This window comes from Perna viridis, chromosome 6, assembly GCF_037379345.1.
Source record: "Perna viridis isolate PV_CMFRI_1.1 ecotype Kerala chromosome 6, ASM3737934v1, whole genome shotgun sequence".
NCBI classification, from domain to species: domain Eukaryota; kingdom Metazoa; phylum Mollusca; class Bivalvia; order Mytilida; family Mytilidae; genus Perna; species Perna viridis.
In genome coordinates this window covers 8,890,789-9,034,967 of record NC_142450.1, presented here as the reverse complement: position 1 = coordinate 9,034,967, position 144,179 = coordinate 8,890,789, and the positions used below count along the sequence as shown (strand labels likewise).

The window sequence follows — 144,179 nt, the reverse complement described above, 5'->3', positions numbered from 1 at the left end:
CCCAGTTTCAAGTTATTTAAGTGAAATCGTGCGTTGTAGGTATCTAAAAACACATAACATATAAAAATCACATTAATAGAATTTTAAAAAATATTATAACGAACTTTTTCTTACAATAGTTCACTAATCACAGAACAAAATTGTCCCTAAAACGGCAGTATTTTAGTTTATTTTCATAAAAAATTTAATCACAGGTCTATGGATATAGTACAACACCGTAAATATTACAATGTGTATCTAAATATTAAGTACTAAATAGCAAAAAAAAAAAAAAAAATAATAATAAAATAAAAAATAAACGCAACGTTCTCTATTTGATCTCAAACTTGAACTTTGCAAAATAAGTTTGAAAATGCAAATTTTATCTTTTAACAAAACAACAACAAGTTTAGATTTAATTATATATTTATTTGATTTTATCATTAATTCAAGACCATCATATTCTATTTATAAATTCTACAACACTACAATAATCTTTATAGAATAATAAATATATATTTTAAACTTTTTTACTTCTGCTTACAGATAGACAATAACCCACCAAATTTACTCATATTCGGTTGCTTTGAGTAGTCATCTGGGATGTAACGAGATCGTAAATACATAACCGTTGGATTATTTCACTGGAAGAATACGTGAACTTCATCTCCCACCCCTTTTTTACAAAGATTACATATTCTTTGGCTCCGTGGGACTCCAGACCACTTTCCAGTATCTATTGGTAGTTTTAAGTTAGTACATCTTAATTTTGTCAAATGAATACGTTCTGCTGGGGACAATTTGAGAAGATATGGTCCAATTCTGAATTCATGTTTAAAATTGGAATAGAATTCACCACGAGATATTTTTTCAATTTGTAAAAACCAAAATTAATAGAATTGATCACAAAATGTCTGTTTAACTGCGACCTTAAGCCAGTTAATATTTAATTTAATGTGTTCGTTCCATAAATATAAGTAACTAAGACCCGTATCATCCTAGATAGATTTAACATGATAGTTATTCCACCTAAATTTGATTGGATTATTGTCATGCAATCTTAACATAAGCCGAAGCATTTTATTTGACAGTTTTTCTCCTTCTTCCACAGTTCTTGCCCAAAAGCTAATAATTCTTACTTTAACAAGTGGAATTCTACCGAACTCGCCATAAACCATAAAATTTGTAGTGCTGCTTCTCTGCTTAAGGATATTTTTTACAAAATTTAAGATGCACCTTTTCAGTGCTTTGCTTATTTTCAAAACCCCAGACCTCAGACGAGTATAAAAGTATCGGTGATATCAAAAGTATCAAATAATTTCAACTGTAAATCTATTGGCAGTTGAAAGTTTCTTAGTTTCCTATAGAGAGCAAAAAGAGCTTTTTGGGCTTGATCTATTAGACGCTTTCTTGCAATAGCGAAACTGCCGTTATAATTGAAAACCGTGCCTAGATATGTATACGTCTCTACTATTTCTATATTTTTGTTATATATTTGGAATTGTAAATGTTTTTTACGCTTTACTTCACTGAAGACAATAACTTTCGTCTTTTCAGTATTAACTTGTAACTTCCATTCTATACAGTAATTAGCAAACACATCCACTGCTCTTTGCATAGCTTCCTTTGTTTCTGACATTATAATTGTATCATCTGCATAAAGCATCACAAATATTTTGACATATACATCAAACATTTCTGGGCATGAACTTTCTATCAAATCTAGATTTTGTACTTCATTGTCTTGCAAAAAGATTTCTAGATCATTCAATAAAATTGAGAACAAAAAAGGTGACAACTTTTGTCCATATCTTACACCAACTCCACAGTTAAAAAATGCAGAGAAATTACCTTGATGCCTAATACAAGACTTAATATTCTGATCCATATTGAAATTAACTGAAAATATTTTCCCTGTTACATTGGATTCTTGAGGTTTTAGCCACAGACCATCTCTCCGAACTATTTCAAATGCTTTTTTAAAGTCAACAAATGTGCAAAATAGTTATACTTTTTGAAAAATATATAGCTTAAAGGGAGTATAACACAAAAATGTTGTCAACAGTAGAATAACCCTTTCGAAATCCAGTCTGTGATTCATATAAGAGCTCAATCTCATCAGAAGACTTAGTAAGTCTCATTCAAAATGGATGAGAAGGTTTTCCCTAAGCATGAATTTAGTGTAATTCCTCTATTGTTATTTGGATCCGATACCAAACCTTTATTCTTATATTGTTCTTAAGAATAGGTACAAAAATTTCTTGTGGCCAAAGTTCTGGTACAATACCTGTATCGAGTACTAAATTAAAAATTTTTAAGTATACTGGTATTAGCTCCAAAAACAGTGTTTTTAAGATATTCATTAAGAATATCATTTACTCTAAATGCTGTCATTTCATTTTTTAGATTTCTAATATTTTTAATTTTAACTATTTCGTCCTCAGTGATTGGACCACTCAGTAATTCGTTGAATTCAATTGGGAAGTTGTTAACAAAATTTTCAAAATTTCTTGAACTCTACTTCGGCGTCCATTTTGTTATCAGTTTTATATTACATATTCCTGAGCGGGTGTACGCAAATGATTATTATTTTTCATCAAAAGTACAGGGTAAATATCAAGCTATGACACAAAAAAACTTGTTTTTGAGGAAAAACTGTATTTTCATGAAAAATAATGCATCAGAAAAAGTGTTTATTTTATGAACTCAAAATAAAAGTGAAAGTAGAAAAGGTCTATTTTTAGTTTGACCAGTCCTGGTGTACCAAAGTTTGTGCCTTTTTTTTCTAAATGGACCTAAAAATTATTTTTGACATTTCCTTAATTGAAAAACATGGTCAAAAGTTGAAACTCCTTGTATATATTTTTTTTAAAAATCATGAAAATTTAAGATATACTATAGAAGCCTGTGAGGCAAAGAATACAAGACTGAGACCTGATAACCACAGTTTCAGTGGAAAGTGAGATTTTTAGTAAGTGGGTTTCAATTATCCTAGAAGCTTTCAAACAATAATATATCATATTTTATACTAAATGGAGCAACCTTAAATGGAATAGTGATTCAAGGCCTCATTGTTTACTTTTATGGCATATTTTTTACTAGATTTGGAAATTAGCACTGTTTTTTATGGATTAAAAGATGACCAATGGATTGCAATTACTATTATCAAAAGTTTTCTAAATACAACTGTATAAGAAATAAATAGGGTGACTTAAGTTACTGAAATATAAACAGTTTTGATTTTTTTTTACATTTTTAATACTTGGAGTAGAGACTTGACTTGAAAATGGTTGAATTGCACTTGTTACACATGACATATAAAAACTGAAATATTTTTTTGCATTTTCACTTTTATTCTACTTTAACTGCGCAAGAAGTGTTGTACTACTGCCATTTGATTGATTAAAGTGAAAACTGATCGATAAAACATTTTTTATCTCATAAATGACCATTTCTAATTGTACTTCCACTAAAATTTTAATGTGATTTATAAAAAATTGGTGGTAATGACATATAAAAAATGAATTTTCTTCAATAGTGTGTGAAGTAAGTAGAAACTTTGATGTTTTCTGTGTATATTATGTACTGTTCTTGCAAAGTGTCAATTTGTGTCAGTGAGATACATGTCATTTTGTAAATACTTAGTACATGCCCAGGGTACCAAATGTGACTGAAAATCAGCATTTTGGGAACTAAGATGTCTTTTTCATTAAAATAATGATAATTATTCAACATTTTGACTCTATTATACCTTTATGTAAACAAGAAATTCAACTTTGTGCGATTGGTTTTTCAGTAAGCAGATATTAAATTATCAAGAGGCACCCTGGTGTTAAGGCTAACAAAGGGGGTCCGAACTTGACTTCTGTGAATATGGGCCCAAAAAATTGAGATTTTGAAACAATTTGGTATTCATAGAATAGTTAAGGCATTTGTCTTATTAATACAGACCACCTTTAATGTTTAAAAAGGTAACTAATTTTTTTTTCATCAAAACTTGTCTTTTTTTTTGGCAAGATTTGAGATATTTGACTAAATACTGTTAAAGGGTACCTATATGAAAATTGTAACAAAAATTTACAGGAAAGCAGGAGGACAGGGATAGTTTGTCTTTAAGTAGGAAATTGAACACAGTTATAGAAAAGCAACAACATTTAAAGATATCAAAAAGTTTTAGTAATAGGTATCAGTCTTGTATTACATATTCCTGAGCGGGTGTACGTCAAAACACGAGATCGTCCCATTCCGGTATTGGACGGCCTGAAACGGAATAACGTGGAATCTCGCGTTATTCCAATTCAGGACGTGTCCCATTCCGGAATGGGAAAATTCCTGATTTCGACCGTAACAGAGTTATGAATTGAGTTTAATAAAATTCGTACATATGATACGGAAATCTGGGTTTCCTTTATAGTTTTTTTTGCTATTTATCTTTCAAAGCACATTATATGTATATACTAAACTGAACGGCCAACATTGAATACTTTTTATTTCTAAGTTCCGAGATCGGAAAACACATGTTTTCTTTTTTTTTTTTCAATTGTTAATGGTGTAAGGGACATAGGTTTCTTTTCATTAGCATTAGCAGTAGTGCACGGCAAGGTTATCTTTGCAAACCAATCCAATGTCAACCGAAAAAGCGATTCCCAGCTCTTGTGAACTATTTCATTTTTTGTAATCAATCGATTAGCTACAATTCGGAATATCAGCCAGTCATTTGATGAAAGGTAATTTTGGTAATATATATACAGTCTTATTGCAGTTCAAAGTATGACGCTTCCAATGTTCCTGAGGCATTTTGAAAATTATTCTTAAAAATAACATTAAATACTATTTTTAGAGGTGCTAGAAGACCAAAACGTGACCCCTAATTAAGATGTTGAGGACAATTCCTGAAATTAGGATACCCCGCTCCACCCCCCTCCCCCATATTTGGGGTACTATACCTCATATGGTGGTTTGTTTACCCATTGTTATAAATTTAATGTTTTCTTAATATTTGAAATATTGTTTCAGACCCAACTGAAATGAAAGATAAATATTTGACAGGTAAAACCTGAATCTCCCTTGAAGAAACAAAGTCCATTTTAACAGCCTTGTTACAAATGTACATTACAGCATTATTCTTAATATGAGGATGGTGAAACCTTAAACGCACCTGAAGATACATGAATTCAACCACCTTTAATAATTTTTGTAAGCCTGATACATGTGTAATACATTATTATTGTTGACTGTTTTACCCATCGTACACATGTCTTGGAAAAGTTACATGTATACTGTGAAAGAATCATTGTTCATGGGGTTCCAGTTTTTGTGGTTTTCATTTTTTTGACAATTAATGAACTTTGGTTCCCAATGAAAAGGATAATTCACAGTAATTCAATTTATGCATTTGTTTTTAATCATTGAAGCTAACTAATGTTTTCAAAGACTGGAAGAGAGGAGAAATTAAAATTTTGGTTGGCAGTAATGTATATTATGTTCACAAGACAATTCTGAGTGACAAATTAGTTGCATATACATGTACAATTTATTTCTTCTTTTTTGTAGAAAATGGCAGTGTTAGGAGTTCAACTTGTTTTGAGTCTTATAATGTTTAGTTTTCTTCAAAAACTTGGACCTTACTACTCATTCGGAAGATGGTTGTTAAGTAGAAGACTTGTTCGTTATCTTCACCCAACTGATGATGATCTGAAAAAAGCAGCTGGAATACCTAGCAGTGTAAATGGAAAAGGCAAAAATAAAAAGTATGACAAATATGACAAAAAGGGAGGTAATAAGAACAATAATGATGCTGGTACTTTTACAATACCAAGGTCAACAGATGTTCCCTTAGATACAGCCCGTGTGGAAGCCATTGATTTGGTTCAATTACATTTCTATTCAGATTTTCAGTGGTTGATGGAGTTTGGAATCTGTTCAGTTTTAGTTTATATTTTCACTGAACTTTATTATGCATTTTGGCCAAAGAATGAATTAAATATAAGCATTCTTTGGTGTCTATTAGTTGTTATATTCTGCTTTAGAATATTAATATCCCAGGCAGCTGTTTACTTCCGTTCAGAAGAAGGTGGAGAAAGAATACTCTGTGTAACTTTTGGATTTTTCTTCCTGGTTTTAGCAATGGGAATTCTAGTTGTGGATGAAAGCATTCTAGAGTTTGGACTGGACACAGGTTACAAAAATTTTTCAGATGGAGCAGAAACATTTTTAAAACAGCAAGGGATAGAATCTCAAGGTCCAATTTCTATAATGACATTTAAGATTATCCTTGCTTTGATTTGTTCAATCACTGGTGCTCTTTTGACCTTTCCTGGGTTAAGATATGCCAAAGTTCATCTTGATACCTTAAAATATGTAAAAGAGAGTCCATTTAAGCAAGCATTATTGCATCTGAATTTTATATTACCATTAGTCATTATCTTGTTATGGGTGAGACCCATAGGCAGGAATATTATTTGTGCAAAAGAATGGAATGTACATTTTAAACTTTTACATGAAGATGCATTTGAAACCATCAGACTTTCATTGATTATTGTTTTGTTTGTTTTAAGACTTGTTTTAATGCCACCACACATGCAAGCTCATTTAAATTTAGCATATGAACATGTTCAAAGGATGAAGAAGGAATCGGGGAGAATAAGCAATATAGACTTCAAGCGTATGATCACCCGTGTGTTCTTTTACTTGTGTGTGGTAGCTCTACAGTACATTTTACCATGCTTACTAATCCTATTCATGATGTTTCTACAAAAGACACTAGGTGATTACAGCTGGTCCTATTTACTTGGAGAAAAAATTAGTAATTATTTCCATGAAAAGAAATCTCCTTATTCAGTGCTTGGAGGACAAACGATAAGCACAGGTGATGCTATCTCTGATACATCCGCTCAGTTTACATGGGCAGTGACCAACCTTCGCCACATATTCTCACCAACATGGTATCGAGGATTATTTGGATTTTTGACCTGGTGGATGATAACATCTTGGTTCACTAGTACAGCTTTTGGTCTTTATTACTATTCAAGAGTAGCTGACCAATAAAACTGTTAAAACAGTAATAGATACATTTGTACATTAAAGATATCAAAACCACAAATGTCATTTTATAAACTACAGAATTGTGCGTATTGAATTTTTCAATACTTTGATTGGCTCAGTTGCAGTCGTGCAAATCGGCATATAGAGTGGTGAATTTTTAAGCAGGGAAAATATTTTCATAACATTTTTCTCAGCAGCTACATGTTACATGTATGAATCACAGCTACTAGATATTTGGTATGCAACTTCATAGTGGGGTCCCGTATAAAAAATGTAGTGAGGTGTGATTTATGGTCTCTCGCACTACCAACTTTGTGTATTTTAATCATTTTCAGTTGATGCAAAATTTTTCCATAACATTTTCTCTGTAATTATAAATCATAGCCACTAGATCATTAGATGCCATTTTAGGTCTGTCACCAAAATAAATATAAAAACTTATACATGTATTACAAACCTTTAGTTGACTTGGTCATTTCTGTGTCTGACCCATTTTTCAGGTATTGTTCAAAAAGTGAAAAAAAGGAAGAGTGTCAGAGGTTTAGCTTGTTTGATGTCACAATTTACATGATTTGATTTATTTTTTTTATTTGTGCTACCCGGTACATTTGTAAATGTTCAAAATTGCCTTTAGTATAAAAAGTATTGATAGCTGAATTGAAAACACATGTACATTTATAGAAAGTGAGTGTACCTTTTTTGCCTAAGAATTTATATTTCTTTTTACAACTAAAAATTTAAATATGACCGTGAACCACATTACAATAATGCAGAATTGATTAAAATACTCAAGTTTTTTTTTCTGACTGTTTTTTATGGTTGATATTGGGGTCAAACAGACATTAAAAAAATTGATATTTTGGTACATTTGGTAGTTTGTCCAGTATGAGAGAGTAACATTCATAAAAAGTAGAAAAAAAACCTAAAATCTTAATGAGGCCCCTTTTGCCTATTAACAGTATTATAGTTGGTTTGGATAGAACCTTAAAATGTTACATGATACCTGTACCTGTTGATTTAAATTTTGATACATGACCTGGAGCAATCTTTATATACATGTACATGTATACATGTATGTACATATAATAAGCCCTCATTTTTTATGGTTATTTTGCTATTGTATTGTAAAATATTTTTAATTAATGATGATTTATCATTTTTGTGTAGACAAGAAGGATATAAATCTTGTTTTATTTTTCTAATGAATTGCATATGATAGCAAAAACTCTCTTTCAAATAATGTCATTGCTACATGTACATGTATGTACATTTTTTTTGTCATTTATCTTGAACAGAACAGGTACATACATGTATTTGCAGTTATGGTTTGACACATTTTAATTATTTATGTGTGCATGGTTTCAAATGACTTTTTCATGAAGTTTAATTTTGTAGAATTTCTACCTGTCATAGTAAATTCTTGTGGTTATCTGTTCACATTTGAACAGGTTAGCTGTAAAAGTCTCTTTCTGATGTTTGAGAAGGGAGTTCAAAACTTGTTCAGTTTTATGGCTTTTACATGTACAAAAATGTATGTCTCACAAACTTTTTCTGTGTTCTGTTTTTTTTTTTTATAAGTAAAACACACACATAAAACTTTAATTTTGATTCACAGTAAACAATTCTGAATCAGGTGAACTATTACAAAGCAGAAAGATGTTTTTGTTACTGTTTTCTCCATTGTACATGTAGTTATTTTCCCCACAACATCAGAAAAATGATATGCCTGTAATTTTTGTACTGTAAAAACTTAATTGTCATATATGTGTAATAAATGGAGGAAAAACAAACTCATTATAAAATACATTTGTAGTAACGAATAAATGTAAACGCTGTTCCAGAAAGTCTTTTGTTTCTTACATGGAAGGCACTTTTATTTTATTGCACAGATTGTGGGTAATAATGCTAAAAAATTCTATACAGGCAATGTAAAATTTTAAATTTAGTATACTAGTACCCAACTAAGTTTGGAGGTGGGTACATGTATATTGGAATCACCCTTTCTAAGTGTTCGTCCACAAACCTTGAAAGCTTAACTCTTAAACTGCTTGATGTACATGTAATATTTTTAAAAATTGATACAAAGGTTTTTGCATCAAATGTTGAAGTGCACAAAAGAAGATTGTTCATTGATTCTCTGCACACATCTTGTAATCCAAAGTTATACTTCTAAACCAATAGACATTTGGTCAGACTTTAAAGGAATGTTAGGCATTATACATGTACATGTATGTAGGTGTGCAAGGAGGAATAAGACTATTGCTGTTTCTCTGTGACACACCTGCAATAGAATATACAAGTAATCCAACTTAAAAGATTTTACATTGTAAAGCTGTTTATTTTTTGTGCATATTTCTGGTTTGTGTATGTGGTGGGGATGAAAAAGATGACTGTGAGGGAGAAAATGGTATTTTATGGAACATCCTTATTTACATTCTCTTTTGTTTTGTTTGTTAATTTTGGTTTCCATTTATCATGTGTATTAACCTATAGTGGCTGTGTTGAAATGGTGATTGCAATCTTTATGAAATATCTTTATGCGGTAAAACTTGATTTCAATCAAATGTTTATTCAGGGACAGGGATGGGATTGTATTCCAGATATATTCTTCCAGAAATCGTCCTTTGCCAGTTGAGACTATCAAAGACAAGATCATGTGCTTGTCTTAACTTGTTCTCTTAACCAATGATATGTCTTAAAAGTGATAGCATCATAGACACATTCGAAACAAAGGCAAGAGAAAATTGACCCCACAATATACTATGTTTCCTTAAATGACTGTACTGTCTAGGAGAAGCAAACAAAATATGTTTTCACATAAGAAATGGGTACTAATACTCATTGATCAAAGATTTGGTTTCTTTCACTCATTAGAGAAATTTTTGGTCTTTTCACTTGTTCCGCTACACTCCCATTGTAAAAAGGGACTTGAATTTCTTAAAACTCGTGAAAGACAACCTAATCTTTAATCTTCACTTGTGTAAAGACCTAATATTCTCAACTTGTCATTTTACAAAGATCTAATGAAAAGCTATGTTTAAGATTTAATTTCGTAATTAGTGTTTTGTACATAGTAAGCAAAGTTGAATTGTACATCATCTAAATATGAGAGTCTTAATGACATGATTTTTTTTGGTGCTATTGTGCTGGAATGTTCAATAAATGTTTTAATCTTAATAAATTTTTTAAGAAATGTGAATCTTTCTTGATTTTGTTGAATATTACGACATAAAAAATAGTCTGTTATAGAAAAATATTTCATTGAGCACTGATGGAACTAAGAAGATAATCCCTCGATAGAATATGACACTACGAACTTTGTAGTATGGAAGTTCAGTAAGTTGAACAAGGGTGATAACTCAGAAACAATAAACACTTTTTTTTTTTATAATTTCGTTTTATATTAGAAACAAAATATCTGAGTTAGTAAAGTCCTCTGTGTAACAAATAGAAGACTGATGAACAAAATATTTACTTAATGTCATACTTGAAAATTTTCTGGATACCTAACTCTACATACTATTTCTAAGTAGACAAATTCTACACAGTAACAGCATACTGATAATTCAAGAGCCAAGTTAAAGCAGATTATAGATTCTGAACCGCTCACATGAAAACATAAGATTTCCCTCAGTTGTACACGTGTACATGTAGTTTAAAGGATATAATTCTATAATGGAAATCTTGACAATTCAAGGGGAATAATTTACATAAGGAATGATCATACAACTACAGCTTATGACATTGTAGATCTTGTCATAAGAACCATTTAATTCATAGAAAATTTTTCTTATCAATGACAGTGTTCCAACAAAAAATGGCCTATGAAGGTGAACTACTCCTATAATGACTTGTCTTATAAACTGACCACCACAGGAATTTAAAAGCCTTTTCACATGGATCATTTCATTAATCAAAAACAGTAAAACCCTGAAATTGGATAATCTACCAATGCAGGGACCCGTTGCACATCCACATTGCTTTTTATGATGTGTCTATCTCATCAAAATTTATCAAGCAGTTTAGGCAGAGTTACTATTCCACAACATAAAGTGGCATAAAGGTGGCAAAGTTCATCATGCTTATAAAATAGGGCTAAGAATTTGACCAGAATCTTGGTACCTAATTCCTAAATGGTTCCAGTCACAACCTCCATTGTTAATCCCTACCTTCAATTTAGGGTATGACAATTGGTGGTACAATTTCAAAAAGACCAAAACCATTTAGGAATAATGACCAAAAAGTGACCACTTCATTTCTGGTCAAATTTTTATCCTGTATGAAATATATATCATAATAAAGCCCCAAAAGTTCAGGATTTTAGCCAATGTGGTTTTATCACACTGTCCTCTGTGAAGCTCTTTATTATTCAAGTTATCAACAAGAAATAAAAAAAAACATTTGATTGTGGTCCCTTATTCTAAATCCACTCAAGTCACAACCCCCAAAATAAATCACAGACATCCTTTTGTGGTCTGACACTTTGTAGTACAATTCAAACGATGGATATTTACTCACATTCAAGTTTTGTCCAGACATCAAGAAAAAATTGTTTCTGGCTCTTTGTATGTACCTCATTCCTAAACAGGTAAATTCTTAATTAAATTAAATTTAGAATATTGGCCAGGATAACAATTATGTAATAAATGAAGAAGAATAGTTCACTTACTTAACTTACAATAACTAAATATTATCAAAAATGAATTAAGTGATATTCTCTGTTCAAAATGTCATTTGAAATGCAGAAAAGGCATTGATTCTTTTTTTTTTAAGTGTCAGTAATTCAAGGTACATGTATGAATTAAATGTAACACATTGCAATTTCATCATCAAAGGGAGATAACTCACTTTCCCTTCATCATTCTGTTGTAATCCTGCATCCTCTGACACTTCTATCACAACCAAACCATCAATTCAATAATGGACCATAAACAATGTGCCCACATTGACAAATTTGCATGTTTTTACTGAGCATGATTACTTTCAATTTTGCCTGATGCTCACAGATTTGAGCACTTAAGTAAAATTGTTCTAATCACTGATTAAACTACTTAGTACAATTATTGAACATAGTCAAAACATATAATTATATAATAAATTAAAATAAAGTAAAAATGGTTTACATCTCTGATTAACTTGGAGATATCTGTTTGCACTAGTTTTGCGTCCTTTCATGGCACAACTTATTTTCACCAGTGTTTCATTTGAGCCGCCCACTTTTACAAAAACTTGAACTCATTTGCACTAACAATGACATGTATGTATAGTGAGGTATGGACAAATTCTGAACAGAATGAATGAAAATTAGTCTGACTCCCCTCATATTTAATTGACACTGGGGATAGGCAGTATATTAACTGGTTGAGTGAGCCATTTTAATAATTAATGGGCTGGGAACAGGCAGTATATTAACTAGTTGAGTGAGCCATTAAGAAATAGATCACGGAAACTCCGTTTAATCTTATACCTTGGGCTGGCCATTTATGTCATTATTTAATGCACTGAAGAAAACAATGTGACATAAATGGTCAGCCCATGGAAAAGCGATAAAATGGAGTTTCAATGACTTATTTCGATTCTAAGAGGACCTGTTTCTTCATATTTTTGATAAGACGCAATGTATGTGTTGCATGAAATGTTGGTAATGTGTTTATTACATTTTTACCATGGCTGTGGTCTAAAGAGCTTTGAAGCACCTCATATTAGAATTTAATAATTAATGTGATTTCTATCTTTTATAAAAAGAGCTACATGTAAATAAACAAATCATTTTCATATCTTTTTTATTTCAAGGTCAGTACAAATAAAAAGTAAAATTATATATAGTGACAAACCAAAAAATACAGTCAAATGCAGGGATTGTTCATATAAAAAATAGAACATAACATATCACAGACATATTTTCATGGCTACTTCTTTCACATTCCCATACTTTTAAATTTTACAATGTTTGGGCTTCTGTTTCATGCATTCATGGTAAATAATATTATGCACAATACCTTTACAGGTAGTCTGGTGCAAATGATTCCCAAATTCTGGGTCAATTCTAACAAATAGAAAAAAAGCTTTGTGGTTCATATGGTACTTCTAAGAATATGTACTGTGAATGTATTTATTTTCATGGTTGCTATTTTGACAAGATTGTATCAAGTGCACATATTCATGGAAATCAATTTTTGTGGTTTCAAAAAAATATTTACTGTTATATAGTGTTAAAATCAACTTCACATGTATTATTTTCAAAGTTTTCTGTCAACAGAAAAAATAGTGAAAATTAGAGAAAATTAGAATGAATCGTAAGTTAGTACATTTACAGTAATTGGTGCAAAAAGATGCTTCCTGATAATCTTAGAAATACATCAATCAATTATTGAACATAATAACAAAATAATAAACTACATGTATCACAAATAAAAGTTTCATTTCAAGAAACTTGTAGAAAGAACAGTAGTTTTAACTTCCATGGTTCAGGTTATAAGATATAAGTAAAATAAATACATTATAAGCATATTAGAACAAAAAAGAACTTCTAAAATTAATTAGAAATAACATAAACTTTAATTTGATTTTGAAAACAACAGTCAGTCTATATTGCCATTTTAGAGAGACCAATTAATTACATGTCAGGAGGATCAACCACTTCTGAATAACATCAAATTTGGTGCTACTCTCTTTCCTACCAACTCTGAATATTTCTTCACAGTTTTGGAATCTTTAGCTTTAGGGTTCAACTTTTTGTATATTGAATAGTCCATTAGCTGTCTCATAAAAAGTATAGTGATGTTATCATCTGATACTTCTAAGTTTGTGTCTTCTGAAATAACAATGGATACAGTCAAAAAAATCTTATGAGTCTGAAAAGTCTATCAATAACCAGTAAAACTAAATGTATACTTGATAACAAACCAATCAGAATATAATTACATACCAAACATCAGCTCAATATCTTAAAGAATGAATAATCAAGGGAACCAGGATTCTTACAGAAATCAAAAGAATGTAATCCAGGGACAAAGACCAGACATGGAAAACAGACACACACAACAAAGAACATAAAGTACCTGTAACTAAAATAGTATGTACAAAGCAAAAGAAGTAAATGAGCAACTCTGACACCATTAAAAACTGGGAGCATAGACCAGGTGCATGGGTAGGGCAAATGTCTTCTGCTTTTCAAGACTTACTTGCTGGGCTGCTCTTAAAGCCGTCCCAGCTAGACAAAAGAGGAAAAGGAAAACTATGACACATTATACAAATCAGTATTCATGGTGAAGATGAATACACTGTAATGATCCACAAGTTTATGATGACAACCATGAAACCTCTGTAGTGATTACTTCAATCCTGTAGCAACATAACACTGTTCTAAAAGCCTTACTGTAAGAATTACAAAGTTAGTTTTTAAAAGGTGCTTTATTTATGGAAGTCCAAGTCCAGTGATGGTTTAAAAATTAGTACAGGAAGAGAAAGTAAACTACAAACTAGAAACAACCCTGGAAAACTTTTTGATGGGCAAAAATGGAAAAGCATATGAAAGGCAAAACTTAAGCTGAATGCACCAAATAATGGAGGAAAGGACAAGGGTAAAGTTTAACATAGATTCCTCAAGCAATTTTTGGTAGTGACAAAAAGGCAAATAAGCAAAAATAAGGGCAAAACTATATGCCCTAAACAATTTGTATCAGTAGCATAACAAAACCTCCCAAAACTATTAAATCAACAATAAGGCTCCAACTTACCGATACCTTCAGGAGCTAGCCTGGAATATTTATTCTGATCTAGTTTGGGTGTACATTTCTCCATAGGTTGGAAAGTGTAAGTCTCTGGACACAATAGGAAGGATGGATAGTACTGACCCTGTAATTAAAATTTCAAAGAATTTAAATACATAAATATAACTGCTTGAAAGATGGCAAAATTCTTCTAAAACCAGACTGAGAGTGGCCAGGTGGAGGTAATCTAATAAACTGAAATTCTAATAAGCCGTTTTTTTTACATACATAGTGAAACAAAGTACCTTATTTTTTAAAATTGAAATGTATAGAAATACATATTGACACCTACAGCTGTTACAATGTATAAGACTGGCAATTGATGTGATTTCGTTTTCAATGAAAAGATATGGGTCAGATTTTTTAAGAACCAGTCCACATAAAACTCAGAAACAGCCTTTTGTAGAGTTGATTCATAGTGCAGAAAAACCCATGCTTTTTCAGTCTACAATTTTACACATGATCTATATAATTTTTATCTAGAAAGTGCAACAGCTGAGTCACTAACTAAGACCTGTTATGTAGTTTGTATTTGTTTTTTTTTTTAATTAGAAATAAAAGTGAATTTGGTTCATTTTTAAATTCCATCTAATCTGATTTAGTTCAACTTCTACTACAGTATCCAGTAATGTTAATGATGTAAGAGGTGTGTATAGTATTTCTAGAGTATCCAGCTTTATAAATGATGTAAGAGGTGTGTATAGTATTTCTAGAGTATCCAGCTTTATAAATGATATGTGTGTGGTATATCTAAATAATCTAGTTTTTTAAATGATGTCAAATGTGTGTGATATTGCTAGAGTATCCAGTTTTTTTAATGATGTCAGTTGAGGTGTGTGGTATATCTAAAGTATACAACGTTTCAATGAAGTCAGATGTGTGTGGTATTTCTAGAGTACCCAATGTTTCAATGATGCCAGAGGTATATGGTATATCTAGGGTATCTAATTCTTTAAATGATGTCAGAAATGTGTGGTATTTCTATGAGTATCCAGTATTTTAAATGATGTCAGAAGTGTGTGGTATTTCTATAGTATCCAGTATTTTAAATGATGTCAGAAGTGTGTGGTATTTCTATAGTATCCAGTATTTTAAATGATGTCAGAAGTGTGTGGTATTTCTATGAGTATCCAGTATTTTAAATGATGTTAGAAGTGTGTGGTATTTCTAGAGTATCCAGTATTTTAAATGATGTTAGATGTGTGTGGTATTTCTAGAGTATCCAGTATTTTAAATGATGTTAGATGTGAGTGGTATTTCTAGAGTATCCAGTATTTTAAATGATGTTAGATGTGAGTGGTATTTCTAGAGTATCCAGTATTTTAAATGATGTTAGATGTGTGTGGTATTTCTATAGTATCCAGTATTTTAAATGATGTCAGAAGTGTGTGGTATTTCTATGAGTATCCAGTATTTTAAATGATGTTAGAAGTGTGTGGTATTTCTAGAGTATCCAGTATTTTAAATGATGTTAGATGTGTGTGGTATTTCTAGAGTATCCAGTATTTTAAATGATGTTAGATGTGAGTGGTATTTCTAGAGTATCCAGTATTTTAAATGATGTTAGATGTGTGTGGTATTTCTATGAGTATCCAGTATTTTAAATGATGTTAGATATGTGTGGTATTTCTAGAGTATCCAGTATTTTAAATGATGTCAGAAGTGTGTGGTATTTCTAGAGTATCCAGTATTTTAAATGATGTCAGAAGTGTGTGGTATTTCTAGAGTATCCAGTATTTTAAATGATGTTAGATGTGTGTGGTATTTCTATGAGTATCCAGTATTTTAAATGATGTCAGAAGTGTGTGGTATTTCTATGAGTATCCAGTATTTTAAATGATGTTAGATGTGTGTGGTATTTCTATGAGTATCCAATATTTTAAACGATGTCAGAAGTGTGTGGTATTTCTAGAGTATCCAGTATTTTAAATGATGTTAGATGTGTGTGGTATTTCTATGAGTATCCAGTATTTTAAATGATGTTAGATGTGAGTGGTATTTCTAGAGTATCCAGTATTTTAAATGATGTTAGATGTGTGTGGTATTTCTATGAGTATCCAGTATTTTAAATGATGTTAGATGTGTGTGGTATTTCTATGAGTATCCAGTATTTTAAATGATGTTAGATGTGTGTGGTATTTCTAGAGTATCCAGTATTTTAAATGATGTCAGAAGTGTGTGGTATTTCTAGAGTATCCAGTATTTTAAATGATGTTAGATGTGTGTGGTATTTCTAGAGTATCCAGTAATGTTTATGATGTCTAAGGTTATGTGGGATTTCTATGAGCATCAAACAATGCCAATGATTTGTGTCAGTAATATGGGAGCAAATAAAAAATCAGTGATGAAGCATTCCAATTACTGGAAATAAATGTTTAAATCAGGGAATATATCTTAAAGTAAATGTATTATCCATACTTGGAGAATTAAAATAACCAACTTAACTGACCTTGTATCTCATCTTAAGACAGGAATGTACATAATATCCTAAGTAGTAATATTGTAATTCTTTATCCATCTTATTCAGGGATCTTGTAAAGGCTATTTCTCTAAAAAGGAAATAGTTAGCTCATATAAAAAATAATGATGACACAAAATTGTAAAATAATAAGTAATGCATATAAAAAATAAGATCATGGGTGCAGAAGAATGCTGAGATTAAACAAGTGTGCGAAATTGTTATGTGCATGCCCTGAATCTCTCTTACAGATTTTCTCAATATTTTTTTTTATTATATAGATTTTCTCAAGAATTCATCGTTATTTTCAAATAAATTTCAAATCTTTTGATGGAAGATAATGAAATCCCAAATAATTAGTGCCATAAAAAATGTTAATCACACGAGGAAAGTGCTGAGGAGCAAGGAGAAATCTTGTGAGATAAATTACCAAATCTATTCCACAAGAAACATTAGATTATCACTGCTTTCTATATAATTACACGTTTTAAAAACTTTTATTTCTCTGTAAGTTTTTTTCAATTTTTCTTCTACCAGGAGATATGAAAATGAAAATATGAAATAGATATTGTCTACATATTTATCCACCATAAATCTGGAATTCGAAACATTTAATAAAAAGAAATGAAACAGAATAAACTTATTAAAATAATATATAAAATGGTAAGCATTTTGAACATTTTTGAGATCAAATCTCCATCTATTCCTTCCTGGCTCACAAACTCTTGCTTACACATTAGTACTTGTTACCCTCAACTGCAATGTCTAATGTCAATCTCTAATAAGTAGCAGTCTTAGTAAGAATCATGCAAACTCGGTAATATGTGATAAACCCCTAAAAAGGCTACAAATTTTTATTTTTGTTGTTTAGTTGGTTTATAGGTCTATATAATGAAATGTATAATTATTCATTCCAAACTGTCTGCTCTTAGGAGATAATCCACATGGGAAATCCAACAGTTTCCATTCTATTTTAGTGTCATTTACAGAGTTATCCCCCTTAATTTTGATTTCTTCACTTCATTCTATAGAATTTTTACTGTGAAAGTACTTTAAATCATGGATACCAATTTTTGTTGATTATGGATTCTTGACTTTGTGGTTTTGAGGTTTTCCGTATACACATCAATACAAATCTTCTTTTTGGTTGGGAACCAAAGTCCGTGGTTTGGCCTACCCAGAAAAACCAGGAAAATTGATACCCAATGGACAATAATATTATCACAGTATTTCATAAGATCATGAGTTATATGACAAACCACAAGTTAATTTCTATTTACACTAGCATTTTATACAAAATATCAAAAATAAAAATGTAGGCTTTCCCACCATGAATCACATTTTGCATGATTCTTATCTAGACTGCTACTTAAACTCTGACTACTTAATCACTGTGCCTGATTAAAGTCCATAATAACGTGATGTTTCCATATTTTCATAATTTTAAGTTTAATTGTTGTTAGCGTTTTCCTCTTATATTTTCAGAAATTTGTTTCAATCATGTGTGTTTATGATTATTGAATGGTAGGTCAATCTAACAACTTACTGTAGAGCTGAGTATGTACCCAGACCTAGGAAAGAGTATTCAGGATTGTAATATAGATATACTGAGGAAACACAGTAAGGAAGAATATCTATAACTCCAACAGCGATGATCTTCCCATCAAGGATATAGTGCTGGTGAAATGATCCATAACCCATAGATACGTTACTGCCATCTTTCTTTTCACCTTTAGTTTCCTAAAAATAATGAAAAAATACTTATTTTTATTTATAGTATTGCAAATAAAAAGCTTCACAGAGTGCAGCATGATATGACCACAGTTAGGTGAACTCTTGTTTGTTTAGGGCAAATAAATTTCAAATTTTGTGATCAGGGATAATGGCATACCAATAAATTAGTGACATAAAAATGTAAATATCACAATATTAGTTTTTGACACTTAAACACAGCAACTTACAATTCATTATGGACACAACCATTGGTTTTTATACAAAATTACACAATATTTTGAAATTCAATTTCAGTAAAATGTTCAGCTGTCAGGGTTCTTTCCTTGGATGCGTTGTACCCCATTATCTCAATAACACTAAATGACAGAGAAAATTTGCAAGCATACTTCATAAACCCCATGTAAAGAGGAACAATTTACAAAAAAAATTAAATTTAAAAAACAGTACAACCCTCTCTCCAAAAAAAAAAGTTTTTGACCCCACTGAAACATTGTTCACAAGTGGTACCCCAGCTATGTAAACTTGTCAAAAAGTCTAAATTCTTAATACATGATCTGATTCAGCAAATCAAAGTATCCCAATAATTCAATAATAAAATTAAACCCTATTGAAGATAGTCATGACACTCATTAACCTGTGAGTGAGATTCACTGAATAGATACCCCCTACTTCCCTATTTGATGATATTCATCTTCTGACCTCTTAATTGATTTGAATCAAAATCCTTTAAAAAATTTACAGTGTGAATATGTTATAAAAAGCAGTGAATGTTTCAATAAATTCCACTCAGTTGTATGAATACATGTATGATACTGCAAATTTAGAAATTTTCGCATGCATTAATTTTCATGATTGCAGTCACCAAGGAAAAAATGCACGGTTTTATTTTTGTGACTCACTTCATGAATGATAAAAAAATCAAAAAATTCCTGCATTTGCTTTCAATATTCATCAAGTTAACTTCAAGTTAACAGGATTCCTTTATTAGTGTTATCAATTAGTGTAAATTCCCAGTGTTTGTATGCAGACACATCTTGACTCAATGATAAACTTTACCTTAAATGAATACCTAATGAAGAAACAGAAAATATGAACTGCAACTCAATTAATGCTGTTGATTGGGATCTTGGAACTAAAGACCACTGTCATGTAACATAGATCCTTTGCATAAATGAATGTGAAGGAGGCTCAGCTTGGGTAAAAGGGCTTAACAAGAAAATAAACATTCAAAATTCTTAGGATTTTAAGTTACATTTCTTTTAAGTATATTTTCAATCAAAGTATGAGACAGTGATATCATTGTATTCTGCAAAACTATGCATGTCTACTAACAAAATATAATATACATGTACTACCTAAACACAAAAATCTAAACAATTATGAAAAAATTCCATTGTTATAACTAGGACCCTAAGAGCTATGTAATTTAGATCAATAAATTGAGAAACAATAAAATAGAATATATATCATTCTAAATATCCTAGTGCTGTTGTAAAAGTGTTGCTTCACTACTAGCTGACAATTAAACAACTGCATATTACTGTAAAAACAAACCTTCTGGTGCCCAAATTGGTTTGTAATACCTGTTGTCAAAGGAGGGTAATCATAAAACACACCAGGAAAGGGTTTGAATGCAAGTTTTTATCACAGACTGTTTGCATTTTTCATATTAATAAAGACATAGGAAAAATTTCTGAATTTACAATAATCAGTACTCGACACGTGTTTCCAGAAAAGCAGAGGACACTTACCCCAATAATGCACCTGGTTCATGCCCCCAGTTTTTAGTGGAGTCTAAGTTGCTCATTCACTTTTATTACTTTGTTTGTATTATTTTGGTTATTTTATGTTCTTTGTTGTGTGTGTCTGTTTTTAATGTCTGGTCTTTGTCCCTGGATTACATTCTTTTGATTTCCAACTGAATCTTGGTTCCCTTAATTATTCTTTTATTCGATTAAAGAAATATTTGTTTTTGATCCCTTTCTACCTAATAATGGGAATAAAATTAACAACTACAAAATTGATTAAGTTTACAGTAAGTAGTTTGGATGCATACTACTTACATTTCATTTTTGTCAGAGGCATTGTAGTGAAAACCTTCAATTTAAGTAAGAGAATAAAATACAATGTGTCATACCTGTAATGGAGAATCTACAAGAAAGTTGTTAAACTGGGATTCATCACAATCAAAGATTCCTTCTTTATGAATACCCATTTGGTAAGCTTGAAACACTTTGTGTGACTCCTTGCAAGTATTGTTAAAATCATGTCGATCTTTAGGACAACTTCTTATCAGTTTTATCTATAAATAGAAAGGTTATAAATACCTCAAGTGGGGAATCACACAAGAATCGTGTATACTGAGCTTGGCTGGGTTTGCTTGGAGGATCACCATGGATTTGCATTTGGTAGGAATGATAAACTGTATGTGATTCTTGGAAAGTATCTTCAAATTCTTTTGATCTAGGAGTAGACCTAACAAGCTTAACCTGAAAGTTAGACCAATCATTGTCTTAACAACCAGTTTCCAGCCGAAGCATAATATCTAAAGTAGCATACAATAACACTAAGTTTAAGCTTGACACGTTGATAAACAGAATATTGTGTGGACAAGATAAAAGTTCTTCACCCAGTAAACATATTATGCTGCAGCTTCATAGAAAATTTCAAATTTAAGTTAAGCTCCAAGGTAACGTATATGATTATTTCCACAGTCAGTAGATTTTGTTGAATTGTGAAGCTAATGTTTGTTACAGGAGCTTATAAAATTTTTGTACGATTTTGCTCTCTATCTATTAAGGGAAAATAAAATAATCTTTGTATCAAACTATATTTCTTAGAAGTTATTTTTGAAATCAATCTGGGGTTACTTGGTAAAATCAATTTTTGTCTTGGCATCCAGGTCAAATTATTTAAAAGTGCACACCTAGTGTGTGTCATTTCATAAATAGAGATAAAATAGTCTCAAGGTCATTCTGCAACTTATAGTTATCAATGGTCAATGGATTTTCCTTTTATGGTCATTTACATATTTCATTCTTCATTTGAATATTGCTACTTCAGTTATTTGGACGAATGGTTTTATCCAATCACAGGTGGTCAACACAATGCAAAATCATACAATACATATTCTTCATAGCTTTCTTATGACCAGTTCTTGGCTTTAGCCACTAGCCTGAAGCCCGAGACCTGGGGCTAGTAAATATTTTATTAATGTGTACGGATACTTTTCTTGTTTTGGGCTAGTTGAATCCTATACAGTCTTCCATTATTAAGGGATAGTCGTTGAGAATTTGGAAGGAAAGATCTACTATGACTGATGGAATACATGTAATATCAGGAACATTTTAGGTGGTAATTCAAATTTAAAATATGAGCTTACCTCTAATTTATGTGCACAATTCTCAGCTTTGGATGGTTCATTTAAAAAATCTTCTAATGTCTTTGAACCTTCTGATGGGTCTGCCTTCTACATAAGATTAAAAAAACATGCACATATAAAATTTAAGGAATGGTCACAGCCAGAAGCCTAAGAAAAGTTTCATGAAACACGATGAAGCAAGCAAAGGCTAACCCAAGTGGGATTGTGGAAGCTTCTAGTGGATCATAAAAAAAATCACTAGATGCCAGTCAGTTGGCCCCTTTCTAAAAATTTCTAGATCTGCCACTGGTTAGATACGAAAAAAAAATTTTAATTTATAAATAAGCATATTACCGGTAGTCCAACCAGAGTTAATCTTTTTTTCAATGACAATGCCTCAAAATCAAATTTAAATTCAAATAAAGACCAAAAGATACTTCATTTCTAAAGTCCAACAGCCATATAAAATTTCAAAATATTGGCATCTTTAGTTTCAGAGAAGTTAATTTTTGAAATTGGGCCAATTAGAAGCCTCTCACAGTCACCATGTCTAATCTACACACATGTAGTGGGAAAATCAAGCTGATCAATTGCAAATGCTTTTCCATATGTCATTCCTGCCAAGTTAGCAGTTAAGTGTTTTTTTTTTTTTTTTATGTGGGTAAAATTGCTAAACAATTAAGTGATGGCATGAGCTCACTTGAACATTTGGTCTGGGTAAGGTCAATGTGAGCTCATATTTGGGTCTCCTAGACTGAAGAACAGAACTGGTAGTCATGTAATCGTTACCTTAAACATTTCCTCTACTTCCTTTGGATCTTTGCCGGCAGCCAACAGTTTCTGTTTCTTTTTCTCAATCCTTATTTCTTTGGCCTTCCTACATGGAGGTTTGCTTGGATCTGCCCCCTCACCTTTAAGCATAAACATACAAAATAATAATGATAACAATGATAAAAAAAAGTTCCTTAACTTGTACGGATAGCATATATTAATTGACAAGAGAGTGTGATTAAAAAAAAGATATTACTTTTTAATCAATGAATATCATTATTTTGGTATGAGGAACTCACCATAAGTTGGCATAACGATGTGTCTAGTTGTTGCACTGATGTCCCTGTTTTTCATATAAATAACAACTAAGACTGAGTTAAGTCTTTACCGAGTCCTTGGCCTGTATTTTCATTTGATGAAAAATGTAAAGCAATTTTTTTTAAACATTGTGTGCCAAAATTAGGAAGTTGTATTCTCAAGATTAGGACAGACAGCACCATTTTTTCTTTAAAGATCCAAAGTGTATCAAATCAATCTGAATCACAGTCTTTATTTAGGGATTCAACAGAAGTCAACATGTTCAACACAAATTATCTGTCTAACTGTACTAAAGACATCCTTCTAGCCTTAAGACATTTACTAACCAACATACATGTATTTCAGTAAAGAATCCAACCCAATTTTGATAACTGTTTACTACAGAACTAAACACATGTATCCCCCACATACTGAGCCATCAAATTTAATTACCATTAAATATTTTCACTTTCACTTTAAACCACTATGAGAGTATCAAATACATTTAATTTACTTTCATCAGAAAAAAAATCTTTGCAAGGCACAGCTTGAAATGATCACTGAGGACAAACCCTGAACAGTTCTGAATTATAATTTTTATTACCGGTTATAGTTGACAATGTATCAGAATGGGAGTCATCAACTAGCATTGAACTTTCAAATAGAAAAAAGAAATCAAATATATTTATAAAGTTGACGCAAACACTTAATTTATGACCCCTTTTTGGCCCCTGTTATTGATAGGTTAGAGCCATAACCATTAAACACATAAAAACCTTCATCTGGAACCTTGTAGTACATCTTCAAAGAGATCCATACACTTTTACTATGTTTTTTTTTTTTTTTTTTTGTTTTTTTTTTCAAGAAAAAGAAAAATATTTGTTTTTAGCCCCCAATTCCATAAAGGAAACAGTCATGAATTCTAAAATCATTCCAAGCTCAAACTTGGTATGATATACTTTCAAAGAGATCCATACACTTTAACTTTTAAGTTATCTACTTGTACACAATGTAGTACATTGTATAAGTTTTATATTTAAATACTTCCATATAGTCTTTTGTGGTCCCTTAAATCCTTAACAGTTTGGATCATATCCCATATAGTCAATAAAAAACTGTCCTTTTGTGGAAAAATTAGCCTTGTAGTACACTGTCATATACATGTTGGACTATGTCCTAGTAACTGTTGGCATAGAAGGAAAATAATTAATGTTTTGTCCATTTTTAGCCCTTAAATTCTTAAATGGTTTAGCCACACAACCAAAACAATAACAAACAAAAAACTATCTGAGTTTTTCTTTTATGATTTGGCATTCTGTTACAAGTATCAATACTCTCCTGTGCATTCAAGGCATTGTCCCTACATCAGGAAAGCCCTTGTTAATGTCCCTTTCCTGCCTTTACTGCTTTCAGTCCCCAATTCCTCAACAGTTTAAAATCCATCCAAGCCTTTTTTCACTTTGCAGTATGGAATCTCATGGAACAAAGAGATCCATATACTTACTTTCAAGTTATTGTCTAGATTTCAGGTGACCATGAATGACAATAGCAATTCTAGGTCATTAACGACAGCACCCTGCCATTATAGATAACTGTAATTGTTTTTTGCAATGATATATACCTACCTTTTTTGTATTCATTTTTTGGTTTTGTTGAAGATGCCACTTCATTTGTAACACACATGGCTTCATCAGTGGGTTTTTGTGGAACTCCATCCTTAGTTGTCTCCCTTGTTGAATCAACACAAGGAGTTTCTCCCGATGGAACATGTCCTGCCTCTGAATAGGATGCATCCCGTGGGACATCGTGTACAGAATCTTTTGAGCCTCCTGGTTTTACTCCATGAATCAAATAGCTATTTACATGTTTGATGACTTTCTTGTGTGACTTTTTCATTCTGAAGTTAAGTGCATCCATTCTAATGGTATAATGTGGACAACAGGTCTTGTTCATTAGGGGCTTGTAGCAGTATTTTCCACTCCTGTTGAAAAAAAAACCAATTATGACACTAATACAATACAATTCTACTATGTCATACAATAATTAAGACTTATCTAAAGCATGTAGACACATACAATAATTTCTTTGCTATAATAACACTGTTTGGACCATTTTGTAGTTGTATTCTACCGGTTTACTGATTTATGCACTATTTGTAAATATCAAATCTGTTTTAAAATTGAGAAAAACCAGCACAAACCTTACATTTACTCATCAGGACTTAAAAATTTATAGCTTTGTGCTTAAAATCAAGTATATTTTATAGCTTTGTGCTTAAAATCAGGTATATTTTATGAAGGACAAAATCATAGTGGAAAAGAAAATTATATTCTCAATCAGGTTGTTCCTTTGTCTGGTAAGTTTGTTACACATACATGTAGTAAAGGATGTTGCTAATGTTGTGTTCATGAATACCTGTATATATTTAGATTAACCAAAAATAAAAAAAAAGATTCCTCACAGTTGAAAATCAATGAAAAAAATGTTACCCTAATAGTTCCACACAAATTACTTGTTTACAATTTCACTTTACAGTGTGTAAAAATGTCAAATTTGATAGAGAAGGTCAGTAAGACCTTGGACCAGCAATAATTTAAGCTATGACTTTAGAACAACGGATGGTCTAAATTCAATCTGACAGGAAGTAATCTGCTGTGAACATCAATTCCCAAGTCTACTATGATGTCAAATAAATAATGTAAATGATACAGTACAGATAGAGACATACTGTGACTGATCACCGACATAGTGGTATACCACTCTTAAAGTGGTTGACAATAACATTATCATTATTTCTTAAGATTTCTCATGCATTCTTTTTGGAAGTTGTTGGGCATAATCTACCATTCAAAATGAACCATCATGTTAGTGATCAGTCTTGGTATGTCTCTTTCTGCACTATTATATGTACTTTTGTTATCTGCCAATAAGGCCTTTCTATCTTTAAATATAATTTTCATCCTCATTCAGTTTTACATCTGCCTCATATTAACTAGAACAACACAAGATTATGACCTGAGTTAGATTATGAAAGTTAATACTGTTGTGATACATGATAATTAGATATTAAATATGAAACCTTCTCCATCCTCTGTCTATCAGATCTTGGTAATTCTGTATGGTCAACTGATGTGCCCACATTCCTATAAAACAAATAATTGATGATTAATATTATGATTAATGACCAGCAATAATCAATTAATTGATTACTGGGATAACTGATGCATTATTTCTACATTTCCAGGACATAACCTGGACTTACATTAAATATCTGTAGATATGACTACATTGCACATACATTTAGAATACATTTGTAATTAAAGTTTCTGATGGTATTAAACAAAAAAGCCAAAACACCAACAATGAAATGATATTTCCCTGTATCAGTTAAGGAGGAACTACATTGTATTTTATCCAGAATGAATGACTTTATCAGGTTAACATCAAGTTAATTCTAGAAATTCAAACACTATCAAATATGCATCTCCACTAGTACATAACCTATAGTGGGGCTGCATATTTGATAGTGGGAGCACGCCCCTGTCACTCAAAGGAGTACAAATGTACAAAATCAGCTCCAAAAAGTGTTTCAAATAAATTTGAAAAATTCAAACATGCAATTCATTAGTTGTATTTGTGCCTTCGTAAAAATCATAATTTCATGGCTGTTAATGCATGTGTTGCATTAAAGTTGTAGATGAAAACAAATCAAAATTGGAAAAATTAAAAAAAATTGTGTTTAAATAGTTTACATATATTTAATGAGACCTATTTATGTAGAAAATATAGAAAGCATTTGTCAAAATCTTTGTTATTTATACAAAGATAACCTTCTGTACCATTACAACTCCTGACAAAAGATTTTATTGTTTGTAACTTGTGCTCTATATTTTTGGATTGAAATATTACCCCTTATCCTCTCATTTTAATTCTCTGAAAACTATTTAGAAGCAGAGTTTTATACTCTCCTTGAGACTAAGTTATGACACAACAGCTTGTATTTTCTGTATATTACTATTCAGAAAGTATTTGAGCCTTAAAATAGGCAAATAGAAAATTACACCCCTGAAATCCAGGATCTTTAGCTCCTACCATGTTATAGTTTCTCACTATGTGTACCGTCATTTAAATTGACATCATTGTATGTTGAAAACATTCGCATTTAGTAACACAAACAAAATATAAACAATTAAGGGACAGCCATTTGATTTTGAGGCAGGGCTGGCAGTTTTGGTCGGTACAGAATATACATGTATGTAATCACAAACTAAACAATATTTTAATTATGAATAAATTATTAATATTAACACTTATAGCCATTAGATATTTAAAAATTATAAGGAATGTTTTTAATTTCTGAACTGGTTATATACATGTATACTAAATAACCAGGTTTGGGCTAGTTCACACTTTTTATAACCACTTCGAGGTTTATAAGTGTTAAATGTTGCAAACCAGGTTATTTTGTGCATTGTTATTTCGTGTAATCAGATGAGAAAATTTTCTTAAATGTTGCTTGGCTAATTTTTTTTCTCATTATACTGTACAGTAACAGAATGTAGATTTTAAGTAACCAAGTTTTTTTAGCCAATCTAGGTAGTGGTCTGGAGGTAGTACAGGCCAGAATATATATTTCCAAAGTTTTTGAAGCCAAGATATTCATTTATAAAACCTTCCATCCACCCTAAGAACAAGGAGTGTATAATATTAGTAATATAAAGTCCTGCTCAGAAACCAATGGTTGACCCCTTACTCTTCAAATTTTACCCACAGTTTTGATTTTTAAAAATATTTATTACTGTAATCAATACAAAAAGAAGTGGGGAAAAGATTATGATAACAAATAATTTAAACCATTATATTGGTTGTATGGGATTTTGATCATCTAACAGCAATTATCATATTATTTCATAAATTTGTAAATAACATATTTTTTTCTGTTTGAGGCAGGCTGCTTAAAGTCTTTTTTAGTCTTTTCTGCATAAGTTCATGAATATTTGTGCATACATGTACATGTATGATTGCCTTTTAAAGTCATACACATGTACTACATGGACCACTAACAAATGTGTGTCGAATACTGCTTACTGATTCCTTTTGAAAAAGGAATATGTTTTGTATATGACATCTTGAATGAAAATAGAAATTTCCATTCAGTCTTAAAAATTCAAGATAAGTTTATTCTACTATGACGTCTTCATAACGTCAAAAACGATGATTTAACGGCTAAGAGGTTATCTAATTGAAACCAATAAATACACACATTTAACACCTACGATGATATAAATACACACATTTAACACCTACGATGATATAAATATACACATTTAACACCTACGATGACATAAATACACACATTTAACACATACGATGACATAAATACACACATTTAACACATACGATGACATAAATACACACATTTAACACATACGATGACATAAATACACACATTTAACACATACGATGACATAAATACACACATTTAACACCTACAATGACATAAATATACAAATTTAATCCTTGGCTACGCCTAGGGAAATTTATGTCTCAAAAATTACCATATTTGTCATACTAGAAAAGAAAAAATATCTTCTGAGGGTAGATTTGTTCTCATTTTAACATGGGTTTGGCATTTATAATCTCACTTAACACCTTGCTGTCGCTAGGTGCTAAATAATCGAATGTAAGTAACGTACCCATGTTAAAATGAGTACAAATTTACCCTTCCACGTATTATTTCTTAAATATACACATTGACATTATGGAATATAATAGCATTGTGTCTGCCTTAAATAAGGCAAGAAGAAAATGTAAATCTAATGATACTGTTGAATCATATCCTTTTGTTCCATCTTTTGTACACTAATTTTTAACAGGACATAGGGAACTCAAGAGATGTATTAGGTTCTTATTAAAAATGATTTGACTCCAAATGGCCAAAAGCAATGGGTTTGTTTGTTGGGGTTTAACGTCCGAGCAGCAATATTTCAGCTATATTCAGACGATGGGAGACCATTTTAAATTTTAAAGAATTAGAATGGAAAGATTATTTTAAGTTGCCATTTTTGATAACACAAAATACTAAACTACATTGGTTACAATATCATATTAACCATTATATCTTAACTACCAATAAATTCTTAAATAAAATTGGAGGTGTAGATAATCTAAATTGTACCTTCTTTGAAGAATAACCAGAAACAATAGAACATTTATTATGGAATTGTAATGTAGTAACAAGACATAGATGCATGGTTACTATTCAATAATATAAGCATACATGTATCTCTCAACAAAAAGATATTTTTATTTGGTAACATTACATGCAGAGTTAATAATAGTGTATATAATCTGGTACTACTGAAGATTAAACAATACATATACATGTATAATGATTGGTGTTTTAAGAAACATCTTTCATTGCAAGTAGTAAAAACTATTATAAAAGACTTGTGTAATACAGAGAAGTCAATTGCCATAAGATATAAAAACAAGATCAATTTTAAAAGAAATGGCAAGCTTTCACTGTTATCATGTGAATATGTATTAGTAGAACACAAATTTTATCATGTAATGAAACTAGATAGAACTCAGTAATGTTGATGTACATGTAGGACAACACCCCTCCACTTTTTAACTTTTCAGTTCCATTCATGTTTTTTTTTTCAAACCTTATTTTCTTTCAGTTATATATGTAGGTCTGCACAGTTGGTTACAGTACACAAAAAATTAATTTAAAGTGCACACATGTATGTTTATTGTTACCGAGTTCTACCATGATGGTTGTTATATATTGCAATATTGTAAGCCGTTTCTTCTTTTTTTTTGGTATTATGAAATAGTGCAAACCAAATCACCTAGAATATATTTGTTTGTATATCATAATAGAAATATTTTACATTTCTGTTACTATGTCTGCATAACATGTAACCATGTGCTGATTATCTTATAAAATAAAAATTATAAAAAAATTACTGCTTACATATGAATTTGATCACCCTAGACATGTTCCTATAAATGCTCAATAAGGATTTATACCGACATTCCTGTACAAGAAAAATTGTTTAAATGAAAAACATTGTAACATATGAATTTGATGTTGCATCAATTTAGTTTAAATTGCAATGAATTTGCAGTCAAATTGCTTGTTATATGTACAAAATGTATGTAAAATTAATATAAATATAGATACAGTGTACAATTTTGTCTTTTAATTTGTTAATACTTCATGAAGATTTTTCTCTGAATTTTCTCTATTTCTAAATTACCGGTAAGATTTTTTAGGTATTGAGACGGGGATAAAGGAAATTTAAATACAGTAAAGTACATGTAACTTCACTAAAAATCAATGAAAGTTGAAAAAAAGAACTCTGATTATATAACAAGAACAAATTAAATATATACATCTCAATCCTTCTCCTTTAGATCCTCATTGAAAAAAGAAAAGTTCACTTATCAGAATGGTCCTACAATTTTATGACACCATTGACAGATGTAATAGATTAATTAACAATACATTGTAGGTGAATATACTGGTACAAATCAAATGCAATTTACATTTGATTGATTTATTAATTGGTGTTTAATGCCCAAGCAGCATTATTTCAAGTATATCCTGGCAATCAACATGAAATGGATGTTAAAGAACACAAATTGATGATAAAATGAAAAATAGGATGGAACACAAGGATAATAGGGTCAACTAGTTCCAATCGCCATTGGAAATAGGGAAAGATGGGTATGGTCAGGCAATTTAGCCCCAGATAGAGGCTCCTTCTCCTGTCATATACCACAGCAGGGTTCTTTAATCATAATGTGCAAGGATGTGGCATTTTCAAAACCCGGTGCACCATTACGGTTTGCTGTAAGGTTTTCTGTATTAATGGCCTGACAACCCTAGCATGTACATGTAGCATGCCAGGGGTACCCCATTCCACCACCTGGGGCACACAACCCAGATGCTCTATGAGTAGAGCCCCTAGCCACTGACCAGAGTTCTGAGTGCTATTTAGTAGCCTTTTAGGACATGCATAGGGCTGCCACAGGCTTATTCTTTTGGCGCTCAGACCCACACAGGGCAATTTACATTTGAATTTGTGATGTGGTAACATTTCGAACTTAAAACAACAGGAATGTCATCACACCTAAGCATAGTTTCCTGAAAAGAATGCTCCATTTTCAATTGAAGATGTTTTTTTTGGAAGAAAATAGTGAATTAATTATGTCAATTGGACTATTCTTGTATACATGTACATGTAACTTATTTTCAGTCAATACCCATCTCCCTTTCATGTAAATTATTTGATGCCTTGATTAAACCAGTACTATTATATAACAGTGAAGTATGGTTCATGGAAGAATATTTTTCTATTATAAAGTCTATGTGAAAAGAGCAGCACAACATGGTTCAGTTTGAGACTCTCTCTCATTGGAAGACAAGTTTCCCTTTGAAATAGTACATAACAGATATTGGCAATCAGTTTTGGGGTTGAAAAAAACAGCTTGTAGTTTTTCTGCTAAATTAGAACTAGGCAGATTTTCTACTGTATCATTTATTAAGACACAAGTATATTTCTGTAGATTAAACATGGGAAATATTAATCCCCTATTGAAGGAAGCATAGGGTATAGTTTTGTAAATAATATTTTTGAAGATGTGGGATTAGATATTAAAGATTTTGAATCTGCTGATAAACCTTATAGTAAAACAAAATTGAATTTAAAGATTAAGTTTAAAAAACAAATAAGCAATATATACTAAGAAAAAATTGTAAATAAACTTTCATCTATCAATGATAGCTCAAAATTATTTCTATACAGTAAACTTAAATCAGAAATAGAAATTGCAGAATATCTGATAAAAGAGCCGAATTTTAAAAACAGACAAATGATTACTAAATTTCGTGTAAGCAACCTTACACTAGAAGTTGAAACAGGCAGGTATAAAAATATTTCAAGGGAAAACAGATTTTGTAAAATATGTAAGGATTAAGTTGATGATGAGTACTATTTTTTTCTTAACTGTAAATAGAATTTGAATGTAAGAAATAAGCTATTTGCATAAATTGTTAAACTAAACCCTAATTTTAGCCAATATCAACCACTAGATAACCTAAAAAATATACTATCTCCAAAAACTGAACTTTTGCCAGCAGTATGTGTTTTTTTTAAAGCAATCATTAGAATTGCGAAATTGAAGTCCATGCCGGTCAAAAGTTGCACAATTACATAAACCTGTATATATATATACATACATGTACTGATTTTTGATGTCCAATTTGTATTTTATGTTTGTTCTTTGTATTGTATTTGCTTGACCCATATGGGTGTAATTTGCAAATAAAGTATTATTATAGCAATAGACAAATAGAGATACATGTACATACATGTATGTATATGTAAATTACTCATTCTCCCTCAGATCTGTTTAGGCTCACAAAAATGAAACATCATGCAATAAAGATCATTTATTCATATTAAAGTGGTAAGAATTGCTTCTGTCTTAAAAATTGCGAGATCTACTCTCTGACAAATACATGTTCGTATAGATCTACATGTAATATTTTCTTATTTATTATATACACGTATACACAACCTATTTTTCATTCACTCCTGTGAAACAATGTCTTCCTTAAATTTTAGTAAAAGGTCTCACAGATTGTGATATTTCAATCTCAAAAATAAGCTATCATACAAAAATTTTCAATGAGGAATAAAATTTTGGTGATCTAACCCATGAGAAGATTGGCGAGAATTACTTCTGTCTTGAAAATGGTGAGATCAATTCTCAGAGCAGCAAATGTTCGCATAGATCTACATGTAATATTTTCCTTATTTATTATATACATATGCATGGATATACAATGTTTTCAAGCTCATGCGAATCCGGGTTGTTTCGCCCTAATTCAGGTTTGCACCTGAGTGGTTTCGCCCTACTACCAGTTCGCCCTGGGTGGTTTCGCCCTGATTTTTGTATATCAAAATTAGATAGTGAAATAAACTAAGTCAAAGGTAAAACAGCACAACCAATTAATATCTACCAAATAATGTTTTGTTTTTGTTTTTGTTTTGGTTTATCATTTACCTGTTAATTGATAAGGGCGAAACCACTCACCAATCAGGGAGAAACAACTCGGGGCGAAACAACTCAGGGCGAACATGTAACTGAGCGAAACCACCCGATACCAGCTCATGCTATGGCAACATTCCAACAAGTAACAAAATGATTTTTGATCGGTTTTTCATCTTTTCGCTATATTCTTTTGTGAATTAAATGCCGCTATATAAATATTACCGTCAGAAATATTGCCGTCGGAACTTTTACAGTAACCACAACGGTGTCCACTGCCATTTCCATACCACTCAACAATACCATACGAGTTATTCGAGGCCATCATTTACAATTGATTACCTCCCCTATGTAAACTTCCTGTTGATCTTAAAAGTGGGTAAGATCAGAAGATCTGGCGATGTCTCTTAAATTTGTTCGGCTTTTAAGTAAACGAGGACTTTTTAGAAGAAGTCATAAATCAGCCACAGACCACAGACGTCACGCATCACTACAATATGTGCCTGACACTATATCCGCAGCTCATGGTATATTTTTATCCTTATATCATTTACTATTTTCATGCAAGAAAATCATGCCTTTCATGACACAAGTCAGATTGCGAAAAGATATGGGATTCCACTGTTACTCTAAGGTAGATCATACCTAATATACATGTATTTATACAGAGATATATAATTAAAGTGATAAGGAACTTGTTAATTAGCCAGTTTATCGATAAAATTATCAAGCGGCGGAGGACGAGATTTCTTGACATTTCCCACTTCATACTTGTTATTTTGCTCAGAATGACCCCAGATTTGTCTCTGAATAACCTATTGACGGCAATGAAACAATGTAATTTGAAATTGTAAAGTCATTGATCTTTAAGTTGAAGAATTCAGTAAGGAAACAATGGGAAAAAATATTATTTTTGTCAATGGCCTCCACAAGTGTAAATACGTTGATTTATTTAACTACTTTTTCCCTTTTTGATGAAATGATCTGAAATAAGTTGTAGCAGACACACAGAAGAAGTAAAAATGGGAAACTAAAGGTTTTGTTTAATCATCTGTACAACAAAACTTCCATAAAAATTGGGGTGTACATGTAGGTAACTTGTTTTCAATATTTCTGTTTTGTTTGTTTTGGAAGGAAGAAAAATGTTGTATGAATATGAAACTAAGATATTGTAGGTGTAGAAAACTGAATGTTTTATTTTAATATTCTTAATATTTTTTTTTAGTTACACTCTTTGAGATGTTTGGGTTTCCCACAAGGACGATACTTAAACGCATGCAAAATGCTTACCAAACGCTTCATAAACAAACATGTCTATCATGCGTTTAAACGCTCGATAAACAAACACTCCCATCCTGCATTTAAACATACAATAGTCGAACGATGAAAATAATAATATTAACAAGTAATGATGAAAGAAAAAAAAATAGAAAATGGATTTAATTAAAATTGTAAACTCATAAAAAAAGCTGGTAGATAAAATTTCTTATAAATAAAAAAAAAGAACACTTGATTGACATTCTTTCATATTTTAAAACAATGGGTGTCACTGAACATGCTGAACTCTTATTCTTGCAATATGAAAGCAAATTAAATTCCCTGTTCATTTCAATTATTTTCCTGTCAAATATCTCCCCCTTAGAAAGAATTTTCCTGCCAATTACCTCCCCCTAAGAGAGGCTTATTAAAATAATGTTTTTATTTATTCTGACCATTCTAATTTTTATGTTAAAAATCATTTGAAATAATCTAAATATATTATTTTTTACATCATTTCAAACACTATTAGTTTATAGAATATATATATGCAGTCCTTTCCTCCAAAATTCCAGAAATAACAAATGTACACATCATTTCACCAGACCAGGGCTTTGGGCTGGTGGCTAAAAGTGAGCACTGTATACATGTATGTCTGTATGATTTTGCAAGATGGTGAAAAAGAATGCTCCATTTTATAGGTACATATATGATCTACCTTAATGTAGCGTAACCATGTGTGATTTTGTACTAAAACTCTAACACTGGATTTTGATTTTGTATTTTAGATGGGAAAATGTAAGCATGGCATGACCCATGTACATATAGATAACTAAACTTTACATTCATTTTCTGTTGTAAAAGTATTATAGTCTTAACTTGATTTTGCTGTGTTATGTATTTTTTTTTAAATTCCACTGAAAATGTCAAATTAGACTAAGTAAGTTAGGCAAAATTGTGAGATGTTCCCCACAATTTAAAGGAAAGCTGTTTTCACATAAAATTCCCTTGATTACTCTTTCATGCATATACATAGAAGGAAAAAGTATCCTGAACAGGTGATTTAACAAAAATGTAAAAGTGTAAATAAGTGGGACTCATGAATTTATTTTGCCGTCTTCTGCTTAGCAACATCAAGACAGGACAGTTTTTATTTAACATTACAGTACATGTACAGTTAAATTCACATACATCTGTTTCATACCAGTATCTTTGTGTATGCTTCAACTTTTCTTGATGTACTCCTGGTAAACTTAGGGGCACAAAATTAAAGGGATTGTGTTTTCATTTTATACATATGAACTTCCAATGCTTTTTCAAAGGAATTTGTTTTATGGGTCCTGTCTTCTACAGTAAAGTCAAGAAATTTCTGGTCCATGTTAAACTTACTCCATAATAATATAGCAGTAAGGACTTAGATCTCTTTGTTCTTACGTACACCTGTTAAGTTACATGCACGTGTACAATGTGTATGAAAAAAGTGAGATTTTTACTAAAAAAAGTACTTTATTTTGCCTGTGTATTTCACTGTACTGTAACTGCATCAGTGTGAGCTACACTACCATCAACCTTAATATTAATGTCTCTGCTTTTCATAGTTGAGTCACTAGTTTCCCCCACTGTGGCTCCACCAAATTAAAAATTGAGAAAAAATTGCTCCATTCGAATACTTTTCACTTGTTTGTTCTATATACAACTTAACTGCTATTGATCTTTAAAAAATTATTAAATATATTTTGTCAAGTAAGCAGAGAAATTAAACTAAAAGTACATGTTTTGAAATATGTGAAGAGTAGGGAATTTAAAATTTGTGTTGACAGAAGTGTACAAAATGCATCTCTGTATACAATGTAGGTTATTTTTAGCAATTCTAGAGCTTGGCTGGCAAGCTATATGTACATGTATTTTCTTACTTAATAGTGCCATCACTTAGAACTGGAATTCCAACCTGTTCTTTTGTTTTAGTAGTGTGAGGTTTCACAAAAATTAATTTTCATTTGCATTTGATGACTTTGCAATTAAATTGTTTTAATTTTACATCAAGATTTTGAAAACAAACATGTATGTTTTCATGTGTTTATCTCTTGTTAAAACATGTTTAACATTGATTTACTTATAGAGTCCTAGGGTCCTTACATAGAAACTAATTCATATTATTATAAAGCAGTTTTCAGCATGACACAGGTTGTGTCCTTTTTGTATCAGTTATAATGTACCGTAGTTGGAAGAATTGGGATTGATACTGCATACAGTTTAAATTGGTCTAGAGCTGGCATGTCAGTTATAATTGCATTGTGTAACTGCTAGCAGTTCTTTGTTTGTGCATTTGTGTAATTTATAAAAGTTTCTTTATTTCTGTTTTAACAAGGGACTCAGATTTTTACTGTTAAGGTGTGTTAAATTTTCGATAGTGGCCATATTTAAGGGGGAGCCGGGAGGATTGTGATTGGCTCAAAGTCTGTTAACACTGTCACATTTGTTGTACCTGTCCAGGTTAGGAATTTATGGATAAGAACTACAATGTAATGAAGAAACTGAATATTAATTACACAAATGTACAAACTAAGGGCTACTAGCTGTAGCAGTTAGCTGACAGGCCATCTCCAGACCACTTTAAACCTACAAAAAGTGATGTCCCCATGTAAAATCGATCCCAAATCTTTCCATCTGAGGTTGAGAACCATGGTACATCATAAGCCATACAATGAGGACAACCCATGTCATGCCAAAAATGCTTTTAAATATAATTTTTTAATTCCATGAGTAAGTCAATGTTAATACCAAGAAATGATATCCTTAAAGGTTTGACAACAAATAGCATAACTACATGTATATCCCGTACAAATGAGCCTATTCAAGAGTTTAATTTATTGGGTGAGTATTGAGCTTACCATGCTTTGTGTAGAATATTACTGTAAAAAAAGGATGAGAGATATCGGCATATGTATATTACATGTAATTCTTTACAAGTACATCTGTATTTGAGAATGAGTTCCTTGTATTGGTTAAAAAAATTTTGTAAATGTTTTTACGAGCTTGTGATATTGAAAACCTTGATTCCTCGGTTATATAAAGATTCCTTTCATTAAAATCCAAAACATTTTTACAAATATGAGCAAATTGGCCAGTTGTGATATGTAAACACCATAGAATTGTGCTAAGGGGACATCACCATTTAAAAATGGATGGTTGACAACAGGGAAGAAAAAATTATCCCTTTTATCGTGAATTTTAGTATTTAGTTTACCATAATAGATATGAATATTAAGATCAAGCATAAATTGTCATTTGTAACAGTATAGAAGAGGTCTGCAATAAGTGATGCACAATTTAACCCCATTTGAATTCCAATAACTTTCGCCAAAGCCTACAAAAATGCTGTCTAACAGGAATTCATGTGCTGTAAGCATATCAAAAGATGTCCTATTAACCTAATTTATACGTTTTTTGTCACTAAAAAATGATCTAAAAGAATTCAAACAAATATATTCACATCCCAATCTATTAAAAGACCATTTGTTAAGATATGCGTGTCTTGTTTCATTTTCACATTCTTTTTTTTTTTTATTTGCTGGATTCTATTAGGGCAACTATTTCGCAGTACCAGTGCATAATTTTTCTTTGGGGTGAACTGCAGCCTGCCCTGAGGTGTGAGGGTTTTCTTCATTCCTGAAGACCAGTGTGTGTCCTTGAGCTGACTCTTTCATTATAGTTGGTTTGTTTTTTTCTGGCATAGTCACCAAAAACATTTCTTACAAACAAAACCTTCCATACAAGAAGTCACAATGACTTAAGTTGCAAATCAACAAACTTAATATTGGAATGCAACTTATATGGTTTAGTATATGTTGGAGAAACACAAGAACGATTAAACAAAAGAATGTGCAGTCATCGTTCGGGAATTAATCCACCAAATTCCCAGCAGTTTATCAACTCTTTACTCAAAAAGATCATCCAATCCTCTCTATGGAAGTTTGTGTTTTAGAAAAAATTTACCATCCTACGAACAGTCCTGTTCTAAGTAAAAACTATGGTAGGGAAAGAGAGGAGTACTGGATACACAGACTAGATACTGCAATACCTTACGGATGCAATGACAACATCAAAAGTATAGGAAACCTTTCAAGCCAATATAACAATAGCATAAATGTGATGAATTTATTTGACAAAAATCCAAGACGGGAAAGGAGTCATGGCCATCGCCACTATACGTCACCTAAGTTACATGATGTCTCCATAGATGGTCTCCTTCCTTTCATACAAAAACCTCTTAGATTCATCACATTAGAACCAAACTTTATACCTCTCACTCTACTACACCCCCTTTACAAAACAAGTCTTGACACTCCAGTTTCTGACCCCACCTCATCATTATACAGACTTGTTGCCATCTTTTTGGATATTGGTTTCCCCAGACTCTTTAAACCAGTTTGTGTGAAAAGTCGAGATGGAGAAAAACGATAAATTCTTCCACTACCTTTTGTCAACAAAGATATAGATTTAATTAATTTAGCTAACATCCTCCATCACAAAAACATCACCAACAAAATTCCCCCATATTTCAAAGACAAATCCATACCAATTATTTCATATTCCTATACTTCACCCATTGCATCCAAAATTTACAATTATAAAAGGCTATTGCAGAACCTCGAGATTGAGGACTTCAAGACTAAACCACCTGACTGTTCTTGCAAAAACTCTCCATTCAAGTATGGTCCTTCTAGTCACATCGTTATGGGAGATTTAGCCATAATCAAAAATGAATCTCTGCATAATATCCTTTCTGAAGGTCTCAAGTACCGTGAACCACCCTCCATAAATTGGAATTATAACTTTAAAGTTTTTATGGATGCCGTCGAGGACTATGCATGAAAATGGATAAAACGAGAACAAGAAGACATTGATTCTCTGTCAGAGTGGTTAAAGGCCTTGAAGTCTTTAATTTTGAAACGAATGAAAGTTTTAAGTAGGTCATTGAGTGCCAAGGCAACATCAGTTTTCAAAGACCCCGATGTAGCGAAAACATTGTCTACTATACATGACAAATATGTTGTTGTACCAGCAAACAAAGCCCAAAACAACATTGTTTTTGTCTGCAAAACATTTTACATCAAATGTTTATTATCAGAGCTAGACGTAGAAAATAATAGCAGTGATAAGACCTATACTACTACCACACTCTCCAAAGAAGAGATTGTGGAAAACCATAAATCTGTGGTATCCTCTTTTGGTCTCTCTACTAAGGACGATAATTGTGATTTACCGTCTATGTACTGGATTCCTACACTTCACAAGAATCTATACAAGCAACGTTTCATAGCTGGATCTGCAAAATGTACCACTAAACCTCTTTCAAAACTTTTAACTTCTATAATCACAGCTGTCAAAGAGGGTCTGCAGTCCTACCACAACACTTGTTACTCCTGTAGTGGTATTAATTCAATGTGGATCCTGAAAAATTCGAAAGATCTTTGGAGACAATCAGTTCAAGACTATTATCTGAATATAATAGCATTAAAACCTATGATTTTTCAACGCTGTATATTTCTATTCCCCATACTCAGTTAAAATCCCGACTTAAAAACATTACACATCATTGTTTTTGCAAGAAAGATGGTACACCTAGATACAAATATATAGTTCTTGGTAGAGATTCCTCATACTTTGTAAGAAATAATTTCAAATCGTCTTCCAAATACACAGAGGAAAATGTTTACAAAATGGTGGAATTTTTAATCGACAACGTATTTGTCCAGTGTGGTGGACGTGTTTTTTAACAAACGGTCAGCATTCCAAAGGGAACAAATTGTGCTCCTTTAGTTGCTGACCTTTTCCTTCATTCTCATGAGGCTGACTTTATATCTGATCTGATCCAAAAGAAAGAATATCGTTTGGCTAGATCCTTTAATCTCAATTTCCGCTATATAGATGACATATTATCTTTAAACAATCCTAATTTCCTGGATTTGATACATCACATCTACCCCAAAGAACTTGAGATAAAGGATACTACATACACTGTAAGGTCAGCCTCATATCTTGACCTACACTTAGAAATCGATTGTAAAGGAAAACTATTGACCAAACTTTACGACAAATGTGATGACTTTTCATTCAGAATTGTCAACTTTACTTTCTGTGGCAACATCCCTTCAGCACCTGCGTATGGAGTGTTCATATCACAACTCATACGTTATGCCAAAGCTTGCCGAAACTATGCAGACTTTTTGTATCATGCTAGAACTCAAACAAATAGCTTCTGTAAAAGGGTTATGTTGCTACAAGATTGAAGTCATCACTACAGAAGTTGTATGGGTTATCATCATGAACTTGTGGATTGTTACTGTGTATTCATCTGCACCATGAAAACTGATATGTTCAACATGTCATAGTTCTTCTTTCTTCTTTCATCTACCCTGTACTTGACTTTTTATGAGCAACTTGGCAGGTATTTCTAGAAAAGCAAAGGACCCTAACCCTACTGGTGCACCTGGTCCATGCTCCCAGTTTTTAGTGGAGTCAGAGTTGCTCATTTGCTTTTGTTACATTGTATGTATTATTTTAGTTACTTTATTTTCTTTGGTTCCTTTGATTACTCATTCAAATAAAACTTTCACAGAATCATTATTACATATTCTTGTTTTGCCCCTCATATAATTTTAAATTTTGGAGAAAATTGATAAATTTGGAGGGTAAGAGGTGCATGTTAGCAAATTGGAGAGTGGGGGTATTGAGTTCTAGTTTAACAAAGTGAACTCCATCAATTACCTTGAAGCCTAATCATTGGATTTTTGAATATTATGTTTTATAGGAGAGACAACACGAATGAACCTGGTACAAGCTATTAATAATGGAATAGATATTGCCTTGTCAACTGATCCAACAGCAGGTAAGTACTATAATTGTTGTATAATGATCAGAAATTAATCTCTATTGATCAATAGAAATTTGTTCTCTGTTGATGTACATGCTAACTCCAAATGAAAATTAATTTTCCCACAATTAGTCTGCTTTCTCAATATGACAATCTTAAAGAAATTCCAGATTTCTGCTTGCCAAAAAGGACATGTTAAACAACTTTCCATAGAGATTGCAATTGTCTTGGGTGACAGAAAGGTTGAATCTTAGGTCTTTTACATAACATAAATAGTCATTTTCAAATGTCACCTTTAAATAATTTGAATTTTTTTCTTTTCTTTGAATGTGTATCAGTTTTCCAGCTTATGGAAGATACAATATATTTATATGAATTTTTCAGTTTTATTTGGTGAAGATGTAGCCTTTGGTGGTGTTTTTAGATGTAGTGTTGAATTGAAAGACAGATACGGTATATGTATATACTTACACAAGTGAAATGTAAAATTTCCACTCATATAAATATTGCAATTTTTTGTATGCTGTACATATGTACAAGGAGTAATCTGTCATCAGCAGCATTAGATTCAAATACAATAAGATCTGAATCCAAAAATAAATTGTATACATTAAGAAGTCCTCTGTGCCAAAATATTGAAATAGAAAGATAAATCCTGCACCAACGAATTCTACCAAGGGCAGTACATTGAATGAATCCTCAGTGTTTAAGTGTAAGTGTTAGTAAGAATCAGGCAGAATGAGAAAAATCAGACACATGTATGCACAAGGATGCTTTTTCTATTTGAAAAGACCATTACTGTGAAAGTACTTTAATTCGTGGATACCAATTTTTGTGGATAAGGGAAGAAACACACGAAAACCATGAAAATTGGTATCCCACGAACAATAGTACTTTTACAGTATTTGATCTCTGCATCATTGGTTTTGCTTAGGAATTTTTAGATAAAATCTTAGAAAAATGAGGTTTTTTGGTAGAGTTATCTGCCCTTGGAATGTTCATTTTCAGTGCATTTTAAAGAAATTGTAACTCAGTGGTCCAGCATGATATGAAAAATCTTGTCTGTTTCCTTTGCTTCTGATTGTGCAAATAGTCAAAATACACTATCGAAGTGTGATTTTTCATAACATGTTTCACCTACTGCCTGATTCTTACAGAGAATGACACTTAAGCACTTCTGAATTTTTGTAATATTGCTCATTGCTGTAAATGAACTGGGATATACTGACTACTTTAGTCCACTAGCAATGACTACTAGACTGGTGAATGTCCTTGGTCCCAAGACCTTTGGTATACTAGCAGTGGTTACTAGACTGGTGAATACCCTTGGTCCTAGGACTTTTGATCCACTAGCTGTGGTTACTAGACTGGTGAATAGCATTGGTCCTAAGACCTTTGGTATACTAGCAGTGGTTACTAGACTGGTGAATAGCTTTGGTCCTCAAGCAATGGCTACTTGACTGGTCTTAAGACCTTTGTTAATTTGAAACAGGGTTAGTGTGATGCAAGGTTAATGTGAAACAGTTCATGTGATGCAGTGTTAATGTGAAACATGGTAAGTGTGATGCAGTGTTAATGTGAAACAGGGTAAGTGTGATGCAGGGTTAATGTGATGTAGGGTAAATGTGGTGCAGTGTTAGTGTGATGCAAGGTTAATGTGTGATACAGTTTTAATGTGAAACAGGGTTAATGTGATGCAAGGTTAATGTGAAACAGTTCGTGTGATGCAGTGTTAATATGAAACAGGGTAAGTGTGATGCAGTGTTAATGTGATACAGGGTAAGTGTGATGCAAAGTTTATGTGAAACAGTTAGTGTGATGCAGGGTTAATGTGATGTAGGGTAAATGTGGTGCAGTGTTAGTGTGTTGCAAGTTTAATGTGATACAGTATTAATGTGAAACAGGGTTAATGTGATGTTGGGTTAATGTGATACTGGGTTTAGTGTGATGCAGTGTCAATGTGAAATAGATAGGGTTTGTGTGATGCAGTGTTAATGTGAAACAGGGTTAGTATAACACAAGGGGAGTTAGTGTGATGAAGTGTTAATATGATGCTGGGTTATTGTGATGTAGCATTAATGTTCATGTTATGCACATTGTGCAGTTAAATTGGGATGTGTTACACAATTCCTTGGGTATCAGAAACAAAGGAGAATAAAGTAAATACTTTGATTTTTGAAAAGGTTACAAAAAAATATCACCAATAAAGTAAACAACAAGGCAAAAAAATTTGATTATTTCAAAGCTACAAAAACTGTCACTTATAAATAAAAAACAAAGGGAAAAAATTTTGATTATGCAAGTAGCTGCAAAAAAATTATCATTTATTTAGTATACATGGATTTGATATGATTTGATATTTTTTATATGAATAGATATTATAAAAATAAAATATAATAAAAATAAAGAAAAAAGTACTATACAAAAATTAAGAAGTAAAAAGGCTATAAAAATTCAATACTTGAAAAGGTGCCCATAATGTAAAACTCAAGTTTTCAAGTTTTCAACTGGTATGACTCATTATTTAAATTCTATAAACAGCAGTTAAGGGAGAATATTGGGTCAAGGAAGAAATGGTTCATTTCATCAACAGTCTTTTTCATTTGAAATGAATGTTGATCAAAATACCATGGGTGACTCATGTCAAAATTCAGCCATGTCTTCTTCCATTGACAGTTTTCCCTCCAGTTTCATCGTTCTGTTTGAAATGATCAAAGGTAAAAACAATTGACCAATGAGGTCAAAGATTATATCTCATGTCCAATAAAATCCAAGGAGAGATATCTCAGGTTACTCAGACTCTTTCTTATTTCACTCATTAGAACCTATACTATTTGTCTCTTTAAGAGCAATGGGGTATTTACTCCAAAATTGTAATCAGTTTACTGATTCCAACTTCTGTACCTGTGCTCCTTATAGACACAAAGAAAACCTATGATGTAAATTGGACACACCCCCTATTTTACATGTTCACTTACAAGTACTGTGTGTGATATGAAAACTGTTCATGATCAGTGGTCTGAGAAAACCATTACAGAAAAGAATTAATCTGACCAACTGATTTTATAATTCACAAAAAACCTGTCAATTGTTCAATACACTGTAAGTTAATTGTGTACACTGTGGACTACAGTGAGTTGTCTTCCCTTTTATACAATGAAATACCTTATATTTAGTGTCTAATATATCTTACTAAATAAACATTTTTGTCTGCAATTTATTTTGAATGGTCATATATTCCATTTAGATTTGTTACAATCTTGAATTTAGAATTGATGTTCATGTATGCCTTGTGTGATCATTGGTGGATCCAGGGGAGGATAGGAGGTCCTGACCCCTGGAAGGCCCCAACCCCTCCCCCTCCTGTTTTTGTTGCAAAATTTAGGCAAAAATCTGGAACATCACTTCACTTTGTCTGTTGTCGTTAAAAATTTTCAAAACTCTTCTCCTCTGAAACTACTGGATCAATCATTGAAACCAATCTTGGTTTGGATGCTCCTTAGGGTATTGTGCAAAGCACTGATGTGGTTAATATGCTGTACCATGTTGGAGTTATTGCCCTTTTTATAGGTTTCTTTTCACTATTTTTATTGTTATTTCTTTAAACATCTTCTCTAAAATTACTGGATAAATTAGAGCCAAGCTTGGTCTGAATGTTTCGTACAATATTGTGCATAAAACTGGTGGGGATTTTTGGTGCATTGAAAAATATGGCAGCTGTTACTGAAATAGAACATAGGGGTCAGTCAGAAGTTTTTAACATATGTTTCAAAAGCTGTTAGGTTTAGCCAAATTTTGACTGGTTAAAAGTGTTCAGCATGATTAGATCTATCTGTGGTCAAATTTTCATGTTAATCTGTTGCTGAAGCCATAAGTTAATAAAAACTTGACAACTTGAAAGGCGGAAAATAACCTTTTTTTTATTTTTAGCTATTGTAATTCATGTGGGTATCCTTCTTTTGCACCAATTGGATAAAAAATGTAGTTAATTGTGCCATGCCAAAATTTTTTTCACCATAGCTGAATTGTGCTATAAAGAAAGACTACCTTTTGAGCCAGTTTACACGTAAAATATCTTTAAAGGTAGTAACATCAAATATTTAAAAAATATACAGATGTTGTCCGCTGTGAGATTCAAACTCTTTGACTGATTGCTGATACAGTCTTTGATTTAGCTTTTCTTTAATCTGAAGATAAATCAGTCATTGTCAGTGATAGTTTTACAGAGCGCAGTTGAGCAGTTTTTAGATTACATATTAATAACATACATTCCACAATCAATTAAGGGCAATAGTTCCTACAACAGGCCCAAGGCCTTTCATGATCATTACAATGAGCAATTTGTCATACATTAATTTTTTCATCATAATAATACATGTATTAAGATAATTTCAAATTTACCTGTATATTGCACACAAGGATTCTTATTTTTTGGGGCAATTCAACTATGAAATTTGAAAAATAATCTAGTGCAAAAAGATTTCTGGCACAAATGAGTTGTGATGGAAATGAATCCCATTTTGGTGAAAAAGGAGATCATCCATTCATTTAAAACCTGAAAATGTAATCCTTATAACTTAGGATGAAGCATGTCAAGCGTTTATTCCCCCTGTCCCCTTTGTAAAAAAGTTTGTTATGTTTATAGGAACCACACTGCCTCTCTCTCTGACCAATAAGGTTATTTGTTCACATATTTCATGCAGGCAGGAATGTTGTTCACATTTTTCTTTTTTGCAGGAAGGAGTGTAGCTATTCCTAGGTGTTTACAATTGGTGATATTCTTACTATAAGGTTTCAATGACATGTGCTATAACCTTGTAAAGGCAAATTTTTTTCTTGTAAGCAACTCAAAAACTTTATATGTAGATATGCATAATGGATTTAGTGGGAGATAATCCTGCTACAAGATTTAACCTGTGTAACTTCTCATAAACCACTTAAGGGATTGTGATAAAATTTCATAGAATTATGAAAAGCAATGATGTTATTCTCCTCAGTTACTTCCATTAGTGAAAATTTTCTAAGGTATCTAAAAAATGGATAAAAGATAATTCCAAATAAACCTTATAATTTCCTAGTTGGTATAGTCTGAGTGATGTATATGGTGCTTCTTTTCAAAACTATTCAGATTGAAACTATTTCTGTCTTGTATTTTTTTTTTTGGTTATATTTGATAATATCAATGACTTTTAACGACAGGCTAAAGGTTTTTTTATGAGCAACTCGGCAGGTATTTCTAGAAAAGCAGAGGACGCTTACCCTACCGATGTACCTGGTCCATGCTCCCAGTTTTTAGTGGAGTCCGAGTTGCTCATTTGCTTTTGTTACTTTGTATGTATGATTTTGGTTACTTTATATTCTTTGTTGTGTATGTCTGTTTTCCATGTCTGGTCTTTGTCCCTGGATTACATTCTTTTGATTATCACTATAACCTTGGTTCTTTTGATTACTCTTTGTACTGTAGAAATATTAATTTTCGCAGTGTACTAAGTTTCGCTGTGAACATGAAAGCATGAAAAATAGTACCCGCGGAGTTGATTTTTAACACTCAATGAGACTTATCAATTTTTGAATGAGAGAAAATTGATGCCAGCAAATATGTTCACTTGGCAGAATATGCAAAAATTTGCAACCACGAAAAATTAATGTTTACAGTACTTCATTGTTTGAAATTTCCCAATTTAAAAAAAAAAACACACTTTTAAAAAGAGAATCATTTCTTATATAGATATATATAGGACTTTCTTTAACAGGATATAATAAATAATGGTGTGTTTTGTACGTTGCAGGTCGTGACAGAGTGTTTAATACACCACTTAGTGAGCAAGGTATAGTAGCCTTTGGTATAGGAATAGCCACTGCTGGATCTACTGCTATTGCTGAAATACAGTTTGCAGATTACATTTTCCCTGCTTTTGATCAGGTAAACTCAAAAGTTATAATAATTAGAGTTATGCCCCTTAGACTGAACAACATGGCTGTCTAACCTACCATTTTTTGTCCTTTTTTTAAAGACTTTTCATTTCAATAGTTTGCCACTTTAGTAAAATATTAATTATGTTTTATTGTTATTAAAAATTGCTGTTTCAAAAAGATGTCAAGTGTAATTACAGAATTTTTTTGCAATGCAATTTGGGACTAATAAATATCTGTCACACCTTTAATTACTCTTATTCCTTAATTTGATTGATTTTTTTAAATAAGAATTTACATCAGTTTTTCAGGTTGCAATCTTAAAATTCAGGGACAAGTTTGAAAACTATTGACGGGTGGCATATATGTGAGAGCTAACACCCTTGGAAATTGAAATTTTCTCAAAATTTCTTTCGCAAGCCCTCTCACAACTACAGTTTTCAATGGATTTGGTTGAAATTATACCAAAACTTGCTACATTTATCATGAATCTCTTAGACAAGTTAGAAAGCTATAAAAGACTTGCTAATATTTTGAAAGTTATCTCCCTTGAAGAGTTAAATTCAGAAAGTTTTCTGTTTCCCCTTGCACACTCTCATTTCCAAAAATTTATTTGAATATAGTTAGTGTATACCAAATGTTGTACTAATAAATAACATAACATTCAGCAAATATGTTTTTGATGAAATCTATCATTCTATGCCCATTTTACTTTCAAAATTTGGCAGGAGACATGGTCTATTTATATTACTTTTTTTTTTTTTATGCAGTTACAATTTTTAGATGAATCTTTTGTTGAAACCTTTTATAAAGCATGCTTTGTTATTATTTCAATAAAAAATGAATAAAATAACTCAACATAAACCACTATTTTACAGATAACTAATGAAGCAGCCAAATTCCGTTATAGGACAGGGAACATCTATGACTGTGGGAAGTTGACAATTCGAGCACCAATAGGAGCTGTAGGACATGGAGCATTATACCATTCCCAAAGTCCTGAAGCTTTTTTCGCTCACATTCCTGGAATTAAGGTGGATATTTGTTTTTGAATTTTAACACAAAAGAATGGATTTACTCTTTCATGCAGTCTTTAAGATAATCTTATGGACCTACATCCAATATGATTTGGTATATGCTTTTTAAAATTTGCTGGTTTTAAACAGAACAGAAAATATGGGTAAAAGAAAAGACTGTGGAGTTATTAAAAGCTAGTGTAAAAGTTTGCTCAAATTTGAACTAAAATTTTTATTAACACTTTCTTTTATGTAAAGGAAAGAATATTTTACAAAATGTTAACATCAATTTACCACTTACATAAAGAAAATGTTTATAAATTTATTCAAACAGATGTTGCACACTTCCTGTAACTCAGCATAGCTTATTCTGATACTCAGAGGAATCTGTTTCTCTTTATACTACTAGTGGCTGGGTCAATTGGTCTGGCCATCTGTACATCATTGTCTTGGTCAGTTGGTCTGTGGGTCTGTACGTCATTTCTTTTTATACCAATAGTGGCTGAGTCAATTGGTCTGTCCATCTGTATGTCATTCCTCTTTATACTACTAGTGGCTGGGTCAATCGGTCTGTCGATCTAAACGTCACTCCTTTTGTACTAGTAGTGTCTTGGTCAATCAGTCTGTCTGTCTATACATCACTGCTCTTTAAACTATTGATGTCTTGGTCAGTTGGTCTGTCCATATGTGTGTCATTCCTCTATATACTAGTATTGTCTTGGTCAATTGGTCTTTCCATCTGTACATCATTCCTCTTTATACTTGTAGTGGCTGGGTCTATTGGCCAGTCCATTTATATGTCACTCCTCTTTATACTAGTAGTGTCGGTCAATTCGTCTGTTGGTCTGTACATCATTCCTCTTTATACTAATTTTGGTTTGATCTTTCCTCTATCCTAGTAGTGTGTTGGTCAATTGGTCTGTCCATCTGTACATCATTCCTCTTTGTACTAGTAGTGTTGTGGTCAATTGGTCTGTCCATCTGTTTGTCATTCCTCTTTGTACTAGTAGTGTCTTGGTCAGTTGGTCTGTCGGTCTGTACGTCATTCCTCTTTATACTTGTAGTGTCTTGGTCAATTGGTTTGTCCATCTGTTTGTCATTCCTCTTTATACTGATTGTGGCCTGGTCAGTTGGTCTGTTCATTTGAACGTTTGTCTATCTTGTGTAGATGGTACCTACTTTGAGTACTCTGTAACTAAAAAAGAATAGAACCAATAGGATTCAAATTTTTGGATGTGTTTAAAAACATATTGAGGATTTGCACCTTTTATGGAGAAATTTGTCAAATATTAAATATGAATTTTATCTATTTTTTTTCAATAGTATCCATTTTATGTCAGTAGTATAATCAAAAGTACATTTATTAGGTAATTTGTAACCTACATTGTAGTGTATTGACTTGCTAACTGTTAATGCATATATTGAAGACATTTATATGCTGAAAAGTGCTGTAAACAGTGAAATTTTCACAAACAGACTATTTAAATTTATTTCATCATATTTGAACTTTTTCTGTGCAGTCAATGTGTTGAAAATATTGCTACACATATCTTCATTTGCACAACTTCATTTTTCCTTATGATCCCTTCTTTCAATCAGAAACCAATCTTATGTAAATAATTTTGAGTCAGTTCACAGATTTTGTTGAAATATTCAAAAAGTGTAGATAGTGTAGTGTGAAGGTTTAAAGATGATTCAGACAGTTAAAGTTGATATATTTTAGTCTATGTGTCAATATTTCCATTAGTATAGTTTCTACACCTAAGGTTTAGAGGTGCTGAAGCATTTTTCTAAAAAGACAGGGTTACACTATAATAATAAAAACTTCGAAAGTATGTATCACATTTGGCTCATCATAACCCTTGCAAAAAAAAGGTTTTGGTAAATATTCGTATTATTCTTTCTGTCTGTTGTTCTACTCACATGTCTATTATCCTGCATGATTGAAGATATTAACTTTCCAATGCCAAAAAAAGGGGGATGTTCAACTTGACAGATTAAGTCTTGAAGTAGTAACATTCTCTCTTTAGCTCACCTGGCTGTAGGCCGTGTGATATTTGCAAGTAACATTCTCTCTTTAGCTCACCTGGCTGTAGGCCGTGTGATATTTGCATATATCTCGAAAACCGTTGGGTTTAACCGAATTCAGACAGAGGTAATGGTATTGAGTATGATGAGATCTATCTGTGGTGAAACTTTGGTGAAAATCTCTTGTCCCATGTTGAAATTGTTGCCCTTTTTGGGCGTTTTTTTGCTGTTTTTGATGTTAATACTTTTAAAAATCTTCTCAGAAACTACTATACAGAATTCAATGAAAGTTGGCATTTTTGTTTTTTAAGTTTATCCCAAACAAAATGACTGTATGGATTTTTGATCAATTAAAAAACATGGCCATCATTACTAAAAATAGAACATAGGGGTCAGACAGTAGTTGTTTGCATATACCTCCAAAATCATTAGGTTTAGTCAATATCTTTCGATTGCTGAAATGATCCTTATCTAAGGCCTACTAAAGTCTCCAAGGGATCAAAGTTGTCAGACAACTCCATGTAAGAGTGATTGCCCTTGAGAGGTGAAAAATGACTTTAGACTATTGGCATCCGTCGTCATTGTTAACAATTATACAAAACTCTTCTCCTAAAACTCTTCTCCTCTGAAACTACTTGACTAATTAAAACCAAACTTGGTATGAATGGGGTATACTGCATAGAACTGATGTGGGGATTTTTGATTCGTAGAAAAACATGCCCGCCATAATAAAAATAGAATATAGGGGTCAGACAATAGTTTTTCACATAAATCTCTTAAACCGTTAGGTTTATCCAATTTCTTCCAATAGCTGAAATGATCCATATTATTAGGACTACAAAAGTCTTCAGACTCCTTGTAAGAGTTATTGCTCTTGAAAGGGGAAAAATGACTTTTTTTTAATAGTTTTCAGTCAATATCTTGAAAACTATGATAGATTAAAAGAAACTTTCAATTGTTGAAAAGATCTTGTGATAGTCCTACCAAAGACGTCTTTAGTCAAAATTGTTGGACAACTTCTTGTTTAATTTATTGCCTTTGAAAGGCAAAATTCAAGAAGATGAGCGATTCAGGCTCCTGGGAGCCTCTTGTTTTTTACAGTATTTTGAGAACAATAATAGAAACAATGAATCTTTCAATTGCTGAAATGATTCTTATGTAAAGGCCTACAAAAGTTTCCAGGGATAAAGTTGTCAGATGACTCCATGTAAGAGTTATTGCCCTTGAAAGGCAAAAAATTACATTTTTAGCAGTTTTCAGTCAATAGATAGAATAAAACTTTCAATTGATGAAATTATCCTTATGATATGTCCTTCCAAAGTCTTTGTGAAGTCAAAATTGTCAGACAACTCCTTGTTAGAGTTATTGCCTTTGAAAGGCAAAAATTTAACCATGTGAGTGATTCCGGCTCCTGGGAGCCTCTTGTTTATTTATTGTTTTTTACATTTTTTTATTATCATTTTTATCAAATGTGTTGCTTTTTACAGGTAGTGATTCCAAGGGGTCCATATCAAGCTAAAGGATTATTATTATCTTGCATCAGGGACAATAATCCTTGTATATTCTTTGAACCAAAAATATTATACAGATCTGCAATAGAGGAAGTTCCTTCTGGAGATTATACATTACCACTGGGAAAAGCAGAAATAATTTTGGATGGTAGGTTAATATTAACCAAAAGTTGGATTTTTTTATTTTGTTTCTTCTGTTACCTGTGGTTTCCACTTTGTAAGGCATAATAACACTTTGACGAACCCTTTGTCAGTTTGCAGATAGTGGATGAATTTATTTCTATCAAGTCTGTAAAAGGCACTTAGATTTAGGTCCTCATATTTAAAAGCTTAGTTACCTTATCCGTTCCTTTTTCTATCCTCTCAGTGAATCCTCTGAGAACCGTTATTAGATTTTAGGGTTTCCATTAGTGTTACATAGACTTTGCTGTTACCTCAGATCAGTGTTTTCCCCAAGTTTTCACCTAAAAGGTTAAATAAGAATTTGAACAGGACAAATTTATTAATTCTGAATTAAATGATATGTGATTCTTTCCACTTGAACTGGCCAGACAGGTGTTTGAAGCATGCAAATAGGTCTCCTACCTGTTCCAAATGAGAACACTGCCTCAGATATATGAAATAGGCTAGGTACTGGTATGTACATCTCCATCTAAACAAAATAGTTCTACTGAACATTATTTTTTAAGTGGACTGTTTGTATTTTTATGTATTTTGAGTCCAATATTTTACAAAATCTAAGATTTCCAGAACATTATAAATGAATATTTGATGACATTTGAGCTAACCATTATCATTGTACACCATAGGATGATTAGCTGTCAGATGTACCTACATTTTGTCTACTTTTTTATTTGCTTTAATGACTGCAAGTAAATAACAAACGTGATACAGGATTCAGTGCTGTGGGTTAAAAACTGTACATGTTTTTAAATCAGACTTTTTTGGTACTTTCAAAATATCTTTTTATTCTGGTTCAAATAGTAGATGCACCATGATTTTTATTCAATAAGATGCATTATATTGAAATGGTTTATAACAGGGACAGTGTACAATGAGTCATAAAATACTGTTAATTATATAGAAACAGTAATCTTAGTGTCAAAAATAAAATCATTATGCATTAACATAATAGACTGGTCTAGTTTTTTTCAGTATTATGGTTGAAAAACCAAGTACACTCAATTTAAAAAAAATACAATTTAAATTTCAGAAGTACAAATTACAAATCATGTCATGTGTAGAAATAACAGTGTGAGAAAGTATAACACAGTAGTAACTTGATCTTCTTTGATTCTTGGATGCAATGTTGATAATAGGTATAAATTTCTTCTGGGAGGTAGAAAAAATAAATGAAAGCAAAAATAATCGTTAGGCGTGTCCAAAAATAGATACTTGTTTATTATATTTTGTAAGGTTATAAAAAGCATCTGATTTTGTTAAGAGAAAAATCAGCCAAGGAAGTCAGTTCTGTTTAAATGAATCAGAGTTTGAGAATTTATTGTTAACCTGTTCAAAATTTCAGTTAAACGTTGTTCAATGTACTTTGTCTTACGGGGGTACCTAACATCTTCTTTAAATTTATTTGGCTCATTTTCATTCCTTGAAATTTTATTCAGTGTTTGAATTTGATAAAAAAAAAAAGCAAAATACATTGTATATAAATTTCAAGGAATTTTAACCACATGTTTCATAGGTATAATTTCAATGAACTTTATCAACAAAACTTTTGATCACTAAGATACTTTGAGTTTTATATCAGAATTCACAAAATAAAATATTTTGCTGATTTTTACTGAGCAGTTTTCCTATGTTTTGTGTATCCCACTAAAAAAGTAATTTAATCATTAAATTTATAATTGATAGTATTTAATCACAGACAAATATCTTGATTTGTAGAAAGAAGAATTTTTTTATAGAAATCAATGTCAATGCACTTGATCATGTATTATTGATAATAAAACTTCCTAGTTTGTATACAAAATTCTTTGTAAGTTTGCTTCCTATGTTAACAAATTTTTTTGGTTCTTTTTTATACAAATAAAAAAAAAATGGTCATAAAATGATATGATCATACTGTCTATTGGCTTCTGTAGACATTTGCTGTCAACACAATTTTTCTTATAAATGTACAGATCTCTTTGACATTGTACAGTAAGGTGCCATACCACAAAAGAAAAACTGGAATCTACATTAGGGGTTATGACTGTAGGAATTTTGCCTTACTAAATTGTTTATCGTGTAGATTTCTAGTCTTACTGTCTGTACTTCTGTCTTTTCAGTCCATTCATCACATCTGATTGTTCTGTAATCTCATTTATACACACACACTTTATTTCCCCTCATATTAAACCTTAAATGACTTTGTTTTGTCTTTCCTCTAAGTTAATGTCAGAAACATAATTGTAATAGAAATTGACTAAACAGAGTATTTATAGAACATCATTCTATTGTGCCACATTTTTGGTTGTTGGCTTATATCTATTGAATTTTCAATCCATGGATGTTCTTACTAATAGTTAATTTTAGGGTCAGAGGCTTAGTCACATTGTTGTATATGGACTTTGACCTATGAATCTTCTTAGCTATTAAAATGACTTTTTTTCTACTGGTAGAAAAAAGTCATTTTGATAGCTAGATAGAAGATGACAATACTAAATATTACAGTAGTTTTTTTTTCTTTTTCTTTTTTTTTTTTATAAAACAGAGATGTTAAATGATATTTTTGCAAACAAGAAATGATTAGAAAAATTTCAATTGATATGTCCCGTCTATTTTTCTTTTGATTATATATAAGCATGTGAAAAGTTGTTTAAATGCCTATATAACGTATGTTAAAGTTGTTTTTAAATCTTGTGTAGTGCCTGTGAACATATACATGCTTTCTCATAAAATATTTTTAGTCTTAAAAAACATTTATTTTTAATAAAAATATATTAAGAAACTCAAGAACATGTTTTTGTCCTATGACGCAAATATAAAATTTTTCTTTCCACGTCATTTATTCCTTGATGTCAGAGTTGATACAATAATTGTTGTTTTTATTGAAGATTTAATTTGATACTCTGATAGAAGATAATGCCTTCCATCACGAAACTACTTCTAAAGATATCCCCTACTTTGTTGTAGGTGGATTTGGTTGACTTATCATCCCAAAGATAGATCTAATAAAGAAAACAGTTTGAGAAAATGCCAATTTGTCCATTTTAAAAGTATAAGGAGAGTTGTATGTTTTTGATGTTTTGTCCTTTTTATGGGTCAGAAAGATTTATATAGAGATAAATAAATAGACAAATGGTGTACTCTTGCATCAAATATAAAGGGGGCATTTTGAGTTCAATCTGTTGACTTGAATAAATCTTATCTGATTAAAATACAAATTTATGTCTTTTTTAAAAAACAAAGTTGGAAGCATTACATTAGTGAGTGTATGAGTGTTTTAATGGGTTTCATATTTTTTTCTTTGTGTATGTATTATAATGGTTATCTTATATTTTTTGTTGTGTGTGATTGTTATCCATGTCTGGTCTTTGTCAATGGATTACATTCTTTTGATTTCTGCTAGAATTACTCTATCAAAGACCAGCTCAAGTGTTTCTTTTTTGTATTTTTGTTTGTTTTTTTTTTTTTGTAAATGTTTGTCCTCTTTTCAAAATAGTACCAGTTAGCATAAAGTTCACTGAAGATTGTATGACCCTTGCATGGAAGCACAGCGATTTTTTTATATTTGAATTAGATCCAAAATAAGGATGCCAAGAGTATGAATATTTTCACACATTTCCACCATAACTTCCCAAATCCTGCTGTTGATTTTTTTTTTAATGTGACATGTCAGGTCAGGGCTTAATTACCAAATAAGGCGGGAAAAATTCTTCTTTAACTCCAAAATTTACTTCTCAATTTTTGTTAAGAAATATGTCAATTTGGGACTCATGTAACCAGCTGTATGATGAAAAATAATTGTCTTACAAATTTTCCAGTTTGTTTTATACATGTCTTTCAATGCTTTTTCCACAATTTGAAAGACACCTGTGTAGGCATCTTTTAAAGACAGTTAATAAAAGAAAAGAGATTTCTAAATTGGAATTATTGAGTGTAAGCTTAAAAATAAAGTACATATGGATAGGGTGTAAGCTTGTAAATAATGGATGCAAACTTATACAATTATAGGACCTGAACATGATTACATAAAGAAGTAACACATGGAAATACAAATGGCTAGAGCATAGAAATATAATGGGCCTAGCATGGAAACATGAAGGGCTAGAAAATAGAAATATAATGGGCCTTAAGCATGGAAACATGAAGGGCTAGAGAATAGAAATATAATGGGCCTTAGCATGGAAACATGAAGGGGTAGAGAATAGTAATATAATGGGCCTTAGCATGGAAACATGAAGGGCTAGAGAATAGCAATATAATGGGCCTAGCCTGGAACATGAAGGGCTAGAGAATAGAAATATAATGGGCCTAGCCTGGAACATGAAGGGCTAGAGAATAGAAATATAATAGGCCTAGCCTGGAACATGAAGAGCTAGAAAATAGAAATATAATGGTGTCTCCATGGAAACATGTGGATCTGAGCTTGGAATGATAAGGGTTCAAGGTTGGAGTCATATTTTGTCAGGAGTTCATCGGTAGAAACAGGAATCCTGTATTACCTCACTCTAACAATTTTATGATAGTTGATGTTTTTTCATAGTTTACATTTTTCTGTTTTCTTTCATTTACAGACATGATTTGTTCTTTTGATTACCCTGATGATCCTTAATTTTTATTTGTATGTTCATGAATATACATTGATTTTTTTTCAATTTGATCCAAAAAGAAAAACATTTTATTGTTTTGATTTATCTTCTGAATATGGTAATTTGCATGTCCATATCTACACTTGGAAAATATTAAATGGTGAAAATATTAGTGGGGATATCCATGAGCATTGAGTATCCATGAGTTCGTAATGTTTATTCTAGGTGATGATGTAACGTTGGTGGGATATGGAACACAGATCCATGTACTCAGAGAAGTGGCCAACATGGCCCAGGAGAAGTTGAATGTCTCATGTGAAGTTATAGATCTAAGAACAATACTACCGTGGGATGAGGAAACTGTGATCAGTGTAAGAAGTTTTTTTTTTCATAAAAGTGATTTTTCTCTTTTCTTTATCTCTCAAGCAGAAATGTGAGTCATGATGAGAAATGAGGAAATCATTTGAAAAGACATTCATCGCTTCACCTTTTTTATTTAACTTTTAACAATAAGTTACTACAATAATAAGTTAAATACATTGTGTATTTTTTTCATAATATTTAATTTTGTAAGACAAGTAAGAGACTTTCCTGTCAGGGACTGTTTTTGCACAGCATGATCTTATAAACACTTCCCACTAATTATAATTTCCTTCCCCACACAATTATGCTAGGACAGAAAATTATCTGTCAGAAAGGTTAAAATGTCTCTGTTAAGATAGAGTCCCATCATTATTGAACTACATGCACATCTTGATATTGTCTTTCCAGAAGTACATGCTATTGTGATCAGTTAATCATCAGTGCTGCATCACATGTTTTAACCTTATATTTATGGCTTGAGAAAAGCAGAAAAATAAATCTGAGTGAAGTGGATCAATGGTCAATAGTGATTATTGTATTGCTATTAGTTGTAGGGCTTCAAAATAGAGGAGCACATGACTAATAAGCAATCCTACATCCTTAAAAATAACAAGTGTAGCAAAAGATGTTCTTAGGGTATCCTGCATAAAATGTGTGTTTGGATTTTTATCCATTAGAAAGAGTAATCAAGGGAACCGAGATTCTAGCGGAAATCAAAAGAATGTAATCCAGGGACAAAGACCAGACATGGAAAAGACACACACAACAGACAACATGAATTAACTAAAATAATACATATGAAGTAACAAAAGTAAATGAGCAACTCAGACTCCACTTAAAACTGGGAGCATGGACCAGGTGCACTGGTAGGGTAAGCCCAAACATTGGGGTAAAACATTAGGGTAAAGCATCTTACTTGAAGGTATATCTTATAAACTATGAGGGAGAGCTCTAACAAATGTCTCCATTGAGTCAATGTTGAAGAATAACATCTTGTAAGAGTTATTGCCCTTGAAAGGCAAAGTATGGCATTTTTTTTGCATTTTTAGCCAATATTTTGAAAATAGATGAAAAAAAAATGGCAATTAATGAAATTTTCCTTATAAAAAGGCTTACAAAAGTCTCCATTGGGTCAAAGTTGTATGACGACTCCTTGTTAGAGTATTTGACCCAATACCTCGAAAATCATAATAGATCAAAAAAACTTTCAATTGATGAGGTGATCACTATAAGGCCTACAAATGTCTCCATGGGTTGAAATTGTAAAAAGAAGAAAAGAGAGAACTTCTAATTTGATATGAAACCACATGTGCATTAATGTTTTTCAGTCAGTAAAGAAAACTGGGCGTTGTTTAGTATCACATGAAGCACCAATCACAATGGGTTTTGCTGCAGAAATAGCAGCTACAATTCAGGTAGGTATTTTCACTGAGGCTATTACTTAAGTATAAGTTTTTGTAAGAATCAGGCAAAATAGAAAAAATCAGAAACATGCATGTCAAACACCCATTGACCTGACAATATTATTTCACCCAAGGATGCTTTCTATATTTGAAAAGACCATTATTTGATCTTAGCATTTCTGGATTTGCTTAGAAATTCTTCAAAATGTTAGAAAATTAGGTTTTGGACAGAGTTGGCTGCCCTTGAAATGTTCATTTTCATTGCATTTCAATGAAATTATACCTCATACCAACATGATATGGACAATCTTGTCTTTTTTTCCTTGATTCTGATAGTGCAGATAGGCAAACTAAACTTTGTTTTTTTTTTGTTTTTTTGTTTTATACCATGTTACCATGTTTCATCCACTGCCTGATTCTTACAGAGACTGACACTAAGTACCACATAAACATGTATTCCATTCAAGTTAAAATGTACAAAATATTATTTAAATTAAGAATCTGTAGAGGGCTGATTTAGAAATAGTTCTATGTGTTAACACATGGTATCACATGTTGAGGTGAACTATGGTCTATGAAAAAAACATCTAAGACAAGCTATTTGCATTTTGCTTTGAAAAAAAATTAGATGATTGTTCTGATTTATTACTGTTTATCTCCCAGTAGCCAAAGATTATTGAAGTGAATTTTGTCCATCACTTTTCATCATTCAGTTGTTCAGCAATAAATTTTGAAGTTGTTTTGATATATATTTATTAAAACTAAGTAAAGAAATTGATTTAGTTTAAATTTTTTGGCGGAGTTGTGGCCCTTGGACTTTTATCCATTTTCAGCAGACTTGTGGCCCTTGGACTTTTATCCATTTTCAGCAGTTCTGAATTTTTGTGTCAGTGATTTGGAATTTTGACTGGATGTATTGTTTGAAGTTATATTTTTATTATTACTTTGAATTAATACTGTTTTGGACAGACCTATAATCCTTTTATTTTTGTGGCTCTTATTTGATAAAATAGCATTGTTTATATTTTTGATAAATTTGTTATTTTTACCTGTAAGGTTTTTTTTAAATTTAATTTAAAATACAAATATGTACAAATGTATCATATTTCTTATTATTAGCTCACCTGGCCCGAAGGGCAGTATCAGCCATTACCATCACTCAATTAACTTTTCATCTTTATCTGAAACCACTTGTTTGATTTTAATGAAAGTTGATATATTCCTTATGGTACCCTGCACAACAACTAAATTGGGTCAGAGTTGTAGGATAACTCCTTTTTAGAATTATTTCAATTGAAATATGAAAAAAAATTGTGTTTTTATAGTTTTTTACCAATTTTCTAAAAACTAAAGTAGACACGTAAGGTAAGAAACTTTCAATTGATAAAATGATCCTTATGATAAGACCTTGAAAAGTCTCCATAGGGTTGAAATTGTAGAACCATACTTTGTAAACAGTTATTTTCCTTGAAAGGTAAAACATCCTCCAGATGGGTGATTCAGGCTCCTAAGAGTCTCTTGTGTCAAATCCATTTTCCAACATAATCTGAAAGTATACTTCAGAAAATATTAAAGTTAAAACACAATACAGTACATACAGTCTAGATGAATGTTAGTTATGTTGATCTTAATGGGTTCTTATTTTCTTGCAATAAATAAATGGTTATAAACTTCTAATACACCTTTTCTTAACAACTAAAGGGTAGTCAATGAGCAGATATACTAACCAGAAAGTAGGTTTTGGGTTAGAACAAAAGAATTATCCTTCAGGAGTTGTCCACTACCCAACAGTTATCACTAAAAGGTCCATTACTATTAACACTACAGTTTATTAAAGACTTACTTTTTATTTCAGGAGGAGTGTTTTTTACATCTGGAAGCTCCTGTACAGAGAATATGTGGTTATGACACACCTTTTCCTCATGTGTTTGAAGCGTTTTATATACCTGACAAACTTAGGTGTTTAGAAGCTATAAAAAAATTGGTCAATTACGGATAACTATTTATTAAGACTAAATGGATATGTTGATAGAATCTCAAAAGTTATAGATGTGTATTTGATTCATCGAGTGTAATCAATTCTGGGAAATTGTATGCTGGTATATTTATATTTAGTTGTGGATTTGCATGCTGAAAAGAGACATATTTATATATATATACGTCTCAGAATGTGACTCTACACTGCTCCATCGGATCATATTGATACAGGGAAGATAACGTAAACTTGACATCGTTGGGAATTTTTCAGACCCTTATATATATATATATATATATATATATATATGCTTATTGGTTTACATGCATTAAGGTGAGAAGTTTTGAAGTAACTTTTTTGGACTTAAATTCCTTATTTATATTTTTGTAGTTGTACTCTCAAACTGGTTGTCTCAGTATAAACACTTTAGCAAAGCTACCTCACCTTATAGTTTATACTAAGGTTCTTCATGTCTATTGCTTCAAAATGGTGGTTTTTAGCTGTTCAATATAAAAAAATGTGTATTACAAAATTATCAGGAGCTCATGTTTTCAGTTCTGTTATTTTAAATTGCGTATGGATAATAATTGAGTGAAATGAAAATATTTTGTACTGTTTTTTTTTATGTCAAATGGCTGATGTATAAGAACTATAATTGTGATATTGAAAAACAGATTTCAATCAGAACACCTCAGCCTTCCTAGTTACACAAAAGAAAAACCTCGGAGGCACTAGGCAGATGGATCTGTTCGGAATTTGACCAATCCAATTCTAAAGTTATAGTCAAACTGGTTGAATTTTTTACCATTACTTTTTCTTAGCTTCTTGCTTTGTGCCAAAATTCTTGGTAGAGTGGTTGTTCTTTATTTTTAGTGATATCCAACTAGAATTTTTAGCGCCACCTGGTGGATAGAACTACTTTGATTCGTGTATGACTAAAATTCAGGCAAATTTTTCAAGAAAAAAATTTCCTTTCTGCATCACAGGTTATTTTTTAATGCAGTGGAAATGGTTTAGTAGTTCCGATTGAAACAGATTTGTGCATGAAATATTAAAACGTTTTCCTTTAGTGTGCTGATAATGTTAATGTTCTTGTCTAACTTGTATGGAGAACATTTACATTACAGTTTTAATACTTTAATTTAATTCTGTGGTTTTCTTGACAAATTTACTTAATGTATTTTCCTTCACAAGGAACAAATCAATACAGAGTAAAATATAACATAACTATTCTTTTGTTTTTGATCAATTTCCAGTGAAGACTTCCAAGCAATGACAGCAGCATGTGGCCCTGTCTTCACAGAAAAAGCCAACCAATTAAAAGCGAGGTTAAAAAAAAGTCAATATTCCGCCAAAAAATAATGCATTATAGTACCATATTTCAGAAAAAAAATCCTCCAAAACATTCTTTGATTGAACCACACCATTGTGTCTCTTTTTTATTATTCTTAGCAATTATACAATAATTGATTTTACTGAGGATTTTATTTTAAGATATTTATTTTGACTGACATGACACAGGTGCATTGATTTGCTCCATTTTTCAATGTCATTAATTCATGTAGTTTTAGTAATTTTAAACAAAAGAAATAGGTTCTTGTACTCGTGAATAGTGAAGATTGGGATATCTTCCATTCGTGCGAGAAATTCTAAATCTATGCCTTTCCCTCATTCTCTACACTCCACTTGGGAAAAGGCGGAATTTCTCACACTCAATGAAGATATCTCAGATCTTCACTACGCACTCGTTTAAGAACCTAATAATCTTACATCTTGTTATAAATTATTCCACTATCATAACCTTGTAAACATGTCCTCACACATGCACATGTTGACTGGTGTCCTTTTCATCAGATAACAAAGAGTTATTCCTCTTTGAACATTACAGCAGCTTTCTAACACACAGGCTGAAGGGCAGTTTTTAAAACTAGTATATGAACAGCTGTGAATTTGACTGAAAGCAGGGGAGGATGTTAGGTAGCATTCTAACCATGCTCGGAGTTGCACTTTTTCATGCACCAAATTTAGTGAAACTTTGAAATAAAAGGTGAAACTCTGAGGAAATATTGGTTTTATATACATATATACATATATATATATATATTATATACATGTACCTTAAAAGCAAGATCATTGCAATGTTAGTGCAAGTAAAGAATTGTAAAAAGTATGTTTTAAGCTATCTGGAATGATTCAAGGGATTGTTTTTTCCCCTCAGTACTAACTGGCTTTTCCTCAAAAATGCATATTTGGCTCAAATTTTAAGAATCAAGATGCAGAAAGAGCAAATATTTTAACTTTCGGAACAGTTCATGTGGGAGAGAACAAACTATCAATTTCTGATTTTTGTTGGTTCTTTTACTGTATCATGGATTTTGAAATAATATTTTTGAGGGTTTAGTTTGTATACCCTCCATATGAAGTGGCGCAGTAATGTGTAATACTCAACAAAAATTTGCGTGTCCGTCCGTCCTTCAACGGTTTCTAGATGATACCTTGAGAACGGATCAATGATTTTTTTTAAAAACTTTGCACATTTGTCTAGCACCATAAAATCAAGGTTAACTTTGATTTTCAGCAAAATCTAAAATCCAATTTTTAAATTAGGTCACCCCCGCGTGCACCATTACGTAGCGGGACATCATTTAATGTATTTTAGTGGATGATTCAGAAATTTTGATAGATGGGGCTCGCGTTTTTGTTTGAGTTCTCTATGTCACAGATTCATCGACATCAGTAGAAACTTCCCTACTATTTCTGGGCACTACACGAAGTATATTCCATGTGTAATTCATTTTATATTATTTAATATCACTTTCAAAATCAAATAAATGTTTCAGGCAATTATTCAGCTTAATAATGTTCTATCATTGGTGCGAATATAATGATTATTCAGCATAATAATATTCTATCATTGGTGCGAATAAAATAAAAATATAAAAAATAATAAAAATAAAAAAAAATAATAAAAATAAAAAAATAAAAAAGGATTTTTATTGTAGATCTTCACCATCTAATCTTCATACATATTTATCAATTGAAGATTTGAAGGACTTCCTTGTTAAGTAATGAATTTGCATTTAGGGTATTAAGCTTTTGCAGAATGTGTAAAGAAACATTAAACAATTTAACACAATTTCTTGTCAAATTCTTCGCCATTTCATTATTTTTTATGATTTATAAATAGGAAGTGTAGAGCATTAATTTTACTACGTAAAATTGAGGAAAAAAGTGTCTATTTTGGGAAAAACTGAAGTACATCTTGGAAATTATTTTCTTAAGTTGAAATTTGTTTTATTATTGTATTATTATAGCGTATGAACTAATACACTGTTAAAATCAGTTTTGAATGTAATTGCGATTTTTGGGCAGTTTAAAAAATAGTAGTAAAGTGAAATTCATTCAAATTTGAAATTGTATGTATAGTTGATACTGGTTAACTATACTGATCTACAGATTACACCAGTAACCAAAAAAATGGTGTTTATACTTTAAGCGTATAAAAACAATTTCAAATTATATGGAAATGCTAATTTATGATTGCAGTTTTATTTTCTACATCATATAATCTTTGACATTCTTTTTATGCTACTATTTTCCCAAAGGGATCAAAAACATCTGTTTCTTACAACACTCTGATCTTTGTAATAAACTAAACTTTGTAGGCAAAAGGGGGTGCGCCTTCCAATGCGCCTATGTATTTCAGTTTTGCAGTAGAGTTTTTGCCGCAAGCTCGCAATAAGGTAGTCCCAGACAAATATCAGAAAATTTACTTATTTAGGTCGAAGTGAAATAACTGCAATATTCTGTTATATTTTGAAGGAGACGATAAATATAGGTATATATAACCAATAGAGGCTAGCATGTAGGTAGATGCATGTACAATCACAATTATTAAGGATTTGAACCCATAAGAAGTTGTTTGCATATACATGAGTTAAGGATTTGTATTGCTATAAATTCAGTAACCAAAGGCAGATTCATAAGGGTGGAACCTGCGTAGGCCCCCTAATTTGGAAAAATAATTTTTGCGCATTAAATTTTAATTTTTTACGAACGTTCTTGCCTCGATTTGGTCGGCCATTTAATTCCATTTTCGCCCCTTCGAAGCCTTAAATAATGCTGGATCCAACCCCGTTTCCCGTAAAGTAACCGAAAAAAAAAATTATTCCATATGAATAGTTTTTCTTTCTTCGATGTATAACCTAGAAACTTACTAGGCAGAATATTTTGATGTTGCGTTACTTTTAGACACGATTCGTTGGCTTTACTTTATTTCATCGTTTATGTATCCTGATTTATGGGTCCTTATTGTGTATCCATCTGCAAAACCGATTCGTTCTCATTGTCATCGTTTTTTTTTCTTTCTTTTTTGTCTACCTCGGGTGTGACGTTTTATAAGCAAATCTGCGAGTGTTTCTAGAAAAGCAGAGGACTGTGCACCATGTCCATGCTGCAAGTTTTTAGAGGAGTCCAGGCTGCTAATTTAGTTTTGTTTCATTGAACATGTTACTTTAATTATTTCGTATTCTTAGTTGTGTCTATTTTCTTTGTTTAGTCGTTAACCCTGGATTTTGTTCGTTTCGATTTACCGTTCAAATCATGGTCCTTTGTTTTCCCTTAGTTACAGTAGATATTGAACAAGTTAAGATGATGGTTCGTTAACAGCTCATGTTTGACCACAGATTCACCAATTTATATTGAAAACAGATGACAATATTATAAGCATTTCAAGGTTGTTTTTAATGATATATGGACAGTGCTCCTTTAAAAGTTATTTGTAGATTTTATACGCATACTTGAATATATTAAATTAGTTTTTAACACTAGTAATGACAGTATGTCTACTAGTACTGAAACGTTTGGTCAGTCTAGTCACGTAAATATTACAAAATCAATCTAGGAGCCTTGTTCATCTCCCGAGGCTCATCTTAAATAAAGTAATGCAGTTGAAATAAAACCAAGATATTGGAGGTTAAGTAAATTTACACAGAACTACAATGTTTTTCCAGATTGTTCTCGGTGGCAGAATTGTCATGCTTCAACTCATTGTCATAAACTTTATAGGGCTATTTTTCTTCTTTATTGTGATTTATTTTAAACGATCTTATACCTGACTAAAATTTTAAATTGTAAAGAATCTGTATCTTGGACACAGCTGCAGTAAATCATTTTTAAAACTTTTTTTTTCGTGAGTGTGTCTCCGTTGTGAGCATGTTCCGCCTCATGAGGTGTCACTGAACTACTACGACTTGAATGATGCCATAGTTAAAGTTGGTGTCCTCTTCGTTAAACTCATGCCGGAATATATCAAGTAATGACGTACACTGTCAAGTTATACAGTATTTCAGCTGCACTGGTATGATTGGTGACTATGAGCAAAAAACGGAAAATAAATATGTTGATGAGTCATTGATGACCTACTCTGCACATTCCAGTCAGAACATTTTAATGTTTCTAAGAACATTGGTAAACATGAACCAACAACTTCCTGTTGTACGACGAGGTCAATTCCGGGGTCAGTTAACAAACAACAACTGAAGCACACACAAAATACACACTGCTTGAAACTGTCCGGCTTCACCCACGGGGGGTTGCACTTACTATATACCAATATATACAGACGTGACGCTGGAATGGGTCTGTTTTTTTTTCTAGAGTTGAAATATGATTTGAGTCGTAAATTTTCTACTAGGGTTGCCATTTCTGAGCTGTAAAATGGGTCATATTTCTACAATTTAAATGTATAACTAAATGCTAATATAAACTTTTCCTATTATAACCAATTGATCATCAATTAGTGACTTCTCTTAATTCAAGTTAATGTGCGGGTAGAATTTATGAATAGGTATGTATTTTGCACTGGAAAATATATGAATGGACGGATGTTCTTGCTACAAAAATATGTTTTTTTTTTCATTTATAGGGGGGTCCACCTCCAGCTGCACCCCGTACCCAATTTTAACAAAAGTAACCTCTCGGTGGCTACACCACAGGGTAACTTCTGCTTTATCAAACAATATCAATATACACAGAATAAGATACGAGTAGGAAACTGAGGTTTTTGTTACATTACCTGAACTACCACTATTAAAAAGAGAGTATGCAGAAAGGATGCGATCGAACTAGTTACGAATAGACCATCAGATTTGGTTAACCAGAAGTAAGAATTTAAAGTTCATGTTGATACTTGTCAAAATCCACGAGCTACTATTACACATTTGGTTCAATAAATTTGTATCTCTGTCACTTTGGTCTTCTTTTCACCGGAGTAAATAGGCGAATAACGGATTTCAACTCCAATAAAGTGTAAAATATAGAACTAATATACTTATTTATTAACCCCCATCTTATCCCTGTGCTGAACGACGGCAATCAGACGAATTCCAAATACGTGTAACGGAGGTGACAAAACATCACAATTGTTTTCAAATAATTCTATTCTTAAGTCCATGTGGGCTATATAACTATATAAAAACTGGAAAAAAACATCAAGAAAGATCACTTGTTGATACCCTAGAAACCATCCAGGAAACCCCAAAAATGTTTCAGATGTCATCATGATAAAATTGTGTGGAATATTCATCAATTCATCAAATTTTAGTGGAGATGCCGAGTAAAATATAACCCTTTTGTTCAACCAATGACGCCCTGTGCAGGTCCGCGTGTCAAAAGAATAGGCATGCAGTAGCTCTAAGCTTGTCGTAAAAGGCGACTAAATAGTGCTCAGAAACCTAGCCGGCGGCTAGGCACTCTGCCCAGAGCTACTGGGATGTGTGCCCCAGGTGGTGGAATGGGATACCCCTGGCGTGTTACATGCTGGGGTTGTCAGGCTATAATACAGAAAACCTGACCGCAAACCATAGTGGTGCACCGTGTTTGGAAAGATGTCACTTTTCTCGCATGTTAAAGAACCCTGCTGTGGTATTCGATAGGAGTAGGAACCTTTGCGCTCCGCCACAGGAGGCTAAATTGCCCAACCCTCTCCTTTATCTTGTGGCAATCAAATTTTGTCGACCTTACTATCCTTGTGTCCCATCCCTTTTTTCATTTCATCACCACTTCATGTTCATTTTATCATCCCTTTCATGTCCATCGCCTGAATATAGCTGAAATATTGCTGCTCGGGCGCTAAACCCCAACAATCAATCAATCAATCAACCAATGACCAAGTCCATACTTTACAACAGGAAACCAAAACAGTATTTAGGTGGTAAAATCAAAAAGGAGGTATACGTTTGCATCATCTGATTAAGAATGTGTGAAGTTTCTTCAAATTGAGAGGAATGTACGTCCGCTTTGTATACCTCTCGCTTTTTAGACCGGGAGTGATAATGAATCTTTCTGTTGAAAATGATCGGCCAAAAGATGTGCAATTCTTTGTTTCAAAATAGAAATAACACCAGTATTCCCTTTTATACCCAGAACAGATATCAAACAGATACGTGTTGGTATTCATTTTTGTAAAATTTGTTATTTCAAACTGACTCAAATTTCTTTATATTTGGTACCTTGTAAAAAATCCACATGACTATAAAAACTAAATGAAACCTGGATAAAATCATGTGACATTCGTAAAGTTCATTTTAAACATAACACGGAAGATCCATTTTTTTTCTACATTAAAATCTCTCCGTGTTTGCTTTCATAATAATGTGTTACTTTTGAAGATGTTTCGAAGCAACAACATTGCAGTGCGTCACACTAAATATCAAATCATTTTGTCGTCTTTACAAATGTTGTTTCTTGTCTTGGAAAATTTCATACCATTACAATTGGTGAGTCATTACATTTTGTAAATAGGAAGAAAAAAAGAAGGAATTATTTACTCCAGGTAATGTTTTTAATTGTGATCGAAAAGAAATTACAAAAAAAGAAAGAAAAAAAAAAGAAATGTCCATTATGTGTCGTTTGTTCTACATCAAGCTTTTTAGGTTTATAGCTATTTTTGTTAGCGTTCAAGAATAATGCTGGTATTCGAGGAAGACACCTTCTCAGTTCTCTGGCACATGAATTTTACAGAAGCTGTAATATTCAATCTCTAATTTCTCCCGTAGTAAAGTCATGAACCATGCTTTATTACATCAGTTATTTTTTTCTTATACATATGTATGCTGTGGTAGGAAATAAAAGTATGATGGTAATTATGATGGATGAGGAGTATGTTTTTGTTCTATACCCTTAAAAAATCCCATTAAGTAATCTCTTAACTGTGGTTGTCTGCTCAGTATGCACTTGGGTTTTGTCTGAAGATGGAGGGGAAGCAAAACAGCTAATCTGTATGTAATGGAGACAAACATCAAAGTTTGCTTCCGGTCCTTGTCGCCATTTTCTTCTTCACTCTCACCCCTTACTTTAACCTAATTAAAGTCATCCCAATTGATTTGTAAAGAACAATTCTTAAAAGTGTATGTACAACTTCAGTTCTATGTTGGAACTTTTGTAGATACAAGATGGTACGAAGGGAGTGTAATGAAATAGGGCCAATACGGTTAAATGGTGTCCAAAAAAAAAAAAAAAAAAAAACCTGCGAAGAAAATAAATGAACAAAAAAGTTGGAATAATAAACAGCTTAGTCAAAAGGTGGGGGTGGGTGTTACATATATATAAATGTTCTGGCATCTCTGGGTTTTACACAACTAGACTAGACTAAGTATTCTATAGATTACGGGGACGGTATATACATATATTACCTCCATCTGTCTTGGTCTTGTTTTCTTTCAGTTGTTAAGTAATTATTATCAAAAAGTGACAAAATGCCCTAAGGAGAAACATGACCAGTCTATATTATCATTTGATGACCCAAGCCTTCTTTTCAACGTAACTGGGTCATTATGTGTAACCCAAATTAGATGCAATAATTAATAATGAAAAATGACCCAAGGCCAATCAAACACACCTCGACCAAGAACACTGTAACACTGACATATATTGCATCTAAAATGACATAAATACAAATTTGACAGTTCGTACACAATCGGCTATCCGTTGTAGCGTAAACACCGGACTATTCTTTGTAAGTTATTTGATGAATGTATAAGCCTTGTAGCTAGGACACAATAATCGAAATCGATATCTTTAAAAACATACAAACAGTTGCACTAATAGATCTAGAGGAGTTGACCTTTGTAGTTTCTAAGTTGCACAATCATGTACTACAGGACCATCTGGACACTGTCAAAACCATAAACATTAATTTAAATGTAGGTTTTTCAGAAGAGTATGTTGTCAATGGTCTATAGTACAACATAGCGTACGAAATATTCAAGATTACGTGACTGTTGAACGCATTCTCGTGGTCTAAGAAGCGAGTCTAGGATTCAGCATGAAACAATCTCTATTACCAATCTAAATTTATTTAGTGACCTCATTTTTTCGTTATTTGATAAGTATATGGTATCTCATACTAATATTTGTTAACTGTTTAATTTTATATAGTCCCTGGCTGAGAACGCTGGTGATCATGAGAATAATAATATTTTATTCCATTCTTTAAAATTAAAGATTACAATTTCATATGTCACATTTGGTACCTCTGCATAGGAAGAAACTACTCCTGGAAACTTGCATTGTGGAACTTGAAATATTACAGAGCATCAGAAAAAAATTAGTTAACTGATTTAAAATACATTTGTTGTACGGATTTGACTATTTACAATGGTTCCTAGTCAGAAACTAACTGATCTTGATTACCATGAAACAAATTTAGGGTCCCAAAAAGATCTGCCTTGCTTCCATATATAAACCAAACTGAACAATCATTTGGGAATTATAGGTTTCATCCGTGATCTCCTGTGGACTCCTACTGAATTCGCTTTTCACCGTGATGATCTCCTTAGGACTCCCACTGTTCACTGTGATAATCAGCTATAAGGTCTCACACTGTTCACTGTGATGAACTCCTGGGAACTCCCACTGTCCACTGTTCTCTATTACTTTGAGTCACCAGTTACTCTTTTGTGAATACTGTTACAGTTAAACCTGATTAGAGCAAGTTATTTTTAAAAATGGACAGGTATATACTCAACACAATGGTTATGCTACCCCAAAAAGAATGGGATTATTTGGGGTAATGAAGTTCTTATGAACCTTATTTGATAAAACAAAACCAAATACATCACTAATTGGAAGCATTTTATAGTATTAATTATGGATTCTGCATTGTTAATTTGATGCGGTTTTTTCTCATTGTTTGTTTTTATTTGTATTTTTATTCCATTTATGTTAAAGTCGAAGAACTTTTTATGCAAGAAAAAGCACCCAATAGGTAATTTATAAACCGAAAAAGGGCTGGATATTAACAATTTTTTTGAAACTTGTTACAACACAGTGTCATTATTACCAAACTTCATATTTTACTCCTACAGAAATAGATATATTGCACAAAATTAATTTAAAAGCCGAATCTCGACATTAGATAACCATATCAACACAGTACACTACAGGCTGTCAGTACTGGATTTGATCACTAACATAGGAGTGTTGTAGACAGATTTTCCTGTTAATCGTACTGTCATCAAGAATAAAATTCTCTACAAGCTGTCTGGCCATTCTTGGAAAGCTGCAGCTGTAAAAAGAATAAACTGGTATTGATTAACAACAATCTCCACTAATCTGTATAGATTCCCAAAGAATAAATAGAAACATTAATAGTAGGAAGGAGTCTAGACCGAGGACATTAGATTATTTTATAACCGTGCAAAGTTCACCAAGGTATAATACACACACACACACACGCATAATCATAAACCCCATTCTGACTCATTTTTATATGCCAACAAACAAGACAAGTTGTGAAGCCACAAAAATCTGTTTCTATTTTAATGTTCTATACATGTCAACTATAACATCACATAACTAACGGAAGACCAAATGGTTTGGACCAATGTATCACGCCAGCCCATTAGATTTTTATTTTGAAATACTAATGAGACTAATACTTTTTTGGACAAAAGTGACATATTTAAAATTAATCTGGAAAAGAAGGAAATATAAGATATTAATGTTTTTGTTTTTTTTTTCATTAAAAAGGAAAATGTACCCTTTTCTACAGAGTATTATTCCACATTTTGCTGTGAAAAAAACTTTTACTACAGACAAACAGATTTAAGGCCCAGGTCCCAATGTAGGTTGAGGGGTTAAGGCAAAGGAGTATAATAGCAATTTATATTATTCCAATTGTAAGTTAGGAAGTTAATACATATCTGTTTCTGAGTCATATAAACTGAAATAGTTCAAACCAAAACTGTTCTCAATTTTGTAAAAAGTTTTGATATTGACGAAGTTTAAATCAGATCTGTGCTCATTTTTGTACTTAAAGTCTGGATACTGACATATATTAAACTTTGTTTAATATTATAAAGTTTGGATACAGACATTTTTACTATTCATATATATGACATCAATATTCAAATTATTCACACTTGACGAGGGTTACGGCAGCAAGAGGTTTTGTAAAATGGATTGTTTGTTGAGTAGGTTGAATTGCCACACTACGTAATACATTATTTGAAAGAAAACATGAAACCAAAAGAAACATGCATATGATTACATTATACATGAACTGTAACTACAGCTTTCAATTTGGAAATTTTCTAAGCATAGCCTAATTTTACCTTATATGGTATAATTAGGGAGACGGACCATATACACCCACTAGTGAAGATATCTTAAAACATGATTAATTAGAAGGAAATGATCCAATACACATTAACAAGACTTGTATATTCCTAAAATTACATCAATTCTTACCAAATAACATGATAGCAGGAGTGGGAAGACAAATCACTCTGACATTTCACTCTGGCCAGACAGTCATGTAATGTTATGACACATACGACAAGTTAACACAACACAGAAATATATGATAGCAAGCCAAGAAACATGGGTTATGCATGTAACATTAGGACTGTATCATGTCCAGAAAAACTGAACATAATAATATAACATTCCTTCTTGTGAGTTATAATATGTAGACTCTTTTACATTGGAATTTGACTTAGAAAAAAAGAACTACAAATATTGATAACTTTTATGACATCAGAGGTATCAGAGAAAATAAAATTGTTTTTGATACAAAACATAATGTCTATCTAATTTATTACATCCTCTTAAATATTACGTCGGTGTTTTGCTTTTGGTTATAAAAAAATCAAATTCATAAAGATTCAAATAAGTCTAGTATAACATTACAGTATAGTTTTGGCAAGGCATAACCTGATTTTTGCCTAGGCATAAATACTTTAGGCTAGGCAGAACTTTTTAATTTTGACGCTAATACCGCGCCATACACATGGCTTCAGGCATGTAAAACAGGGAGTCTCCCTCTGAAATACAGGCATTCAACACAGTGAAACCTCCTTCTGAACTTCAGACATGTCACACATGGAAGCACCGGCGCTTGTTTCTGTCTATGTGGGGGAAATACTATCAAACAGGGGTCGTGCAGGGAAGCCTCCCTCTAAACTCCAGGCATGTAATACAGGGAGCCTCCCTCTGAACTCCAGGCATGTAACACAGGGAAGCCTCCTCTGAATTACAGGCATTTAACACAGAGAAGCCTCCCTCTGAACTTCAGTCATATCACACAGGGGAGCATCCCTCTGAACTTCAGCCAATACAGTAGTGCCACCCTAGGACTTCTCTTAGGCCTGAAACCAATGTCCACGTAAAACTCAAACGTGAACTTCCAGCCTGTTACTGAACAATTATCTAGAGTGTTATCCTAAAAGCTCCCTGATATTCATGCCAGTCACCAGCCTTGAAGCCTAAAGTAAATGAGGTCTACCCAATTAAAAAAAAAGGTCATGATGTCCCCTTCAACTATAACAATGCAACTCACGTCACAATACCTTCCTTCAATATCGCAATTCAATCCAAGTCAAGTAAAGAAAATCAGACAACTGTTGCAAACAAAATATCCAGAAACTACGCTTGAAACAAGAATAAACAATGCAATGGGAAGGGGGGTTTAGACAGGGTGCAGGGGGTTGGCACCCCACTTTTATAGGAAAATATGTCATTTTCATGTGTAAAATTGACAAAAAATGACAAATAATGCCCTAGCACCCCCTTTTTCTGAGGTATTCCTATTTTTTAAAGTGTATGCAGGATCTGTCCATGTGCCGCTTATATAAGTTACAGAGTTTTACCTTACAAGTACCCAGGCAAAATTCTGACGAACTTCTTCGATTAACAGCAAGCATAGAGATAATGTTCAGTTAGACACACCATTGGATAGATTGAAACATACAGGTGAGAAACAATACACAAAAAGCAACTTAGTTGTATATGGGTATAAATACGAGTCTTCAGGACCATAGGCAGGAATTTGTTGAGGGGGGTTCTTTTCACTTGGGGAACGGTGTCTGCACTTTGCAATGTAAGGTGATATCCACTTTAATAGTCACAAATTAAACAAAACTTCAACTTTAATAGTGCTTATTCCTTTTCAAAGGGAGGGGGGTTCTTAAGAGCCCTAAGAACCCCTGGCTATGGGTATTGTCTTAAGAGGAAATTCTTGACTTCATATTTGAAAAGTAAATTCAGCATTCAAAAAAAACATTCTTTACCTTTAGGTACCATATTGCATCTAGTTTTGGACAGATATTACAGACTTTCACCATCCGTTTGCAACTAAATATAAAAAGGTCACCCTGACAATGTTTCCTTGTTATAAAGATCAAAGATCAATTCCTCTTCATTAAAGGCACAAGTAAAAAGATTGTTAAAAGTACTACAAGTGAATCAACGCATTAAACGGTAATTGCATAATCAATTCCCCCAAAACCCACAAAGTCTGAACAGACTACAAAATAAGGAACATCCATAAATCATACAGCTTTGTAAGCACAAATTTTCATAGAGATATAAATATTTTATTTCCTTTTGATGTAAAACAAAAAAACTAACTATACAAATAACAAGTGAGTGACCTTTATTTAGGATGATTTAGCTGTTTACTATGTCATGTTAATGATGATGGATGACAAAACATTTTCATTGAAAATCAATCAAAATTTACGGCCTTGGTGCCCAATCAAATCTTACAGAAATTTGTGCTTTAGTTTATGACAGCCATAATAGCCTTTTTGTCATGTTCAGGAGAATCTTCTAAGCATATGGAATTTATTTTTATAAGAAGTATGGATTTGACTTAAAAAACAGTATCAAACCTAAAAAAAATGTAAGCATATGATTTCAGATCTTAAAAGCTTTATATAAATTTTCATAAAAATCAATTAAATGATTTAAGTTTTGTCAGTGTTTTAAAATATTTATATTTAATCATATGGGCAAGTGAAGAGTCTCTCCATGCAAGCATTCATCAATGGTTATATCTTCTTCCTTTTGCAAGAACTTTTCCTGCTAATTTTCTCAGCAGGCTCAGTAGATCTGCAAAGTACATACAACACTTTCAATGAAAAATTGATTGAAAACTGAGATTTTTATAGGAAGATGTAGCATTTACCTCATGAAGTACTAACTAAGCCTGCACAGTTGGATCTAAGACACGACAACTATCTTTCCATTAAATTTCATTTAAATCCATTAAATAAATGTTGTTAACATGGATAGAGGGACAAATGGAGACAGATAGATACAATCAATTTAATGCATGAAATTCCCCCAAATTTAACTTCTGGAATCTATCAATTAGCTTTAAGTGGCTTCAGTCCTAGATACCAACCAAGGTAGTTGTCTTCACACCTAAAGTACAAACAAACTGGACAGTCATGACAATTAAATACATGGTTCATATAGTAAATGGTCACATAATTCACACCTCTGACAGTCTATACACCTCTACACATGCCTTAATGAGCACCATTAGTTATTTTACATGTCTTACAAGGTTCACTTGACATACATACTGATGTCCTACTGATGACAGGATTTATTTCAAAGATCAGAAGGAATAACACTGGCCTTTGATTCTTGTACTATTTGTTAAAATGTAATATATAAGGGACCACTGGAACAATTTACAGCATACAAGCTACATCTATACATCTAATGAATGTTAACACTCAATGACCATATAAGATATTTCGTACACTATGTATGCTTGTTCAAATAAAATATTTAAAGCATTAATCAGGTAATGAATTATCTTAACTGACTGCTGTTTTTTATCCTTTGCATTGAACATAAAACTTTAGACAGACATTGATTTGCACTCCACATTGTTTGAGAATCTTTATAATGTTATATAGTAACATACTAGTATGGCTTTCTTATATTTCATTTCAGCATTCAGCATATCAAATGATACTCTATAAGAAAAAATATACAGCTTTTTTTGGGTGTAAATTTAATGAATGTTCATTTCGTTACCATAGAGGAAAGAGACATGTACAATATACCATAATGGTAATGTTCACAGACTTAAATACAATGTCAGGAAAGAACAAATGAACCAAACAAACACCCAAAATTTAAAATAAACTGAACAAGATTTCAAAGTAAAAACTCTGCATATACCCTTAATTTTCAATTTAATTAAGCATTTCATTGATCTGAACTTGTAAAATCAAAGAAGGATACACGGAAAGAGGAAAATACCATCAAATACTTTTACTTTAATCAAATCAGATTTGTGACATGTAAACAGAAAAATAAACAAAAAAGTAATGAAAAGTTATTGTTACTACAATTTACACATCTCTTACAAGCTGCTAATATCTATGATGTTGAATGCAAATGACAATATAAAGAAAACAGCCACAGGAACATCAATACAGCCAAGGACAACAGCCATGGGAACATCAATACAGTCAGACAACAGCCATGGGAATATTAATACAGTCAAAGACAACAGACAGCCATGAGAACATCAATACAGCCAAAGACAACAGTCATAAGAACATCAATACAGTCAAAGACGACATCCATGGGAACATCAAAACAGTCAGAGACAGCAGCCGTGGGAACATCAATACAGCTGAGACAACAGCCAGTTATATTAATACAGTCACAGACAACAGCCATGGGAACATCAATATAGTCAAAGACAACAGCCATGGGAATATAGATACAGTCAAAGACAACAACCATGGGAAAATTAATACAGTCCATGACAACAGCCATGGGAACATAAATAAAAACAAAGACAACAGCCATGGGAACATCAATACAGTCAAAGACAACATCCATGGAAGCATCAATACAGTCAAAGATAACAGTCATGGGAACATCAATACATTCAAAGACAACAGCCATGGGAATATAAATAAAGTCAAAGACAACAGCCATGGGAACATCAATACAGTCAAAGACAACATCCATGGAAGCATCAATACAGTCAAAGATAACAGTCATGGGAACATCAATACATTCAAAGACAACAGCCATGGGAATATAAATAAAGTCAAAGACAACAACCATGGGAACATCAATACAGACAAAGACAACAGCCATTGGAACATTGATACAGTCAAAGATAACAGCCATGGGAACATCAATACAGTCAAAGATAACAACCATGGGAATATAGATACAATCAAAGACAACAACCATGGGAACATTGATACAGTCAAAGATAACAGTCATGGGAACATCAATACATTCAAAGACAACAGCCATGGGAATATAAATAAAGTCAAAGACAACAACCATGGGAACATCAATACAGACAAAGACAACAGCCATTGGAACATTGATACAGTCAAAGAGAACAGCCATGGGAACATCAATACAGTCAAAGATAACAGCCATGGGAACATCAATACAGTCAAAGATAACAACCATGGGAATATAGATACAATCAAAGACAACAACCATGGGAACATTGATACAGTCAAAGAGAACAGCCATGGGAACATCAAAACAGTCAAAAGACAACAGGCATGGGAACATCAATACAGTCAAAGATAACAGTCATGAGAACATCAATACAGTCAAAGAGAACAGTCATGGGAACATCAATACAGTCAAAGAGAACAGTCATGGGAACATCAATACATTCAAAGACAACAGCCATGAGAATATAAATAAAGTCAAAGACAACAACCATGGGAACATTAATACAGTCAACGACAACAGCCATGGGAACATCAATAAATACAAAGACAACAGCCAATGGAACATTAAAGACAACAGCCATAGGAATATCAATACAGTCAAATACAACAAACAGGCATGGGAATATCAATACAGCCAAAGACAACAGCCATATAAACATCAATACAGTCAAAGACAACATCCATGGGAACATCAAAACAGTCAGAGACAGCAGCCGTGGGAACATCAATATAGCTGATACAACAGCCAGTTATATTAATACAGTCACAGACAACAGCGACGGGAACATTGATACAGTCAAAGACAACAGCATTGGGAACATCAATACAGTCAAAGACAACATCCATGGAAACATCTATACAGTCAAAGATAACAGTTATGGGAACATCAATACAGTCAAAGACAACATCCATGGAAACATCTATACAGTCAAAGATAACAGTTATGGGAACATCAATACAGTCAAAGACAACAGGCATGGGAACATCAATACAGTCAAAGATAGCAGTCATGGGAACATCAATACATTCAAAGACAACAAGCATGGGAACATCAATACAGTCAAAGACAAACATGGGAACATCAATACAGTCAAAGGCAACAGCCATGGGAACATCAACAGCCAAGGACACACAGAGACATTATACAATATCAAAAGTAACATCAGTGAAAATAAGAATATAAAACTGGCAATCAGTATAATACAACATTAATATATTGGAAGTAATTGTTAATCATGTGTAATTGAACTTCACCCTTTTACTGTTTAGCTAAGGTTCAATCCAAAATGTATGCCAGTAATGTGTTATCCCATAGGGTAAAAATGGTTATCTTGAGTGCCACACCTCATCCTGTTGAGCAGAGTAGTGTTAACTAAAATAAGAATACTTCCGAAAGCTATACAGACAAATATAACTAATTTCAATTGCATACACCATTCACATAAAAAAATAAATGTATAAGGACATGTTGCAGAACATGAGTAAGCCAAACGATAATTTGAGGTAGGCAAAACCATTAGATGGTGGGATTCAAGAGTAATCGAGGGAACCAAGATTCTAAAGGAAATCAAAGAATGTAATCCAGGGACAAAGACAAGACATGGAAAACAGACAAACACAACAAAGAACATAAAGTAACTAAAATAATAAACACCAATTAAAAAAAAGTAAATGAGCAACTCAGATTAAAAATTAAAAATATCAGCCCCTGTTGTTTCAGAATCGATCTTTAAAAATTGACCAATCAGAACATTCAATAGCCTCTGATGACAATCTTGTTTATTGAAGTGAGACCAAAGTTAATCATGCGTAAAAGTACCCCTTTTATTGCTTCAGGCAAGTGGTTATTTGCAGATATATCAACCAACATACTTATATAAATACTAATACAATACGAAGCAACATACCAACCAGACTTGGGTCCAAGAATAGGTGTGTTGGGCATATGCCCCCCAAAATTGCGAAACCAATTTATTTTTGCATGGAATCTTGATTTTTCACAAAATCTACCTCCAAAATTATCTTCCTCACTTTGCTTGGCATTTAATTTATTTACTTCACCCCTAACCTTAAGCCCTGGATCTGCCCTTGCTAACTAACTATTAATGCAATAAAAGGCAATATACTATAAAACACTGATGAAACTATAGGCAGCATACATATAAAAAAATGATACAGCCAGAGGCAGCCATTGACTGCTGAAAATCACTGATTTAATGAATGGTAACTTATATCAAATCTGTTAGCCTACTGACTTAAATCCTTTGTAAAAAGGAACAACTTTCAAAATAAAATCAATAAAACCATATGAAAAATAAAAAAAAAACAATATTCCCTAAAAAAAATAATGTTTTTGGCCCCTATGGCACCTTATGATTGAGAGATTTTCCAAAACTCGATTAAAAACAAAAAAAAAGTTTATTTTTATTACCGGTCCCCACTTTGACCTCTATAACCTGAAAAATGATAAATGCAATTTAAAATCTGTTAAATATTCTGAAAATGGAATTTTGAAAAAAAAAAAAAAAAGTTTAAAAAAAGAATTGTCAAAATAGAATGAAAAATAAGTCTTTTAAATTTTAAATAAACACATATTTTATCCCTTTTGGCTCCATTTTTAATATCACATGCTATTAACAGCAAGTAACTACATATCAAAATTCCATGATATTTGATTGACTATAACTAAAGTTATCGCACAGAAATGAACAAAATGAATGACAAACAACCTTGGTGTCATAACATAATATAACTGCAAAAGTGTAATTAAATCCAAATTAGAATCCTGTCTTTATCAAATGAGGAAGTTGATATTTTTTTAATTTTAACAGAGGAATATTTGTTTGGATATTAACAAGGTTAACATTTGTATTCTGGTATTCCTACCCTAAACTCCTACGTGACAAATTTGTTTTTAATGACTGTCATTAGCAAGAGCTCTTAGAAAATAATAGCAGTCAATTTATCATTCTGAGAAACCTTCAGATGACAATAAAAGTATCATCCCTAAAGGAGATAAAAATATACTCAATCTCCTTGTGTGTGGAACTATAATTATTGTTGGCTGTAAATTTGTAACTTACAAATTTTCATACAATTGAATATAATATGATTGAAACAGTAGTCAAAAGGTAATATCTGTACCAGTGGATTGAAACAGTATTCAAATGGTAATATCTGTACCAGTGGATTGAAAGAGTAGTCAAAAAGTAAAAATGTATCTGTGGATTGTCACAGTTGTCAAAAGGTAATATCTGTACCAGTGGGCTGAAGCAGTAGTCAAAAGGTAACATCTGTAGCAGTGGAGTGAAGCAATAGTCAAAAGGTAATATCTGTAGCCGTGGATTGAAATAGTAGTCAGAAGGTAATATCTGTACCTGTGGATTGAAACAGTAGTCAAAAGGTAACATCTGTAGCAGTGGATTTAAACAGAAGTCAAAAGGTAATATCTGTAGCAGTGGACTGAAGCAGTAATCAAAAGGTTATATCTGTAGCAGTGGAGTGAAGCAGTAGTCAAAAGGTAATATCTGTAGCAGTGGACTGAAGCAGTAGTCAAAAGGTAAAAAATGTATCAGTGGATTGTCACAGTTGTGGAAAGGTAATATCTGTACCAGTGGGCTGAAGCAGTAGTCAAAAGGTAACATCTGTAGCAGTGGAGTGAAGCAGTAGTCAAAAGGTAACATCTGTAGCAGTGGAGTGAAGCAGTAGTCAAAAGGTAATATCTGTAGCAGTGGACTCAAGCAGTAGTCAAAAGGTAACATCTGTAACAATGATTTGAAACAGTAGTCAAAAGGTAATATCTGTACCAGTAGTGGATTGAAGCAGTAGTTAAAAGATAATATCTGTAGCAGTGGATTGTCACAGACGTCAAAAGGTAATATCTGTAACAGTGGACTGAAGCAGTAGTCAAAAGGTAACATCTGTAGCAGTGGAGTAAAGCAGAAGTCAAAAGGTAATATCTGTAGCAGTGGATTGTTACAGACGTCAAAAGGTAATATCTGTAGAAGTGGACTGAAGCAGTAGTCAAAAAGTAACATCTGTAGCAGTAAAGTAAAGCATTAGTCAAAAGGTAATATCTGTACCAGTAGTGGATTGAAGCAGTAGTTAAAAGATAATATCTGTAGCAGTGGATTGTCACAGACGTCAAAAGGTAATATCTGTAACAGTGGACTGAAGCAGTAGTCAAAAGGTAACATCTGTAGCAGTGGAGTAAAGCAGAAGTCAAAAGGTAATATCTGTAGCAGTGGATTGTTACAGACGTCAAAAGGTAATATCTGTAGAAGTGGACTGAAGCAGTAGTCAAAAAGTAACATCTGTAGCAGTAAAGTAAAGCAGTAGTCAAAAGGTAATATTTGTGACAGTGGGTAAAAGTAGTAGTTAAAAGGTAATATCTGTAACAGTGGATTTAAGCAGTAGCTAAAAGGTAATAAGTATGGCAGCACGAATAAGTTCTACAAAAGTATGCCAAAGGAGCTACAATATTGTAGCTAACATGTATAATCCAAGAAATGAAGTCTCTGTGTTTTAAGTGTTTCAGCTTCTGAAATGTGGTAAATAATCTATTTTATAAAGCTCAGGTCAGACAAGGCTACATATTTAGCCATGATACAACCAAAAAAATAATATTGTTATTTCAAAGACAGAATGAGAATAGAGTATTGAAAGTGAAAGTGGACAATCATCTTTGCTATTCCTGAGAAAGATGCAAAGTTCTATGAGTTAGAAAATCCACACAGTAAAAAATAAACAAAAAAAAAACAACAACCGTAAGACTAAGACTAAGACTAAGCAGGACTTGATTTGATATAAAGAGAGATTTACTGAGTAAATCATTATTTATAAAATAACAGAGCATAATGCTATGAAATCTTAATATGTGGTTCTTAAAACTTCAATTTTACTGAAAAAATGAAGAAAGGACATAATGAAAGAAGGTTGAAGCATTCAATCATCAACAACAGAGAACATTAGAAGTCAATATTCATTTGATTCACTTTTGACAGAAATATCTTAAATTCTCAACTATTTTTATTGATGCAATCACTCAGCATAAAATCTTCATTCATCTTATACAATTGTCAATAATACATGAACAATAAATGAGATAGGATTGTTTTTATTGAACACACCATCAGTCATTGACTGAATACTTATGACCTTAAGTGGGAACAATGTTACTATCAATAATATCCTACTGTTCTTAATCTAAACAATATTTCTACATCCCACAAAGCCACTGTAGGGGGGTGTCCACTTAACTTCCTATATACCAGTGTATACAGATGTGCAGCTGTAATAGGTCTGTTTTTCTAGAGTTGTAATATATGATTGGGTCATAAATTCTTCTACTTTCCTACGTGAATTGGTTGTCATTTCTGAGGTGTACTATATCAATGGGTCATATTTAACAATTCAAATATATAATGCATTGCTAAGAAAAACTTCCCTATTATCACCAATTAATCTTCAATTAGTGTCTTCTCTTATCTTAAATATATGAATGGGTATGTATTTTGCATTGAAAAATATATGAATGGGACAGATTTTCTTGCTAGATAAATATATGAATTGGGGGGGGGGTGTGTTTTTCCAGCTCCACCCCATAACCAATTTTTCCTCCCGTGTAGCAGTGATCGAATTTAAGGAGAAATACTTGCTAAATGCATGTTGAAATTCAATTTCGCAAGAAGAAATTATTTCCACTTGCTAAAATTTGCTAGTGGAATTCTACAAGTCATATAGATTAAGTCCAGAAATAACCCTAAACACTTAAATTTAGCAAGTGTAAATTTTCAGTACTTGCTAAATTTAGCTAGTGGAAAAAAATTCTGAAATTCAATCCCTGGTGTAAAAAGTTTGTCAATCTACATAGTCACAAACAACAGAGAGGTTTATTACATATATAGGCCACAATATTATGTATACTTCACAAAACTGTACCTCTCTTTACTAGTCACGAACTATACATTTCTAGGAGACTCTACAAATATCTCATTCCCACACACAGGAAATGTAATTAGGACTGTAGAAATCAGAGTTATGGTTAAATTGGAGTTTCTATTGATGTCAAGAATCTCTTCTTTCAGAACAAAATATAAGACTAGGATGTTGCATAATTTAATGAAAGCTTATGAATGTTTCAACAAATTCACATCAAAGAGAAAATTTATTGTAACCATAACAGGAACACTTGATACTCTTTTCTTATGTTTACAATAAATCTACAATGTCCTTGTTAAATGCAAACTTAAATTCAGATATATTACTAAGACTGAATCACAACCAAAAAACTATTGAACACTGCAGTGTTACCAAAAATTTTAAGAACCAAAAATAACCAAAAAAAAAAATAAAATAAATAAAAAGGGATGAAAGCATTATATTTTGCATAACTTTTGTCAGGAGTTAGTGGTTATACCCTTTTTGGATCCAAAATCAATGTCTCTTTTTTTAATTACTTGATAGTGGTGAATCCAAAAAGAATACAAAAAGCTCATAAATCCAAGAAAAAAGGCCAAACAAAGAAAACAACACAGATCATAGATAAATTCATGCTATGAAAATCATTACTTTTAATGACTGTCTTTTTAAAACACTTTTGAAGTTGAAAATTTAATAAATAGTTTTGTCAAAGAAAACCACTTGAAAATTATTAAAAAAACCGTGTTGATAGATATTTAAACAGAAAGTTATAACACCTTTACAATACTACACATCCAAGTGTCTATCATGAGAATTGTCAGAATTCCATGCTAATATATTTGTACAAAGGACACTTCAATTTTGTATTAATAACTACGTCACCTTAATGCCAAATGTTTAGATAAAAACTTGAATTAAGGGCTCATTCTATTCTGAATAATCTACAAAAAATTCCATTACTAATCTGAACGAAAGTTGGACGATTTTTTTTAAACCTTTCCAATTGTAATATTGATTGATTGATTGTTTTATTGTTGTGTAACATCTTATGACAGGCTTCATTTGCCACTTCATGGCAACATTTTATCAATTGAACTAACCCTTCTTGACACAATTAAATGGATTTTAATGTGCTACAAAACTACATCAACAGCCTACAGGAAGGCAGGTATGTCAACCCACTCAAAAACATTAATCTGAATCTGAGCATAGCAGTTATCATTGGATCTTCTATATGCCACATGCTTAGCAGAGAAGTCTTAACCCTAGCCATGTTGAATTGTTTGAAAAAAAGTGGATCTGTCACCTGAAAATAGTCTTTTTTGGCAATATTTTGTCATTTTTTGCGAGATGTGGGCTCAATAGGGACAAGATAGGAACCAATGTGCATTAATTCCAAAGCTTTTACCCTGTTAAGGCCGTAGAAGCCAAATATGTTTCATTACAGTCGCACATGGAAGGTCAGGGGTTCTACGAAGGGTCACTCGTGTGAAAAAATGAGGATTTAGTTAATACAGGGAGTTGACATAGTAATAGTGGTGAGATATCATTCTTATATAGATTCCAAACAAAATTAAGCACTATAGGTCAATTCTGCTGTGGTGAAGGGCCAAGAAATGAGCCATATCCCTAAAAAATGTCACTTTTTTGGCTACTGTAAACTCATGACCAAGTTTTTATTTTATAAGTTAGTCTCATTTCAACCCATGTTCAATCTTCTTGCAGATGGAAACAAATTGTGCTTTTCTAAACTTAAAATAACAGAGCAAGAAACAAGGTCCAGGGTGGATATATCTAGGCTCAGCATAGCAAGGGTTTGGTTTGACTTGGCAGGGGATCTTACTCAAAACCTGATGGACTCACGGGAATCACTTCACTACAAGACCAATGAGGCTATTATTAACAGCCATGTATACTGTAATAAACTACTCTTTTTTCAAGTTTAAGTTTACTACAATGTATGTAAAAAAATAAGATTCTGCAAGTCAATGCCCTCCAAACCAACTTTAGTGTAATTGTATTAGCAAACAGTAAGCTGTTGTCGCACAAGTCAAAATTCAAATTTCATACCATGACAGATATACATACAGCATGTGACAAAGTAGTGGCAGAAATAAAAAAGAGGAGAGAGATGAATGAATGGACAGACCCCCATCGTTAAGAGCAGGGGTGAAGTGAAGATTAGTATGTACATCTTTAAAAGTATAAAATTTCAGTTGGCACTATATGCAGCTCATGTGCTGAACATCACCGTTGCTTTATTTGATATAATAATCATACAGCCGCATTTCATGAAGTTCCCTTCACATTCCCATTAGTCAACAAGTCAACACTGCTTGATTCAGAAAAAATGTCATTATCTTCTAGTAGGGAATTATTTCTAAACATGAATAAGCCATCTTAAAATCTACTTAATTAGAAAAATAATGGATTTATTTTGCATCTTGTCAATCACTATTTTAATGACATAAATAGCATGATGTAAGCTGATTCAACTAGATAAACATGAAGATATCCCAGTCGTCACATTTTTTTCATCCATTCATAATATTGGAAAAATTGATTAGTCTTTTATAGTTATAAAGTGCATATCATTTCTATATGAGACAGAAATAGGAGTTTTGATAGAGACTCAAGAGACTTAACATTCATTGTAGTTGCCCACTTAACAGTCTGAAAAAAAATAATAAAATGTCATGTAGTCTGTGTGTTTAATATAGCACTATAACTAATTCAAGACGTGGAGAACATTTCTCACTAATACAAGGCGTGGAGAACATTCCTAACTAATACAAGGCATGGAACACATTTCTAACTAATACAAGGCATGGAGAACATTCTTGACTAATACAAGGCATGGAACACATTCCTAACTAATACATGGCATGGAAGAGTAATCAAGGGAACCAAGGTTATAGCGGTAATCAAAAGAATGTAATCCAGGGACAAAGACCAGACATGGAAAACAGACATTCACAACAAAGAACATAAAGTAACTAAAATCATACATACAAAGTAACAAAAGTAAATGAGCAACTCCGACTCCACTAAAAACTGGGAGCATGGACCAGGTGCACCGGTATGGAAGACATGGAACACATTCCTAACTAATACAAGACATGGAGAACATTCCTAACTAATACAAGGCATGGAACACATTCCTGACTAATACAAGGCATGGAATACATTCCTAACTAATACAAGGCATGGAGAACATTCCTAACTAATACAAGGCATGGAGAACATTCCTAACTAATACAAGGCATGGAACACATTCCTAACTAATACAAGGTATGGAGAACATTCCTAACTAATACAAGGCATGGAACACATTCTTAACTAATACAAGGCATGGAATACATCCCTAACTAATACAAGGCATGAAGAACATTCCTAACTAATACAAGGCATGGAACACATTCCTAATTAATACAAGACGTGGAGAACATTCCTAATACAAGGTATGGAACACATTCCTAATTAATACAAGACGTGGAGAACATTCTTAACTAATACAAGGCATGGAACACATTTCTAACTAATACAAGGTGTGGAGAACATTCTTGACTAATACAAGGCATGGAACACATTCCTAACTAATACAAGGCATGGAAGAGTAATCAAGGGAACCAAGTTATAGCGGTAATCAAAAGAATGTAATCCAGGGACAAAGACCAGACATGGAAAACAGACATTCACAACAAAGAACATAAAGTAACTAAAATCATACATACAAAGTAACAAAAGTAAATGAGCAACTCGGACTTCAATAAAAACTGGGAGCAAGGACCAGGTGCACCGGTATGGAAGGCATGGAACACATTCCTAACTAATACAAGACATGGAGAACATTCCTAACTAATACAAGGCATGGAACACATTCCTGACTAATACAAGGCATGGAGAACATTCCTAACTGATACAAGGCATGGAGAACATTCCTAACTAATACAAGGCATGGAGAACATTCCTGACTAATACAAGGCGTGGAACACATTCCTAACTAATACAAGGCATGGAACACATTCTTAACTAATACAAGGCATGGAATACATCCCTAACTAATACAAGGCATGGAGAACATTCCTAACTAATACAAGGCATGGAACACATTCCTAACTAATACAAGACGTGGAGAACATTCTTAACTAATACAAGGCATGGAATACATCCCTAACTAATACAAGGCATGGAGAACATTCCTAACTAATACAAGGCATGGAGAACATTCCTAACTGATACAAGGCATGGAAGACATTCCTAACTAATACAAGGCATGGAACACATTCCTGACTAATACAAGGCATGGAGAACATTCCTAACTGATACAAGGCATGGAACACATTCCTAACTAATACAAGGCATGGAGAACATTCCTGACTAATACAAGGCATGGAACACATTCCTAACTAATACAAGGCATGGAACACATTCTTAACTAATACAAGGCATGGAATACATCCCTAACTAATACAAGGCATGGAGAACATTCCTAACTAATACAAGGCATGGAACACATTCCTAACTAATACAAGACGTGGAGAACATTCCTAACTAATACAAGGCATGGAACACATTCCTAACTAATACAAGACGTGGAGAACATTCCTAACTAATACAAGGCATGGAGAACATTCCTAACTGATACAAGGCATGGAAGACATTCCTAACTAATACAAGGCATGGAAGACATTCCTAACAAATACAAGGCATGGAGAACATTTCTGACTAATACAAGGCATGGAACACATTCCTAACTAATACAAGGCATGGAATACATCCCTAACTAATACAAGGCATGGAGAACATTCCTAACTAATACAAGGCATGGAACACATTCCTAACTAATACAAGACGTGGAGAACATTCTTAACTAATACAAGGCATGGAACACATTCCTAACTAATACAAGGCGTGGAGAACATTCCTAAACATTAAAAATCAGACCAAAAATAAAAGTCATTTTTTTGGACATGGCTATCATTGGATATTATTTTTTTCATTTTACAAAAGAGATAATGATTATATTACACATTACAGAGATACATGTATGGTTTTTTTTTCAGACAATTTTTCACCCACTGCCAGATTCTTACAGAGACTTAAACTTCACCAGTACTTCTGACATAGTAAAGAGACTCAAAGACACAAACTACAATAAGTTACATAATTCTGTCTAAAATTTTTCATCATCTAGATCTGAAATCTACTTTGATATTTTACCTGAAAGTAGACTGGAGCAATGACTATATTATATTAGTAATATAAAGTCCCTGACTGGAGGAAGTAAACTAAATTTCAAAAATTACTTTAAATTCAACACAATATTACAGCATGAAACAAATTTGTCCAATAAGCCAGGCAAAGATCACACAGTTCATATTAATTGACCATCCCAAACCAGAGCTCTCTGTCAATAGAAAATTTAATTTTCCTTGTGGCTAAAATGCCCCTTATATCATTGTAAATGTCAATAATTATACAATTTACAGACAGCAGCTAATTTTTTCCGCCATAAAGTGTCATCTTCAAACAAATTGCCATCCTACGTATCAAGCCATTAAAACAAGTAAATACAGAAACCAAGAAGCCTTACAGTGCTTACAGAGCAGACATCAGTTCTACATATATAGCTTTCTCCTGTAAATACTACTTAATCATATAAATATAAGAATTTATAACACCTACTTCGTATCATGCCTCCATCAGCACTCCTAACAATTAACTGAATTTTAAACATCTTACCTCTGAAAGTCTGAATACATTTGATTACCTATTCTCTTATGTAACATAAGATAGTGAAATATTTCATTTAGGCATTTTATAATAGCTGAAAAAAAATGGATGAAAAGGACTTAATTCCTTTAACATTTATATTGATTCACAACAATATCCTGGGAGAATATCAAAATTATGTCATCTTCCAAAGGTTTCAATGCACTTCTTCAGAAAAGTCCATCAGATTTCTCACATTTTTATACTGGTAAACAAGAAAAAAAGATGCCTCATGCAATATGGTGCTAAGAATACCCCCACTGAACCATTTCTGTCAAACCTTGAAACAGTACAAGTCATCATGCAAAAACAATTTACACTGAAGCCTGTATTAACTGAATCTCAGTTTTTAGAACCTGAAGGAATTGTTTGGTTCAGCCTTTAAGGAGTTGTTATACAAGTTCAAAATGCATTAAAACTGATGTGAAGAAACTTAGGAAGAATTCTGGTTAGGTCAGAATTCCCTAAAAAAAGCTGAAAATCTTATTAAAATTTCCATCATGCATCACTTAAGTAATTATTTAGTTGACAGTAACATGAAGTAGATAGATAAAAAGGAACATCAAAACAAAAGACATGGTAGAAGCTGAGAAATCAGTTACAGAAAAGAGTAACAGAAGGACTAGGTGAATGCAACTGTAGTTTATAATTTGCTTACTCTCATACAAATTGAAGGAGAACTAGATATCATTGAGATGTAATCCATCTCTGTTGGTCCTGCTAAGGGAAAAATTCTGTACATTAGCCATGCACAACACTTTCAATCACAGAAAATCTTTACAGCCTAGAAACAATGCCGTTGTGCAAAAATCATTAATTTGATCTGGAAGTCAAAGTTTATTGTCAAAAGTCACAAAACATGGAATGAAATACATTGTCCTAAGCTGATCTTCCTTCATACCAAATATTAAAAATTTCAAAGAAGTAACAGTCCAAACATGAATATGCCAAACAAATTCTTTTGACGTTGAGGTCGAAGTTTAAGGTCAAAGGTCAACAATCATGGTATAAGACATACTGACGAGCTGATATTTACTCGTGTCAAATATTAAATGCATATACCAAAAGACAAAAAAGTTACAGTCAAGGCATAAAATTGTATGCAAAAATCATAAATTTGACCTTGAGTTCAAAGTTAAAGGTCTAAATTCATCAACCATGCATCTTGAAATGGTTAACAACATTGTGTAAATTCATAGGAATTCTTATATGTATACCTTAAGTCATATAGTTAAGTTTTAAAATGCTTGTTTTTGATCACATTTTTACCCCTTTTTAAAAATTAAGGGTTGTAACCACATAGATCAATCAAATCCTTTCTTTTGTGCTATGGAACTTACAGAAACCTATACAGTTATATTAATGCTATTGATTGGAAACAGCTAAGAATAAATGTCTCAATTTTGGCCTTTTTAAATCCTTAATTCTTTAATGGTATTTGGCATAAGCCCCAAAATCAATTCCAGTCAGACCTTTGTGGTATAGAACAAATGTTCTATCCTGCATTTTTATTTTGAGAAAATATAGGTCCTAACTTTTTTTAAATGTATACACAAAATATTTTAACAATATGAGATCCTGCCTTTTTCATTAATTTCTTGTGGGCTTTCTTGTTTGTCATGGGCAATGACAACAGAGCCATACCCTTATATGACTGTACAAGAAAAAAAATCCTTTTTCAGCTTAGATAAAGGTTTTTAGAAAAAACAGTGACAGATACAGGGGAGAGTGAATGGAATTGACATCCCTCCCTTTTATTGAAAAATTTGTCATGTGCAAAAATGTCCCAGCCCCCTTACCTTTTCTAAGGACACCTGCTGACACCCCTACTTTTCAAAGTGTCATGATCCACCCCTGAAAAAGATTTGATAAATCAAGACTTACATGCATTAACATAAGTTCATATTTAATGCAACTAAGCATGATAAGATTTGTGGAAATCTAAAAGTAAAGGAGCTACATGTATTATTTATACAGTCACTTAAAACTTCTTATTATTCATGATCAATATGGTAACTAGGAGAACTTCCGCTTTACTTCAATAAAGATACCAAAGACCTATTAACCAAGAAATAATCACATTTTATTTCATTATTGACTGAGTACTAAACTTTCCATATAGTTACAAAACAGATAAAAACTTAGTAAATGTGAAGAGTTCATGATCAAGAGAACTATTTAAATAGCTTAGTGCATATATTTTTTTTCAAAGTAAGTTATTTATACATACACAAATGAAAAAAGAACTGAAATATTTATTTTTGATTTCAGGTAAAATTGGAAGCAGGTTTATTGTGTCCAGAGGTTTAAAAACAGGTTTACTTTAGTATCAGGCAAACCTTTTTTAAATTTTCTAAACACCTTCAACAATATTTTTCATAATGTTACATTTATGATAAAAAAAATACCAAAAAGAATTGTATTAAAATGTTTGGGAAATGATAAAAAAAATACCAATAATATTGTATTAAAATATACGGGAAATGATTAAAAATACCAGTTAGAATTGTATTAAAATGTTTGGGAAATGATAGAATTATATCAAAATGATTAGGTAATAAAGAAAAATGTTTCCTACCATTTTTGTTCACAACATAATTATTTTTTGACTCCAGCATCCCATCCTTCTTCATTACTTTTCTTGGTTCTCAAATTACTATAAGAACATACTGGGTTGATGTATTAAGTCATAAAGACAACAAATATGGACTTTTCCCTCTCTGCCAGATCCTTAGGTGGACCTGTATTTAATATGAAATGGATGTTTTCTTTTAACTTACAAGTACAAATACAATGTTGATGGATATCATCCTTTGCTTCTTAATGTTTAAGCAGATTTGCACAAAAACGTTTTAATTACTTTTTCAAATGTCATTCTTATTATTTAAAAGACAACTACCGGTAATAGTAATTGTACCCAAAATATGATCAAAAGTACCACAGCATGGTAAAAATTTAACATGAAATGCTTCTGTGCACAAGTTAAATCTTCTGGTGTTCTATGCAAGGCCTTACTTAAACATGACTGTGTTAATGACTTATTGTTTTTACTCTATTTTTTATTATCAGGGCTCCACAAACAAAGTTTGTAAACCCTTTTGATTTAGCTCGGTTTATATTCTTCAGCTTCTGTTCCAAAATTTTGTCAGACACATTTCTCCATGAAATGACTCTGTTTTGTACTAATCTGACAAGCTGAGCCAGACTTTTATTGTGTTGGCTCACAGAAGCAACAACCCACAAATATAGGCATGTCACTTCTCTTACATACATTATAATTACTTTGAGACAACCATTTGTCATGCTATATCTCATACATACTTAGAAGAGAAGCATTGACCTGTTTTAAAGTCTTCGGGTATCAAAACTAAACATCCTGTTATTGAGGCAAGCATGCTACCACAACAAACTCAAAGCAGTTGATGTTTTGATGGCATTGTATGCAAAGATGGTTCAGAGACTACCTGACAGAATCTCAAATTTTGTACTTTTCTCCTATTTGGCCAGCTAAAAAAATTAACAATTTTTCCTAGAACGAAGCCATTTTTACTGCACATTTCTTTGGTCTGGCAATATTTTGTTTTCACTAAGAAGGGACTAAGTCTAAGAATGAAAACTATACAGTTTTTGGATATATAGACAACCAGGACAAACCAGTATCTAATTCTGATGCCACTAATCCATATAATACTAAAATCCTGATACCAGTATTGAAAATAATTACAAAAAAATTAGTCTACCTTAATCAATGAATTAACTAAGTAGAAAAAGAGAATGGATATCCTAAAAACATGAAATGATACGGTTAAATGGAATGACGTCAATTCTGATTTCTCATTTTGTTTGTTGTGCTATTATAGTACACATTAGCATCATTATTGCATAACAGTAGGTTTTAGTTTATGACAAAACAGCTACAATCTACAATAGTTTCCACTTTCTCCATAGAGATCCCAACATATGATATCTGGTTACAAACAATACATCCTTGTCAAAGAGAATTTCAACATTCTATGAGGAGTGTGGTCATTGTTCATGATTTCAAAAGACAAACCTTTTGCAAATGGAGAACAAAAGACCACATCAAACATGCAATGCAGTGAAAACATCTACTGCTGCACCTGTGTGAAATTGTATTTGCTTTTGTATAATTAAGCACCTGTGCAGATCCATAAAATGTACATTTGGTTCCAGACAGAGTAATATCATTAATTCTGCACCTCTAAATTTAATTTATACTAAATCCAAAGACTCTACAAATTGAGGAGCAATTTATCATAATTTTGTATAATCTAGAGAAAATTGCAGATCATATTATAAATGGGCACGAACTGCAAAGGGTAATTACCAGATGGCACCAGAATGAGCTACATCCCAGATATGTACTTTACTTGTCCAGAAAGTACAACTCCTATGAAGGTTCAGGCTGAAGGTAGTGCATCAACATTTCTTTGTTTCTAATATGTATGTGATCAAAGCATTTGTTGTTTCATTGTTATTTAAGCCATAGCATATTTTCTGTATGGACTTAAACTCCAGAAAAACAAACTTGTTTTCAACCTGTCATAGTTTTCCTTTCCTCTACCCCAGACTTGACTTTTTATGAGCAACTCAGCGGGTGTTCCTAGAAAAGCAGAGGACGCTTACCCTACCAGTGCACCTGGTCCATGCTCCCAGTTTTTAGTGGAGCCCGAGTTGCTCATTTGCTTTTGTTACTTCGTAAGTGTAATCAAGGGAACCAAGGTTATAGCGGTAATCAAAAGAATGTAATCCAGGGACAAAGACCAGACATGGAAAACAGACATACACAACATAGAACAGAAAGTAACTAAAATCATACATACAAAGTAACAAAAGCAAATGAAGAACTCGGACTCCACTAAAAACTGGGAGCATGGACCAGGTGCACCGGTAGGGTAAGCTTCCTCTGCTTTTCTAGAAACACCCACCGTCGAGTTGCTCATAAAAAGTCAAGTCCGAGGTAGACAAACAAATAAAGGAAAACTAAGACCCGTTGAATAAATCAGTTTTCATGGTGTAGATGGATACACCATAATGATTCACGAGTTCATGATGACAATCATAATTCTGTAGTGATGACTTCAATCTTGTTACAACATAACCCTGTTCCAGAGGCCTATTAGAGTTCTCGCGCGATACAAAAAGCCTGCATAGTTTCGGCAAGCTCTGGCATAACATATGAGTTGTAATATGAACACTCCATATGCAGGTGCTGAAGGGATGTTGCCACAGATGAAAGGAAAGTTGACAATTTTGAATGAAACGTCATCACATCTGTCGTAAAGTTTGGTCAATAGTTTGCCTTTACCATCAATTTCCAAGTGTATGTCAAGATATGAGGCTGACTTCACAGTGCCTGTAGCATCCTTTATCTCAAGTTCTTTGGGGTAGATGCGATGTATCGAATTCCCGAAATTAGGATTGTTTAAAGATAATACGTCATCTATACAGCAGAAACTGAGATTAAAGGATCTAGCTAAACAATATTTTTTCTTTCAGATCAGATCAGCTATAAAGTTAGCCTCATAAAAGTGAAGGAAAAGGTCAGCAACTAAAGGAGCACAATTTGTTCCCATTGGAATGCCGACCGTTTGTTGAAAAATATGTCCACCACACTGGATAAATATGTTGTTGATAAAAAATTCCAGCATTTTGTAAACATCTTCCTCTGTATATTTGGAAGATGATTTGGAATTATTTCTTACAAAGTATGAGGAATCGCTACCAAGAACTATACATTTGTATCTAGGTGTACCATCTGTTTTGGAAAACAAAAATGTATAATGTTTTTAAGTCGGGATTTTAACTGAGTATGGGGAATAGAAGTATACAGTTTTGAAAAATCATAGGTTTTAATGCTATTATATTCAGATAATAGTCTTGAACTGAATGTCTCCAAAAGATCTTTCGAATTTTTTGTATGTATGATTTTAATTACTTTATGTTCTTTGTTGTGCATGACTGTTTTCCATGTCTGGTCTTTGTCCCTGGATTACATTCTTTTGATTACCACTATAACCTTGGTTCCCTTGATTACTCTTTCTAAACCAAAACCCAAATTCACTAGGTACAAATTCTTAGAACTTGATCTTAGAAAGTTCCCAGACTATGAAAACTCCTGGATCCATTTTATAAATATTGGCTTATATAACTTTTATGGTCTGGGAAAAAATAAAAGAACAAAAGGATTATAGGAGTTACAGTTCAGCAGCTAACTTTACCGAAGTTGCAGGGAATATAATTTGTTCACATGAACAGTGAAGAACAACTGATATTATAAGTAATGGATATCTGATGTCATCAAAACAAGATAAATCAAAATATTTTTTTTAATTATCTAGTGGAAACAAGAATTGCAACATATTCTGAAATACTTGATCAAAATTATAAAGACAGTGAAAGAGAAACGACGACACAACAGATTACTGAATGACTGGTACTCTGAGATAATCTTACTAACCTGCATCATAGAAGGACTTGTAATTGAACAAAATTTCTTGCAGTAAATTTGAGTACTTTTAAGGACAGAGAATTACATCATCTTAATAATGTAGCTCCATGCACAATTATGCAACCAACATACTGCAATCATTAGACATATAATAGAAAACAATTATCAAAATATAGTTCTTATAGAGGAGAAAATTACAGTTGTCTTAACACAATGGCTATCATAAATTAGAAAGGAAATTTTTAGTATTAATTCTAATATATGTAAGGTAAAACAAATGGCACCTTTGTAAGAGTCATCAAGTGTGATTAAACTTATTATTGCACAGAATAATGGGTCTGAATTCCAGAATTTAAGAACGAGAGGCTGCACTGACCTTCCCTGAAAAGCCAGAGAGCGCATGCCGGATTCACCTTGTTTTTACTCTTAGGCACAGATCATTTTGATATTTTCCTGGGAAAGAAGGGGGCAGTAGTCTTTTTATAAACATTTTCTGGCCATGATTTTTGTAAAATAAAAATAATTTGGAATTTAGCATCTGAAGTAAATAAAAATCTGGTCAAAATTCTGCCAATGGGAAAAATAGTTTTCCAAATTGATCATTTGGAAATAAATAAGTTTTCCTACATGAAAACCTAGGCCTCCTAAGAAAATTAAATGGTCCATGCCTTATGCTCCTTTTTACATTACAATACGATTTTAAGAAAAAGTAATTTCAAAATCAACCAGCCAAAACCAGTAATGTTGGATTCCAGCAGTGACAACAGATTTATGGTAATTTTATGCAGGTTACAAGGAATTTTTTGCTGATATTTGATGATTTGTCAAAAGAAAAATCATATGATAGTAATAATGGATGTTCAATCTCATTAGCTGTAAACCAGTATAATTACTGTAGCCCAATGTTCTTTTTACCATATGCATAGTGTTGTTACAAGAATCCAATGTCACTTATAAAACAGAGCGGGTAATGCAGATTGCTTGTTCAAGAAAAAGCTTGAAATTTGTTTCACTTTCACCAAAAAGCCATCTTCATTGATTAAGAAACATAAACTAGCCTTATCTTCAAAAAATCAGGCCAAACAAACCAATCTTATCTTCTAAAACTTAGGCCAAACAAACAATCTTATCCTCAAAAACTTAGGCCACACAAACCAACAATATCTTGTGGTAAAGAACTGTGTCTGAAAATGTCATACAAAACAAGGGGAAGTACAGCTAATGTACAAAACCTCAGGTATTGTCGTCACCAAACAAATGTAAACAAAAAACACATACATGCACAGTTTTACAAAAATGTATATAGTCTAAAAATTTTCTAAAATGATGAGAACATAATATTCATTATCAATTCCCTTTATGGGAGAGAATCTTTTATCAAATTAACTCATATACACTCATTTGCTTTTCTTGCTTTATATATGTTATTTTGTTTTTTTTCTGTTCTTTGTTATGTATGTCTGTTTACATGGATTACATACTTTTGATTTCCTCTAGAATCTTGGTTCCCTTGATTACTTTTTCATTCACTGATTACAGCATAAATGCAATACCAAATCTAGCAGCTGCAGTACAAAAAGCATGTCCAAATGTTTAAGCCAATGTACCAAGCATAAGCTGATTTAAGTGAATGTACTCAGTATAGGCAGATTTGAGTTAACGTACCCAGAATAGGCAGATCTAAGTGAATATACCTTGCATAGGCAGATTTAAGTGATTGTACCCAGTGTAGGCAGATTTAAGTGATTATACCCAACATGGGCAGATTTAAATGATTGTAACCAGTATTGGCATATTTAAGTGATTGAACCCAGTATTGGCAGATTTAAGTGATTGTACCAATTGTGTAGGAAAATTTAAGTGACTGTACCTATCATAGGCAGATTTAAATGATTGTACCCAGTATAGGCAGATTTAAGTCAATGAACCCAGTATAGGCAGATTTAAGTGACTGTACCCAACATAGGCAGATATAAGTCAATGTACCCAGTATTGGCAGATTTAAGTGACTGTACCTATCATAGGTAGATTTAAATGATTGTACCCAGTATAGGCAGATTTAAGTGACTGTACCCAACATAGGCAGATATAAGTCAATGTACCCAGTATAGGCAGATTTAAGATAATCCTAACATGACAGTAAATAATATCAAAATGATTATGTTGGATTATCCCTCCTTAAACATCATCAGGTATATCTAAGTTTACAATACTACAGTACATGAGTATGTGTATGCTGCTTTTACTTGTCTCTTGGATCCATATCTTGCCACTGTTGTCAGAAGGATTAAACATGTACCGTACTCAATGTGCGTGTAACAAACACTTTAATTGTTTTTTCATAAAATAAGAAAGAGAAAAGAAAAACATGTTTTGAATAAGAGTAGAAATTAAAAAAATATATTTTCTTCAGTTAAGTTTTGTGAAGATTTATTTGTCAATTTTGAGAGGATATTGCTTTTAAAAACTATTTTTTCTTATTACCTATATATTAATCTACAGTAATTACTCATTATTATCAAAATTTAAAGTGAAAATACAATTAAATTGGTTAACAAGTTAGAGAAATAAAACTTGTTACACAAATAAAACTGGTAAAAAAGGTATGAGGAAGAACAGATTGCTTGAGGAATTGTAGGCTACAAAATAATCCAAGATAATTATATGTGTGGTTTAAAAAAATACAAACAAAATGTATATGTAGACAAAATACAACTCAGCTGTATTCATATGTGATTGCAGAGAACTCATGACATCAGAATATAAGTATATTCTCACTTTTCAGTTTTCAGAAACACTGTAAACATATCAATTTTTGCAGTGTACTAATCTCAGCTATTTTTACGGTGGACTGAAAACCATGAAAAATAGTGCTCACAAAATTAATTTTTTAACACTATGTAACACAAATCATTTTTTTAAACTGCAAATTATATCTGCGAGCATGGTCACTTGACAGAATCTGCGAAAATTAGCAACCACGGAAATTAATACATTTACAATATCACAGCTCTGTGACTTGTATCTATAATAATATCATTCTTGCAATCTAACCAAAATACAACAACATGATATCTATACACCATCAGTACCCAGTAATATTTTACCACTCGTGGGGACATATTACTTTAACAAGGTTTAATATCAATATGCAAAATTTTCCCCCAAATCCAATGAAATTAATAGTGTGTGTTAAAATGTGAAAAAACAACCAATCATTTTGGATCTTTACTTTGGTCTCATTATAACCCCCCTTTTTATAAGCATATCCCCTGCAAGTTGATATGAAATGTTTCCCTACATCATATCTTATCCAAGTATGTATGTACTTTCTGCTTCTTATCAAATATGGTTAAATAATATCTACCAAAGAAATCTTATTTGCACCTGAAATTCTATTAACTTTGTGAAAGACATTATACTTTTAATATCTCACCTCAAAATTGGATACTGCACATTATTCAGGCAACAAATAATTTCAATTTCCTTTTGCAACTCTAAATAATCATTTATGATTTGAATAAAAATGATAAATTCACAACAAGACTTTCAATGTCAAAAACAATTATATCTTTTTAGGAATTTTATTTCTTCAAATTTCCATAATTCACATAAAAGTGGCTCGATGAAGTATCACACGAATAAAAAAAAAATATTTTTCTGAAAATCTATTTGCATGACAAAATTATTTAATCTGCTCAAAATGAGTGTTATTGACGTACATCACAAAGTAATACATATTAAGTGTCAGTCATTGTAAGAATCAGGCAGTGAGTGAAACATGGTATGGAAGAACCCATTATTTTGATAGTGTTATTTGACAAATTGCATCATCAGAATCAAGGAAAACAGACAGGATTTGCTATATCATGCTGGACCATTGAGTTACAATTTCATTGAAATGCATTGGAAATGAATATTTCAAAGGCAGATAACTCAATCAAAAACCTCATTTTTCTAGCATTCTGTTGTAAAAAATCTGAGCAAATTCAGTGATGCAGAAACAAATTAAAGGTCCTTTCAAACAGAGAAAGCATCCATGAGTGAAATTATATAGTCAGATTGGTGGGTTTTTGACATGCATGTTTCTGATTTTTCCCATTTTGCCTGATTCTTACTAATATTTACACTTAAAGAGTTAATTAAAACTTTTATGCAATACTCCATTCTGCAAAAGATTTTATTGCCTGTAAGATTTAAATGTAATATATACACAGCGTAAAATTATGCATAAACAATAATTACATAACAATATATAGGCCAACTCTATAATAATGGTAGTGAGGACAGTCTCTAGTTAGAGGTATACAGTTTTCATTCCAGGATGCGCCATTTACACAATTTACCGTCTAACAGCACTTAAACCTTGTACAATATGCACCCAAGTGGCGCATAGAAGTTTTACTTGAATATATGCAATAAAGCCAAAAAGCAAAATTACCTTACTGTATGAACAAATAACTTCAAAACAAGTACTCATAAAAAGAACATTGATGATTAAAACACCCATAGTAGTTCAATAACAAGATATAATCTGTTCATAAATGATTTTATGACCTCCAGTTTTTTCGAAAATGACCCCTAAATTTGCTACCTTAGGGGCCCTTGACCCCCAATGTTAAACTCAGAAAACTAAACAATGAACATTGGATATACTGAGGACAAGCTCTACTTACAGGTGTACTAAAGAGTCTATTCTGTAGGATATACTGAGGACAATCACTACTGTAGGGTATACTGAGTCTCTACTGTAGAGTATACTGAGGACAGTCTCTAGTGTAGAGTATACTGAGGCCAGTCTCTACTGAAGAGTATACTGAAGCCAGTCCCTTCTTTAGGGTATACTGAGTCTCTACTTAAGGTATACATAGGACAGTCTCTACTGTAGAGTATACTGAGACCATTCTCTACTGTAAGGTATACTGAGGACAGTCTCTACTGTAGAGTATACTGAGACTAGTCTCTATTGTAGAATATATTGAGAACAGTCCGTACTTTAGGGTTTAATTTAAGAAAAGTTGACAGTAAAGTGCAGTAAAAAAGAATGTGCTTTGAATTTTTGAAGGATTTTAGTATATTTCCTTTTTTGCATTCATGATGCGACCTCCAGGGTAACTTACTTAATCTATTTCCATTGAGCCAAACAATGTGTTTTCCACTTTATCTCAACCTTGAAATTCTACAACAGTGTTAACATTACAATAATCAATAAATTGACTCTACAATTAGACTCATCACTAGAATTAGATGTATTGGTGTTACTGAGGGTAATAACTCTGCACATTATAGAAACGGCATGCATTTATCATTTACAAAGATAATAGAACATCTTTTCCACAATAAAAAACAAATCAGCAGTGGTGTTCAAATCATGTTAACTTTCAATATCCTCTTGTCATACTTATTGCTGTAAACCAGGACATTTTTGTGCCACATTTTCAGTTTCTAGGGTGTGAAGTTTTAAAGTTGCAATTGTTCCTCAAATCTTAATAAAATATTTGTTATGCTTAATGTTAGTGTTACAGGTCTTACCATGAAAACTCATGATAATCAAAAACCAAATGAACATTTTTTTCAATTAAAAAGAATGACATCATGATAGTGCCCAATGAAATTATTAGTAAATTTTCATCCCCTCTGACTCCCAAAAAATTGCCAAAAAAAAAAAAAAAAAAAAAAAAAAAATTGGGGTGGGAATTTCAAAATCAGGATTTTATAACATCAGTTTCTTGTATTGATGTACAATAACAAAATTATTTCATTTCTTGCTGACCAAAATAATGTTTCCCCTCTGAAACTGATGTGGTTATAGCTTTTGAACATATCTATACTTCAAACAGCTAAAATTAGGCTAGCAGATATCTGGTAAGAAGTAAGAAAAAAAAAATATATAAATAAAATCCTCCCATCCACCTTATATTGTTTGTGACATTTAACATTTAAGTTAATTGGCCTTGAAACTGCGCTCAAAATTCCCTCTAGTAACTGTAGCCAGCCCTGTCAGAAAGTGGGAATAATGTGAATGATTTTACGCAACATTTGACTAGAATAATGTCAGAGAACTTCGAAAGGACTATCTGCATCTGTTAGTAAGAGAGGAAATGAATGTCTGCTGCTGCTGAGTGGAGCTTGGGTAATTAGGACCACAAAAAAAGCCAATAACAAAACAGACAAATATGCGAAATAATATAAAAACCTGGTGTTATGTAGTTAAAGAAAATATGTTAAAACATCAATTTTTAAATCAACTTCTTTGTTTACAGTGTGCCTCATACAGAAAGGGTAAGATAAAACAATAATGTTATTGGCAACCAATACACATCCTTGAAAAGGTCCTCTTTAAAACTTCAAAGGGAAACAAGGTTATCTTACATAATCTTTTATCCTCATTTGGGCAAAATGTTACAGACATAAAAAGTAAGAACAAATCTTTATGTTAAAATTAATTGTTACTATCATTTCATAGCATTCAATCATTGTTTTACTTGTACTACTTTTGTATGATATAACACATCTAATCGCTTTTTGATTGCCAGAAAATGTGATTTGGAAACATAAAACTGAAATAAAAGGAATGAGTCATAATATTTACTTTGTCCTCTAAGTTGAGAGTGAAATCAATGGAACCTGTTATAAGAAAAAAATGAAGAGAAGCCACATTAGTGACAGAAAGAATAAATATCATACTGCAGGTGAAAGACAACAGTCATTAAATGAGTATCTTTGGATCTAATATAATTTAGATGTCATTATTTAGTTACTACTAATTTAATGCTTACATTAAGACACTTCCAGGTGCACCAGAGGGATCTGTCTAATGACCTAAAGGGTATCCATACAATTACATTCAGTTATTACAAAGGTTTAAGCAATCAACTCTTTGTAAAACATAATCTTTATTAATTACTATACTAAGATAAGTTATTGTCTATATATAAATTTTAGTACCAACAGAAACATTTTAAAGCATTCAAACGAAACTGACAAACTCTTTAACAATAAAGACAGCATTTTAAAGCTCATGTTATATTAGTAATGGAGTTATTCCATACCAAATCAACACCTATTTATGATTTGTGTTGATTATGTTCAAATTAATGATGACATTAGTGCCAGATTCTACATTTATAACATAAACCTGACCATGCAGCAATGACATCAAACCTGACCCTATAACACAGTGTCTGACCATGTGATGATGACATCAAAACTGACCTATAACACAGTGCCTGACCCTGTGGTGATGACATCAAACCTGACCCTATACCTATGGTGATAACATCAAACCTGACCCTATACTAACGGTGATGACATCAAACCTGACCCTATACTTATGGTGATAACATCAAACCTGACCCTATACCAATGGTGATGCCATCAAACCTGACCCTATACCTATGGTGATAACATCAAACCTGACTCTATACCTATGGCGATGACATCAAACCTGACCCTATACCTATGGTGATGACATCAAATCTGACCCTATACCTATGGTAATGACATCAAACCTGACCCTATAACACAGTGCCTGACCATGTGGTGATGACATTAAACCTAATCCTATACCTATGGTGATGACATCAAACCTGACCCTATACCTATGGTGATAACATAAAACCTGACCCTATACCAATGGTGATGACATCAAACCTGACCCTATACCCATGGTGATGACATCAAACCTGACCCAAATACCTATGGTGATGACCTCAAACCTGACCCTATAACAGTGTCTGACCATGTGAATAACATGCTGCATCAAACTCTGCATGATGACATGATAAAGGAAATGTGGTGATTGCTGAATGTTTTACCCCAACAGGGAAGGTGACATATACCTTTCAATCTACTATACAATGTGTCAATTAATGCAAATCTATAGTATAAAACAACTTGTTGCATAAGTAACAACAAAACAAGTAATTCACAACATAAGTCACCAAGAACTCAGTAAAATGTTATAAAAGTGTTAGAAACTAAATATTTTGTCAACATAGACCCATCATAATTCTACAAAGACAGCACTACATTTTAAAGAAACTTGAGCTAATTTCATCATAGACCTGCTTGATTTTACACAGCCTAGGTATGTAGGTCTACTGATAATTTCTTTCACTAATAAAGTTATTTTTTTGCCTGCTCAAACTCATGACATATCTATGGAAAACCTGATATTTTCTTAAATTAATGATATTCTGCATTAAAAAGTATAAAGAATTCATTTTTTCCATTCAACTTGAAAAATAACCAGTTGATTTGTACCTTTAACCTTGAATAAACTTATTATAAAGTAGTTTTGAGGTCTAATTAAAGATGCGCACTACGATTTTTCAACCAATGTATCAATATTAAAGTATAAAAATAACAATCCGACAAATAATTGAATACCTGTTCTGCATAGTTCATCTAGGAAAAAAAATATGTCATTACTATAGAAAAACAATATAGCTGTAAAATTTGACCTTCACACAGTTTTAAATAACCTTTGACAGGAGGAACTGCCTATAAAATATGGCTCATACTCAATGTCATAAATTCTTCAATAGAATAAAATACAAAACCAAGGTGATTGTATTTTTGAAATTTTTCCTAAAACTTAGTAAAGAAAATGTGGAAGAGTAATCAAGGGAACCAAGATTCTAGCAAAAATCATAAGAATGTAATCCAGGGACAAAGTGGAAAAGTGCACAAGACAATGATACACAATAAAATCCCAGCTAAAAGTTACAGGCTTTAACTTAGTCACTCTTCAAACAGACTCGAAATTTATTGCAAGCTCTCAATGGCCCCAAGGGAAATATACAACTAAAAAACATCCATCAAAATTATTAAAAAAGGGAAAATTACCCAGAAATGATGACTGCCACCCATTTGGCATCACTAATGATAAAAAAAACACTTGACTGTAATAGAGCCTAGTTTTAATCTGAATATTTGTTAAAACTGAATTTAAGACACACTGTGAAAGTACAATTTTTCATGGGTTACCAATTTTTGTGGATTTCGTGGGTATCGTAAACCACAAAATTTGATTCCTACTACAAAAAGACTAATGACTTTAGATTGTAAGACAGGATCATTAAAACCACAAATTCAAGAATCCACAAACTTGTGCTTTTCCTGTAAACCACAAAATTTGAAACCCACGAATATAAGTACTTTCACAGGAAGTCCACTTTGAATAGGTTCAACAACTGAACAGCACTAGCTTGTTCGTAGACATTTCCTCTAACAATGCAACTCCACGCAGTGGCAGATGTTCGTTTTGTCTTGCACTAACCGCTGCAGACAGGCCTTTCTCTCCAACAATATCCATTCAAATGTCGGTGAACAATCGGATAATGTCACGTAAAATCATTCACTTTTCCGCAACATTGCAAGATTCTTGTATTTTCTGAGCGGGCTTTAGCTGCAGTGTCCAGAGTAAAATTAGTAAAGTCAGAAAGTGAACTAAAGGCTTTAATTACACATTAATGGTCCTGCTTTAAGGTTAAACCAAATTTTGTTTAAGTTTGCAACAGTTGCATATAGAAATTTAAAAAAATTAAAATCAACCAAAATTTGTTTAACAAATCAATCTCCAGCTCAAATGGTACATGACACCATTTAAAAACTTTCATACTTCTGCCACAGGCAGTTCTACATTTGCCTCTTTGTGAAAATCATAGTGCTCTATGATATAAGTGCATTTTTGTGAAGTTCAATGACAAAATCATATTATGCATTTACATATAAAAGTAAATAAAGAATAAATGAATTTGATGTTTTTTTATTGTAAATATTGCAAAGAATATTGTGATTGGATTAAATCAAGAAGTATTGAAGTTATATTTTCTCTATGCTCTATGGAAATACAAGCATTACAACCCCAACCAGTCACCACAAGAAAAAAATTGATGAACTGAAAATGAAAATAACCTTGAATTTATTGTACTATACAGGTCCTGCGGGAGCAAAGCTCTTTATACAGAAAAACAAGACTAAGATACTGAAAAGAGATTTAAATCCAACATTGGCCTAGCTAAATTAGCTACAGATTTTTTTAATTAGACTGGCATTAGGTAATCTTTTCAACTGAATACCTTGTTAGCTGGTAAAAGCAATTAGTTCCTGTAAAATGGAAGCTAATTTCTTCCCAGGGTATTCAACAAAGTTTCAATGAAGTTTTTGACGTCTTTCCTCAGGTGTATAGTTATATCACCTTAGTACAATCGTGATAGAACTGAATTACAGTGCTTAATCTACCTGGGTGACGTACAGATAAATTCCGTGGTGACGTAGTGACCAAATGACATCTGATTTGATTACTTCATTAAAAGTCTATAAATTGGTCAATTTAAAAGATCATGACGTTGAAAGGGCTGTTCCAAGCAAATTAAAAATAAATTTTTCTACCTACTGGAAAAATAAAAATATAATTATTTACCTCTACCATGGAACACCCTGTTACACCAAATTATCACTTACTTGGTAAATTTATTGTAGCAACCATGATACAGTAAGACCAGTGCATTGACAATGACTAGTTGATAAAATGTCACCCATAACTGACAGGTAATAGAAAATTTGATAGATTTCTCAGATTGCAGATCTGGTGATAACTTTCAGTTCATATTTTCACAAAGGCCATTGATAGAAAATGTACTTTATGTACTAAAGTTTATCATAAAATAGAAACCCAATCTTCATAGAAAGTTGTACAACATATGTACAAGTTCAGGTTTTAGTGGAGTCCAAGTTGCTCATTTGCTTCTGTTACTTTGTATGTATTATTTTAATTACTGAATGTTCTTTGTTGTGTGTGTCTGTTTTCCATGTCTGGTCTTTGTCTCTGGATTACATTCTTTTGATTTCTGCTAGAACCTTGGTTCCCTTGTTTACTCTTTCAATATGTACAGCTCATGTACATTTCAATACCTTGTTTTATAGATTATATATAGGCTTACTGCATTTATATTGGTGAATATTATCCTAAGCAGATATTTCATTGCACAAGCTTGTGAGTGCAATATCATACTTGGCAAGGAATAATATTCACCAATATAAATGTAATACCACTATATCCAGCTCCAGTAGCATAACTTAAGGGCTTCAGCAAAATGAAAGAAGCCTTTTTCAACTAAATGATAAAGGGTTACAGAAAAAAAGAAAGAAGCCCTTTTCAGTTGAATAATAAAGAAAAAAGATAGGATGTATGATGTAGTATGAGACAAGAAAAGGTTTTATTTCATACATGTTACCAAATTTTGAGGGAATCATGCACCATGTAGCATATATATACAGTCACTTTAAACTTTTCATTATTCCATATGATATACACTTAATGAATAGAACTTTCTTTTTATTTTCAATAAAGATACCAAAAGCCTATTTACCAAGATATAATCACATTTTATTTCATTATTCAGTTGACTGAGCACTAAACTTTGACATTTCAATATATTACAGATAGTAATCAGATACACATTGGAGATTTACTTTTAAAAGAGGTGGTCCTGCTATAAAAATAACAAAATAATTCTACACTACCAGCTAAATAAACATAATATTGAAAGTACTATCATGTAAACAATTTATTGACCAAGCTAAACACCTACAATGATCACGATACTGACATTTAACACAAAGCGTTCTGGGAAAAAGATTGTAAAAATCAATTTAAACATGCATGAAAATTAGTTTAATAGCTGATGACATCACAAATAAGCTAAATGATTGAAAAACAAAAACAGTATCATTTGGTATAAAAACTCATGGGTTCTGATTACCAACTCCAAATAATGTAATATTATTGGATGCATTCAATTATTACAATTTAGTTATTTTAGTCAAAAATGTGAATTTATTTTTTCTGTGATATTGAGAAAATAAATCCACCATGAGAGATGTTAATAGTTAACAAACTTTGATGACTTACTAGTTTTATTCTGTTCTTTCTTTTTATCATTATTACAATTTCACTTTTGATGTTGTAATTTTAGACCAATCATTTAATTTTTCATTGCAACAATTTCATAATTCAGAATACATAAAACAAATAAAAGGCAAGAAAGTTCGATCACACCCTTGTAAACTTTCAACAATGATTAAAATGCATCATACACATCTACATATTTAAACTTCACACAAATTTTCATATAAATTTGTCAAACATCTTTTTTTAATTCCAGAAGTTAGTGAAACGTTTTTTGAACTGGACAACCATCTCTTCAGAATATAAAGATGGGCAACTACAGACTTTGACAAGTCTAAAAGCTTTTTTATCAAAAATTAAAAATTCTAACAAAAATTAGTGCAGGGCATTTTTTAGTAATCGAACAATAACATAATAAGACTTGACTTGAGGAAGTAGACATAGGGTAAGGGACATAACTCTTGAAATCAGATATATGTTAGTATCATATTCAATTTCACCAAAGCCTATCAAGCTTTCATTTGAAACAGAATGAATTTATCCAAGTTACTTGCATGAGATTGATGTAAAATGCTGAATACAAGCATTCTAAGGATTTGTATGAGTTATGTCCCTTACCCTAGGTCTACCTCCTTACTTGCTTGCCTAAAAAAATGAAATTGGGTGTCCATAATATTTAACTAAGCTTAACAAAAACACCTTTGGGTCATTCTAACATCACTGGAGGTATAAAGTCTCTTTTTAAGATTTTAAAGATGTCAAAATATCAGCTAAAAATTACAAAAATTTTTGCCTTTCGAAATCATTAATGAGTTGTCTAACAATAATTCTGTATAGCGTATACAGGATACAATTTTTATTTTCCAGTAGGACCATGTTATATGCTCAATCAGCATAATAAACACAACTTTTAAAGTAGCAAACAAGCGAACGCAGGTAACCAATTTTCTGTAATACTATACATATAAGCAGTATCCGAGGAAAAAAAAATTACAAGAAAGTTAGTGACAACAATGACAATAGCTCAAATATAGTCCTGCGGACAGGTATCAAGAAGTGCTTTAGTTTTCGAGTTTAATTGGCCTAGAGGGTATACAGCTGTATAATATATCAATGGAAAGATAAATCAATGTAGTTATTGAATACTCTCTGGAGTGCTTAACAATGTTCGTTTTTGAAAATTTGCAACTTAAAACACAGTTTGTAAAGCCCATGTTGCAGATCAAATAAAAAATGTTGTGTTTATTTTATTTTTTATTCAGTAAAGAATACTTAGATATACATTGTAATATTCTATGGTGTCTTATTATCTCTTTATTTTGAAAATGCACTAAAATGCAACCAATTTTAGGGGCATTTTTGTTCTGTGATTAAATAGTCAACTTTTGATGAAAAAGTTCTTTTTTTTCAATTTTTGAAATTCTATACATTTGATCTCTACATGTTACTTGTCTTCTGATAACTAAATGAATGATTTTACTTAAATTATTTATGAAAGTGTATTTGGGTTGATTGATCTTTGACCCCTCCTCTAATTAATGCAAAATAGCAAAAAACTTAACCACTTTTCAGGTAGAAAAGAATGATATTCAAAAACTACATAGATTTATCTTTCCATTGATATATGATATAGCCGTATACCCTCTAGGCCCATTAAATTTCGAAAAATCCTTAGTCCTCCACAGCACCAATAGACTCCAGGTGAGTTACATGTTCATGCTATTATCAGTTGATGAAGTTAAAGCTGACTAAAATTTGAATTCCAATTTCATGAAGCAAATAGCAGACAGAAATGTATATTTCTCAACAAAAAGTACAAATTTTGCAGACTCAACACCTTTTCTTCAAGATGTAAATCTATCAAAATACTTCTGAAGAAACAACTTTTGTATGATTTTGTTACAATATTCTTTAATGAATAGCTACAAAATTTTTCAAGATTTGACCTAATTTTAAACAACTTTTTGTCACATTTACTTTCGCTCACGAGTCTCAAGTAGCTAATTTACTTTTATAACATATCATAACTTAGACCCTTTAAATAAAACATTTTTTTTAATATGATTTGTATAATGTCAGTTATAAAGTAAGCTGGCAAAAGTTCAAGATTTCTTGGTAACAAAAGCTGACAATCAGTGAAGCTTGACCACCTCCACAACTGGTTGTATTAAATGACCTGAACTGTAGTATCCAGAGCCCCATCATTGAATTTCATAATGTACATAAATGGTTGAATGAGGGTATAGAAGATTTACTTCTAGGTCAGCCTAAACAAGTAAATAGAACTACCAAAATTAGTCAACTTGACCTAGATATTTAATAACAAATCTAGTTTGTCAACTATATTGTCCACATATTATTGTCACATTATCATGTACAAAAACAGTTTTTATCTTAAATTTCTAAAACTTTCTTTCTGGCTAATTCTATAATTTATACAAGGTCCCTGAATACTCCAAAAAACTATCTAATCATTGCTTCAAATCATAAATCACAAAAATAAGTATTCAAAGCTAGTATTACCTGATATATGGTAGCTTCAAAGATAATAAATTAGTTGGTAGTAAATGCATTTATATGACACTTAAGATCAGCACAATTTACACATCAACACTGAACCAAGAGTCCAAGACTCTTAATCAGATTAATTCACACCGACACTGAACCAAGAGTCCAAGACATTAATCAGATTAATTCACACCTACACTGAACCACGAGTCCAAGACATTAATCAGATTAATTCACACCTACACTGAACCAAGAGTCCAAGACATTAATCAGATTAATTCACACTGACACTGAACCAAGAGTCCAAGACTAATCAGATAATTGATTAATTCACAGCATTACGGAGGGAGGGGACTGACATACCTTGATCAACGGAGGGAGGGGACTGACATACCTTGATCAACGTGTTAACAAATTAATGAGTCTATTATTATAAAAATATGGGACACATAGAGATAAATAGATAATACTGAGTTGTATCAATCAGTTCTTGTAGAGTCAAATGTATAAAAGTTGAAGGTCCATACATGTAACTCCTGCAAAAATTATAAAATGTAAATGGTGGTGAGATAGAATAAAGTACATACAATGACTAACAGTCCTACATATCTTTCATATTTGTTGGCAGGATATAATTATACAAAATATTTACTACCAGACAACCCTGGTATTCAACAAGACCATTTTCATTTTGGCAAATATAACAAAAAGCACAAGAAATTAATATGAATTGCTTCAATAAATGCATTTGTGTTATATAAAGGCTTGATCTGTTTTGACTCCAAATAGACATATATACATGCATATGATTTTGAAAACTTACAAATTTGGTCTTCAATTAGTCTGAGTTGCATGTTCAGCAGCATTCTTATCTAATCAAAATTATATTATCATTAAGGTTGCTCCATTTTATGTCCACTTATAGAGGATCTTACAATCTGTTAGAAGTCCCAGCAGGGGTTTCAGAATCTTTTGGATATAATGCTCTAACATATACCAATTTCACATACATTGTACAAGCACTTTTTTAAATCACTTGTCATCATCAGATTGTTAGCCAATAAGTTTTTATCATTCCCTACAAGCATACCAAGTTTCATGATGATAGTACATATCTCCCAAGAAAAACCTAAATTTGAGGCGTGAATATATATGGATGTGAAGACTGCAACTCTCTCACATTTAAGTTGGGGGAGACTCCCAGAAAATTAGTCAAAATAGTAAAAAATTAGAATCTCTTGCATAAAAAAAAGTAAGATTTGTGGGAAGTTTTTAGTTAAAAAACATTATACCTTCAGTGAAAAATACTGAAAAATGAATTTTATCATAAAAAAATTGCTTTTGCTTAAAAATCTCCCACATGTGACAGTGTCCATGGAGGGATCACTCACATGAACTGTTTCCAAGTTCCTAAGTTAAACAGGTGTGATACTGAAAAAGTTTATTTTCAAAACAAGACTGAAATCAAATCAAATCCTAGATTTGAAAATCAAGGGACATAACAAGTAAAAAAATAATAACTCAACAAACTTTAACAATACAAATCACTGTTGAACCATACAGTAAATCACTGAGCTTTAAAAAATGGTGCAAAAATCAAGAAAAAACATTTTACCTTAGGGTTACATCAGGAAACAAGTCATAAATACATCTAAATGTCCTATATTTGGAACCTGAAAAAAAGTATGTATAAACATGTTTTAAATTAGTGTCGAATTCAGGAACAAAGTGAAAATAATCCTTTGAATTGGATAACTCTACCATGACAGGCTGGATTTCCGAGAGCAAGCCAGCTAAGAACATGACTGAAAGCAGCTTTATCTATTGTAAATAACATACAAATGAACCATTCCATGGTATATCATCAAATCTCATCCAACTGCATCTCTTCTTATTTCCCTTGTAGAAGTGCAAGAAATTTTATCTTGACTGCATAACATTTTTGCAATTTACAATTGATAACTTGATACCTAAGTTCAAGTTTAGAGATGTGTTTGAAAGCAGAGTTTGTAATAGATGATAATCATTGAAGGATCACATAACAGTAGGTCATTTTCTGATGATCAGTTTCACTTTTCATTTACAAAAATCAGTTAGAATAAAAATGTAAAAAATAAAATAATTTACATCTGGATACAGTTATTTCAAATAAGGTACTTATAAACTGTGTCAGTGAAGATAGGACTACACTTATCCCAGCTGAAGTTGAAATTAATGCTGAAGACACTGTCCTGATATTGAAATCAATGCTGAAGACACTGCCCTGATATTGAGATCAATTCTTAAGACACTGCCCTGATATTGAAATCAAAGCTGAAGACACTGCCCTGCTATTGAAATCAATGCTGAAGACACTGCCCTGATATTGAGACCAGTGCTGAAGACACTGCCCTGATATTGAGACCAATGCTTAAGACACTTCTTATATAGAAATCAATGCTGAAGACTCCTAATATTGAGATCAATGCTGAAGACACTCAGCCCTATAATGCTGAGGATGCACTATACAGTTACATTCATTTTAACAGTTTTATAATAAAAATTGACCCAGTCTATTTTTGTGCAAGTTAAAGATATAAGTTAAAATTTGGAAGGTTTAGGGGTTAAATGTATACAAAAATTTGTTCAAAGACGGATGTAATAATATATGTGGCCTTACACAAGTGTAATTTAAGTGTATATTAGTTACATTAGATGCCTGTTATATTAGGTTTTCACCTCAGCATCAGTTGGCTGATATTCTATTGTATCTAATATGGCATATACAGAACTAAAATCATGAAAAAAAACAATGAATTGATTATGGTATTTTGCAATAAGTTTTGGGAAAGCAACTCATTTATCGAAAATAGTAAAAATCTGTACTTTTTTCAGTATATTAATTACTATGGCCATAGATTCTGTTGAAAAGCTCAAAAATTAAAATATTAACATATGTCAGCTAGGAAATTTAATAAAAAAAAAATTTGCTTTTTGTCTTAAAACAGCTATACTTTTCAGAAGAGACCTGTTACAGGATGAGACTGACTGGTCCTTTGTTTGGGATGAACACAAATTGGATGATAGAATGAACATGAAATGATGATGAAATGAAAAATTGGAAGGGGCACAAGGATAATAAGGTTGACAAATTTTGATTGCTACTGGAAACAGGGAGAGGTGGGTAAGGTTAGTCAATTTAGCCTCCTGTGGCTGAGCACCAAGGTTCCTATTCCTATCGATTACCACAGCAGGGTTCTTTGACATGCAAGGAACATGGCAACTTTCCCAACACCTTGCACCACTCTAGTTTGTGGTCAGGTTTTCTGTATTATGGCCTGACAACCCCAGTATGTAGCATGCCAGTGATACCATTATGGGATGAGGACACTTGTCCTAACACTGCATGAAAGTTATGGAGTCCTAGTTTAAGGTAACCTGTGACATTCAGATAATACATGTACAAGCAACTGCTGTTTTCAACCTTATGTCAAAACAAATCTATATATAATGTAGAAGCCAGCAACAGGAGTTCAAGATCTGGTCAATCTGAGATAAGGAAAGTATTTAGTTACACAACTTCAAAGACAGAGCTAATTACACCACTTAATCAGCTATATCATATACTCTGAGGTTATCTTGGCTGTTTCTGATTAAAGTGGTCTATCTCGTCAAATCTAAGTATCAAGATTTCAAGTCAATCAAATAAAAGTTTTTCTTTATCATGACATGTCTCTATAGAACAGTCAGAACTGTACTAACTTGGCATTTGTAATTTGAAAATCCATGTTAATTTTGTTTTCTTGGCACTGGATCAACCATCCTAAATTTATTTCTCAAAATAGGACAAATTGCTACAGGAAAGGGGCATGCCATAAATAAGCAAATAAAGTGTTGTTATCAAATATAAAACTCTTGAAAATAAAAAAAAGGTGCATAAAGGACAGCTGACTGTCCATAAAATGACTGAATATACTTATGTCATTACAATACTGAAATAGAATAACCTAACTCAGCAACAAAAGTATGTAATTATTGTTATTAAATCATAAATATAACCCTGTTTAGATTGTGTGATAGGAACTTCATTAAAATTCAATTTACACAGTTTCACATCTGTCAAATATTTCAAATCAGTCAAGGCCATCGAGCATTGCCTCAAGGATGTCTGAATATAGAAGTTACATAAGTGTTCTGATATTACAACATGTGTTTTAGACTACATGTGGTTATTAAATTCTAGGTAACTTTAAATATTTTCATATTCCCTTATCAAACTGAATAGAAATGTTAACAAGTAAAAAGATACAGATTGCTACAGAACATGAATATAGGCTTTGTAATCCTAAAGAATAAAAAGTTCATTTATAAAAGTGTGTATAAAATGTTAGAAAATATTTGTATACTTACAGAGTGAAAGATAATGAAAAATGACTTGTAACTTTCATACATTCAATTATTAACTGACCTAAGCAAAGGCACAAGACATTCTTTTGTTACTTATTAACACATTGATTTCCCATTTTTAATACTGAATGAAAGCTGTACTTTTATCTCAACCTGACAATCATCAGTATGATTACAGTTCATTTAACTTAACAATCACCAGCATGATTACAGTTCATTTGACTTAACAATCACCAGCATGATTACAATTCATTTAACTTAACAATCACCAGCATGACTGCAAATCAACTAACTTGACAATCATCAGCATAAGGACAAATCAACTGACATGGCAATCACCAGCATGAATAGAGATAAATTAACCTGGTAATCATCAGCATTAGTACCGATAAGCTAACCTGACAACAGATTTTTAATATTCTGCACATTGGTGCCTGCATGCAGCAGTCTTAAACTTCATTAATCTATACAGCTTTCAACTTGGAATCACCATTCTAAATAAATTTGCAATGAGCAATAATCCATACAAAATAAAGAGAATATGTAAAGGTAAATGACCCTTGTGATTATAGGGTAAAACAGTAAATATAATTGTATTTTAGTGAGGTTTAAGTCAATCAGAATAAAATACATCTTATGACAGTCTTTTATGAAGAAAGGAAAAATCATATAAAAATAGATATTTTTTTTTTTGGAATTGTGAATCAGTGGTTGACCAGTCAAAGTCTTTTACAGGTAGACAGATATACATGATACTATATACCAACACATGAGATGAAAAGCAATATATATTTGCATTGAACATGAAAATTCTTTCAAAATTCTTTTAATGTTATTTACAGGGGCAGATTCAGGCGAGGTGTGGTGGGCATGCACCCCCCTAAAATTTGCAAAGCATGGGTTGTCAGGGGTAGATTTAGGTGGTTTTAGGTTGAAACTTTTTCTTGCTAATTTTACTACAAAAGATATCTACATAGCACCCACTCAAGAAGAATATTTTAAAAATTTAACCTAAAAAAAACTCCGCTCAGCAAAACTTTAACTGTGCACCCCCCTTAATCTAAAATCTTGGATTTGCCCCTGATTTAGTGTAAAGCTTTGCTTCATAATCACAAAATACCAATTCAAATTATCTATTTTTAACATAATAACTAACAATCATTGGCCAGTTTGTAATAATGTTAAATTTTAATGAAGTGAGTTGATGAGATGATGTTTTGCAATTTTCAACTTTCAGGAAATATTAAACCATTTTCTCAAGACAGATGCTCTTTCTGTAAAAAAATGCCAAAATTGAATAAAGAGTAAAGAACAAATATATCTTAACAATATGTGTTTGAAAATCCCTATGAAATAATAATTTATCAAGGATAACAGTTGACTGATTATTTATTACAGTTTGTTTACGCTGTTTTGAAGTGACCTATATTTTACATTTGGTGGTGATCACAATCACCTGATAAATACAGCAGGTCATTTCAATTCGAACATTTAATGGAAAAACTAACTTTCAGTGAGAAATAAAAATACATCAAACACCTGCACTTTTCTCATGCAAAATTGGGAAATCTCAGGAACCCTTGGGTAAGATGTAATAGTTCTCTCTGACTCAGTGGAGCTTCATTAGATAACAAAAATCTTACCCTCAGGTATGTGATATTTCCCTTCCTTGCTCTCATACTGATGTTAGATTCTTAATTTCGCTATTGGTCCTTTGGAATATTTGGCTGCTTGATATTCAGCATCAGTCATGGTGGAAATTTTAGCCATCATCCATCTAGGACGTCATCAGCTGTAACAGGAGAACAAAGTAAAAACATTCCAACTTTGCTTCCAACTGATCAGGTTTAATCTATATAGACAATGCCACACAATTATGTAATAACCAATCACAATCACCTATTCATATCACATGGTCTATGGCCTGATAGACATTTATATAGTAGGCCTTTTGTTAAAAGTTGATACCAGGTATTTTTACTCTTCTAAGCTCCAGAATTTTCAAATTTTATATATTTTTATAAAAGAAAATGATGAATAGTACCTGAACAAAAGAAAAGTACCAGTATTGCAAAAAAATGATGAAACCCATGATCTAGCAGTCCACACAACATGTAAATAAAATGACCAAAACATAGAGAATATTAAATGAATGTAAAAAATAAAGATCAAAGAGAATGATTTGTTGTTTCTGTATCTGTTTTATAACTAAGAAATTCTTATTTAGGTGTAAATTTTCCTCTGTGACAATGAGCTTAGACCTTAAATATTTAGGTTTAAATTTTCCTCTGCTTAGACCCTACACTTTTCAAAATTAAAGGGTTTTAAATCTTCTTTGTATCTGTATGTAACATATTAAGTCAAAATCATTGAACAATTTTCATTCAACCATTCCTACAAGAGTATAACAGACAAATTATTACTGCAGCTTAACAATATTCATTAACATATCTTGGATAGACAGACAGGAAACCTGGCATACTATTACTTGACAAGGACAAGACAAAAAAACTTAAGATTTAGTATTCAATATTCCCAATTAAAAAAGCAAAAGGTGTTGCATCAAATCTTTCAATGTGAGAGTATAGTTAATCCTTAAGGAAGACATCAATAAAAATGCACTGAGATATATACTTTTTTCATTGGTGATTCAGTTGATGATTTTTAGGACAAGCTTCCTTACAGTTTCCACAATGGAAGTGCATCTAAAAAAGATAATACCATAAAATGTATTAAGGACTGATCATAATGCCAGACTATTGTCATTCTCCAATGGATAGTTCTAACATTGTACTAGTTAACCTGACAATGTCTATCAGACTATGGCTTCCTTGACTAGGTCAAGGAAGTAGACATAGGGTAAGGGACACAACTCTTAAAAATAATTGGAACGTTGTATTCAGCATTTTACATCAGTCTTATGTAAGCATCTAATTAACTTGGATTCATTTTATTCTGCTTCAAATGAAAGCTTGATAGGCTTTGGTGAAACTGAATATAATACAACCATATCACTGATTTCATGAGTTATGTCCCTTACCCTAGGTGTACCTCCTTAAGCTGACCTTTAAACCTTATACATTGGACACATAAAACTCATAAACAGGAAACCTTGGTTCATATTCCAGTTTACCAATACACCTACATCCTAAAGAGAACACTGGATGTGTTCTCAAAACAGGTTTGAATATTCGCCTGCCCTTTAGACAAGACACTTCCATTATGCTATTTTGTTTCCAATGTAAGTAATTTCTGGCCTCTGTATGTCTTGTTTTGTTCTCGCCTTTAGTTTATTTATATGTTACTTGAGTATGTAGGGGCAACTCTTTCACTGTGCCTGAGTATAATGATGATTTGGGGCCAGCGGTAGCCTGTCCTGTGGTGTGAGGGTTTCCTCGTCAGTCATTGAAGACCAAAGGGTAGCCTTGGGCTGACATTTTCATCCAGTGGGGTTGTTGTCTCTTTGACATATTCACCATATCTATTCTTGTTATTTTAGTTTGCTTACATGAATCCTCATTAGCCAGGAAGTCAGGCTGTGCTATGAGATAATGGTCAAGGATTTAGTTGCCTTCCTATACTTTTTAGCTAGAAAATAAAGAAGTGGGAAAATCAACAATAAAAAAGAAAGCATTAGGAAAAAACTGAATGATAGAAGTACAAATGAACAGAAAGCTGCTCCGGTGGTGTAATATCTATTTTGACACATTATTTTGAACATGACTTGATTATGGATCAGATTATTGTTCAGTTATTTTGTTGTTACCCTTATTTTCAACAATCTCTGGTAAAATAAAGCCGTGTCTTTTTCTTATCAGCCATACAGTACACAGATCCATCAATCATTGTAAGATTTCACTATAGGAAGAACAGCCTTGTATTACTTCCTACAACCAACCTCGTTACCAAACATTGTATAAAACACATTCATTATTCAACATTACTTTATATTTGTATTGCTGACTGGGCAATTCAAAACATCCACAGATCAGTTTGAATGTCAATCATGTCTAAAAAGTCAGTTTCACCTCTGTCATTTGTATATGTTCTACATAGATAATGTTGCTTTAAGAAAAAAACTAAATGACAAACAAGAGAAAATTTTAAGACATCCCACCTAATGCCATATGATTAGCATGTCCCTCTTTAGATCATTAGCAGTCTACTGTTAATTACAGACCTCAATAAATATGAAAACATCCTAAATTTTTCATTTTTCAAATTCATGCTTTAAGTTTTTTTTATCATTAATGGACAATAAATCTTAACAAAATCAGCAAAAATTATGAAGCAAATAGGGACTTTCTACATAGCAACTAAAATTTTAAAAATAATTAAAAAAGCACATTTATGTCCCTCTTTTAGCCTTGAATTCCTAGTGGTATTCAATGGGTCTTAGCCACCAACACCCGCTTTTCATGGTATGAAACCTAGATGTGCAATTTCAGAGATCCATACACTTTCACTCAAATAACTCAATAACCATGTTTTTTCCCTCTTAGTCCCCAATTCTTTCATGGATTCATTAATCACCCTCTAAATTAATCTCACTTGCACTTTGCTAGCAAAGAAAGGATTGAGAAAATTTTATAAAAATCCACACACATCACTTTTAAGGTCAAGTTTTTTTTTAAATGCTTGCTTCTGACCCCTTTTTGGCTTCTATTACTTAACAGTAAGGGTTGAGGTTGTATAATAAAAGAAGGGTATCAACAAAATTACTGAAAACTAATCTGCTTAAAAATCAACTAAAGTCAAAAATAAATCTGGCAAAATAGATATTACACCACCCGAGCAGTGGGTACCCCAATGGTCATGACTTGGTAACCATATCATATGTGGATAATACATTATAAAATGTTTATGTAAAGACTGCTACATTAAAATTTTAAGGATGTTAAACTCAATAGACATCTAAAGCCTGTTGAAACAATAATATCTCATACTTGATAGTTTTCCTATATTTTTACATAACAATATATATGTCTGTATTCAAATTGTATTTTTGAGAAACAATACATTCATCTCAAACGTAAGACAACCATATAAAACTGAATCAATACATCTGACTCTTGCAAAGCACCAAATTCTTAAAAGATAATTGGGTTTAAATTGCTTTACTAAGACATTTATGGCACAAAGTGTGATTGAATTATACAAGCTATCAGGTCACTAATACACTTCACAATATAACATCATATATTGTAATTGTACTTAATTTTTGCATGATACTTATTTTCACGAATTTGGCAGTCATGCACAATCTACGAAAATAAGTATGCGAAAAAGAATTTAAACCATTGCCGGTATTTTTTGCACAAAAACTATGATTTCCATGAAAATAAGTACTTGCGAAAATGTTCTAAGACCAATAATAATGAAATTAAGTACAATTATAGTAACTTCTTCAATAAATAACACTATCAGAGCAAAACAATAACACCAATTAGTCAATGCACAGCTGAAGCATCATATAATACATCTAAGTTCCTTACTCTCTACAAAAGCCTTTTATCAAAACCATTAAATATGGTTCTATTCTAAGTTTAAGAATATACTGTACTTCTCTGACAAGTGTAAAGGCTGATAGCATCACGTTAACCACAATATTGGATAACGAAAATAGCTCTTCTCAGGAACGTAATTTCCGGAATCAACCATCTATCTTTGAAATCAAAGTATCCCACAGACCATCAAATCTAGTTAGCAACGGAACACAGATGTCAACTTTACTTGCTCACAATCGTCTTGACAAAGACATGCAATTATTTGCCATTTGTGACTGAAGTTTCATGTAATAATTTTTTTTTTTCTTGAGGAAGACACCAATAGTTTTCCAGACAAAAGTAGGTGCAACAATTTAGTGTTATTTAAGTAGATATAAATCTAAAGCTCCCATACTATTTTACAATTAAATTTTGATAAAGTAATGATAGAATGATAGATGTATACAGACCTGATCTAAAACAATTTTGTATTTTAGTCTTCACTTTAAATGAAGCTAATTCAAGAAAAAGTAACAGAAGATCTGAAAATAGTCTTAATAATCTGAAAAACACATGGAATAATAAGGAAACATTGTCAATTTACTGTGACATGCTGAAGTATAGACTTTACATCCATATTAATTGCAGGCCTGGAAAAAACATGTCTGTTTTTTTTTAGGGCAATCTCGATGTTATTCTAAAACAAGAGACAATAATGAATGGAAATGTAGGGAGGATAAGTTTCGGAAAAGTTGATTAAAAGTTAAAATCAGAAGTAGATTGATCTATGTATCTAATTGGCAAACAATGTCAAAAGATCCTATCATTCTCATTTAGTTACAAATATCAGAGGTAAAAGATACCAAAGTCCCAAAACATGGCCTAAACATGAACACATAAAACAGAGACGATATACATACACAATGTAGTGAACCAAATAAAAAAGATTACACAAAAAAACTGACAATAAGGGAAACAGGAGATAAGGGAAACAAGACATCACACAAAGAACTAAACCACTAGCAGTATGAACTCCCACAAAAAACCAGGAGTGACATCAGGTGCTTTGGAAGGGTAAGCATGTCCTGCTCCGCCAGCGGCTACCACCAAGTTGCAAGTGAGTATGATTGAGTTATAATCTAGCAGCAATAATGCAACTCTGGGACAAGTGTTAAACAAAATCTTTCCTTTTAAAACTGATTCACAAATTGGATTTATTCTCTAGAACTTCAGTGAAAAGGAAATCTTTACTTCACTTATAATCTCTGGGTTTAAACAAAATAATTATAGAAAAAAAATCATTGTCAGATTACTTTAAAAAACTGTATCAAGGCTAATCTCTATAAGAGTTAATAAGTTAGACACTAAAACTTTATAATTATCCTGCAGAGAGAAGAAACTCAGTTTTGTAGACATATGAGTAGGCTGTTTATGGGTGTGTGTAGGTAATCCTTTCATATAACATTTGTCTGGTATAAAAAAAAAGATTGAATTGATAAAAAAAAATGCCTCTCTCTTACAGTGGAAAAGAAACCAAAGTCTGAGTATTAGTAGTTTATTCTAATAAGTGTCTTTGAAAGAAAGCAAATATTCCTTTCTACTATTAATTATATTAAATTTAAATGTTGTCTCTTCGACATAATCACCATATTCATTCTCCTTATATAGTTTATTTAATTCAAGGAAATTAAAACACATTGACACTGACATCTCGATTAGCACTTTAAAAAAATATAATTTTTAAGGACATACAGGGGTGTAACGCCTAGTACAGCAGTACCAATAATTTTCATTTGACAGCATGCAGTACCTAAAATTTCTATAAGTGTACAAAACATGATATTTTACTAATTCTGCAGAACCTATCAATTTTGAGCTGCTACACCTCTGGCATATCAAATAGTACCATGTCTCATGATATAATTCCATCTTCAATGCAAACCTAAACCCAAGGTTTTATAGATGTAACAGCTGGATGTTTAGACAAAAATAAAAATCTACTGTTACTTTTAACGTATGCCCCAAACACTGCTGACAGAACACCTGACTCATGAATCAGTACTTGAAAAATATCACTGTGCTTTGACAGATGAGATTTCAGAAACAATATATGCTACAAAGAAAACAATAGTACATTGTTTATTTATCATGTTTATTTTTTTACAGTTTACATATTGGTTCTTGTGGTTGATACCATCAAAAACATTAATGTCTTACAAATTACATAATATTGCTTATTTTATTATCTTGTTTGTTCATTTAATTATTTCATATCTCTTGTACAAGAACTTATTCTGAAAATTATTCAGCTTCAGGTTTTATTTACAAATCAGGAATACAAATTACAAGTAAATTTTACATCTACATGACAGAAGTGTGGAGCTTTTGCATCATAATCAATCAAAGTTACATGGGAAAAATACACCAAAAATCCATCCAACATCTGAGATATTAGTCATACTAACCATTAACTTTCACTGGTTTTTCATTTTAACCAAAGTTACCAAATACTTTTTCAAATATTTTTTCGGTGAATAATGTTATATCATACAAATCTAGATGTAACAAAAAGGCAAATGATATGAAGTTTTTGATAAAAATTTCAAGAAGTCAAAAAGTAATCAAGGGAACCAAGGTTATAGTGGTAATCAAAAGAATTTAATCCAGGGACCAAGACCAGACAGGGAAAACAGACAAACACAACAAAAAACATAAAGTAACTAAAATACAACATACAAAGTAACAAGAGTAAATTAGCAACTTGGACTCCACTGAAAATTGGGGGCATGGACCAGGTGCACCGGTAGGGTAAGCGTCCTCTGCTTTTCTAAAATATAATATATTCACTCAAAAACTTCACATTTGGTTTCATCATACCAATGATTACAATTGATACTGGCCTAATGCTAGTATAAATCTTAAATAAGGTGAATTTTAATCATTTAAAAAGATACATCAAAACTTCAGGAGCTACTGAATTGATTTGATTGAGCTTATCATTTGGATTTTGGTATTTTTCAGTAGTTTTGTAGCAAACACACATACATACATACACACACACGTATATGTAATTCATAAATACTGAAAAATTATACATACACACACACATATATGTAATTCATGCATACTGAAAAATTTTTCAGTCTCCTTATTGTGAAAATTTCAAATTGTGACTTTTAATCATTGCTACAAATAATAAAAATAATTTTAGCTCTATGGTATCTTTTATCAGTCACTTACGTTTGGCATACTTGCAAAATATCATCAACATAATATTGTAACTACAGATGTAACCATCACCTTTGTCTGGTTATGTAACTGACACTGATTAAGCCAGGGGAAAAAAGGAAGTCAATAACAGATAAGTGTAATATGACTCCAATCCTAAACTGTATTATAGTCTAATCTGTCATGGCAACTCTCTGAAGACATAATCTCCCATCATCTGTAACCCTACTCACTCCTTCATTGTAACAAACGAACATGACATTGTTTCACACCTGAATTTAGTAATAATAATTACACCCACTGATTTCACTAAATTTAGAATTTACTTGACCATTTTTTTTTAAAAAGTTGGGACACTGAAATATTTATTTCCCTTTTTTGTTGTATATTTAAGGGATGTGTTATGATAAATCCGTCTCCTGTTATTTAGATAGGTTTCTGACAGAGAAAATACCATTTACTGTATATGGCATTGATTAGGTAATGTGTTATGGTACTTTATATAACACTGAATTTATTATCTCTCTCTTTTTTTAAACAACATGCCAAAGGCAAGACTGAGTTATTGTTTGTATCATGCTGATTATCTTGTTTACCAGTTTATTTCATGGCAAATATATGACAGAGTGCAGGCTTTATTTTCAATAGATGGAGAAAACAAATACAACCCTTGGGACAGAACATGTTCCATACATGTACATGAAGGGGAACTCTGATGTTAATTCCACTAATTTAATTATGGACATCTATAATTAAATTTTTGGGATACTTATTCGTTTTTTTTTTTTTTTTTTCAGTTTTAAGACAACTTTTTACATAGTAAGCAAGGCCTTGTATGTTTGTACATATATAATTTTGTTCAGGATTATTTCCTTATTTTTTAGACCAACAAACATTCCACAATAATCATTGGCCTCTCATATGAAACAATCGCATCTGAATGTTCATAAAAACATGTTGATACCATAAGAGAAATCTGGAGGGAATTCAGTAAATATCAAATTCAACCCAAATATTAAAAAAGTTAAACGTAAATAATCTTATAGCTGATGTGAAGCTACGTTGGAATCAAAGTTTTGTAGTAGTTCTGAAACTGCTGATATACAGCAAGGGTTGTTCTGGGGAAAAAATACAGGGAGAGGGAAGTTGAACACCACTCACTTTTGTCACCCTTTAATATTTTTTTTGACTAAAAATTAAAGCCAAATTTGAAAATTCTATCAATGGATGAGAACAGCTTGATTTATGGAAAGTTTTAATGATGGAAATATATAAAGAATTTATACAAAACTCTATTAAACCAAAAAAGCCTTTTGTATCATTTACAACACCAGACATTTTGTTAGGTTTTCTAAGTTAAAAGTGTGAATCAGACTCAGCTACACACTTTTATACATTAATAATACTTAAAAAACTGTATAGAGTAATAAATAAAGGAAAGTTCTAGTGGATATCAAAAGAATGTAATCCAGGGACAAAGACCAGACATACACAACAAAGAACATAAGATAACCAAAATAAAGTTTGTACATACAAAGTAACAAAAATAAATATGCCACTTGGACTCCACTAAAAACTGGGAGCATGGACCAGTTGCACTGGTAGGGTAAGTTTTTCTAGAAACACCTGCCGAGTTGCTCAAATTAAGTCAAGTCCAGGGTAGACGAAGGAGGAAAGAAAAAACTATGACATGTTGAATAAATAAGTCTTCATGAAAAACAATTTCTTTAGAGTAGACTCATTACTCAATTGTAAAAGAAAAAACAACCAAAAGACAACAAACATAGTCAAGCTGCACATAACTCCTAGTACATGTACCCCAACCAAATCAGGACTGACAATGATAATTTCAATGACTTAAAATATCTCTCTACTTTGTCCAGAGACAGCTATAGACATGTAACCAGTCTTAGTTTTTCATTTGGGGGTTGTGCTTTTGAGATAAATCTTACAGAGATTGTACATGAAATAAGCACTTTGCAACAGTTATGGTTCTTGATTTGGTTTGATTTGGTTGATTTTAGTGGGAGGTTAAAGTGTAGTTTTCTCAAAAGTACAGATCTAAATACAGAAAAGACCATTATCACATAAAAATAAAGCATATGAAATTATAAAAAGCAAGGTTTGTTCAGTGGGTTTTTCTACACCATAAATCTTCTTACATATAGACAGTGTCTGAACTTTACATGGATTGGTAGTCAAATGTACACGCACGTTTCTCACTGTTCTCTTTTACAGACAGTAACTCTAGGATATCTGTAGACCATTAAATTTTAACTTATTGAACAGTTTTTTCTACCTATATTACAACAAGCAAAACTCATCGTATTTCTTCTTTCAAGAGCAATCACTCATATCAAGAATTAAGCCATTCAACTTCTTTTTTTCCTTCTTTGATAACATAGAGGTTCAAAACAGGTGACCTGTTAAATCATTGCATGTTACATAACTTTACTCTCAACAACTTAATCATTTCATATAAATCGGTTAAATAATCAAAAATAAACATGAAAGACAGTCATACGACACTGCCATATGTAATGCTTTCTTTAAAAAGTAATAAGATTTAAATTATAGCAACATTATGATCAAAAATAGTTCAATGTTGTTTAATGGAAACCCTCAATAAAATGTTAGGTCCGATAATCAGTAATTACGGTTAGAAAATATGAAGGTTGTACTCGCATTGTTCTGTATACCTCATTTGAACAGGAAATGGGTCAAATTGCTTAATAGGTAGATAAACTGTCTATATCAAACAACATGCTAAATTTGAAATTAATCCACCCAGAGGGAGCCAAGATTTTTGTGATGAAAATTTTCTCTATTACTACATGTATATACAGTGAAAAATAGGAATGCCCCACAGAACAGGAAGTTGAAATCAAAAAGAAACCATACAATGTATGCCCAGCCAATATAAAGCCACATGTATACCAAATTTGAAATAAATCCATAAATCAACGTAATTGTGATAAAATTCAGCTGATTGGAAGAACTGGATGATTCTGTTGAAAAGGGTAAAATTTGCCAAAAAAAGAAAAATAAAAATAAAACTGTTATCAGTAACTGCAACTGCAAGGCTTTAATTGGGAAACTACTCTTGTAAGAATTTTGACTCCTTTAGGTATATTTAGGCTGCCCCATGGAAACTTCAATTTTTGTTTTGTTTTTTAATCAATAAGCATTGCTTCATATCCAACATATGTAACAAATAAAAACTGCTCTGTATCTTGAGTATGTAATTGCAAATGTCATTTGCCACTTTGAATTTCTATGACAACATTTTTCTAAATACACACAATTGATAAGCTTAAAAGATATGGATTTCAAGACAATTATAATAAAAAATAAATTGATCACAAAAGTTGTTCATGAAGTAGACCTGAATATGATACAGAAAATCCACATTTTTACTATTCTGCTTACTGTTTTGAAAGTGCACTGTCTTGGCTTTTTTCCATGACATTTGATATCCTACACTCAGATTATACACTTACAATACCATACGAATATCTTAGTTCAAAGCATTTTTGGTACTATATAAAACTGTAAGAGGGGCCATTTGACTAAAACCACAGTAGGAGTCCATTGTGGAATGAACACCATTTGCTGATTTTGTGGACTCTTACACTTATCTTACCATGAAGTCTTAGCTTATAAAGTCAATTTTTACATTTGGTTTTACTGTTTTATTCAAACTATAGAATTTATCTTTGACATTTTATAAGGCAACTAAATTATCTTAATCAACCTGACATATCAACTTTCCAACAGCTGAAACCAAGATATCTGACAAACTTATCAGGTTCTGTCAATGTACCAGACAGCAGCAGGAGACAGATATGGCTCACCTTGATGCTATCTGTTACTGGGTCAATAACTGTACTTAAGGGATAAACAAGAACATTAATTTCTATAAACATTGATATAGAGTTAATAATTAAAGAGTATGCCCAAATATAGTGCTAATGTCTGAATATAGATACCATAATAACCAATCACTTCAGTTTAACTGTTACCTAAATTGGAATGTCATGGGAAACATTGAGAATGAGAGCATTAAAAGAGAATAATGAAAAAGTGTTACTGTAATGACATCATATCAGCACATTCATAACCATCTTAACAAATTGTGAACCTTCAGAAAGAACAGTGCTCATGGTTCAACAGCCTCACAAAAAAGCTTTCTTATCAAACCTTGATCTTTGACTTATTGATCTATTTTTAAAAATTGTCACTGTAAGGTGTCATTTAAATCCTTTTGTTATGCAGAAGGAAATATTCAAACTGAACCAATAATAAAAGAACAAGGTATTTTGGAATTTGGTATTATTTTGGAATTAAGGAAATGACTACCGGTAAATATAAAGTTGTAAAATAACCCTTATTAAAAGGGATTAAGTCATGCAGGCATGGCTAAGGGGTAGGGTTACTTGGATAACAAAAGTCAAGGAAAACTACTTACCCCCTTAGTCATGACAGCATGACTAACCCCCTTAGAAGGGGTAAGGTATAAAAATATGTTTTCACTTATTTTCTTAAAATTGAAAATAATTCCATATTCAAATAAGAAAATCCAAAATAGCAAAGAAAAGAAAACAAAGAGTTTCTCCTAAGTTGGGCTAAAATTCTAAAAAAGATGTTTATTATGTTTCAATTGGTTTCACAATCATTGGAGTCAAGTAGACTTGCTACAATTCCCTCTTTATGATATGACACAGAAAATCTATGTAATTAACCTCTCTGATAATGATACTACCAATATCTGTGTGCTCACTCCCCGAATAATTAGTAGATTTACATGGAATCAATTCACTTTTTCATAAATTCTTAAATATAAAGAGAGGGACTTGTAGCAAGTCTAAAGACAAAGTATCTTACATAGAATTCAAACTATTAACTCAAATATTTTCTGAAAATTTTCAATAGTAAATCAAATTTCACTTTCATTTTGAAATGGGGGATTTTCAACCAGAACAATAATGACAAGATATCATTCAACATAGTTGATTAAAATTATGGAAAAGGTAAACTTCCAATTGTGAGTGCACTATTGAAAACTTACATAACTTTGAACATAATAGCTTATACAGCTGATATTATATAAACATTCCAACACCTATCATGCCTATTAATGGCACAAAGGAAAACACATCAAAGTTGGTATTTATTTATAGACTTGTCATCCTTTCAGTTTCAAATCCTGAAAAAAATAAATACCGGTACATGTATTTAAAAATTGAAAACTTTGTGGCTGTTGTGGTATGGTAAAATAACAACAAAAAGTTGTCTGTATGCCTGTACCTAATGGTTAGAAACAGCCAGCAAGACATGTTTTATTTATGGAATAAAAGAGCCCCAAATTCTGGTCATTGCTTTGGAAAACTTGATATGTGTATGAAATATGTTACAGAAATTGCTTAACTATCTAACAGTTCAAATTTTATTTTTTTTGTGAACTGCCTGTAGTAAATCTAATACATATATTTGATAATGGAGGGGTGGGTTACTATAGCATGCCTCTGGAAAGTTGATCATTTTTATACACAAATCATACAAGTATTCTGATTTGACAGACCAATTTGAGTTTGAAGCCTTAAAATTATTTTCTGCATCACTTATTCCTTTAAAAAAATGTTGTTGCCTCTTGGTTGTCATTCATGAGGTACTTGTATAATTGACGTATTTACATACTAGTCTTTTTGGTCACTCTCTGGGTGGTTAATGAGAAAATACTAGTATACACTGAATAATTTAACCCATTTTATCAAAAATACATCACGAACCTTAAGTTTTTCACATTCAAAAACTGTTTTCAATTTGTAGAACATTGACCTACACTGTGGTTAATGTATAAAGTAACTTATGATGTGACTTAATCTCTAAGAGAAAGAAAATAAGAGCTGGGAGGATTTGACAAGCAGGGGCGGATATAGACACTTTGAAAAAGAGGGGTGCCAGCTGGGGTTTCTCAGAAAAAAGGCGGTGCTAAAACATAATTTGCCATTTTTTAAATTTTACACACTAAAATGACAAATTTTCCAATAAAAAGGGGGTGCCATCCACCACTGAAAAGGTAAACATCTCCATGGAGTTTGTATATTTTGAATTAGCAAGTTAAACAATACAATATTACTTTATGACGAAGGGCAATAACTCCTGAAATTAAATCTAATATTGTCACTCCAAAATTTACTTTTTGAATATATGAGTTTTAAATGATAAGCACTCCTTTATTGTTTGAACAGAAAACAATTTATTATGAACTGAAGACAAACCAGACAAAACAACTGTTACAATGTGGCATATATTTATGGTTCATTATTTCTAATTACATGTAAATTTCCAGTTATACGTGTACTTATGAAAGTTTTCATCACATTATTGACAAAAATATTGATATTTACTCAGATAGGCAGTTTTGTATTTGATCCCTGAACAGGTGTTAAAATGGTAGGTCACATGAGAGGGAAATATGTACTGTAAGGCTGATAAACATACAATATACTGAACCTACATGTACAAGGACATAATGGGCATGTAAAGAAAACACTCCATAGTCCAGATAACATAATCACCATAAAAAAATAACAGTAATGTAATTAGTCATGTGTGGTCTTTGATCTTTGGAACTCATCTGATCAAGAGATCCAAGTTTGCATACTTGACATTTTTATTTTCTTTTTTTTAAATACATATATATATACAGCTACCCCTATTAATGAAGACTATAAGCAAGTACATATCACAAGTAATAAAATGCTCCATAGGTCACAGCTTAATACAACCACATAAATCTAACCTTGAACAGTTGGGGTAAGTGGACAAACCATTCAAACTTGATAAAGCAATTAGATATTCGACATAGGATAAATATTTGACCAGAATTGAAGCAGTCACTTTTTGGCTCCTTATTCCTTAATGATTGAAGTCATAATCTTCAAAATCAATCTAAACCATTCTTTAAGAGTATGGCACTTTTGGTAAAATTTCGAAAAAGGTGATTCATTCACTTTTACAGAAAAAACAAAAAACAAAAACAAAACTTGTTTCGGGCCCCTTCATGGCCATTTCTTCTTATTTGACTCATTTTCACAACCCCAAAAATCAATCCCAGTCCTCTTTTGATAGTATGGCACCTTGTAGCAAATTTATGAGATCCATTCATTTTTACTCAAGTTAACATTGACTGTACACAGGAAAAATGTTTGTTTCAGGCCCCTTTTTATGTCCCTAATTAAAAAAAATCAAGTCTTAGCCCCAACATCAATCCTAGCCTTCCTTTGGTGGTATGTCACCTTGTCATACAATTTCAAAGAGATCCATTTACTAATAGTTAATTTATAGTCTCGACATTAGGAAAACTTTTTTTGTGGTCATATAAAAAGCTGGCAAAACATGAAATTGTACACGTTTACAAAATATGGCCCATCTAAACAAAGCCACACATCAAATTTGAAATCAATCTATCTATTGGGAGCCAAGATATTTATGACGAAAAATACAGACAAATGGACAGAATGATATATGGACAAAGTGATTCCAATATACCACCCTGCCATTGAGTGGGGGTAAATTTTTTTTGTTGAGTTAATAAAACAGCAATATGCTCCACTGTAATAAGAAATTCATTAATAGTCACTTGTCTTAATGCTGTCTCAACGAAGAAGTAATTTATTATCACTACAGAATTTAATCAGACTAATTAATTTGGGTAAACTTGGTTTCACACACATTTGAATACACTTTGATAGCAAAATTCAGCTTAAAATCTGAAACATTCACAAAAAATGTCTGGAAAGGTACTATTTTAAAAATAAAAACATAAAAGTATATTTAATGGTATGAACTATAGCAAGGGAAGCATTGAGTTTATATTCTTATAAGGCATTTTTTCAAACATGGCCAATACTTTTTTCTCTCAGGAGTGTGCTCACTCTTAAAACATCAGGGCTAGGATATCAGAGTGTCCTTCAGACACCTGACACAACATCAACACCCAAGGGTTAATGTTTTCAGGCAGCAACCATTTAATTTTCGAGGGGATAGTGGGGGGGGCTATGGATTTTTTTCTTTAAAGTTTGTTTCTGGAAAATGTGGAAAAAAATAATTCAGAAAATACAGGAACTTAAAAACTTTTTTCCAGATTTCAAACAAACCTGATACATATATTTATTTAAAGGATTTTTTTACAAAATTTGAGCACAAGATCATTGTTTCAGAGAAATATGTATTTATGAATTGTAAACAGATGATGGATGACCATGAAAAACAATTGAAAATTCAGAATAAAAGTAATGGCATAAACTCATCTAGGTGTCTGGTCTGGATGAGCTAAATATTTTCATAAGTGCAAATCCCTTGGTAATGAATCTAGACAAACAGCACTCCAAAGGCTAAACTTAACATGAAGGCATTCAATATGCAAATCTATAGTGACCTTAGTTACATAACAGCATTCCACTCCTTTTTTACTTGAAAGATTTTATGAGCTGTATAATAGATTACAGAATGTGGAAGGATGACAAACTGAACAAATTTCTCAACTTTAACTAACACTCATTGGACTGTGTTTTATTCAACTTACCACAACTGTAGGAGAATGAATTTCCTAGAACATGTTACTACAACAGAGTAATATGTGTATCATTATATATCAAGTAATGTTGAACCTAGCAACTAACAGTATCTTTCTTTTGAGGTTACGACCTGTAAAAGACCTGTCAGACATGCCAGAAAAAGAAAGTATTATATCTACAGCTTCCGTGGGAAACTGACAAATACCGACATTATTTTAAATACTCAACGATTTTAACTTCCCAAATGCAGCCACATATCCCTAAACACTAATAAATCTGTTTTTTGTTTGTATATAGTATTCACAGTTCCTTTACAAGCTGAATAGCGATCAGCTCTGAACTATCAGTATTTAGTAAAGAAGCAACCTTATGATTTATACAGGAAAATGAGGGTGAAAATAAAGGAACAAATTTAGGACAGAAAGGTTAGGACCAGCAATAAAGGTAAACACTCCTAGTTGAGTAATGGTCCTTGACTACAAAATGCATATTGTGACAATCAGAGTCAGAACAACAAAATAAAAAAAATACCCTGTCCCACAGTAAAGTTCTAGACAGTTTTAGTGTTAGTTTTTGTAAGAATTGGGCAAAACGTGAAAAATCAGTAACATGTATGTTAAAACCCCACTGATCTGACAATGTAATTTCACTATAGGACTTGCAAAGACCATTATTTGATCTCTGCATCACTGCATTTGCTCCAAACATTTTCAATAGAATGTTAGAAAATTAAGGTTTTCCACAGAGTTATTTGCCCTTGAAATGTTCATTTTCAGTGTATTTCAATGAAATTATAACTCAATTTACCTAAGTGATATGCAAAATCTTATCTTTTTCCCTTGATTCTGACGGTGCAAATAGTCAAACTGGACTTTCAAAATGGTGGGTTTTTTTCTTACCATGTTTCATCCACAGCCTGGTTCTTACCGAGACTGACACTTAATACCAAAACTGAATTGCAGTTCACGTGTTGCAGTTATTGATGGAGGAGATTATTTTTCCCATATATGTGATTAAATATGACGAATTATCTCCCTTAAACAAGAGAATAATGTTTTAAGGTAATAATTTCCCAGGGTTCTGCTAAATTTTTACCACATGAATTGTGTGAACTAAGTAAGAAAATTCTTATGAGTTTACAATCATGAAACAATAGCCACCACAAACCATGATAAAGGGATTGATAAATAAAATTGCTGTCTAAAAAACACTTAATACACAGAACAACAGTTGTAATAATTATCTCCATCAGGCTATGCAGTATGTACAACTTTATCTCATATTTAGTCCATTTTACAAGGAAATACCAAAAAAGGTTACCTTAGAATGTCAGTAATACATCAACACACAAATCCATTATCTGTAATGGTCTTTCCATGCAGATCAAGTCTGCAATTTAGACCTTTACAACCAACCTTTACAAGAGGTTAGTTCATGAATAGAATGCTAAAAGACCAATACTTCAACAATCAGTCTTTTTAATTACCAGGCACTGTAGTACAAATTATAGATAGAATTGAAAATGATGAATGGTGTGTCGTACTGAATATCATATATGTATAAAGTGATGTCTCTCTCTAGTTAAAAATGTTGTGTAAAAGAGTTACCTTCTTAAATCATGGATTCAGAAGTAAAAAAAAATTCTGGATTATGGGAACATAAAAGACAACCATAATAAATACAAAGTTTAATGGATATTGCAGGCACAAAATGCTTGTTATATTAACAAAAAACAAGTTGAGTGGATTAAATCCAGATGAAGTTTGACAGGACATTCAAATAAATGGATTATCAGCTCTACAATGATGAGTTACAATTCTCTCTACCGGATACAACTGTACTGTGCTAATTAGAGAAAGAATTGTTATATTTAAAACCATCAGTGGGTGGCATAAAAGTACCATGTAAAAAAGGGTGTAAATAAGAGTACGTACAAACTTAAAAGTCAATTGAAATCAAATTTGACAGAAAACCCTAATCCTTAATTAGTAAAGACTAATGTCTTCAAAAAAGAAATAAAAGTCCCAGGGCCTTATGATTTTCCTCAAGGGAAGATTTGAGGAAAACCTCAACATAAGATTTTTTTAAGAGATCCGACCAAGACATCAACACTCATTATGTGAATTCATCCAGTTTATAAAGTTCAAAAATAGATGCCAAATTAAAGTGGTCAGTAATACCTTGAGAAAACGAGCTTCAATTTCAATTATAGCCTCCCTTACTTTTCATATATTTTTTTATAATCCTACTGTATTTCTAATATCCTCGGTTAGAAATATTTTTGATCAATTAAAGGGGTCCTTCATGTTATGTTTTGATGTAAGTATATACTATTATTGGCAAAAATAGAATTTTTCTATTTTAGTTTTTACCATAAGGAATTATATATTCACTTCCACCTTGGTCAATTTCAACCTTGTAGCATCATTTCATGCTTGTTTCTTGTGGCAATATTTTTGGTCTCCTGCAGAAACATTGTGGTGAAATAAAAAAAATTCCTAGCATGCAGTTAGTTCATTATAATTATTTCTACAGCCAAATTAGCTGAAGTTAAGAATCTTGAGTCAAAGTTCACCAGTTCAACCTGACCCCAACATCAACCCTGAGGTTTAATGATGGCTTCATTGATCAGGCAGTAAACACCTATCAGTGTATTGGGTACATTTAATTGATTTGTGATAAACCAACCATGACAGGTAAACAATTAACTGGAAAAAACCAGTACTTTATCACATGTTTACAGATTGGTGTTGTTGTTGTTGTTGATGTTATTTCATTTTAATATTAAATAATTAAGCTAGTACCTACAGATCAATTGATACTTAATGTGAGATAAACAAATTACACAACTGTGTAAACATTCAGCATCATTAATCAATGAATAATTTGAGATAAAATGGAAGTATAAATTTGTTGATATGTCATTGTAAATACTTGTATACATATAAATAGTCAACAATTTAATAGAGATTCGAATTAAGTCAGGGATCCAAACTTTCTTCTTACAACTGAACATAACAAGTCCACATAAAATTCAGACACTGCCTACGGTATGGTGATTCATGGTTTCAAAAAATCCACAGAGAATATGATGCTTTTTTGGTCTACATATGCTATATTACTATGTGAAAATAGACCTTCAAAAATGAACTTGCATGAAGTACAGCTGAAATATTTACAAATACATGTACTGAGTACAAGATACCATAAATGATAACTTGTAAAATATATTGTAAAACATGTATTTCTTTATTAAAATTTTGTAAAGTTATTGAGCTCATGAGATATATTAACAGACAGCTAGACAAGAAGGTATAAACAAAACTTCAAAACCTATTACTAAGCATAAAAAGATACCTGACATGAGATCTAGACTGAGAAAAATCATAAAATGAAAGTATAACACCAAAAAGGTGCATCAATAAAATTTAAATTATCATTGAATTAGATCTTCAGGAATTACCTCCTTTAAACATGTCAGAATCTTTCTAGACAGAGTTTTTTTCTCCTTCTAATGACATACACTGTGGTTGCAGAAATTACATAACACTGACAAAAAACTTAAATACACTTCTCCTTAAATCCTAAAGTTTGTAAATAAATAGCTAACTTCATAATTTCTACAGAAATTCACAAGACTGTGGTGTAACTCTGACAGTGCAACTTCGTCAAATTCCAAATTCACCTTGTTCCTGAAACCAACTTCTTTTTATCAGTAAAAAATGCCTTCTGGTGTTAAAAGGTATAATGTTTGATTTGAGAGAAAAAATGGGCATCATTCTAGCAAAAGTTTTTTTATAACAAGAGGCTCAAGAGGAGCCACCTGGGTATTGAATTGTACAAAAGTTAATTTAAATATACAAGTAAGCACATGACAAAAAAGATTTTATTTTATAAATAAACATACAACTTAAATTGAACATGATTATAAAACAAAGCTCTTATTCATCCATGCTGACAAATTTTGTTACTTTTTGCAGTCAGAATTAGAGATAAAGACCAAAATTAGTTTCCCCACATGGTTTCAATGGAAACTTTAAGTGGCCACAGCCACCAACTGAGCCACCCACAGAGCCACCTAAGCCACATGTGGTTCATTTAAAGATAGCATTAAGTCACCAACCCTATTAAAGATAAAAATATCACCACAGATTGACTTTGACAAGGTGAGTTTTTAATATTGGGAACCATCTTGCTCAGTCAAGTAGAACCAAAAGTTAATCAGATGTAGTAGACCTCTCCTTTATAGTTTCAGCCACATTTGGTTAAAGCTGCATTAGCTGCCAAATTTGTTCAGTTTCATTTCTACTGAATTTTGCTGATTCAATGAAATAAGTTTGTAGTAATGCAATTGAAGCAATAAATGTTGATAATACCTACAGTATATTGTAAAAACAACGTTTTTTAAATCAGAGAAGATCAATAGCTCTGATCTAATTATTTTTCGCCATTATTTCCGAAGATTGCCGACAGGACATTCACCTGGGTTAAAAATACTTTAACCTTTGTAAAAAAATAACAATAAAGGATACACAGGTAAGCATGTGTCTTGTTTGCATTTCATTTCATCTACTTCTTGATTAGTTTCAAATAAATAATGACCATATTTGAGCCACATTATATCACAATAGATAAATTTCAAAAGGATCCTTGCGTTATATTCGAACTTTCTTCTTGTACGGCTTCAGTCCGTCGGTCTTCCTTACCGTTGAATAACCACTTTCGCTTTGCAATCGGATTTGTTATTAAAGAAGCGAACCTTACAGCATATGCGGGGATTAAGGTCACCAGAAGTCACATACATACGAATTTATCTAGGTCGATTTTTTGTCTTCAAGACAATATATATATAGACACCTATTTCATGTATTAAATGCATTTTATTTGTGGATATCAAATGAAATTATACAGGAAAAGTACAATTCAGTAGAAATAATTCAAAGTTAAGGTATATTTCTGCAGAAACAAAAATTTACGAAAATGAAAGCTAATGCAGCTTAAAGTTTATATCAATTTAAGCAGAGATATGGACAAACATATGTTTCCCAATCAGGTTTCTATGGCAACAATTTGTATGGCAGCAGCTACTCACTAAGCCAACCAAGATACACAAAAAAATAGATCATTTGTAGGAGACATTGAGGTTAACAAAGAAATGAAGTTTTTAATATTAGCTCCTCTGATTTCAGAGGAAATGATCTTTAAGAACCTTCAAAAGCCTCAAGTAATTTGTTTATTAAATCAATCAGAAATAAAAAAAAAATGATTGTTCATAGATGGCCTTTTAGCCATCATGTATTCTGACCAAGTTTGATTAAAACCTACCCATTACTTTCTGAAGAGTTGACCTTTAAAGAATATGTTATTGACAGACAATGATGGGTAGTATACATGTACTTGTATGGTGTGAATAGGGCCATATCAAATCTGCTACATATCAGGAAAGAAATGGGCCAGGATTTTATTTTGTTTTATTCACTAATTTTTTCCCCCAAATTTCATAGAAAACAACTTAAAAAACATCTTATTAACCACCAGGTGTCGGTTTCACAAAAAGTCGTAAGTGTGAAATTGATCGTAAATCATGACGTCACAATGCTATTTTAGTTTATGACGTCATTACTTACGATCAATTTTACAATTACGACTTTTTGTGAAACTGACACCAGGACTTTGTAGAAACCAAAAATAGACTACCATCTATAAAATGTCAAGTCATTTGGTGGTGTTTTTTTGTTGTTAATTAAATTGAAAATAAGTCAGTTGGGTAACCGGAAACAGAGATATAATTTTATTTCGCCTAAGTCAACTGACAAATGTATACAAACTCCTTACAATCAACAGAGAATAGAAGTGACAATTGGTTAAACCAGTAATATAAAGAATCTTAGGGTTTCATCACTTATTATGAGGATTTGTAAACACAACCAAGATTATACCGTTAGAACTTTAACACACTTATTGCAAATGCTAAATAATTTGCATATAAATACCATACAAGGTTAAAAACTGATAAACAAGCATTTTTTTTAATAAGGAATAACTACTGTTTAGAGAAGCTAGACTAGCAATCAAAAATGAACATCTACTGCATTGTGGAAACTTGTGTAATGTTTATAATTTCAGCTTCCACTATAAAGGTGAGGTTTTATCATTTAATTATCCTGAACTTGGATTACCTTCTTAAAACATATCCCAAAAACATTGCAACCCAGGACTATAAAAAAACAGAAAGCTGCCACTAATCTAAATCTTCATATCAAAATAAACATAGTCAACTATCCAATCCTTCCAGCTGTTCTAAGCATTGAAATTTTTAGCTCACAACTGAAATATTTTGCCACAAATTGCAATCTTTACAATAATTAGCCAAAATAAAAGCAAGCTTCTTGAACAAGATTCAAACAGTCACTATGATCTGATTGATCCATATGGTTCAATATAAATATCAGTTTCAAATAAATGTATTCAAAATAAAATCAGTGTCCTTCCTGGTTCACCAGACATGACCTTCAATGAGTATCACAGCTGGTGTCATGTGGGAACAGCATGTTCTTCTGAAGAACCAAGTTCACTCAAGTTTTTAGCGGGATTTCATATTACATGTATTTGTTTCTATGTGTACCTGTAACTTCATTTGTGGCTTGTTCTTTATGGGTTGTCTGTTTGGTGTTCTAAGCTTTAATTTGTCAATTAATTCTTTAGGAGTACTGCAGTTTATGGTACAATTTTAAAAAAAAAACATCAATTCACATATCATCGAAAAGTTATAGTCCAAGAGATCACACAAGTGTTCTGAAGTAGTTAAGTAGGACACATTGGTATAATGTAGGGCAAATTTCTACCTAAAGAGCTATTTAAATTACTCACTAGCCTACATATTGGCACTGGTCTTTTTCAATTAGCTGCAATTGCTTGTTTCTGGTCCCTTTTAGGCCCTTAATTCCTAAATGGTTAAAGTTACAACCCTAAAAAATAAATACCAGCCGTTCTTTTATGGTATGGTACCTTGTGATAAATTTCTTAAAGATCAATAGGACTACTACTAAAGTTTTTGTTCTGAAGCCAAATGTCTACAGGCAATAATGACAACATTACAAATTTTTTTTGTGGTTGTATAAAAAGGTAATAAGACCACAACTGACACAGTGATAGCAACAGCTAACACAAAGACTAGCTTAAGTCATTCTACTTCTTTTAGTGAAATTTTGAAATTCAGGAGTTCAAGAAAACTGCTTCTATTTTAGGATAAAAATTCTGAATAAGAATACACATATAAGGACTTTATTTAAAGTAGTTTGATTTTACTGATGTTGTGTCAGTGGTAGAAGTTTAAGCAGGTAAATACCAAATACGTTGTTACAAATACAATGCTGCAGGAATTTTTAATTACTGCAATAACAAGTCATGACTGTCACAATAATACTTTCTTTCATTTTTTTACTAAAGAGAGTGTAACTTGCTAGTAACTCAGCAGACTCAGATCCTGAGATTCTCAAAAGAGCTCCCCCCTTCACCATGAATAGCTTAAGAGAGGGTCAGCTCTGTCATGGCTCAGTGATTTCCTATATAATCAAGTAATTGTTTCCAACCTAAAGGAGGGATGGGCTCCCTGGTCTCCCTGGGACATCCCTTCAATCTGCCAATGCTCAGTAGGTTTACACAAAAAATATTTTCTTGTATATACTTGTGTCAAAATTAATTCCAAAAAGTTAACTTGATGGTACATATCATACTTAATGTACTACATGTTACAGGAAAAGCACAATCTAAAACCTAAATAAATCAGACCAAAATATCTAGTTTCTGACAATTTTCCACTAAATTAGTAAATCACTACTAATTACTATATGTAGGAAGATCATTACATAATTATAGTAATAAAAGCAACAGGACTTGTTATTTATATTACCAGGATCTCCTCCTAGCTGGATATAGATGTACTTGTCATCAATTCAGCCCACTGCAGTTTAAAGTGTGAAAATAAAAACATATAATTATTACAGTTAAGATCAATAATTTAATGTATACACTTAAATCATAAATTGGTCAAAACATTGATGTAAAACTTACAATTCTTTGGACAGAAGAAATTTGTCCATACCAGGCCAAAAATAAACTTAAGCTTGTTATTGTAAACAGGGTTTTTAAGTCTTATTCTAATTTCATTTTCCTTTCCGGAATTTTCGATGTAGAATGTATTGAAATATGAAAACCAATCATTTACTTTGGGATCTCAAAACGTTGCATTTTGTACAAAATTTTCTATTTTATGTTTTCTCAACATTTTTAAGATGTAAAACTGGACTGGATATTTGTAATTTTTAATCAGTATTTTTACACAAAAATTGTCTTGATTTTAATACTGAACTCAATGCTTTGTAATTGGCCAATCTCCATGCATTTGAATGGAAGACTAGGATCCAATCTTGTGAAACAACAGGTTCAAGTTACAAGACTTACATAACTTCACATGATAGACATGTAAAGCAGTTACACCTACTCAAAAGACATTTTTTCAGCTAATTCTTCAACAACAACAAACAAACACGAAAAGTGTGTATAATTAAAAACAACATCTCATCATAGCTAGTCAAGTTTACATTATTTAGTTATTTGAGCTGAGAAAACATCTCTTTTGATAGAAGAACAGGAATGGGGAAACCAATTGCTGAACTTTGACCAGATGACACAGAATGGCTAAGATTGTTAAAAATCATACAAAGGTCATTGACTTTATTACATCAAAGCCCACACCAAGGACAGTGAAAGTAATCAAACTCAATGTCAAACAACACAATCAAATATCTCAATGCCACAGTCAGTTCTATTTCTACAATAATTCTATTAATTATTAACTATTGGTCATTGTAATTATCTCCCAGAGGATATCTCCAGGGTATTGATAGCTAGACATTCAACCTGATCAGTCCATCTTGGACAATGCTAGGACTTTTTACCAAGGGAAAGTTCTAAATTGAATGTAAACCTAATCATGTTAACCAAACTTACCAGCGATGGTTCAGCATTTCCTTCATTTTTTGTAAAGGCTCATTATACTAGACCTTCAATTCAAAGAGCAATTTGATTACCATTTATGGCTTCTTAACAACAAGCCATAATAATTAACCACAACTTACATGAATTCAAGTCATTATTTATATGCTATGTTAAGTCAATTGTCTTACTTACACATAACTAATGCAATCAAAAGAATAATTAGACTTGTTGACAGGACAAAATAGAAATTCTGTGAGCAACCAAAATACCCTGTGCTTCAAATGGTGTTAGATGTTAAATGTAAAACCTTTCAGTTCAGTTATACCCCTTTAGGATTCTCTGGCATATTGTATTCCTTAAAGCACATTAACATATGATGCCCAACCTTACTGTCAGATTTCAACAAAATTTCTTAAGCAATTCATACTGAGGAGTTTTGACATATAAATTAAAATCATAAGTTGGATCATTTCCCTTTAAAATTATCCAACAGTAATTTTTATTTGTTCATGCACATCTAAAAAAGATGCCCAACCTTCCTTTAAATCTAAATCCCTTAAGCTGCTCAAGCAGAGTTGTGCTTACAAGAAATGTGGACAGGCAAACAGATTAGTGGGCAGACAGACAGACAAACAGAAAGGGTGATTTCTATATACCCTCTTATTATGTTTGTGGTATAATTGAAATATTTTGATTAATAGATAAGTTCAAAAGTCAATGACAATACTCAAGTAAAGAGATCTGAAAGTCAAAGATGCTGAAACAACACACATTGTGGCAATATCAAACCAAAAACAGCAGGGCAAGTATTGACTCCATACAAACTTCACAGATCTCTAATGTTGGCAATGATATGATTATTGACATAACATTGGTTATTACAAAGTGTGAAAACTTAAAATAGGCTCCAGGGAGCTTTAATTAGTCACTTGTGTACTTTGGAATATATTCAGGTTGAAGCATGAGAAGCTTATGTGCCCCTCTTTTCAATGGAAGGCATAGGTTGAAACAGTTAAACTATAGAAAAAAACATTGTACTAGTTAATTTAACTAGTACTAGCACAAATTCTGTAAAAGCAAACTTTCATTCAGATGGGCAAATAATCAATAATTGCCCTAAAAAATAATAGCCTTGCTCTACATTGTATGTGTAGATCTTCGTTTCAAGCGTTCATGTTTAGGCCATGTTTTGGGATTTTGACATATTTGCATTTATTCCACTGCTGATGCTCAGGTATTTTTAGAGCCTATATTTGGAAACTCTGAATGGCCATAGCAACATGCTGATGCACCTGTGGTACAAAAAAGCGAATTGTTTGTTGATTGTATTTGGATCATCAACCCTATAAATAAAGTTTACAAAATCAGCCTCTGTATATAAAGTTTCAAAGAGGTTGATCAATGAAATCTAGCTGATCAGCTGTGTACCGATAACATAAAAAGCATATTCAGATCCTCAACCTTATAAATTGATAGTTTCAGAGTTACCCATGAGAATAAGCAAATCGAAAGTGAAGCCATCCCATATTGCTATTTAAAGAAGACCTTCCAATCATCATTCCTATGATAAACATCTACTATATAGTTTCTGAGGAGTTGTTCTTCAGTGAAATCATTAACAACAGAAAACAAACAACAGAGGATGGCAATTGATAGTATAAGCTAACAAGGACCAGGGTAACTAAATAGTCTAGGTAATGATACAGGTATACTGTGAAGTTTTGGAAAGCCTTGTCAAGAAAAACCTGACAAAAAGTCAAGATATTTGCCACAGAGCATTTGTGTCCTTTCAACATCTTGGCTTTGGGCATAAAAATTACCCCCTTACTTTGTAAATCAAGATTTGATTTCTTAGGATTTTTTATCAGCAAAGCATTTAATCATTGTACAATGATGTAGTAAAAAAGATATTTTCCTTATGAAATTATAACTGAAATTATTTACAATAACACAAACATATTATGATGACAATTACTAAGGGCCTATTGCAAAGTAAGATTAATAATAAGTTTATCAGTATTGGGCTACATACAAACACATTCAGTATTGGGCTACATACAAACACATTCAGTATTGGGCTACATACAAACACATTCAGTACTGGGTTACATACAAACACATTCAGTACTGGGCTACATACAAACACATTCAGTACTGGGCTACATACAAACACATTCAGTATTGGGCTACATACAAACACATTCAGTACTGGGTTACATACAAATACATTCAGTACTGGGCTACATACAAACACATTCAGTATTGGGCTACATACAAACACATTCAGATGATAAGTTGTGGTAAATACCATATCAATAATTATCATTAAGTACCTCAGGAGCACTTTTCCTGTTTAAGGGTCAATGACGTCCCTAAATTTTTTATACTCAAGGAGAAAAGACTTCACCGAATAAGCTTTACCTGTCCTTCAAACCTAAACTAGACCAAGTGAGTGTCAAATTTAAACATCATAATCTGATTAAAGCATGCAATAATAAATATGTATTTCTTTATTAGGTTGTTAACTAGCAGTCTATAAATGTGTACAGAACTTCCAAAGTAGCCAAATACTGACCTGAAAAATTACAAACTAATAACTGATACATACATATAAATAAATAAATTGGAAAATGTAATAAAAAGTATTTCTGATCAACAGTAATAGCGACTTAACCTGTAACATGTCAAGTAGACCCATATGATGGTTACAACTATAAATGTTTAACATGCACATTATTGTATACATACATTTGTATCTACAATAAAATGCAATATATCAAAATTCAATATTTAAATTTTTATTCGTTTTTTTCAGGAATCAATTTTTACTAAAACATGGAAATTAGTTTAACCCCACCACAGATTTCATGTGCCTGTCCACAGTCAGAAGATGTTGTTCATTAATGTATCTTTTTGCCGTTTTATTACTTTCCAGTCTGATTTTGAAGAAATGTGATTGTTCTGTTACTATGAATCTTTTGATGTCTTGGCCTTTCAGAGCTTAGGTGGGTTTAAACTTGTTGAAGACTATTTTGTGATCTCTGAAAGTATTTACTATTTTGTATCAAATTTGGGTTATATTCTGGTGCATTTGTTACATTTCATTATATCCATTCTTTTTTCTATTGATAATTGAATAAACAAATTTCCATTCACATCTTTAGAAACTCTGCTGAAAATTGCCCAGTGATCCATTAGATGAACATGTTGCCTTATTCCACCATGTGTATGACAGTAAATGGTGCTTACTCTTTATTCTGCAACTTGTATAAATGTATATGTAGTTATCAACATGTTTGTTATATATATGATAATCAATCATCAAGATGAATAAAAATAATGGATTAATTCAGTATTATTTTTATGAATGAATGTTATGGTAACTTATCATGTCTATATTAATACTATATTCTATGAGAAAAATATATAGTTAGATCTAAATGTATGATTATAAAGTGTAGTTGTTTGAGTACAAATATTTAAAAGAATCATGTGACTTCAGAAAGCCTTGACTGTTGTTAAACTTCTTCACACAGAGGCAGATATAGCTAACAGAAACAACATGTTTGACAGTCACTGTGTATCAACCACACTCAGAAAATAAAAGCTGATGGGAAAGCATGTTTTATAATGACTGGGAATCAATCACACTCAGAAAACAACAGCTGATGGAAAAGCATGTTTGAAAGTGACTGGGGATTGATCACACTCAGAAAACAACAGCTGATGGGAAAGCATGTTTGATAGTGACTGGGGGTCAATCACACTCAGAAAACAACAGCTGATGGGAAGCATGTTTGATAGT

The 144,179-nt window shown here is 32.1% G+C and overlaps 3 protein-coding genes and 2 long non-coding RNA genes across 38 annotated transcripts; 2 read left to right on the top strand and 3 right to left on the bottom strand.

The window, feature by feature from the left end:
* The first annotated feature begins 4,475 nt into the window (after window positions 1-4,475).
* Window positions 4,476-10,222, top strand: LOC148613542 (transmembrane protein 161B-like). The gene is made up of 2 exons (XM_088586899.1): window positions 4,476-4,706; window positions 5,533-10,222. Exon 2 carries the CDS (start codon window positions 5,536-5,538, stop codon window positions 7,024-7,026), a length of 1,491 nt encoding a protein of 496 aa, XP_088443025.1. The 5' UTR covers window positions 4,476-4,706; window positions 5,533-5,535; the 3' UTR covers window positions 7,027-10,222.
* A 2,567-nt stretch (window positions 10,223-12,789) lies between these two features.
* LOC148613541 (arginyl-tRNA--protein transferase 1-like) lies at window positions 12,790-33,827 on the bottom strand. Of its 2 annotated transcripts, none has more exons than XM_088586901.1 (10): window positions 33,710-33,827; window positions 26,496-26,559; window positions 25,042-25,397; window positions 23,138-23,259; window positions 22,370-22,456; window positions 21,315-21,476; window positions 18,800-18,993; window positions 17,245-17,344; window positions 14,763-14,880; window positions 12,790-13,837 (listed from the first exon to the last, which is right to left on the bottom strand). In XM_088586901.1, the coding sequence occupies exons 1-10, from the start codon at window positions 33,810-33,812 to the stop codon at window positions 13,656-13,658; spliced, it is 1,488 nt and encodes a 495-aa protein (XP_088443027.1). In that variant the 5' UTR covers window positions 33,813-33,827; the 3' UTR covers window positions 12,790-13,655. The 2 variants fall into 2 exon arrangements, with proteins under 2 accessions (XP_088443027.1, XP_088443026.1); XM_088586900.1 differs by lacking the exon at window positions 21,315-21,476 and adding an exon at window positions 21,125-21,289.
* Window positions 33,766-61,805, top strand: LOC148613539 (2-oxoisovalerate dehydrogenase subunit beta, mitochondrial-like). Of its 2 annotated transcripts, XM_088586902.1 has the most exons (10): window positions 33,766-34,011; window positions 37,544-37,615; window positions 41,556-41,633; window positions 42,003-42,071; window positions 47,408-47,541; window positions 48,410-48,565; window positions 52,063-52,234; window positions 57,060-57,205; window positions 58,526-58,612; window positions 60,456-61,805. In XM_088586902.1, exons 1-10 carry the CDS (start codon window positions 33,885-33,887, stop codon window positions 60,597-60,599), a joined length of 1,185 nt encoding a protein of 394 aa, XP_088443028.1. In that variant the 5' UTR covers window positions 33,766-33,884; the 3' UTR covers window positions 60,600-61,805. The 2 variants fall into 2 exon arrangements, with proteins under 2 accessions (XP_088443028.1, XP_088443029.1); XM_088586903.1 differs by lacking the exon at window positions 37,544-37,615.
* Window positions 48,851-52,550, bottom strand: LOC148613540 (uncharacterized). Its single transcript, XR_015923410.1, has 2 exons — window positions 52,425-52,550; window positions 48,851-49,742 (listed from the first exon to the last, which is right to left on the bottom strand). It is a non-coding gene; the product is annotated as an uncharacterized LOC148613540 (long non-coding RNA).
* Window positions 61,806-69,915: 8,110 nt separating the features above from the next.
* Window positions 69,916-140,549, bottom strand: LOC148613538 (uncharacterized). Of its 32 annotated transcripts, XR_015923383.1 has the most exons (7): window positions 140,387-140,406; window positions 139,287-139,337; window positions 138,245-138,342; window positions 116,713-116,783; window positions 115,722-115,870; window positions 111,308-111,365; window positions 69,916-71,142 (listed from the first exon to the last, which is right to left on the bottom strand). It is a non-coding gene; the product is annotated as an uncharacterized LOC148613538 (long non-coding RNA). The 32 variants fall into 32 exon arrangements; XR_015923384.1 differs by lacking the exons at window positions 139,287-139,337; window positions 140,387-140,406 and adding an exon at window positions 139,448-139,462; XR_015923392.1 differs by lacking the exons at window positions 115,722-115,870; window positions 116,713-116,783 and having other exon boundaries at window positions 140,387-140,549.
* Between the last annotated feature and the right edge of the window lie 3,630 nt (window positions 140,550-144,179).

Bases quoted from the DNA above. Each gene is read 5' to 3' on its own strand.
- LOC148613539 (XM_088586902.1), top strand. From the start codon at position 33,885: ATGTCTCTTAAATTTGTTCGGCTTTTAAGTAAACGAGGACTTTTTAGA. The intron at 42,072-47,407 runs GTATATGTATAT...TGTACGTTGCAG, and splicing joins TGAATTGAAAGACAGATACG to GTCGTGACAGAGTGTTTAAT. The intron at 57,206-58,525 runs GTAAGAAGTTTT...AATGTTTTTCAG, and splicing joins ATGAGGAAACTGTGATCAGT to TCAGTAAAGAAAACTGGGCG.
- LOC148613542 (XM_088586899.1), top strand. From the start codon at position 5,536: ATGGCAGTGTTAGGAGTTCAACTTGTTTTGAGTCTTATAATGTTTAGT.
- LOC148613541 (XM_088586900.1), bottom strand. From the start codon at position 33,812: ATGATGGCCTCGAATAACTCGTATGGTATTGTTGAGTGGTATGGAAAT. The intron at 26,560-33,709 runs GTAATATTTATA...TTTGTTTTATAG, and splicing joins CGACGGCAATATTTCTGACG to GAATGTGGGCACATCAGTTG. The intron at 21,290-22,369 runs GTAAGCTCATAT...TTCTATTTATAG, and splicing joins ATTGTGCACATAAATTAGAG to ATAAAACTGATAAGAAGTTG.